Here is a 111026-nt window from a genome sequence, read left to right on the forward strand (position 1 = left end):
TTACCTTAAGACCTGAGTTTCCCATCATGAACTGGGTGTTGTCTGACCCACCAAGTCATGAAGTTGGGCATTAACAGCAGCATTTCATCATAAAATGAAAGTGATATATACGAGGTTAGGCTCAAGCAGGCCCTGAAGGCACAAGTTACATGAGGAAGTGGCCCAAATTCCAATGGCCCCCACTCCTAGCATATTACCTTCTCTTCCCCAGCCCACAGCTATGGCCCCTGGGGTAGCTCCTTACAATCATTTGATTGGGGAATAGAAAACTCAGGATTGGTTTACAGATGGTTCTGCACAATATACAGGTACCACCTGAAAGTGAACAGCTGCAGCACTATAGCCCCTTTCTAGGACATCCCTAAAGGTAAAGGGAAATCCTCCCAGTGGCAGAATTTTGAGAAGTGTACCTGGTTATTCATTTTGCTTGGAAGGAGAACTGGCCAGAGGTGCTTCGCTATACTATTTCATGGGCTGTCACCAATTGTTTGGCTGGATAGTCAACATGATTGGAAACTTGGTGACAAAAATGTATGGAGGAGAGGTATGTGGATAGACCTTTCTGAGTGGGCAAAAAAAATATGAGGATAATCTTCAGCAGAGGAATATTTTAATAATCAAGTGGGTGGGATGAACTGTTTTGTGGATTCCAGTCAGCCTTTTTGCCCAGCCACTCCTGTCATTGCCCAAAGGGCTCATGAACAAAGTGGCCATGGTGGTAGGGATGGAGGTTATGCATGGGCCCAGCAAGATGGACTTCCACTCACCAAGGCCAGCACTGCTGAGTGCCGAATCTGCCAGCAGCAGAGACCAACACTCAGTTCCTGAAATGGCTCCTTTCCCAAATGTGATCAGCCTGTTACCTGGTGGCAGGTTGATTACACTGGACCACTTCCACCATGGAAGGGACAGTGTTTTGTTCTAACAGGAATAGACACATACTGCAGATATGGATTTGCCTTCCCTGCATGTAATGCTCTGCCAAAACTACCATCCATGGACTTATAGAATGCCTTATCTACTGTCAAGTTATTCCACACAGCTTTGTTTCTGATCAAGGAACCCATTTCACAACAAATGAAGTGTGAGAATGGGCACATTCTCTGTTCTTACCATGTTCCCCATCATCCTGAAGCAACTGGATTGATAGAATGGTGGAGTGACCTTTTGAAGACTTGATTATGGTGCCAACTGGGTCACAACACCTTAGAAGGCTGGGACAGTAGTCTCCAGGAGGCTGCATATGCTCTAAATCAGTGTCCACTCTATGGTGTTATTTTTCCCATAGCTGGGATTCATATGTCCAGGAATCAAGGGGTGGATATGGGAGTGGCACCACTCACCATTACCCTTAGTGATCCACTAAAAATGTTTTTGCTTCCTGTCCCTACAACTTAAGCTCTGCTGGTCTATAGGTCTTAATTCCCAAAGGAGGAGTGCTTCCACCAGAAGAAACAACCATTCCATTGAACTGGAAGTTAAGACTGCCACCTGGCCACTTTGGGCTTCTTATGCCCCTGAATCAACAGGCAAAGAAGAAAATTACTATACTGGCTAGGGTGATTGATCCTGATTAAGTAGAAATAGGACTGCTACTAAACAATGGCGGTAAAAAAAGAGATTGCCTGGAATACAGGAGATCCCCTAGGGTGTCTCTTAGTACTACCATTCCCTGCAATTAAAGTCAATGGAAAAGTGCAACAATCCCATCCAGGCAGAAAATGGTGACCAGCTAAGGTGCCTGCTTAGGGTACAGGGAATATGGAATGGATAGAGGAAGAAGGTAGTTATAAATACAAGCTACAACCATGTGACCAGTTATAGCATGAGGATTGTAATGGTTATGAATATTTCTTCCTTGTTTTTTTATGAGTATGTTTGTCTACATACACAAAGCAAATATATTTGTTTTCTTCCCTATCTTATCCCCTTATCATATGACATAAGTTGTATTAACTTCATGTCACAGTATTTAAGTTATAGGATATCAAGGTTAAGAGCAAATATTACCCAACGACTTGTACCCTATTCTGAGGAAAGTTAGCCTGTTTCCGATTGTATAAAGGACAGGTGAGTATTGTTAGATGAAAATATGACTTATTGTTTTTATTTAGAGATTAAGTATGGTTTAAAGAGATGTGTATTGATGCCAAGATGACAAGGGGTGGACTGTGATAGTTCAGTTTATGTGTTAACTTGGCCAGGTGATGATGTCTAGCTGCTAGTTCAAGCAAGCAATGGCCTGATTGTTACTGTGAGGACGTTTTGTGGACTTAAATCATCAGTAAGTTGATTATATCAATGGCTGACTACGTCTACAATCAACTAAGGAGACTGCCTTCAACAATGAGAGAAATTTCATCTAATCAGTTGACAGCCTTAAAAGGAAAAGTGATGATTTCAGCAGTCAGAAGGGAGAATTTCCACCTCTACTTCAGCCAGCCAGCTTTTCCCTGGCAGTTCACAGAAAATCATCAGAGTTCCCAGCTTGCAGCCTGTCCTATGGAATTTGGACTTGCCCATCCCCACAGTTGTGTGAGCCAATTCATATTAAAAAAAACTCATAATATTTAACCTATAGGTATATATTTAACATATATATATATCCTGTTGGTTCTGTTTCCCTATAAAACTTTGACGAATACAGTTGGATAGGTGGATAGGTTGATTTTCTCAAGATTATATGGGTGACAGGTTCTGAAGCAGGGAGATGTCTGCCAGCTCACATCTGGGAGATGGGAGGGGTTGCCAGACTATTCAGGAAATGACCAGTGGGCCTATGGGTTTGGAACACAAAACTGAGGGATGGCTTAGGGCACGGTTTCCCAAGCTTGTCTTAAGAGTCACCTTGGATATTTGTTTAAAATACAGATTCCCAGACCCCTCCTCTGGAGATTCTTATTCTATAAGGTAGAGCCTCAAAATTTGTATGTTTAACACTAACCCCATGTGATCTTTTGATCAGTAAGTTGTAGACATTTGTTTAACTCAATTAAGGCATAGCAGGAAATAAGGAATCTAACTCCTAATTGGTGCTCCATTGTTCACGGAATTAAGAATTAAAAATTACAAAAGAAAGAGGCTATGAAGTTTGGACTATTCTTTGTTTAATGTGGTACCACTGAAGGTTTATGAGTAGGTTATGGAATTATTAGATGATTATAGAAAAAATGGAGTATAGGAAGATTTGTTTTTTTGTTAAAATTTAAAATGCCCTTTTTCTTTCTTTACTTCAAATAAAATCCTATTAAAATGAGGAAAGGTTAACTTATTAAGGAGATGCCTAAAGCAGTTTTCATTTTGGAATAGAAGTTTAAGTAGTTTTTAACTTTTGAGATTGTTGTGAGAATAAGTATATATGTTTTCACAAAAAACATAAAATAACTATTATAGCTATCCCAACTTTAAAAAAATATTTTTCCCAATTTTAAAAGTAATACATTTTTATTGAACCTCAGTGCTGATGGAAATTATTGTTTCCCTTTCTTCCTGTCTCCACTCTCCTCAAACTCTGACCCCATCACTTCCCCCCTCACTTTCAGCTGATGATGTTGCCTCTCCTTCCCAAAGAAACTCCACACTATCATGTGGGGGCTGCCTCAGCTTCCTGCCTCAAACTGGCAGGTCAGCAAGCACATCTACACCCTCCTTTGGTCCTTCCCTCCAGTTCCAAGGGAAGAAGTGTTTAAATCATTTCCCTCTATCTGTGCTTTGGGTACCATCATCTCCAGCTGCCTCAGCAAACTTCCTTTGCCCATTATCCCTTTACTAATTAGTCCTGTGATCTCTAACTTGAGTGATACATGGATCTCTTTTAAGGGAAGAAAAAAAAAAAAAAAACCCTTGCAGACCTCAAGGGTTGACATAAATTTTTAAAATCATATTAAATGAAGTAGGTATAACTTTATGCTTTATTGCTCTTATATAAGATAAAAAATTTATAAATTAATACAGATAAACCACAAATAAGTCAATAGTTTCTATACAACTATTAAAAAGCACATTTATAAATCAATACAAATAAAATGATAAAACCTAGAAACTTCAAATATACATAGTTTGCAATAAATGAAACTAAATTGCAGCTTGAAAGTGTGAATATTGTTTTGTTTGCTGCTGCCAGGTTCTTTTGAGTTCTCCATGCATGTACCACTGTGGACCATGTGATGAGACATCTCCCACTACTCATCTCTGCTGGAACCACTCCATAATAACATGATAAATTAAGACCTCCTCTAAGAAGTTTGCTGTGGCCCCACATGCCCTAGTTTGGTTTTCTCTGGACATTCCCTTAAAACCTTGTACTTATAATACCTTTCACTCTATGTTATAATCACCCATTTGCCTTTCAATCTCCTCATCTAGTTTAAGTTGTAACCCAGCACCCATGCATTGAGTTTGTAAAATAATATTATACCCTTTTTTTACTTGCTATAACATGAACATTTCCCGTGTGTTACTCTTTGAAGACACCATAATATTCGACATAATACACATATACATAAATGTATTTAACTTTGCCCCTATTGGTGGACATTTAGATTTCTTCCAGTTTTTCACTTTTACAAATTTTGTTTATGTCCCTAATTTTCTTAGAATAAATCCTTAATAGTTGAATTATTGGGTCCTGAGGAGGAAGTTTTAAGTAGTGATCATAAACTTAGGTTCAGGTCTTGGTTGCTTTTGTTGCCTACTAGCTATGTGACCATTAGCAAGATGCAAAACCTCTCAGCCTCAGTTTCCTTGTTTTAGTATAGGGGTAATAGTATCCACTTCATTATATGTGAATATCACAGAGTAGTATATGAATAGAGAAAGTGATTATAACAATGGCTTACACTCAATAAATGCTATTATTTTGTACTTACAAAAATACTTGATGTAGGCACTCAAAAATGACGGCTAAGATTTACCATTCTATACTTCCAACTGTGATGACAGCACTTAATCAGATTGTAAAATTCTCAGTAAAAAATGAACATGCAGCTGGTTTCATAATATTGCCACCCATTTGAAGCACCCACAATACCTAGGAGGGAGAACTGTAGAAATATCTGTAATTGAGAAACTACATGAAAACCAAAGAAACAATGAGGCATATTTATATTAACACCTACTGGGCGTTGCTTAAAAGCATCGGTTCTCTACATCACAGCAGTTGCCCGGAGGAAAGGTAAAGGGTAGTTTCTTCTGACTCCTGGGAAACCAAGGTTGAGCGCTCTTAGGCTTTTGACCACCGCTGGGCGTAGCAACCCAGGATTAAGCGCAAACTGGAAGATATCCAGCACAGGAAGAAAAAGAGAAAAGTGGGTCTCCACCTGTTTTAATATATTGTGAGGCTCCAAGGGAGTGCATTTAGGGGAGCGTAATCTGTGAAGTTTTAGCCACTCCCACTCCTCCTCCATCTCCAATGCCCTAGTATTTCAGCTCCTCCGATCCTTCCTGTTCTCCCTGGGAAGCTTCCTCGTCTCCCTGGCAACCCGAGCCACTACCAATTGCAACTAAGGATTGGTGGTCACGCGGCCTCTGCCCTTCTCCAACGGAGGCAAGATGGCGGCCCCGGCAAGCCGCAGCTGCAAATTTTGAATTACTGTACGTGTAGTTACCTAGTCTCTGACTATGGCGTCTCCGGCTTTCTGTGATTCACGTCCAGGCCCAGATGAGCTCCCTCGAGACCCCTCTTCACGAAAGGATGAGGACTGTGATTCTGAAGAATGGGTCAGCGACTCGGGTTCATCCTCCTCAGACAGTGGCGATTATGAGTAAGGTTCTCGAAGAGGGACAATTAAACCCATCCTTTCAACTCGGAGAGGGTACACGTGTCTGGGGTGACTGAACTTGTATAATAAGTGGGGTTTATTTGCTCCCGTTTCAGTTGTGTGATATTGTGAGCAGAAATGAAGTTGCCATTCTATACTACTGCAGGTCTTTTATGATTTTCAAATGACTATGGTCGCCCCTTCCTGGTGGTGGATTCTATACTAAATGAAGATTTATTTCTTAGATTGCGCATAAAACTCTCTTCCTATCGCAGTGCCTGCTTGCTCTCCGGTGTTATTGTCTTTGTGACTTTAACTTAATTAGTATTTAGACTGGAGGCACACCCTGCACGTTTTATAAGGCGATTTTTTAAATTATCAAGATTTCTTTTTCCGTTATGCAAATAAATAGATAAATAAAAGAAAGAAAATCCACCCAGTCTCGCCATGGAGAACAACCTCTCAGCATTTGGGGATATTTCAGCCATATTTTCCTGTACATCCCCGTGGGTTTTTTGTTTGCTTGTTTTCTATTTTATATCATAATGTAATTTTAAAAATACAGAATATCTAAGTATTACTTTCCACTTTCTTATACTTAGTAATACCATGAAAAAATTTTGATTCACAGGACCCAATGCTATTTCAGTTTTGAAGGAAATGAAATCTATCCCTTACTAGTATGGATTAATAATTTTGGGGGGAAACACAGTAGTGATAGCTTGAAATGAATGACCAACAGTGAAAAAGTTTAGTTGCCAAAACAACCACCAACCCCATATTAGACTGTCATTAACTGTCAGTTGTAGGAAGACCTTTTATGTGTATTTAGGAGAAACAGTTACTTGGCAGTTATTTTCACCTATATGTGTGTAAAACATTTTTGTCTTCTTTAAAAGTGTGAGGGAAAAACTGTCACTAATGGCTGTTTAACATATTTTAGAGTCTTAATAAGGACAGATTCTGTTCTTAGAAGTCTTGAACAAATTTAACAATATCAAATATTTTGTGTAATCTGCTGCTCCTGTAGTCATTAAAAAATTAAGTAGAAAATGCATGGTTATCAAGTGAAGCTACTGGAAGGAAGTTTGGATTACACAGAAACTTATTGGAGCTGTAGACAGTGTGAGACTCAAACTCTTTTCTTCCACATCTTAGATACACACTTTTAGCCCAGAGAAAACCTGTAATTTGCCCATGGCCACACAGCTTGAATGTTGTCAGTTGGAACTCAGGAAGTCTGATTTGTAATGGGGGCACCCTGATTTTGGTGGGATGAAGATAAATGAGCTAATCCTTGGCTAGGTAGTTCCCAAGAAACAGAATATAAGATACTATCAAGAGGGGTATTTACATTTTTTTTCCCCCTAACTGTGAGTTATTTTCTTAGGATAAATTCACAAGAGGGAAGGAAATCACTAGGATCAAGAGTTCGTGAACATCTTTATGGCTCGTAATATTTATTGCTCCATTACTTTAAAAAAGATTGTCATTTACAGGGTTAGCTGAAATTCTTTTATGTTTCCATTATCTGAAGTGATTCTTGGTTTACTGCTTTTCACATAATGAATACCTTATTATTTAGGGTTTTGTGTAGTGTCTACCATATAGCAGCTTAAAATTTGCCTGTGAATTCTGGATGTTTTCATCAGGAAGTCTTTATCATGGCCACAATTCCTAAAATTTGTGTGCTGTATTTGTGAGTTACCTCTCATAAACATTCATCTTGGATCCTTTCTGCCCTGCCCTTTTCACCTCTGCACTCTTCCTCTGCTCCACTAGAGAATTAATTCTCATAGCCTTTCTGTAGTCTTCTACAGCTCCATGTCCCACTTTCTAGATTCTTCATTAGACTCTAAGCTCCTAAAGGGTAAGCAGCTGTCCAGATTTTTGTTTTGTTTTCTTCTTGCTTGTTTGTTTTGATCCGTTTCATTTTCTTTAACTTCAGACCTAGCATGGTCTCTGGCATTTATATGTCATAAATGTTGATTGAACTAAACTGAACCTATGCTTAGAAAAAATAACCACATACCTACCTCCATGAGGAGTAATCTTATCTGATAGGATTTCTCATAGAAATCTGAGAAAAGATGTCTCCATTCATTTATTGATTCATCCATAAAATTTTACTGAGCTCCACTGTATATCAAGTACTGTTGGAGGTGCTGGGATGTAGAACAGAGGAGGTCCTCCCTCAAGGAGTTTGTGATCTATGATACTAAGGCAAAAGCTTAGAGTTAGGAATGAGCTGGGTAAATTCGAAGAATGGGGAAAGTGTAGTAGAACTGAATCACAGTGGGAAATATTTGAGTTTTATCACACAGGGAGGGGGAGCTGAGGTCTTTAGATGTGGGAACAATGTGATTGTATTTGGTTTTTAGGAATCTGACTTGGGCAAAAGTTGATGGGCTAGAGTCTTAAAAGACTGATGGCATGGAGACCAGTTAGGAGGCTCTCACTTAGGAAAAGACCCAAACTAGGCAGTTGACCAGGGTAAGTTTCTGGTGCTATTGTGTAGCAAGCATAATTGCTTTAGTGGCCCATTTGTCAGGAAAGTACATAATATAGAAGCCATATTCAATATGAATAAAAATAGAATAAAAAGTTTAGTTTAAAAAAAAAAACTAAAACTGAATCAAAATTATAGTTTTATTTGATCAAATTATTAATGCTTTTCCTTTAGGACTGCTCTGCCTTTGGTCTTATCCCCTTCAAGACTCTCTCTTTCTTTCCCTTAATTTCTAACAAATTGCTTTTATCTCTTTACTTGCTGTCTGTTATTATGAGTACCCATTTTTGGTTGAATCAGTTACTCACCTCTTAAAGACTGTGATCAGTCCCCTGTTCCCCCACCTCCAGCCCCAGGAAGTTTATATTACTGGAAAACTTACTGATAAATGTAGCAAATAAACAGTTGACTGAGTTAGTCTACTTAGTAGATGACATGACAAGTTCATCCATTAACACTGGAGGCAGACAGACTAGCTTCAAAGCCAGCTTTGTGCCTTAGAGAAAGTTACTAAGTCTCTTTGAATTTCCATTTCCATTTTAATATTATGGGGATAATAAGTCTAGCCTTTCAGGTTTATGATGATTATAAAATAAAATAAAATAATGAAATTTAACACATTGCATACCATTTAATAGGTGTTTTGTGTGTATGTGTGTATGTGTGTTTTTTTTAACCTTTCTAGAATGTAAGTGCCAGTACTATTTGGACTAGCCACATGTTTTTGTTTTTATATGTGTTACGTTTCAGGTGATTGAGCTCGTTGATATTTAGATTCTCAGATATTGTGATGGCTAAATCATTCACTAAACATTTAATGTCAGGTGAATAGGGGCAGGGTATACCACATATTTTTATTGACTTTCGTTCACATTCATTAGAAGTGGATGATCACTTCCCACAAAATGAGCAACCTGAGGACCTTTTGATAGGAAAACTTTTTACCTCAAAGTATATTGTGATTCAGAATACATAGACATGTATGTATATTTTATTTTTTAACAAAATAATTAAGCTTTCTATATCAGCCATTCACTGATTTACTTCAAATGTTCCAGTGTCTTTATCCTCCTAATAGTAAAGATACAGTTAATACCTATTGTAAAACATTTTGCTGGTCTGTATTTAGAGTTTTACCAGGATTCAGGTTTTATGTCTGTCCCTTCTTCATAGTAGTATTAGAGGGTCAATTTACTGACCTGACCAGGCAGGTTTATATCTTGTTCCATCTGTAAGGCAGCACTGTAAGAGACAACCTTTCCAGCTAGGACAGGATCACTTTTTGATCAAAGGCATATGGATGCAAACTTAATCTTTGTTGTCAAAGCAGAGAGATGTGACTTGCCTATTCTTTTTCATCCCCTATTTGAAGCCTGTTAAGGAAGTTATACCATATACTGATCCATATAAAGTATTCTCAACTTTCAATGTTCTAATTAATTATCTGCATGTTCTTTTGGAAGTTATTGTTGCTGCATGCTTTGTAACTGAATACCATTTTCAGCTGCATGTGACTATTAATAAAGGATTAATATGTTAATCATTTTTAAGATAAAAATAAATTTAGGGTATATTCTACTGAATTCCTTTTTTTTTAATTTTTTAACTTTTTTGTTTTGAATACTTTCAAGCTTACAGGACAGTTACAAAACCCCACACAGAAAACTACAACATATCACTGCCCCTCCAGATACCCAGATCCACCAATTTTGACATTTTTAACATTTTGCTGGGCTTATTAGTCTGGTGGGACCTTTTGATTAGGTTGTTTCCATGGAGATGTGACCCACTCAACTGTAGGTGAGACCTTTTGGTTAGATTATTTCCATGGAGGTGTGGACTCACCCATTCAGGGTGAGTCTTAATTAGATCACTGGAGTCCTTTAAGAAAGCTCATGGAGAGAAAGAGCTCAGAGAAGCTGAGAGAGACATTTTGGAGAGAAGCTAGAATACATAATCCAGAGTTTGCCCAGAAGAAGCTAAGAGCCAACACAGACCCAGATGCTTGGAGATGCTGGGAGATTCAGACAGAAAGATGTTTCGAGATGCTAAGCTAAGAGATGAAGCCCAGAGTTTGCCCCGAAGAAGATACAAGAGGATCCCTAGACAGTTAGGGAGAAACACCCTTGGAGAACAAGCAAAGATGCACAGGAACTGAGGGAGAGAAGGTAAGAGAGACAGAAACCCAGACATTTTGGAGAAGGCCATTTTGAAATCAGAACCTGGGTGCAAAGGACCAGTAGTTGCCAGCCACATGCCTTCCCAGCTGATGGAGGTGTTTGGGACGCCATCAGCCTTTCTTTAGTGAAGGTATCCTCTTGTTGATGCCTTAGTTTGGACACTTTTATGGCCTTAAAACTGTAAATTTGTAACCTAATGAATCCCCTTTATAAAAGCCAATCCATTTCTGGTATTTTGCATAACAGCAGCTTTAGCAAACAGAATGCCAACTAACTTCAATGAGATACACAGACTATGTTCTTTTACCTCTCTGTCTCCCCACCTTTATGTAGTTCTTTCTCAAATGGCATGTTTATACATTATAAGTCCAAAACCACTGATTTATCCTTACATTTAATGCTTTTATATTTTAGATTCTGTAGGAAGTAAAAAGTGGAGTTACAAAATAAAAATACAATAGTACTGGTATTTATATTCATACATTTTGTTATCTTTACCAAGATCCTTATTATTTCATGCATCTTCCGATTATCCTTTCAACCTGCAGAACTCTCTGTAGCATCTCTTGTAGGGCTAGTCTATTACTGACGAGCGCCCTCAACTTTTGTTTATTTGGCAATGTCTCAATCTCTCCCTCATTTTGAAAAGCAGTTTTGCTTGATATAGAATTCTTGGTTGGTAGTATTTTGCTTTTGGTGTTTTAAATATGTCTTCCCTCCATGGTTTCTGACAAGAAATTGGCACTTAATCTTCTTGAGGCTCCCTTGTTTGTGATACATTGCTGCTCTCTTGTGACTTTTTCAGAATTCTCTCTTTATCTTTGGCATTCAGCAGTTTGATTATAATATGTTGCGGTGTGGATCTACTTGGGCTTATCCTGTTTGTAGTTCATTTGAGCATCTTGAATTTCTATATTCATGTCTTTTGTTGTAATTGGGAAGTTTTCAGCCATTATTTCTTTGAATATTCTCTCTGCTCCTTTCTCTCTTGCTTCTCATTCTGAGATTTCCACAATACATAAATTGGTACACTTGGTGGTATCCCATAGGTGTCTCCAGCTCTCTTCGCATTTCTTCATTGTTTCTTCTTTTTGCTTCTCAGACTGCATGATTTCAATTGTCTTATTTTCAAGTCTACTGATTCTTTCTTCTGCCAGCTCCAATCTCCTATTGAACCCCTCTAGAGAATTTTAAATTTCTGTTATGGTCTTTAGCTCTGTTTGATTCCTTTTCATAATCTCCATCTCTCTGTTGATAGTCTTTGTGTATCTGTCATTTTCCTGATTTCCTTTCGTTCTTTGTCTATGTTTTCTTTTAGCTCTTTGAGCATATTTAGGGCTATTTTTTACAAGTCTTTCTGTGTTATGTCCTAGGTCTGGTCCTCCTCATTGATGGTTTCTAATTCTTTGCTTTTCTCCTTTGCCTGGGCCATTGCTCCCTAATTTATTTGTATAATTTTTAATCTTTTGCTGTAAGGTGGACATTTTGATTTTAACATGTTACCACTGGAATTTGGATTCTGAGGCGTCAGTTCTTAAAGCTTATATCCAGCTGGTGTTATGACAATGCTTTCCTGGAATCCAGGATCTAAAAAAAGTAAAGAAGAAGGACAAAAGAAAACAGCTTTTCCAATCTTTTCTGATTGACCCCTGGGAATGCTCTCCTTCAGGGCTAGTCCATACAGTGAGTTTAGAGAATAGCTCCAGGCCAAAACATAGGGGCTCCCTGATCCTTCCTGTGCATGTGTCTTGTTTTGGACATGTGCATGTAGCCCTAGAAATTCTCCAGTTTATACTGATACAAATGTATCCTTTTCCCTAGGAAACAATTTCCTCATGGTTCTGGGCACTAAATTGTATATCCTACAGCTAGCAATCCCTTCCCCAGGCAGCACAACTTGACTGTTCTCCCACAGTGTTCTATGTGAGCTGTCTTCTACATAAAAGGCAAGTTCTGGGACAGTGAGTCCATCAGGCCAGTCCAGAAAGATTGGGTCAGACATATGTGCTTTCAGTATATATACACCCTTGAGAACCAGGACCAGGGATTCAAACTGGGAGCACCAGCCAGCTCCATGCCAAGCCAGTGAAAGGTGGGAGGGGCCAACAAGGCACCACGAGATCCTTCTGCTTTTAAGTAGCCTTTTTTTTTTTTTCTTTTTTTAATTCAGTGCTCACCCTGTTACCATAGTTCATTAACTGTTTTATGGAGCTTTCAGGAAGATGTTTCTACCATCTTGCTGATTGTTCAGACCTTCTGTGAGGGAACAGAACCCTGAAGCTTCTCACTCTGCCATCTTGACTGGGATGGGGCTTCCCTTTCTCTCTCTCTCTCTCTCTGTCTTTCTCAATAGATACTATTTCTTCTAGTAGAACTAGCTAGGAAGTACAGTCCTTAGAATTCTGTCAAAACTTCTCAACACACTAATCAGTTTTGGTCTTGATTTTTATCTAACTAGGAATTAATCTTCTGTTATAGGAATAAGGAACCTCTGGGACTACTGAACTATAGGAGCCTTGAATGTAGGGTCTACTTTTGCTCTGTGTACCACCAGCACTAGTCTGGACCTGGCATATAGAGGTCATTGGAAACATCTTCATTTAATTCCAGGGTTTGGCAAAGTACAGAAGTACAAACGCTGTACTTATTAGCTTTATCTAATAAAGGTATAACTTTCTCCACAGTTTTGTTTTGGTGGGACAAGAGAAAGGGAACTGACATTATTTCATACTTACTGTGCCAGACAGAATACATATATCATTATATTTACTGTTGATAATAACCTTATAGGATGGCTATAATCTGTTTTCTAGAAGAGGAAAACTAAAGCTTAGAAAGGTTAAAATTGCAATAAATCATAATTTGAACCCAGGACTTTGTGACTTCTTAGTCCATTTACTTTGACTATACATGTTGCCTCCCTTTATAGTTCTTTTCTGTGCATTTCTCTGTCTTTATTTCTATCTCTCTTAGTCCCCTTCTTTAATGTCTTCCTCTTTTTTTAAAATGTCTTTCTCTTCTGAAATGAAGTATTTTTTAAAATCTAGAGGTTTGAGAAAATGGATTTCAGATAGTGTGGTGGAAATGTGAATTGATACAGCCTTTTGGGTAAAGACCAGTACACACACACACACACACACACACACGCAGGGATGATTAGTGTAAGATTGACTTCTAGAGGTAAGAAATGAACACAAAATTTATCAATAGGTGGACGGTAGAATGTGCTACACCTCTGATATGAACTATTATGCAACCATTAAAAAGAACTGACCTGGAGGGATTTTGAACCTGTACTGTTAAGTGAGAAATGGTAACAGTGAGTATGTGTGTGTGTTTGTGTGCACGTGTAATACCACTTTTGCAAAACAACTAGAAAGTAATTCTGTATGTCTTTTTATATGATTATAAGAACATAGATTTTTTTTTGACTGTTGCACTTTTTTTATTTTCATTTTATTGAGATATATTCACATACCATGCAGTTGTATAAAACAAATCGTACATTCGATTGTTCACAGTAACATTACATAGTTGTGCATTCATCACCAAAATCAATCCCTGACACCTTTATTACCACACACACAAAAATAACAAGAATAATAATTAAAGTGAAAAAGAGCAATTAAAGTAAAAAAGAACACTGGGTGCCTTTGTTTGTTTTTTAACTTCCCCCATTTTTCTACTCATCCATCCATAAACTAGACAAAGGGTACTGTGGTCCTTATGGCTTTCCCAATCACATAAGCTACATTTTTATACAATCGTCTTCAAGATTCATGGGTTCTGGGTTGTAGTTTGATAGTTTCAGGTATCTACCACCAGCTACCCCAATTCATTAGAACCTAAAAACAGTTGTCTATATTGTGCGTAAGAGTACCCACCAGAGTGACCTCTCGGCTCCTTTTTGGAATCTCTCTGCCACTGAAGCTTATTTCATTTCCTTTCATTTCCCCCTTTTGGTCAAGAAGATTTCTCCATCCCACGATGCCAGGTCTACATTCCTCCACAGGAGTCATATTCCACGTTGCCAGGGAGATTAACCCCCTGGGTGTCTGACCCCATGTAGTGGGGAGGGCAGTGATTTCACCTGCCAAGTTGGCTTAGCTAGAGAGAGAGGGCCACATCGTAGCAACAAAGAGGCATTTGGGAGGAGGCTCTTAGGCACAGTTATAGGGAGGCCTAGCCTCTCCTTTGCAGCAACAGTCTTCCCAAGGGCAAGTCCTATGGTAGAGGGCTCAGCCCTTCAAATCACCAGTCCCCTGTGTCTGTGAGCACATCAGCAACCACTGAGGTGGGGCAGGCCAATACTCCTGCGTTCTCCACCAGCTCCTCAAGGGGGCTCTGCGTATTTTTTTCCTTGTTTTTTTTTGTTTGTTTGTTTTTTGTTTGTTTTTATTAACTTGTTTTTTAAATCAACTGTATAAATGATAAAAAAAAATTTTTAATTTAAAAAAACATACAATAAAAGAACATTTCAAAGAGACCATAACAAGGGAGTAAGAAAAAGACACCTAACCTAAGATAACTACTTTACTTCCAACATGTTCCTACTCCACCCCAAGAAAGTAACCTAATATAGCAACACTTCTGTGAACTTGTTCCTACTATACCCATCAGAAATTAACAGACCATAGTCGTTCTTGGGCATTCCCAGAATGTTAAATTTACCCACGATAGCTTATCTGTTCTTATTCAATTATCGTTCCCCCTTCCTTAATTGCTCTCTATTGCTAGTTCCCCTACCTTCTACATTATAAACTATTTGTTTTACATTTTTCAAAGTTCCCATTAGTGGTAGCATATAATATTTCTCGCTTTGTGTCTGGCTTATTTCACTCAGCATTATGTTTTCAAGGTTCATCCATGTTGTCATATGTTTTATGACATCATTCCTTCTTAATGCCAGTTAGTATTCCATCCTGTGTATATACCACATTTTATTTATCCACCCACCTGTTGAAGGACATTTGGGTTGTCTCCATTTCTTGGCAATTGTGAATAATGCTGCTATGAACATTGGCATGCAGATCTGTTTGTGTCACTGCTTTCACATCTTCCAGGTATATACCGAAAAGTGCAATCACTGGATTGAAGGGTAACTCTATATCTAGTTTTCTAAGGAACTGCCAGACTGATTTCCAGAGTGGCTGAACCATTATACAGTCCCACCAACAGTGAATAAGAGTTCCAATTTCTCCACATCCCCTCCAGCATTTGTAGTTTCCTGTTTGTTTAACGGCAGCCATTCTAATTGGTGTGAGATGGTATCTCATTGTGGTCTTAATTTACATCTCTCTAATAGCTAGTGAAGCTGAACATTTTTTCATGTGTTTCTTGGCCATTTGTATTTCCTCTTCGGAGAACTGTCTTTTCATATCTTTTGCCCATTTTATAATTGGGCTGTCTGTACTATTGTCATTGAGTTGTAGGATTTCTTTATATATGTAAGATATCAGTCTTTTGTCAGATACATGGTTTCCAAAAATTTTTTCCCATTGAGTTGGCTGTGTCTTCACCTTTTTGACAAATTCCTTTGAGGTACAGAAACGTCTAAGCTTGAGGAGTTCCCATTTATCTACTTTTTCTTTTGTTGCTTGTGCTTTGGGTGTGAAGTCTAGGAAGTGGCCACCTAATACAAAGTCTTGAAGATGTTTCCCTACACTATCTTCTAGGAGTTTTATGGTACTTTCTTTTATATTGAGATCTTTCGTCCATTTTGAGTTAATTTTTGTATAGGGTGTGAGGTAGGGGTCCTCTTTCATTCTTTTGGGTATGGATATCCAACTCTCCCAGCCCCATTTGTTGAAAAGACCATTATGACTCAGTTCAGTGACTTTGGGGGCCTTATCAAAGATCAGTCGGCCATAGATCTGGGGATCTATCTGAATTCTCAATTCAATTCCATTGATCAATATGTCTATCTTTGTGCCAGTACCATGCTGAAGAACATAGATTTTAACATTGTTTATTTCCATGAGAGGTCAGCAGGAAAAATGACATGAATGGCATTATGTTGCCATTTATGTAAAATGAGTCTGTGTGCATATGCATTAAAAGATGCATGAAATTTCTAGCACCAGCTAGAAATCTAGTCAACATTAACTCCTGTCTCATCCTCTCACCTAATCAGGTCAAGTTCTTGTGATTTTCAAGCGCTACTCCAGTGTTTTTCCTACTTGCCATCTCTTTTACCATTGCTTTAGTTTATCAGCCTCCTAACTGGTCCTCCTGCCTTAAGTCTAGTCCACCACAAATCCATCTTCCATTCACTTGCCACTGCTCTCTAGGGCTATCTGACATGTAAACCCTCTACCTAAAATTCTTAATTGTTGCCCCATTGTCTACAGAAGAAAATCCAAACCCCTTGTCATTGTCCAAAAGACTTTGCAAAATCAGGATTTGACTACTGTTCTTGTCATTGCCCACTTCCGACGTTGATCTGGAAGCCTCAGACTGTAGCTTGCCAGGTGGTTCATGGAGTCTATCCCTCAAGGCCTTCTCTTATGCTATTGCTTCTGCTTGGAATTATCTTCTCTTCCCCTTCATCTTCCTCCAGCTCCCCACCCCCACTGCAGCCATTTATCCTTTTAAAACTCTGTTCTGGAATCTCCTAACAAGTGAGCTTTCCCTGACCTTACTCTCATTCCCAGGCTAAGTTAGGTAGCCCTCAGATATGCCTCTTTCTTTTTGTTTTTCTTTTTCTACATTTTTAAATTATAAAATATAATATATATACAGAAAAAGTGATAACTTTCAAAGTATGATTTAACAAGTAGTTATAGAGCAAATTTCAAAGAATGTTATGGGTTACTGTTCACAATTTCAATTATTTCCTTATTGTGAAGTATCACATATACAGAAATTTGATAACTTCCTAAGTATAGTTTAACAAGTAGCTATAGATACATGCCTCTTTCTTGCACTAACCATGTGTATTGTCATGAATTCTTTCTCAGTGTCTCTTCTTCACTAGACAAGGGCAGGAACTGATGTTTTCATCATTGTAATTCTGGCACTTACCACTGTGCATTGCACTGTTTATTTGCCTCAAAATTGAATGCCGCCATCTTTGTCTCTCCCCCCATCTCCCACCCCTGGCATAGATCTTTGAATCCTAACCAAAAAGTGGTTTCACTTTCAATAGAGATTAAGATGATCTGTCTTCATGTTTAGCAGTGTGGGGAAAAATGTTTCTTTGGGGTCACATTTCTCTGATACAAATAATATACCCATATTTCAAGGATAAGAGAGATAAAGCAGATAAATTTCGTTCAGTGTTTAAGTTGCTGTAGATCTGGATAAGTAATTAATGTATAATCTCGACAGTTTTTATTATGAAATTTACATTGTGCCATTTTAAATTATGGCACATTATCACCTAAATTTTTATAGAAGCACACAGATATTTAGACTATCTTTAGAGTACAACTATAGTTAATAAATAGTTACTTATGTGAGTACAGATGGGTGTGGTTGAAACAACTGATTTATGATTAATAACCTATGGTAAATGGTGCTGAGTGCCTAAAATGATACTGAAACCAAGGACTAACAAGTGCAAAAGAAATATTAGTTTTGATATTTTGGGCTAGTTGTGCTTTTTTAAAAAAAATAAAGTAAAATAAACACACAACAACAACAAAATCATTCATATGTAGTTGAAATTCTATGTTGATTACTGCCACAGACCAGGGCAGTAATTAGGTTCAGGGTTGAGTAATAGAATAGTGCAATTTTTGAACTAATTTCATGGTATTTAAAAAAGACATTGCCTTTAAGCCAAAAGAACCAAAGTTGCTAATAAATACTGAAGAAAACAGTCATGCTTTCTATCTGATTGAAAGATTAGAACACAAATTATACCCTTTCACACCGGGATATTACAGCTCATGTTTCTGAAAAGACTCTCTGTAGATGTTAGTTTTTCCACTGTAACCACTTTTTCTTTAGAAAATAACAGTTTGAAAGGTAAACTGTTCAAAACATTGAACAGAGTATAGTTTTTTTATTATATTTGTTACCATAAGATGCATATTTTTGTTTAATGCTGTTTCAAACTATTTAAGATTTTTCACTGGTTTCTTGGTAAAAAATTATTTTCAGTCACATGGGGAACTCTGTAATTTTTGGTTTGCTTTACAATTATTCATAAAATAGAGACTTACTAAAATTATAGGCTGTAGAAGTGATCTGGATAGCTACAATTATAAACTGGTTGTTTTCAGGAAAGATTTTGATTCATGGTGAAGTGAAGGTTTCTTATTTGAAAATGTATTTATTGTATAAACAACGATTATTAGTGCTGGTAGGCTTTAGCTTTTATTTTAGCATGACAGCCTTGCTGAATAATTTCTATGCAAATGGGATGTTTTTCATATACAGTCTTAAATGGCTTACTTCTGTGGCTATAATTGCATAATGAACTGCTAACTTAAATTATCATCCAGTGAAATTGTCTAAAATGAGCAATAATACACAGTGACTGATAAAAAAACAACAACAACTTTAGATTCTAGAAAGGAGCCATCTCTTTTTTTATTTGTTTCTTTTCTGTCATTATGCCTTTGCGATTCCCTCTTCCCTAGCCCCCCATCCTTCAAGACTCTGAGAAAAACCTCCTTCAGAAAATTGCACTTATGCTCACAGTAAAATAGAAGTAATGAGCCCTTGAAATAATCAAGAACTTTCATCCCTCCCAAATTCATGTCCCCCTTCCAGGAAGACACAACTTCTTTTTCTTATCTTGGACTGCCCTTCAGATTATCTTTTCTCTCTTTCGTAGTGACCTTGAGCCTGAATGGTTGGACAGTGTCCAGAAAAATGGAGATCTCTTTTATTTAGAATTGAGTGAGAGTGAAGAAGAAAGCCTCCTTCCTGAGACACCAACGGTGAACCATGTCAGGTTCAGTGAAAATGAGATTATTATTGAAGACGATGATTACAAAGAAAGGAAAAAATATGAACCCAAACTCAAGCGGTTTACCAAAATTTTGAAAAGTAAAAGACTCTTACCCAAGCGCTATAATAAAAAAAACTGCAATGACAATGGGCCTGTATCCATTCTGAAGCATCAGTCCAATCAGAAAACTGGAATCATTGTTCAGCAGAGATACAAAGACGTAAATGTTTATGTAAACCCCAAAAAGCTGACTGTCACCAAAGCCAAAGAGCAGCTCAAGCTTCTGGAAGTACTGGTTGGGATTATCCATCAGACTAAGTGGAGCTGGAGAAGAACTGGAAAACAGGGAGACGGAGAGAGGCTTGTGGTCCATGGCCTGCTGCCAGGGGGATCTGCCCTGAAGAGTGGTCAGGTATTGATTGGTAAGTGTTGCTGGTCAACATCAGTCCTTGTGTGTGAAGATAAAGGACTAATAATGGTGCCTTGTGAGGGATGTGATATAAACAGAATTATATTCAGAGCCCCAACAGGTTAAGGACTAATTGACAATATTTGGAACCATAGTGAAATTCAGGGTGATGTACTGCAAGACAATTATTCTTAAAATAGGCTCTTAATGCATTGAATACGTGTGTGTGTGTCATTCAGGCCAGGAAATACCTTAACTAATTGTCTTTTCAAGTTTTGAATTAATAATTTTTTTTCTTGGTTATATTTTCTGACAAGAAAAAGAAAATATGTTGATTGTACAGTGATAATTTAGGTTTAGATAGCCTGTATCCAATAACATGGTACAAAAATATGTAATTTATGAATTAAAAATACTTTTAAATTATATGTATGCATTTGAGTACTCTAAGTTCTTGGAGTGGTTTTAAATTGTTTCATTTGGCATATTTAGCAACAGTAGTGTTAACATACAAATTTCCTTTTATGGTTGCTTGTCATAAAATATCCCACAATTGTGAGGGAAAAAAAAATCCACAAGTTACTCTAAATATTTATTAAGATGAACATTTTGTTTTGTTGATAAATTTTAGGCTGTCAGACATAATGTTAGAGTTAGTACCAACCTTATTATTCAATTAAAGATAAATTAGTCAAATGTGAGGATATATTATTAATGAAACTGCAGAGTTTTTAACAGTTCTAAAAGCTGACAGTCTTCTAAGTTGCAGTCAGCTTATGAGATTTAGATAGAGGAACTTTTAAAGATACTTTAGAAACATTTAAAAATATGTCTTATTTTAAGTCTGAGTTTCATTTGTTCATTGATTCAACAGATCACTTTTTTGAGTGTCTGGTAACTGCCAGGAATACAAAATTTAATGGAAGAGATGGGTCACAAATAGGCAGACAGTTTCACATAGTGTGACCCTTGCCAGATGAGGATTTACAAGGAAAGTCTTATGCGTCTATGGTCAAGTGTGTTGTTCCGTAGTGGTCACAACAAGATCTCCACATTCTCTTCCTATGATTTAACGCTGACACTCCTCCCGTGGAGAGGTGCGGTCTGTGTTCCCTGCCTTTGAATCTGGGCCAGCCTCTGACTGCAGCAGAAGTGGTCCTGTGTGGCTTAGGATGATGCAGCATCTGCCTGGTTCTCTCAGGGACACTCATTCTTGGAACCTGGTCCCCATGCATGAGGAAGCCTAGGCCACATGGAGAAGCCAGGGGCACTGTTCTGGCTGAGGCCCCAGCTGCCTTGCAGTACCAGCCACCAGACATGAGAATGAAAAAGCCTTCGAGATGACTCTAGCCCCAGCCACCATTTGCATCCTTGGTGCATAGCAAAATGCTTGGCTCACAATAAGCCCTCAGAAAACATTTATTTCATGAATGAATGAATGAACTATGTAATAAGAATATGTACAGAGAAAACAATTCAAAGTAAATAGAATTACAGCAAAATGCTAGTAGTGTTTGGTGATTGTTTTCTCTATTTTTTCAATTTTAAAAATTTTATGAGTGTTTTATATTTTTAAAATGGTATAGTTTAGAAAGAAGAATGGACTATTTTAATTTTATAAGAAGCTTAGCTAATCCTATATAGTGCTTTTATGATGGAAATTTCTTAAATGTTTCATAGTTACACTTCACACTGTGGTCTGTGGTAGAACTGTGAAATAACCCCATAGGCAGGGGGACCATGAAAACTTGACCCTGTGGTAATGCATTTTCCTGGAGTGAATTTTGCCATTGTGTAGCAGGACACTGATCCTCCTTTGACTAAAGTGCAGGCTAGTACAATAAGACTGGTGACTCTTCTACTTCTTTCATCTCAAGAAACAGAACTCTATTCTATTCTGTTTTTTCTTTGCGGGGATCTTGGGGATTTTGCGCCCTTTTTGGTGTCATTTTTGCAATTCTTGCTGCCAAAGGCTTGCATGTTTATTTTTTTTTTTTCTACTTGTGAGTTTTTCTTTAAAGTTTTGACAGTCAGCTGATAGCCAGAGCCAATATCCAGATCAGAGGAAATGGAATTCCTTCTTTTCACCTACACTCTGTAAGGTGTGGCCCATCTCTGAGGAAGCGTGAGCAAGACAAATATCTAAGAGAATAAGAAGTAGAAATAACACTTCCTTTATAGAATTGGGGGAAATGTTCCACTAAATATTTTTAAATATCAGGTATACTACATATATATTGTTTTAAAATTTATTTTCATCCTTCATGATGATATATGTCTTCCACTTTAAGAGATGTGTTAGACTTGATACTTTCAGCTGATGCTCTCTATAACACTCAAGTATAGAACTGAATTGCTTGAGGTTTGGGGGAAAAAGGTCATTTGGGACCTTATTCCATGGAATTTTAGTTTAGAGGAACAACTTTAAAATGGTTTTACTATTTAAGGTGTTTTCCTTGAAAGGCCATGAGGATAGTATAAATTCACAAACAGAACCCATGGTTAGAATGGTCCAGAACTTGTTTTACATTGATACTCCTATATTGTATTCATTGGTCCATTTCTTTCTGTTTTTTCTTTTTCTTTAATCACTGCAATATAAATAATTTGATATAGTACTCTTTTTTAACTTCTTCTTTGACAGGAAGTTGGGAGATATGTTGCTTTTTTTTTTTTTCCCCAAATTGAACTGAATTTGGAAGTTTATTTTACTCTGTAAATTCTTATAAGCTAAGTGCTGCAATAATTGACTATCATAATGACTTGTTACCTCTACTTGGAGAACTCTTAGCTCAATTGCATCTCTCAAGCATTTAAGCCTAGTACAGGCCTCTGTGAAGCTTCACAGGATGTCCTAAGAAACTCTTTCTGCTTACTATGCCCTTAGTCTCTTCCCATATGAAATAGTACTGAGGAAAGCAAAGATGTTCTTTGCAAATCTATGTTTTAAAGGTTATGGCATGTTTAGACTATATCTGGTATCTTGTGATAAAAAAAAAATTGGAGGTGGGAAGGGTAAAAGGGAAGAAGGAAGGAAGAATCCATGTGGTTCTTAATAGCAGAGTACAGACTGCGATAAACTAACCCCTGATGTATTATAACTATGGTGGTTGTCAGAGGTTCAAGTTACTGGTGTGATCACTATCCCATGTCACATGAACCTGTTGTCTTATTTTGCTTTGTTTTTATGCAGGCACATAGAGTATCATAATATCTAGTGAAGTGTCTGAGTTGCATTCTTTGAAGGAAGAACATGAGAATATAAGATAATCTATCCCTGTGACATGGCTTTAAATATCATCTGTATTCTCATGACTCCTAAATTTATGTCTCCCAGCCTGACTTCTCTGAACTTCAGATTCATGTGTCCAACTGCTTCCTCCACATTTCCACTTGGATGTCTAATAGATATCTCAAACTCAGCCTGTCCATAACTGAACTCCTGAGCTTCTCCTTCAAACCAGATTCTCTTTCAGTTTTCCCTATCTCACTTCCTGCAATGGCATCCTTCACTTCCTAGGGCAAAAAATCTTGGAATCGTCTTCTTATACTTGCCATTCCAAATTCTGGAATGCTCTTTCCCCAAATTACATGGCATGCATTTTCACTCCATTTAGTTCTTGATTCAAATGTCCCCTATTTGATAGGGAAGATTTCCCTAACCACTCTATCTAAAATTTAAACCCAACTACCATTCAACTTTCTTTCCCTCTTCTGTGCTTTATTTTTTTTTGTCCTGGCACTTACCACTATCTAATTTTCTGTATTTTTGTCAAAAACTGTCAGTAGTCTGGGAATTTACCCTAGTGGCAAAGCTAACTTACCACAGTTTTATGGGTGCTGGCAGAAGGCATGAGATTCCTAGATCAGAAGTGAAAGGCTTTATTACAGCAATAGCAGTAGCTAGAGTATTAGCATTTGTACTTGTTCCCCAACCCCAGTTCCCACAACGTGATGAGAAGAGGGCTAGATAATGCCTACACACATAGTGAGTTGCATTAAAGAAGAACCTTGAGCTTAGGGAACATGGATCTTTAATAGAGTAGTTATTGATAATTAGATAATGAGCAAGACATTATCTTATTATATTGTATAGTAAGCAGACTTGACCTTTGCTGCAGAGGGAGACACTATTCTGTCATCCAAGGGTATTCATTCTTCAAACATCCTTGAAAAGATAATCTGAGACAAACAGTGTGTCAGTTTGCAAAATATGCAGAAACATGAGAGACTCAGAGAATTGTCTCCCAACATTATTTTATGTATATACATGTTTATTATCTGTCTCCCCCAAAGAATATTAAGCTCTGTGAGGGTAGAGATCTTTGTCTGTTTTGTTTGATTCTGTATCATAGGTTGTATTTAGTTTTGCTGCAGTGTTGGGCTGCATCATAGTTTAGGAATGGAGTGGTGTTATTCAATTAGCCACTAATGAGCTATATAACCTTGGACAAGTCTCTGAATGTTTGTACTACATTTTCCATTGTACTTTTAAGGAGTCAAAATAGATGCTTTTTAATGTTTCAATTCTAGATCTCTTTAGTTTTTGGATCTTCACATGACTGTCTTTTATTATTGCTCTGTGTTTAGGTGATGTCCTCGTTGCCGTAAATGATGTTGATGTGACCTCTGAGAACATAGAGAGAGTTCTGTCTTGCATTCCTGGACCTATGCAGGTGTGGACACTCTTTTTTGATGAATTACATAAAATAATTATATCTTGCATTTTAATTTTTTTAAGATTCTGAGAATTATTATGTATAATGGATGAGTTATACTTTTATACTTGGATATTTTTAAAAAATTAGCTCTTGCTAATATTTTTCCCTTTTGGGTATTATTCTAAAAATAGAAATATGTACAAATAAAACTCATCCTAAATTAAGCAAGGAACAGCAATAATAAAAACATATATAATGACCAGCTTGCCATTATAATCACCCTACATGTTGATGAAAATTCAGTTCCATTTTTAACAGTGATAGAAGTTTCTATTCCCTGACTTACTAAAATAACTATTGCTATAAAATTCTTGTTTAAGTGTGGTTTTGTCTATTTTAAGAAGTAATTATGGAAAGGATTTTGGGAAGATGGTGGAGTAGGAAGTTCCAGGAATCAGTCCCTCTACCAAAACAGCTATTAAACTGGAAGTAACTGTCTCTATCAATTATTTTGGGACTCTGAGGTCTAGTAGAGCACTGTGCAGCATCCAGGGAAGAGCTGGATGAAGAAGCTAATAAACTGCGGTAAATATTAGTGAAAGCGTTCTGTGCAGGAGCATCCATCTGCCAACCCCCAACCGCATGGCAGGCAGCAATGGGGTCCACAGCCCAGGTTCCTTGTACAGTTTGCTTGTGTCAGGGTGGGCTGTAAGGACCTAAGCCTCCAAAATCTAGGTGTATGTGGTCTGATTGCTGATCACAGCTTTTGATCAGCTACTTCAGATCGCTGGTCAGCCAGCTCTTAAGGTGGCCATTGCTCCAACCCTCCTCAGGCAAAAGTAACAGGGGAGTCTTAAAGAGACAGTACTTATTTTATTTTTTTTTCCTTTTTCTTTCCATTGCCCATTTGGGAGCAAAAACAGTTTGGAAAAGTAACAAATTGATGGCTGTAGCCCTCAAAAACAACAATAACAACAAACCTAGCAATCCCAGAGGAGTGTGAGAACTCGATTTCCAGAGTTATAACAAGATAGTACTCAGTATGTCTAGTTCTCAGTAAAGTATTACAAAACACACACAAAAAAAACGAGAAAGTATAACCCATTCATGAGAATAAAGGAATTTGCAAAAATCAGCCCTGAGGAAGTACATACATTGGAACTATTAATCAAAGACTTTAAAACAACTGTCTTAAATATGATCAGTGAGGTAAAGGAATCTATACACAATGAAACAAAATCAGGAAAATGGTTTTTTGAACAAAATAAGGAGCTAAAAATTATTTTTAAAAGAACTAAACAAATTTTGGAGCTGCAAAGTACAGTAATTGAAAAACTTGCTAGATGGATTCAAGAGCAGATTTGGACAAGAAAAAAGATCAGCAAACTTGCAGACAAGACAATTGAAATTATTCAGTGTGAGGAGCAGGGGGGGAAAATAATGAAGAGAAATGAACAGAGCCCAAGGGATAACGTCAAGTGTACGAATATGCACATCATTGGAGTCCCAGAAGGACAAGAAAGAGAAAAAGGAGGAGAAAACAGTTATTCAAAGAAATAATGGCCAAAAACTTTCCAAATCTGATGGAAGACATGAATATACACATCCAGGAAGCTCAATGATCTTGAAGCAAGATAGACTAAGACACATTATATACACATTATAAAAATGTTTTCAAAATCCAGAGACAGGATTTTGAATGCAGCAAGAGAGAAACTACTTATCACATGCAAGGGATTCCCCAATAAGATTAACAGTGTATTTCTCACCAGAAATGTTAGAAATCAGAAGGCAGTGGGATGACATATTTAAAGTCCTTAAGGAAAAAAACTGTCAAGCAAGAATTCTGTATCCGTCGAAATTATCCTTCAAAAGTGAAGGTGAAATTAAGACATTTACAGATGAGGAAAAGCTGAAAGGGTTCATTACCAGAACACCTACACCACAAGAAATGCTAAAGGGAGTCCTTCAGGCTGAAATAACAGGACACTATACAGTAATTCAGAGCCATCAGAAGAAATAAAGAACACCAGTAAAGGTAGCTATGTAGATGTTTTAGTTTGCTAAAGCTGCTGAAATGCAATATACCAGAAATGGATTGGCTTTTATAAAGGGGATTTGTTAGGTTACAAATTTACAGTTCTGAGGCCATCGAACTATGGCAAATAAGGCATCAACAAGAGGATGCCTTCACTGAAGAAAGGCCTTTGGTGTCCAGAACACGTCTGTCAGCTGGGAAGGCACATGGCTGGTGTCTGCTGGTCCTTTGCTCCCAGGTTGCATTGCTTGCAGCTTCTGATTCTAGGGGCTTTCTCTAAAATGTCTCTGGGCTTCTGTTTCAGCTCCTGTGGGTTCTTGTTTGCTTCTCCCGGGGGCAAAAATTCTGGATTACATATCTTGGCTTCTCTGCAAAATGTCTCTCTCACCTTCTCTCTTAGCTTCTCTTCTTGTTCCTCCCAGGGCATTTCTCTCTAAGCATCTGGGCTTGTGTTGGCTCTGAGCTCTCTTAAGGATTCCAATAAACTAATCAAGACCCACCCTGAATGGGAGGGGTCACATCTCCATGGAAACAACCTAATCAAAAGATCCCACCCATGATAAGTCCGCACCCACAAGATTGAACCAAAAGAGCATGGTTTTTCTGGAGTATATAACAGTTTCAAACCATCACAGTAAGTAAATATAAATCTTGTAGTATTGTACTTTTGATTTGAATCTGCTTTTCCCCCTGATATGACATAACAGGCAAATGTGTAAAAAATATATATAATATCTATGGTAATGGAATACAGTATTTAAAGATTTAATCTAACACAATAATAGTATAAGGGACAGAAATACAAAGGAGTGGAGAGTTTGTATGCTGCTGAAACTTGGTTGGTACTAGTTGAACTAGCTTGTTATTAGTTTAAGATATTAATAGTAATTACAAATAGAACCACTAAGAATATAACTAAGATATAGAGAAAAAAGGGAATCAAAATGGTACAATACAAAAAGCAACTAAATCCAAAAGAAAAAGTGACAATAATGGAGTAACTGAAAAACAAACAAACAAAAAACATATAAGATATACAGAAAACAAATAGCTAAATGGCAGAAGTAAATCTTTTTTTCTCCGTTATTATTTTATATGTCAATGGATTAAACACCCCCACTAAAAGGCAGACATTGTCAGTTTGGATAAAAAAGCATGATCCATCTATATGCTGCCTGCAAGAAACTCACTTTAGGTACAAAGACAAAAAGAACTTGAAAGTAAAAGGGTGGAAAAAGATATTTCATACAAACAGTAACCAAAAGAGAGCAGGGGTGGCTATATTATTTTCAGGCAAAATAGACTTTAAGTCAAAAAAGTTTATGAGAAACAAGATATTATATATTGATAAAAGGTTCAATCCAGTAAGAAGGTATGTACAGTGATTGTAAACATGTGAACCTCATAACAAAACCCCAAAATATATGAAGCAAAAATGGACAGAATGAGAAGGAGTAAATAGATAGTTCTACAATAATAGTTGGAGACTTCAATACACCACTTTCAATAATTTATACAACATCTAAATAGAAGATCATTAAGGAAATAGAGGACTTAAACAACATTATTAATTGGTTAGACCTAGTGGACACTCCACCCAACAAGAGCAGAATACATGTTTTTCTCAAATGCACATGGAACATTTTCCAGGATAGATGAATGTGTTAGGCCACAAATCAAATCTTAATACATTTAAAAATATTGAAGTCATACAGAATATGTTCTTAAAGTGCAATGGAATGAACCTAGAAATCAATAACAAAATCTTTTCCAGTTTGCTACTGCTGCCCTTTTGCAAAACACCAAAAATGGATTGGCTTTTGTAAAGGGGGCTTATTTGGTTACAAAGTTACAGTCCTAAGGCCATAAAGCATCCAACGTAAGGCACTGACAAAAGGGTACCTTCACTGGAGAAAGACCATTGGCATCTGGAAAACCTGTTAGCTGGGAAGGCACGTGGCTGGCATCTGCTAGCTCCCAAGTTATGTTTCAAAATGGTGTTCTCCAAAATGTTGCTCTTGGGGTATTTTGTCCTCTCTTAGCTGCAGCTCCTCTTCAGAATGTCACTCTCAGTGGCTCTCTGTCTGGGCCTGTGTCCCTCTTTTTAAATGTCACTCTCAGTGGCTCTCTGTCTGGGCCTGTGTCCCTCTTTTTAAAGTATTCCAGTGATCCAATAAAGACCCACCCTGAATGGGTGGGGCAACACCTCCATGGAAATAATCCAATGGAAGGTCTCACCCACAGTTGATTGAGTCACATCTCCATGGAAACACTGAACCAATAGGTTCCAACCTAATCAACACTAATATATCTGCCCCTGCAAAACTGCATCAAAGATAATGGTGTTTTGGGGGACATAATACATCCAAACTGGCACGTTCCACCCCCTGAACCCCAAAATGACATGATCTTTCCATATACAAAATACATTCATCCCATCACAATATCACAAAAACTTAAATCATTTCAGTAACAATAGTTCAGAACAAGATCCCATCAAAATCAGTCACAGGCATGGTCTGTCCAAAAGCAAAATTCCCCTCTAGCTGTGGACCTGTGAAAACTAGAACAAGTTATCTGCTTCTAATATACAAAGGAGGGACAGTCATAGGATAAACATTCCCATTGCCATAGGGAGAAACTGAAAGAAAAAGAGAATTTAAGGGACCAAAACAATTCCTAAAACCCACAGGGCAAACTCCATTAGATTTCAAAGTCTGAGAGTCATTTATAGAACAATATTGTATCCTTGGGACTTTAGAGAGCAGGAGTCCAACCCTTTCCAAGGGCCTTTGTGGCAGCCCTTTTCTCTCCAAACACTGGGGTGAGTGCTCCAACATATCCACAATGGGGAGACCACCTTCTTTTCGGCCCCACCCTCCTCAAACATCAGGGTGCCACCCACACTCTGCCTCTCCGGGGCAAAGGCTCTCCCCTCTCTGAACAGTGGGGTGGCAGCCAGGCTCTCCCCAGCTCCTGGGGAATGTGCTCCACCCACTCTGGGGCTTGGGGTGGCAGCACTCTTCCTGAGCATCAATGCAGAAGGCCCACCTTCAGCCTCTGGGACATACTCACCCTTTCCATGTACCTGGGTTGCTCTGCTCTTTTTGCCTGAGATTTCTTGACTCCAGACCTCAATTTCCATGATTCTGTCCTTGAAGAAATTTTTCCTTCAGTTTGTTCCTTGTCTGTCCCCTCCAGTTCAGACAGGCAGTGGCTCCTTCTATACAGATGTCGCAGAAATTTCGTAGGCTTGGCATGCAGTTTACAGGGCTCAAAACCTTCAGTCAGTAGAACTTTCCACAAATCCTTTCTGGATAATTCCATTTCCAATCCTGGCGTCTATTAAAATGGCATTGGGTTCCATGTTTGGTTAAATCCTCATGTGGGGCTGTCACCTGTGGGGTCTCACTTTCTGGAAACCCAGAGGTTTCCAGACCATCAATTTCTGATTCCTTTATACCCAAGAGTTTGGTTCTAAGTTTTTCTCTCTTTGCTTGCATTTTACTGTAAGCTGCAAGAAGAAGCAAGGCTATGTCTTCAACTTTTAGTTTTGAAATCTCATCAACTAAGTATCCCAGCTCATCACTCTCACATTCTTCCTTCCATCCAACACCAGGACTCAATTTTGACAAATTCTCTGCCACTTTAAAATAAGGATTGCCTTCCTTCCAGTTTGCAATGACACATTCATCATTTCTGTTTAAGGCCTCATCAGAAGTATCTTTAGAGTCCATATTTCTACCAACAGTCTCTTCAAAGCAGTCTAGGCCTTTTCTATCAAGCTCTTCACAGTTCTTCCAGAATCTCCCCCTAATCCATTTAAAAAGCCATTCCAACATGTTTGGTATTTGCAAACTCAGCAGGACCCCACTTCTTTGGTACCAAGAAAGGAATTCTGTTTCCCTAGAGAACCCTAACCAATACAACTTGATACCAGGAGTGGTTCTTGAGAAACAGAATCTTAAAATGGGCTTTTACAATTAGTTTTCTACTCTGATTAGGTCCAAAGGCACTAATGACTCCATTTCCAATAATCAAGATGGCACTGACAGTCCATGGTGTGAGTTGGTAATGGAGATATGCAAAATATCACCACTGGATTCCCTTAATGATGCTCTTGCATGAAGCAAGGCTCTGGGTGACAGTGTTTTTGACACCTTAACAGAGTTTTGCAGAGTGAAGAGGTGTAATGATGTTGGCTGCTTGCTCTTAGATATGCTGGATAAAGTTATAAGAGAAAGGGACAAGCTAAAGTCTTCAAATTTGAAATTTAAGCACCATTTGACAGAAGTAAAGCTTTCTGTGTGTGCCCTGAAAGAAAATCTTATTTCCTGTGGCCGCAGACTTGAGATTTCTGAAAACCAGGCCCATAGTCTCACTGTGCGAGTAGCAGATTTACAATATAATCTAAAATCTCAACCTCACAGGGTGTCTACTGTTAAAGTAAAGGTAACTTGGGATGGGGACATATGGATTGATAATAATGGCATGAGAATATTGGAACCCTGGATTCTGCTGAGTCTTTGTTAGAGATACCTATAGTGGTCAGTCCTGAGCTAACAGCCCCTACACCTCCAGTCTGCCCTGAGGAAACAGCTTCCCAATCTCCAGTCTGCCCTGAGGAGCCTACCATCCAACCTCCACCTAAAGAGATTAACACTTCAGTGCCTGCTAAACCTGTAATCACCTCCCCTGAGGAAGCAGCTGTTACTCCTCTGTTTGGAGAGATTAATCCTGTTTCAGGAGATAAAACTGCAACAGAATGTCCTCAGGTAAATGGCTTGAGGGATACTTCTTATTCTTTTCATGATCCCCCCCCACCACCAGTCTTTGCTTCAAGACCTACATGCCAGTTTGAATGTATTATGTCCCCCCAAACGCCATTATCTTTGATGTAATCTTGTGCGGGCAGACCTATCAGTGTTAATTGGATTGTAATTCTCTGAGTGTTTCCATGGAGATGTGCCCCACGCAACTGTGGGTGATGACTCTGATTAGATAATTTCCATGGAGGTGTTGGCCCGCCCATTCAGGGTGGGTCTGAATTAAATTATTGGAGCACTGTATAAGCTCAGACAGAAGGAGCAAGCTTGCTACAGCCAAGAGGGACACTTGGAAGAATGCACAGAAACTGAGAGAGTAGCTGCGGATGAGAGACAGTTTGAAGACAGCTGTTGAAAGCTGACTCTTGCTCCAGAGAAGCTAAGAGAGAACAAACAGCTCAAGAACAACTAAGAGTGACATTTTTGAGGAACTGCAGCCTAGAGAGGAACATCCTGGAAGAAACCCATTTTGAAACCAGCACTTTGGAGCAGACACCAGCCACGTGACTTCCAGCTAACAGAGCTTTTCCGGACATCATTGGCCATCCTCTAGTGAAGGTACCTGATTGTTGATGTGTTAACTTGGACATTTTACAGCCTTAAGACTGAAACTGTGTAACCAAATAAACCCCCCTTTTATAAAAGCCAATCCATTTCTGGTGTTTTGCATCCTGGCAGCATTAGCAAACTAGAACAACCTATAACTAGACTAAAGTTCTAACAGGCCCCAAAGGGTGAGGTACAAAGCGTGATCCATGAGGAAGTACGCTATACTCCAAAAGAACTGTATGAGTTTTCCAACTTCTACAGACAGAAATCAGGGGAATATGTGTGGAAATGGGTATTCAGGGTGTGGGATAATGTTGGAAGGAATATAAAGTTGGATCAGGCTGAATTTACTGATATGGGCCCACTAAGCAGAGATTCTGCATTCAATGTTGTAGCTCAAGGGGTTAGAAAGGGCGTTAACAGTTTGTTTGGGCAGTTGGCTGAAAAATGGATCAAAAGGTGGCCAACATTAACTGAGGTCGAAATACCAGAACTGCCCTGGTATAATGTAGAGGAGGGGATTCAAAGGCTTAGAGAGACTGGAATGTTAGAGTGGATTTATCATAGAAGACCTGCTCACACACCCCTGGAATGTCCAGAGGACACATGTTTTACCAGGACTGTGAGGAATAAATTTGTGAGACTAGCTCTGTCACCCCTGAAGAACTCTCTAGTCGCGCTTCTCTGTAAGTCAGATATTACTATGGGAACTGCTGTCACTGAGCTGGAACCCTTAAAGACAATGGGGATAATTGGATCCCAAGTCAGCAGAAGTCATGTGGCAGCAGTTAATCATCAAAGACAAGGTGACTGTGGCTACCATAATGGAAAACAAGCTCAAGGCAGCAGTCAGATAATTGACTCACAGAGACTTATGGTGTTAGCTAGTAGATCATGGAGTACCTAGGAGTAAAATAGATGGGCAGTCTACTAAATTCTTGTTTGAGCTGTATAAGCAGAAGAATTCTAGATCAAGTGAACAAAAGTCTACCTTGAATTACAGAAGCAGAGAGTCATGGCCCCTTAATCAATTCCCAGACTTGAGACAGTTTACAGATCCAGAGACCCTTGAATGAGGGGAAGGCTGGGTACCCTTGGGGAAGGCCCCTGTTACACTGCCCAAAATTTATACTGTTAATCTTCTTCCCATCCTTCCCCACAGGGACCTATGGCCTTTTACCAGGGTAACTATGCATTGGGGAAAAGGAAGTGATAGGATATTTCGTGGATTATTAGACACTGGTTCAGAAGTGACATTAATTCCAGGAGACCCAGAACATCACTCTGGTCCACCAGTCAGAGTTGGGGCTTATGGAGGTCAGGTGATCGATGGAGTCTTCGATCAGGTCCATCTCACAGTGTGTCCAGTGGGTCCCTTGACCCTTTCTGTGGTTATTTCCCCAGTTCCAGAATGCATAATTGGAATAGACATACTCAGCAACTGGCAGAGTCCTCACATTGGTTTCCCTGACTCATGGATTGAGGGTTATTATGGTGGAAAAGGCCAAGTGGAACCTGCAAGAACTGCCCCTGCCTAGCAAAATAGTAAACCAGAAGAAATACCGGATTCCTGGGGGGATTGCAGAGATTAATGCCATCTTAAGGACTTGAAGGATGCAGGTGTGGTGATTCCCATCACATCCCCATTCAACTCTCCTATTTGGCCTGTGCAGAAAATAGATGGGACTTGGAGGATGACAGTGGATTATCATAAGCTTAACCAGGTGGTGACTCCAGTTGCAGCTGCTGTTCCAGATGTGGTACCATTGCTTGAGCAAATCAACACATCCTCTGGTATCTGGTATGCAGCTATTGATCTGACAAATGTTTTTTACTCAATAGCTGTTAGTAAGGACCACCAGACACAGTTTGCATTCAGCTGGCAAGGCCAGCAGTATGCATTCACAGTGATACCTCATGGGTATATCAACACTCCAGCCCTATGTCATAACATTGTCCGCAGAGATCTTGATCATTTCTCCCTCCCACAAGACATCACACTGGTCCATTATATTGATGATATCATGCTGGTTTGACCTAGTGAGCAAGAAGTAGCAACTAATCTAGATTTGTTGATAAGGTATTTGTGTGGCAGAGAATGAGAGATAAATCCAACAAAAATACAGGAGTCTTCCACCTCAGTAAAATTTCCAGGTGTCCCATGGTATGGAGCCTGTCAAGATATCCCTTCTAAGGTGAAGGATAAGCTGTTGTGTCTGGCATCTCCTACAACCAAAAAAGAGACACAATGCTTAGTTGGCCTGTTTGGATTTTGGGTGTGCTAGTCCAGCCCATTTACCGAGTGACCAGAAAAGCTGCTCTGCCCCTTGGACCATATGATCCATCTGATCCAATGTGCTGGAAGTGTCAGTGGTAAATGAGATGCTGTTTGGAGCCTTTGGCAGGCTCCTATAGGAGAATCACAACAAAGGCCCTTGGGATTTTGGAGTAAAGCCTTACCATCCTCTGCAGATAACTACTCTCCATTTGAGAAACAGCTTTTGGCCTGCTATTGGGCCTTAATAGAGACAGAATGCTTAACCATGGGCCACCAAGTTACCATGAGACCTGAGTTACCTATCATGAGTTGGGTGTTGTCTGAACTACCAAGCCATGATGTTGGGCGTGCACAGCAGCACTCCATCATAAAAATGGAAATGGTATATACGAGATAGAGCTCGAGTGGATCCTGAAGGCACAAGTAAGTTACATGAGGAAGTGGCACAAATGCCCGTGGCCCCCACTCCATCCACTTTACCTTCTCTTTCACAGCCCTCAGCTATGGCATCTTGGGAAGTTCCTTACAATCAGTTGACTGAGGATGAGAAAACTCGGGCCTGGTTTACAGATGGTTCTGCACAATATGCAGGCACTACCTGAAAGTGGACAGCTGCAGAATTGCAGCCCCTTTCTGGGATGTCCCTAAAGAACAGTAGTGAGGGGAAATCCTCCCAGTGGGCAGAACTTTGAGCAGTGCCCCTGGTTGTTCACTTTGCTTGGAAGGAGAACTGGCCAGAGGTAAGTTTGTATACTGATTCATGGGCTGTTGCTAATAGCAAGTCAGGGACTTGGAAGGAACATGATTGGAAAATTGGTGACAAAGAAGTCTGGGGAAGAGGTATGTGGATAGACCTTTCTGAGTGGGGAAAAAACATGAAAACATTTGTGTCCCATGTGAATGCTCACCAGAGGGTGACTTCAGAAGCAGATTTTAATAATCAGGTGGATAAGATGGCTTGTTTGGTGGATCCCAACCAGCCTCTTTCCCCAGCCACTCCTGTCAATGCCCAATGGGCTCATGAAGAAAGTGGTCATGGTGTTAGGGATGGAGGTTATGCATGGGCTCAGCAACATGGACTTCCACTGACCAAGGCCAACCTGGCCACAGCCACTCCTGAGTGCCCAGCAGCAGAGACCCACACTCAGTGCCCGAAATGGCACCATTCCCCAAGGTGATCAGCCTGCTACCTAGTGGCAGTTTGATTACATTGGATCACTCCCATCATGGAAGGGGTAGCAAGTTGTTCTTACTGGAATAGACACATACTCCAGATATGAGTTTCCGTTCCATGCACGCAATGCTTCTGCCAAAACTACCATCCATGGACTTATAGAATGCCTTATTCACCATCTTGGTATTCACCATCTTGGTATTTCATACAGTATTACTTCTTGCCAAGGAACCCACTTCATAGCAAAAGAAGTGAGGGAATGGGCACATGCTCATGGAATTCTCTGGTCTTCCCATGTTCCCCATCATCCAGAGGCAGATGGGTTGATAGAATGGTGGAATGGCCTGTTGAAGACTCAATTATGGTGTCAACTAGTTGGCAACACCTTGCAGGGTTGGGGCAGTGTTCTCCAGGAGGCTGTGTATGCTCTGAATCAGCATCCACTCTATGGTGCTGTTTCTCCCATAGCCAGGATTCATGGGTCCAGGAATCAAGGGGTGGAAACAGGAAGGGCACCACTCTTTATCACTCCTAGTGATTCACCTGGAAAATTTTTGCTTCCTGTTCCTGCAACCTTAAGCTCTGCTGGTCTACAATTCTTAGTTCCAAAAGGAGGAGTGCTTCCACCTGGAATCACAACAACAATTCCATTGAACTGGAAGTTAAGACTGCTGCCTGGCCACTTTGGACTTCTCATGCCTCTGAATCAACAGGCAAGGAAGGGGATTACTGTACTGGCTGGGGTGATTGATCCTGAATATCAAGGGGAAATAGAACTGCAACTAGGGTGTCTCTTAATACTACCATGTCCTGTGATTAAAATCAAGGGAAAACTGCAACAACCCAATACAAGCAGGACTACGAATGGCCCAGAAACTTCAGGAATGAAGGTCTCGGTAACCCCACCAGGCAAAGAAACAAGCCAGCTGAAGTGATTGCTGAGGGTAACAGAAACATGGAATGGGTAGTGGAAGAAGGTAGTGCTAAATATCAACTATGACCACATGAGGAGTTACGGAAACAAGGACTATGATAGCATGAGTATTTCCTCCTTGTTTTGTTTTGATATTTACATTAAAGGAAATCAATTTTAAGAGTTAATGTCACCCAAGGAATTGCACCCTATTCTGGAGACATTTAGTGTGTTTCTGGTTGTATGCAGGATAGCAGAGTATTGTTAGGAGAAATATATATCTGTTATTGTTCTCTACTTAGAGATAAAGTATGGTTTAAGGTGATGTGTGTAACTGCCAAGTTGACAAGGGGTGGTCTGTGATGGTTAGGTTCATGTGTCAACTTTGCCAGGTGATAGTACTCAGGTATCTGGTTAAGCAAGCACTGGCCTAACCATTATTGCAAGGACATTTGTGGCTGGTTAATAAACGAGAAGGCTTGTTTATTAAATCATCAGTCAACTGGCTGCAGCTATGAATGATTACATCAACAAAGGGTATGTCTTTTACAATGAGAGAATGCAATCAGCTGGATTTAATCCAATCAGTTGAAGACTTTTAAGCAAGACAGACAGAGGACCTTCACTTCTTTGGCTAACCAGCGAAGCATTTCCTGAGGAGTTCATTTCCTGAGGAGTTCATCAACCACATTCATTGAAGTTGCCAGTTCACTGCCTGAGGAGTTCATCAGACATCTACATTGGAGTTGCCAATTTGCTGCCTGCCCTACAGAATTTGGACTTGTGCATACCATATTTATGTGAGACACTTTTATAAAATCTTATACTTACAGATATCTCTTTTTGATTCTGTTTCCCTAGAGAACCCTAACTAATAGAACAAATAGGTGGAAATTCAACAACACACCATTAAACAACTGGTGGGTCAGAGAAGAAATCACAAGGAATATTAAGAAATATCTTGAGATGTATGGAAATGATAATACAACATGCTAAAACTTACGGGATACAGTGAAGTCATTGCTCATACGGAAATTTATAGCTCTACATGCCTACATTAAAAAAAGAAGAAAGATCACAAATCAATAATTTAATCTTCACACCTACAGAAACTAGAACAAGAGCACACTAAAACCAAAATAATTTAAAAAAAAAAAGGAAGTAGAAAAAATTAGAACAGAAAGAAATGAAATTGAGACTAGAAAAACAATAGGGAGAATCAACAAAATCAAAAATTGATTTTGGTAAAGATCCATAAAATCAACAAACCTTTAGTCAGACTAACAAAGAAAAAAAGAGAGAAGACACAAATAATTAAAATCAGGAATTAAAGTGGGGACATTACTAATAACCTTTCAGAAATAGAAAGGATTATATGAGGGTACTATGAAAAATTATATGTCCACAAATTTGAAAACCTAGCTGAAATGGACAGTTCTTAAAAACATACAAATTACTTAATCTGACACAAGAAGGAATAGAAAATCCCAACAAACCAATAACGAGTACACAGATTGCATCAGTCATCAGAAAACTTTAAAAAAAAAATTAAAAAACCCAGAACCAGATGGTTTCACTGCTGAATTCTACTAAACATTTAAAGAAGACTTAAAACCAATCCTCAAATGCTTCCAAAAAATAGAAGAGGAGGAATTACCACTGAACTTATCCTATTAAGACAGCATTACCTTGATACCAAAAACCAGATAAAGATACCACAGGAAAATAAAAGACCCATATCTCTCATAATATACATGCAAAAATCCTCAAAAATATGCTGGCAAACTGAATCCGATAGTATGTTAAAAGGATTATGTACCATAATCAAGTAGAATTTATTCCAAGAATTCAAGGACAGCTCAATGTAAGATAATTAATCAATGTAATACACCAAGCTAATACAATAAAGGGGGGGGGGAAGCATGGTCATCTCAATGACGCAGAATAGGAGAACAGGCACGGGGCAAAATATAACATCCTTTCATAATAAAAACACTGAGAAAACTGGGAATAGAAGGGAATTTTCTCAACTTGGTAAAGGACATTTATGAAAACTGACAGCAAATATCATGCTCAATGGTGAAAGACTGAAAGCTTTCCCCTTAACACCCAGGAAAAAGACAAGGATGCTGTCACTGCTGTTATTCAGCATTGCACTGGAAGTCTCGCCAGAGTGATCAGGCAAGAAAAAGGAATAGAAGACATCGAAGACATCTAAATTTTAAAAGAAGTCATATTATTCCTATTTGCAGATGATCCTATATACAGAAAATCCCAGAGAATCCACAAGAAAACTACAAGAAGTAATATATTAATTCAGCAAAGTTGCAGGATACAGGATAAAAAGCAGCTGAGTTTCTAAACACCAGTAATGAACACTCTGAAAAGGAAATCAAGAAAACAATTCCATTTACCATAGCATCTAAAAGAATAAAATAGCCAGTAATAAATTTAACCAAGGAGGTAAAAGAATTGTATAATATAAACTACAAAACATAGATAAAAGAAATTAAAGAAGACCTAAATAAATGGAAATGGATTACAGGAGTTTATATTAAGATGTCAGTACTGCCTAAAGGGATCTACAAATTCAGTGTAATTCCTATCAAAATTCCAGAAGCCTTTTTTGCAGAAATGGAAAAACTAATTCTCACATTCATATGAAATTGCAAAGGAACCCCAATAGCCAAAACAATCTTGAAGGAGAACTGAGTTGGAAGAGTCACACTTCCTGACTTAAAACTTAACTGCAAAGCTACAGTAATTAAAACAGTATGGTACAGGCATGAGGATGAATATGTAGGCCAATGGAATAAAATTGAGAGTCCAGAGGTAAATCCACATATCTGTGGACAGTTGATTTTTGACATGTGTGTCAAGTCCAAAGTGGGGAAATAATGGTCTCTTCAAAAAATGGTGCTGGGGCAATTGGAAATCCTCATGCGAAAGAATGAATAAGGACTCCTACCTCTCACAATATATGGATCAACAACCTAAATATAAGATCTATTACTATAAAAATCTTAAAAGAAAATGTAAAGGGAGGAACTTCTAGGGAAGATGGTGGTGTAGAAACCACCAGGACCCAGTTCTCCTACCAAACAGCTAGTGGAGAGGCAGAAACTGTCTAAAACAATTTTTCTGGAGCTCCCTAAGCCAGGGGAGCACTGTACAGCATCAAGGGAGAAGTGGGAGGAAGAGGCTGAAAAACTGCTGTAAAAAAATGTGGGTAGCTCACCCCGTGGTAGCTGCCAGTGCCCATCCCCCACTCTTAAGGTGAGCTGCCTTGGGGTCTGGTCCCTGAGTGGCTGCTGTGGATGCAAAGGTATATGGAAGTTCTCTTCCTCAAGAATGGGGGGCACGGCCAAGCACTGATCGTGGCTTTTGATCAGTGAATTCAGATTGCTGGGTCTCACCTCTGAGCTGCTGTTTCAGCCTGCCCCAGACATTGACAGACATGGCCATTGTTTCAACCCCACCTATGACAGGGGAGAGGTGATGGAGGGTCATAGACATAGTACCACCTTAAGGCTATGGGGAACAGTTTGCTAGTGCTCCATCTGCTGATCAGGCCAGGAAAGTGCAGCTTTGGGGAGTCATCAAAAAAGGCTTCTAGTGTCTTTCCTGACCTTCTCCTCAGGGCTCTTTGGAGCTGCTTTGTGTCCCCTTTGTGGGTCCCTGACCCTGTTTTGACTTGGAAATATTGACTTGGGAAGTCCAGCATAACCGCCTCCCAGAATTTGCTCTTCAGGAAGAAGGAGCTAGAGGCAATGAAAGGAGTGAAAAAGAACTACAAAAGTGACATCATTAATATGGTGATGTAAGAGACCCCTTGAAAAACCTCCCCAGAGATTCAGCAAACAAAAGGACAAATATCAGTTGCTTAGAGCTCTGGAGGATGGTGGAGACTGGAGAAGGACTCCACAAACACTGAATCGAAGAAAGAAAAATATCAGGTGAGAAAATTATGTCCCAGTCCATGTGGTCCTCTTCCCTCCCTGTCACTCAGTCCCATGCAGCTTGGGAACTGCTCAGGGGCAGCAGCCTGGATCCCTCCCACCTCCCACTGGGAACACAGACTATAAAGCCTTCTACACTAGTGAGTTAGAAGCCCAAGCATATCCAGACACCGGGACCCAAGACCATAGAGACCTAGGACAGAACACAAGCCACTGAGGAGTGTTACAAACAAAAGGGTCCCCAGGAGGAGCTTCCAAAATGGAGGATTAGGAAGGGAGTGGCAGAATCTATTTCTCTCCCAAAAAAGGCAAGTAGCCAGGCAAGAACTGTCCAAATCAACTGTTTTGAAGATCCAGTGACCAGGGGAAGTTGGTACAACATCCAGGGAATGTGGGACAAAGAGACTGAGAAACCATGGGCAGAGGCTGAGTGATTCCATCCACTGCTCCTGGTATCCATCACCCACCCTTGACGGAAGCAGTGGCAGAGTCCCAATCCATGCCGGAGGGGTGGATACAGAATGAGATGGCTGTGGGAATCCTCTGCTTCAAGTACAGAGGGTCACAGAGCCTAACACAGCTAGATATTGCCCGGCGAAGTTAGAGCACAGGATCCCTGCAATTTTAGCTTGTCCTGGCCAGATGCTGGCAGACACCACTATTTTAACCACGTCAGAGGTGGACCTGGCAAAGAGCCATAAAACCCTACCTTAACAATACTCAGCTCTCATGCATACAACCAGAAACACACTAAATCTCTCCAAAGTAGGGTGCAAGTTTAAGTCCTCTTAAACTTGATATCCTATAACTTAAATACTATGAAATGAGCAGTACCAGTTATGCCATATGATACGGGGATAAGATAGAGAAGAAAACAAAATACTTGCTTTATGGACAAATATAAACATACTCGTAACAAAACAAGGAGGAAATATTCATGCCATCATAGTCCTTATTTCTGTAACTGGTCACATGGTTATAGTTCATATTTATCACTACTTCTTCCACTACCCATTCCATGTTCCCTTTACCCTCAGCAAGCACTTCAGCTGACTGTGTTTCTTTGCCTTGTGGGGTGACCTAAACCTGCCTTCCCAAAGTTTCTGGGCCATTGGTAGTCCTGCCTGGATTGGGTTGTTGCAATTTTCCATTGACTTTCATCACAGGGGATGGTAGTACTAAGAGACGCCCTAGGGCATTTTCTGCATTCCAGGAAAACTCTTCTTTACCTCCATTGTGTAGTTGCAGTGCTGTTTCCCCCCTGATAATCAGGATCAATCACCCAAGCCAGTACAGTAATACCCTTCCTTGCCTGTCAGAGACTGAGAAGCCCAAAGTGGTCAAGTGGCAGTCTTAACATCCAGTTCAATAGAATTATTGTTGTGTCTCCTAGTGGGAGAACTCCTTCTTTTGGAACTAAGACTTGTAGACCAGCAGAGCTTAAGATTGCAGGGACAGGAAACAAAAATTTTCCTAGTGGATCACTAGTAATGATAGTGAGTGGTGCCTAAATAGATGAAGTGGACAGTTTCCGAGAAACACATGAAGAACCTATGCTGACTCTAGAAGAAAGAGAAGACCTCAGCAAACCAATCAGAAGTGAAGAGATTGAATCAGTCATCAAAAACCTCCCAACATAGAAAAGTCCAGGACCAGATGACTTCACAGCTGAATTCTACCAAGCACTCCAAGAAGAATTGGTACCAATCCTGTTCAAATTCTTCCAAAAACCTGAAGAGGAGGGAATGCTACCTAAATCATTCTATAAAGTCAACATTACCCTAATATCTGCTAAATACTACAAGAAAAAAATTACAAACTAATCTCTTTAATGAATATAGATGCAAAAATTCTGAACAAAATACTTGCAAATCAAATTCAATGACACATTGAAAGAATTATACACCATGACCAAGTGGGTTTCATTCAAGATTTGCAAGTGTGGTCCAACAGAAGAAAATCAATTAATGTAATATACCACATTAATAAATCGAAAGGGAGAAACAGCATGATTATCTTGATTGACTCAGAAAAGGCACTTGACAAAATCCAGCATCCTTTCTTGATAAAAGTGCTTTCAAAGGTAGGAATAGAAGGAAAATTCCTTAACGTGATAAAGGGCATACGTGAAAACCACAGCTAACATGGTACTCAACACTGAGAGCAAAAAGCTTTCCCTCTCAGATCAGGAACAGAATCAGAATGCTCATTGTCACCACAGTACTTTAACATTGTTCTAGAAGTTGTAGCTAATTAGGAAGATAAAGAAATAAAAGGCACTCAAATTAGAAAGGAAGAAGTAAAACTTTCAGTTATTTGCAGATGACATGATCCTATATTTAGGAAGTCCCAGAAAAGATACAAAACTACCAGAGGTAATAAACAAGTTCAGCAAAGTGGTTGGATGTAAAATCAGCCCTCACAAATCAGTAGTGTTTTATGTAATAGTCATGAGCTATCTGAGGGGAAAATAAAAAAATAAAAAATCCATGTACAATAGCAACTAAAAGAATCAAATGTGTAGAAATAAACTTAACCAAGGATGTAAAGGACCTTTAGAAAACTACAAAACATTGCTAAAAGAAATCAAACAAGATCTAAATAAATGGAAGGACATTCTGTGTTCAAGGATTGGAATGCTAAATTTCATAAAGATGTGAGGTCTGCAAAACATTGCTAAAAGAAAACTGCAAAACATTCAGCAACTATAAAACATTGCTAAAATGTATTCAGAAAACTACAAAACATTGCTAAAAGAAATCGAACAAGATCTAAATAAAGGGAAGGGCATTCCATGTTCAAGGATTGGAATGCTAAATTTCGTTAAGATGTCATTTCTACCCAAACTGATATACAGATTGAATTCCATACCCATCAAAATTCCAACAACCTACTTTGCAGAAATGGAAAAGCTAATTATCAGATTTATTTGGAAGGGAAAGGGGACTTGAATAGCCAAAAGCATTTTGAAAAAGAAGAACAAAGTGGGAGGATTCATGCTTCCTGATTTTAAAGCATATTATAAAGCAACTGTGGTCAAAACAGTATGGTACTGGCATAACGATAGACCTTTTGATCAGTGGAATTGAATTGTAAGTTCAGAAATAGACCCTCATATCTGTGGTCAATTGATTTTTGGCAAGGCTCCCAAGTTGCCTCAACTGGGAGAGAACAGTCTTTTCAACAAATGGTGCTGTGAGAACTGGATATCCATATCCAGAAGAAGGGAGGAGGACCCTATCTCACACTCTAAACAAAAATTAACTCAAAATGAATCAAAGACCTAAATATAAGAGCCAGTTTACCATAAAACTCTGAGAATAAAATGTAGGGAAGGATCTTCAAGATCTAGTGATGTGTGGTAGTTTCTTCAACCTTACACCCAAACAATGAAAGAAAAAATAAATAAATGGGACCTCCTTAAAACTGAATACTTCTGTCTTTCAAAGGACTTTGTCAAAAGGGTGAAAAGGCAGGTGACTCAATGGGAGAAAAACATTTGGAAACCACAAATCTGATACAGGTTTGATATCTAGAATATATAAAGAAATCCTACAACAGAACAATAAAAAGATAAACAATCCAATTGAAAAATGGGTGAAAGACACGAATAGACATTTTTCCAAAGAGGAAGTAAACTGGCTAAAAAGCACATGAAAAGATGCTCATCTTCATTAGCTATTAGGGAAATGCAAATCAAACCCACAATGAGATATCATTTCACACCTACTAGAATGGCTACTATCAAAGAAACAGGAAACTACAAATGTTGGAGAGGATGTACAGAAATAGGAATACTTATTTACTGCTGGTGGGAATGTAAAATGGTACAGTCGCTGTGGAAGATGGATTTTGGTTCCTCAGGAAGCTAAGTATAGAACTGCCATATGATCTGGCAATCCCGCTACTGGGTATATACCCAGAAGAACTGAAAGCAGGAACCAAACAGACCTTTGCACACGGATGTTCACCGCATCATTACTCACAATTGCCAAAAGATGGAAACAACCGAAGTGTTAACCAATGAATGGATAAATAAAATGTGATATGTATATACAATAGAATATTATTCAGCAGTAAGAAGGAATGAAGTACTGAAGCACCCAACAACATGGATGACCTTTGAGGATATTGTGTTGAATGAAATAAGTCAGACACAAAAGGAAAGATATTGTTTACTCTCACCAATATGAACTAATTATAATATGTAAATGCATAAGATAAAATCTAGAATATAGGTTACCAGGAATTAGAATGAAGCTAGAGAATGGGGAAAGGAGGCTTAATGTGTGCAAAATTTTTAACTAGGTTGAATTTAAATGTTTAGAAATGGATAGAGGTGAGGGTAGCACATTATGGTACATGTAATTAATAGCACTGAATATGTGTGTGATTGTGGTTGAAATGGCCATTTACAGTCATGTATGTCACTAGCAGGAAAGCTACAGGTTAAAACATGGGACTGTGTACACAGTGAACCTTGTGGTGGATGATGACTGTAATTAACAGTACAAATATTTAAAAAAGTTCTTTCATGAAGTAGAATAAATGTATGTCACTATTACAAGGAGTTAATAATAGAGTGGTAATATGGGGGAAAATGCACCTGTTGCAAACAATGGATTATACTTAACAGTAATATTTTAACATTCTTTCATTAACAGTAACAAATGTACCACACCAATGCTAGGGGTCATTAATGGGGGTGGCATTGGAAATGAGTATGGGATGTTTGGGAGGGGGTGGTTTGGAGTAATGAAAATGTTCTAAAATTGATAGTGGTGAAGAAAGCACAACTATGTGATGATACTGTGAGCCATTGATTATATACTTTGGATAGATTGTATGGTGTGTGAATGTATCTCAAGAAAATTACAGAAAATAAAAATACAAATAAATGGGCAAAGACTTGAATATACATTTCTCTACACAGGAAATACAAATGGCTAAAAAGCACATGAAAAGATGCTCAACATCACTAGCTTTTAGGGAAATGCAAATCAAAACCACAATGAGATATCATTTCACACCTACTAGAATGGCCACTATGTAAAAAACAGAAAACTGTAAGTGTTGGAGAGGATGTGGAGAAAGAGGAGCACTCATTCCTTGCTGGTGGGAATGTAAAATACTGCAGCCTCTGTGAAAGAGAGTTTGACTGTTTGTCAGGTAGCTAGGTATAGAATTGCCATTTGATTCGGCAGTCCCACTACAAGTTATATATCCAGAAGAACTGAAAGCAGGGACTCGAACAGACATTTACACACCAATGTTCATAGCAGCAATATTCACAGTTGCCAAAAGATGGAAGCAACCCAAGTGTCCATCAACTGATGATTGGATCAAAATGTGGTATGTACATAAAATAGAATATTATTTAGTCATAAAAAGAAATGAAAGGCTGGTACATGTTATAACATGAACGAACCTTGAAGATATGTTGAGTGAAATAAGCCAGACACAAAAGGGTAAATATTGTATAGTTTCTCTTATATGAAATACTTAGAATAAGCAAATTCATTTTGATAGAAATCAACATAGTTATACAGGAGTGGGGAGTTATAAATAAATCAGTTTGAGCTGTGGTTTGGGATGATAAAAATATCTGGAAATAGATAATGGTGAAAGTTACCCAGTATTGTCAGTGCATTTAATGTCAAAGAATTGTCCACTTAAAATGGTTAAAATGGTTTTTGTGTTATATATATTTTACCACAAAAACAAAATATTTTAAAAATTAAAATAAAACTACTTATATTATTTTCTACCTTTTTCTGTTATTTAAGTAGCCTTACTTCTAGTTTTCATTTGGCCACTTAATAAATATTGTCCATTCCTTGTAGGTAAAATTAAATCTCTTACTTAAGTTCTTTTGATAGTCTTAAGTGTTGATGTTTTATAATAGATGACATTTTTAGGTCAATAAATGTATTTTGAAAATGCTATACCTTCTATTTATGAATATTCTTATTGGTATCAGAAATTAAGTTTCTCTCTTTAGGGGTCAGGGAAGATAACACACTCTAGATTAATCAGGCAATGAGGTGATGAGGCAATTTGGGGGCTGATCAGGATGAAAAGTATTCCTGATGAATCAGAATCTTACCTGCATCTGATCTAATATTGTGAAATAGTAGGACCCAAGGTGAAATTCCCCTTGTCTTCTAAGAAATGTTTCCCTTTATGCTCACTTCCTTCCCTAAAAAAAAAAAAAAAAAGAGAAACAATGTTGCTCTGTAAATTTACCTCTCATTGGAAATATAAAATGAAGGTGTTGGAAAACATGGTAGACAGTGACCAGCATGTGCCTGGGAATGGATAGAGACATGAAGATGGAGATGGTGTGGTATTCAAAATATTTTAACAACCAGATGGATACCAGTTGTAGTGCTGAAGGAGGGTGTGCTCTCACTATATATGGTTAGGTTCTAGGATGGCCAAGGTACTAGGGCACCTTTTCGGGCTCAAAGAGCAGCTATTTACCCATCAGCAATGAAGAATTGCAGTATTTTAACAACTGAAACAGCTTCACCCAAGTAAACTGGTTGCTCATCGGCACTGAGTGAGAGCTCCCTTTCTTGCCTTCATCAGTTGCAGGAGTACTGTCAATATTGCCAGAGTTCAACCACATCTCGTCTCTCTTCAAAAAAAGAAAAAAAAATTACTTTACAATGGAGTCACATTATTCTTAAATTTAATTAACATTTGCGAATTTAGCTATGCATACTTGCCAGAAAAAGAAGAGTAAGAAATGATGATTTAAATATTTTGGAACAATTCCACCCACCATGTCCTCCTTGAAATAGAAGTTGTTTCTGCTCTTTGCCCAGTTTACCTCTTACGGCAGGAGCATCTTGCTGCATTGCGTGGTTCTGAGTTTAAAAATACATACTTTTTTTTCATTCAACCTGGGTTTTAAATGCCAGTAGTTCCACCTGGTGCTGAAATGAAGAAACAGCGGTTTGTTCCAAAGGTAGAAGAAAAACTGGCTGTGAATTGCATTTATTTTATTGAGAATGTTGATCTCCAGCATGGCTTTGCTTTTCTGATATAATATGATTACAAGAGGTTTTTGACTATACATAATTTTAGACTAGAATCCCTTTATATGTTGTATATTTTTTAAATCTTTTTATAATTAAGAAATAAAAATAACTTTTTTTCCTTGTTATAAAAGTAATACGATGGGAAAAAATTTTTGGAAACCATGTATCTGACAAAAGACTGATATCTTGCATATACAAAGAAATCCTACAACTCAATGACAATAGTACAGACAGCCCAATTATAAAATGGGCAAAAGATATGAAAAGACAGTTCTCTGAAGAGGAAATACAAATGGCCAAGAAACACATGAAAAAATGTTCAGCTTCACTAGCTATTAGAGAGATGCAAATTAAAACCACAATGAGATACCATCTAACACCAGTTAGAATGGCTGCCATTAAACAAACAGGAAACTACAAATGCTGGAGGGGATGTGGAGAAATTGGAACTCTTATTCATTGTTGGTGGGACTGTATAATGGTTCAGCCACTCTGGAAGTCAGTCTGGCAGTTCCTTAGAAAACTAGATATAGAGCTACCATTCGATCCAGCGATTGCACTTCTCGGTATATACCCAGAAGATCGGAAAGCAGTGACACGAACAGATATCTGCACGCCAGTGTTCATAGCAGCATTATTCACAATTGCCAAGAGATGGAAACAACCCAAATGTCCTTCAACAGATGAGTGGATAAATAAAATGTGGTATATACACACGATGGAATACTACGCGGCAGTAAGAAGGAACGATCTGGTGAAACATATGACAACATGGATGAACCTTGAAGACATAATGCTGAGCGAAATAAGCCAGGCACAAAAAGAGAAATATTATATGCTACCACTAATGTGAACTTTGAAAAATGTAAAACAAATGGTTTATAATGTAGAATGTAGGGGAACTAGCAGTAGAGAGCAATTAAGGAAGGGGGAACAATAATCCAAGAAGAACAGATAAGCTATTTAACGTTCTGGGGATGCCCAGAAATGACTATGGTCTGTTAATTTCTGATGGATGTAGTAGGAACAAGTTCACTGAAATGTTGCTATAGTATGTAACTTTCTTGGGGTAAAGTAGGAACATGTTGGAAGTTAAGCAGTTATCTTAGGTTAGTTGTCTTTTTCTTACTCCCTTGCTATGGTCTCTTTGAAATGTTCTTTTATTGTATGTTTGTTTTCTTTTTAACTTTTTTTTTCATACAGTTGATTTGAAAAAAGAAGGGAAAGTTAAAAAAAAAAAAAAAAAGAAAAAAGACAAACAAGGAAAAAAAAAAACAAAAAACAAAAAACGATGTAGTGCCCCCTTGAGGAGCCTGTGAAGAATGCAGGGGTATTCGCCTACCCCACCTCCATGGTTGCTAACATGACCACAGACATAGGGGACTGGTGGTTTGATGGGTTGAGCCCTCTACCATAAGTTTTACCCTTGGGAAGACGGTTGCTGCAAAGGAGAGGCTAGGCCTCCCTGTATTTGTGCCTAAGAGTCTCCTCCTGAATGCCTCTTTGTTGCTCAGATGTGGCCCTCTCTCTCTGGCTAAGCCAACTTGAAAGGTGAAATCACTGCCCTCCCCCCTACGTGGGATCAGACACCCAGGGAAGTGAATCTCCCTGGCAACGTGGAATATGACTCCCGGGGAGGAATGTAGACCCGGCATCGTGGGATGGAGAACATCTTCTTGACCAAAAGGGGGATGTGAAAGGAAATGAAATAAGCTTCAGTGGCAGAGAGATTCCAAAACGAGCCGAGAGATCACTCTGGTGGGCACTCTTACGCACACTTTAGACAACCTTTTTTAGGTTCTAAAGAATTGGGGTAGCTGGTGGTGGATACCTGAAACTATTAAACTACAACCCAGAACCCATGAATCTCGAAGACAGTTGTATAAAAATGTAGCTTATGAGGGGTGACAGTGGGATTGGGAATGCCATAAGGACCAAACTCCACTTTGTCTAGTTTATGGATCGATGTGTAGAAAAGTAGGGGAAGCAAACAAACAGACAAAGGTACCTAGTGTTCTTTTTTACTTCAATTGCTCTTTTTCACTCTAATTATTATTCTTGTTATTTTTGTGTGTGTGCTAATGAAGGTGTCAGGGATTGATTTAGGTGATGAATGTACAACTATGTAATGGTACTGTAAACAATCGAAAGTACAATTTGTTTTGTATGACTGCGTGGTATGTGAATGTATCTCAATAAAATGATGATTAAAAAAAAAAAAAAAAAAAAGACAAAGGAAGGCTATAGAAATGTTCCAAATTAAAGAGACATGAAAACTAAAAAAAAAAAAAAAAAAAAAAAAGTAATACGATGGGAAAAAATTTTTGGAAACCATGTATCTGACAAAAGACTGATATCTTGCATATACAAAGAAATCCTACAACTCAATGACAATAGTACAGACAGCCCAATTATAAAATGGGCAAAAGATATGAAAAGACAGTTCTCTGAAGAGGAAATACAAATGGCCAAGAAACACATGAAAAAATGTTCAGCTTCACTAGCTATTAGAGAGATGCAAATTAAAACCACAATGAGATACCATCTAACACCGGTTAGAATGGCTGCCATTAAACAAACAGGAAACTACAAATGCTGGAGGGGATGTGGAGAAATTGGAACTCTTATTCATTGTTGGTGGGACTGTATAATGGTTCAGCCACTCTGGAAGTCAGTCTGGCAGTTCCTTAGAAAACTAGATATAGAGCTACCATTCGATCCAGCGATTGCACTTCTCGGTATATACCCAGAAGATCGGAAAGCAGTGACACGAACAGATATCTGCACGCCAGTGTTCATAGCAGCATTATTCACAATTGCCAAGAGATGGAAACAACCCAAATGTCCTTCAACAGATGAGTGGATAAATAAAATGTGGTATATACACACGATGGAATACTACGCGGCAGTAAGAAGGAACGATCTGGTGAAACATATGACAACATGGATGAACCTTGAAGACATAATGCTGAGCGAAATAAGCCAGGCACAAAAAGAGAAATATTATATGCTACCACTAATGTGAACTTTGAAAAATGTAAAACAAATGGTTTATAATGTAGAATGTAGGGGAACTAGCAGTAGAGAGCAATTAAGGAAGGGGGAACAATAATCCAAGAAGAACAGATAAGCTATTTAACGTTCTGGGGATGCCCAGAAATGTCTATGGTCTGTTAAATTCTGATGGATATAGTAGGAACAAGTTCACAGAAATGTTGCTATATTATGTAACTTTCTTGGGGTAAAGTAGGAACATGTTGGAAGTTAAGCAGTTATCTTAGGTTAGTTGTCTTTTTCTTACTCCCTTGTTATGGTCTCTTTGAAATGTTCTTTTATTGTATGTTTGTTTTCTTTTTAACTTTTTTTTCATACAGTTGATTTAAAAAAGAAGGGAAAGTTAAAAAAAAAGAAAGAAAGAAAGAAAAACAAGGAAAAAAAAAAAGATGTAGTGCCCCCTTGAGGAGCCTGTGGAGAGTGCAGGGGTATTCGCCTAACCCACCTCCATGGTTGCTAATATGACCACAGACATAGGGGACTGGTGGTTTGATGGGTTGAGCTCTCTACCATAAGTTTTACCCTTGGGAAGACGGTTGCTGCAAAGGAGAGGCTAGGCCTCCCTATATTTGTGCCTAAGAGTCTCCTCCTGAATGCCTCTTTGTTGCTCAGATGTGGCCCTCTCTCTCTGGCTAAGCCAACTTGAAAGGTGAAATCACTGCCCTCCCCCCTACGTGGGATCAGACACCCAGGGGAGTGAATCTCCCTGGCAACGTAGAATATGACTCCCGGGGAGGAATGTAGACCCAGCATCGTGGGATGGAGAACATCTTCTTGACCAAAAGGGGGATGTGAAAGGAAATGAAATAAGCTTCAGTGGCAGAGAGATTCCAAAAGGAGCCGAGAGGTCACTCTGGTGGGCACTCTTATGCACACTTTAGACAACCCTTTTTAGGTTCTAAAGAATTGGGGTAGCTGGTGGTGGATACCTGAAACTATCAAACTACAACCCAGAACCCATGAATCTCGAAGACAGTTGTATAAAAATGTAGCTTATGAGGGGTGACAATGGGATTGGGAAAGCCATAAGGACCACACTCCACTTTGTCTAGTTTATGGATGGATGAGTAGAAAACTAGAGGAAGGAAACAAACAGGCAAAGGTACCCAGTGTTCTTTTTTACTTCAATTGCTCTTTTTCACTCTAATTATTATTCTTGTTATTTTTGTGTGTGTGCTAATGAAGGTGTCAGGGATTGATTTAGGTGATGAATGTACAACTATGTAATGGTACTGTAAACAATCGAAAGTACGATTTGTTTTGTATGACTGCGTGGTATGTGAATATATCTCAATAAAATGATGATTAAAAAAAAAAGTAATATGTCTTCACTATAAAAATTTTGGAAATTAAAAAAAGTAGGACGAAATCTCTTAGAATCTTACCACCTGAACATACCTGCTGTTAACATTTGGAATATTTCATTTTAGGTTTCCTCCCTGAGTGTAAATATGCATGCTTTTGTTTGTTTATTTGTTTGGTTTTGTTTGTTTTACTAGCAGAATTGTTACCATATCTGCATCTCATTCAAAAGCAAGCATCAGCATTTAGGGCAGTGCATTTTTTTTTTTTTTTTAATTTTTATTGTGAAAACATTTATACCACATAGAATTTTCCATTCTAACCACTTTCCAGTATGCAGTCAGTGGTATTAATTACATTCACAATTGTGTGCTACTGTCACCACCATCCATCAGCAGAACTTTTTCATCATCCCAAGCAGAAACTCAGTCCCCACTAAGCATTAACTCCCACCCCACCCCCACCCCCCTTCAGCCCCTGGTAACCTGTAATCTACTTTCTGTCTCTATAAATTTTAAGGCAATGCATTTTGGGTGGGTGGGGGGAGTGGCAATGCATCTTTAATAATGATTTAAAAAAATAATTAAAACTCCTTTAACTAGAAACCATGTTTAATTAGTAAACCACATTTTTCTTACAATGATAGTGTTGAAGGGGAAAGAAAAATGAAGCTTTTCACTACCAGCCATTTCCCCAGAGGCTGCATAAACTAGTGAGGCTCAGGAGGGAGGGGCAGACTTGGGAAGGGGGCTGGTGTTCCTATGTGCCGGGCAGTATGCCTGGTGCTTTGCTTGTATCATTTCATTTAAGAATTTCATTTATTTCTCATAACAATCTGTAAAATTCTGGTAATTACTATTTGTATTTTATACATGAAAAGACTCAAAGAGATTTATTGATTTGTCCAAGGTTGTAGAATTAATAAATCAAAGAAGCAAAACTCAAACTGACTCCAAAGCTTGATCCTTTGGTTTCACACACAACCGGTGTGGATCTTTGTGGCTACAATCCCTTGTTCTTGCTGGGCTAAAACTAACTGAGGTGAACTTGCCCCAGGAAAAGTTGTTTTGAAACAGCAATAACAGAAGAGGAAGGCTGTTTTAAAAACAATGTTACATGAAACTTTTTTTTAAAGTTCAGTTTTATTGATGATATTCATATACCATACAGTCATCCATGGTGTATAATCAACTGTTCACAGTATCATCAAATAGTTGTGCTGTGCATTCATCACCCCAAACTATTTTTGAACATTTTCCTTATACCAGAAAGATTAAAAATAAGAATAAAAAATAAAAGGAAAAAAAAAAACACCGAAAGGGGGAAAAAAAAAAAAGGAGGAAAAGGCCCCCAGTGTTCTTTTTTACTTTAATTGTTCTTTTTCACTTTAATTTTTATTCTTATTATTTTTGGGTGTGTGGTAATGAAAATGTCAAAAATAAATTTTGGTGATGAATGCACAAGTATAGAATGGTATTGTAAACAATTGAATGTACACTTTGTTTTGTATGACTGCATGGTATGTGAAAATATCTCAATAAATATGAATAAAAAAACAAAAAAAACCCAAACCATCCCCCCCATTCCACCCTATTTTTCATTTAGTTTTTGTCCCCATTTTTTACTCATCCATCCATACACTGGATAAAGGGAGTGCAATCCAGAAGGTTTTCACAATCACACTGTCATCCCACATAAGCTACATAGTTATACAGTCGTCTTCAAGAATCAAGGCTACTGGGTTGCAGTTTGATAGTTTCAGGTATTTACTTCTAGCCATTCCAATACACTAAAACCTAAAAAGGAATATCTGTATAGTGCATAAGAATGCCCACCAGAGTGATCTCTCAACTCCATTTGAAATCTCTCAGCCACTGAAACTTTATTTTGTTCCATTTTGTTTCCCATTTTTGGTCAAGAAGATGTTCTCAATCTTGGTCCAGGCTCATCCCCAGAAGTCATATCCTGCATTGCCAGAGAGATTTACACCCCTGGGAGTCAGGTCCCACACGGGGAGGGCAGTGAGTTCACCTGCAGAGTTCGCTTAGCTAGAGAGAGGGCCACATTGAGCAACAAAGAGGTACTCTGGAAGAGACTCTTAGGCACAATTATAAGTAGGCTTGGCCTTCTCCTTTTGCAGTAGCAAGCTTCATAAGGGCAAGTCCCAAGACAGGGCTCAGCACACCAAACCGTCAGTCCTCGGTGTTTGTAAGAACATCAGCAACAACCCAGGTGGGGAAGTCCATTTCCGCATTTACCCCCAGCTCTTCAAGGGGGCCCTACATATTTATTTTATATATGTTATTATGTATTTTTATTCTCTGTCCAAATTACTTTGGGAGGTATTGCTGTTTCACAGTAACCTGTACAAACCTACCAGATCACATGAGACTTCTTAATGTTTAAATTTGGAAATATCAAACTACAACATTTTGAGCTTATACTTAGTATAAAAATGGTCTGAAAGCGTCTTGTCATCAAACAGAAGATGGCCTACGAGATAGTATAATGTGGTAGAAAAGTCACTGAAGGGAAGGATGTTGGATCTCCATTTTGAACCTCACTCTCAGCGAGTTTACAAATGCTTCTGGATTTCAGTTTCCTCATCTATAATCAGAAGGGCGTTGAGAAGATAATCTCTGAGCCCAATTCCAATTGTGTAATCCTGTTTTTACTTTTTAAATAATTTCTGTTATAAATAGATTCAGTATATTGGAATGAAATCCAGAATGAGGTACAAAATGGAATAAAAAGCCCAAATCATTTCTTTTTAAATCAAGTTTTAACATTCTGCAGAACAGCTATACTAGATTCTTCAAAAATATCACTACCATGAAAGATGAAAAAGCTGGAGAACTGTTCTAGGCTAAAGCAGACTGAAGTGACAGTCATTGATTGATCCTGGATTGCAGTGGAACACAGCTATATTGAGACAATTGAAGATATTTGGATGTGGGCTTAAATAAATAGTAGTATTGCATTAATGTTGAAATTACTAAGTGCTATTTATATTATGGGTGCATAGGAGAATGCCCTTGTTTTTACGAGATGCATGCTGAAGCATTTGGAGTGAAATATCAAAATGTCTGAAAATAACTTTCAAATGGTTCAGTCAAAAAATTCTTTTAAATATATGTCCATAGAGAGAGGGTAGGGAGAGAAGAGAGGGGAGAGGGAGAGAAAGCAAATATGGCAAAAGGTTGACAATTGGTGATTCTTGGGTGAGGGATATATGGGTGTTTATTGTACTTTTGTAGCAACTTTTTGGTAAGTTTGAAAACTTCTAACTAAAAAGTTGAGAATTTAATAAAAGAGAAATTTTAGAAACTTAAAATGACAAGAATGAAGAGATGCAAGTACCCTTCTAATAGTTTACGTTTGCAACCTTGATATGTTGCCACAGCTGTTTGCACTCGTTTATCCACCAAGCACATAATTTTCCATGTGGTACACCACCCCCTCCCCTGGCTTGATCAAGGAGCTTGAGACCAAACTTTGTGGCTGACTAGGATTGCTTGCTTTAAGCAGTGGGTCATAGCTGCTTTTCCAGGAACTTTGCAGGAAGCCAACTCCTTTTCTCAGAGTCTTGGACAAGTTAACTTTTATTTCTTAGATTCTTAAGACCTATGCCTGAGGGAGGGGCAAAGCTTCTTACAGGGGATGATACTTGAGCGGAATGTTTTAATTTTTATTATTCTCTTGTTACACTAAGGTGATATATATGCCATAGGGAAACAAGAAACAGACTCAAAAAATTTTTTAATATTTTAAAATCTCTATTCTCAGACCACAAAAATAACCATCTATATCAACATTTTAAAGTGGGGGGTGGACAAGATCTAATTTGCATTTTAGGAATATATCACTGTGGCTGAGGGTTGGGAGGTATAAGACTAGAAGTTGGGAAGCCAAGTGGTTAAGTTTCACAGTATGTGTGGTCCAGAAGAGAGGCGATAAAGGCCTGAGCAAAGCCTTGGCTGTGGGGATGAAAGAGAAGGAGTGACGTAGATTTAAGATACAGAGAAAGTGAAGGAGACACCACTTCCTGCAGGACAGAGAAGAGTCCAAGATACTTCCAGATTTTGTCTCAAGTAACTTGATGAGATTGCCCAAGAAGAGAAGAGGCTCAAGAAGAGAACCTTTGATATTTTGCTGAGCCAATTAGACTCAATTCTTTCACAATTTTGACTAAGACATATTGAAAGCATCTACAAGTTGTTAGGCAAAAGAGAAAAGATGAGACATACAGAGAGCAGTACAGATGATGTGAGAGAGTGCAGACTGTAAGGCAAGGGTGAAGAGACTGGTCAGTTTCTGGAGCTGCTTTGGATTCTAACCGCCTCCCCAGGTCCCATCTGTGAAGAGGGTGATAGCTAATGGGTCAGGAGAGGATTTGTGTGCTTGCTTGCTTGCTTGCTTCCTTGTTTAGTAGGTAAAGTCTGAAGAGATATTGCTTGTAAGGTGAGATGGGTTGAAAGTAGAAAGAATAATTGAAGCAACAAGTTTTTGGAAGTGATGAAGTATGCCCTTGGACCTAAAGGAGAGGCACAAAAATCTCCTTGACTGGGAGGGAAGGAGGAAAAGATGGGCAAATTACACAAATAGGAAAACATTTTGAGGGACGTGGGGGATGAGGGATTTTACTCCTGAAGTTCCATTGTTTCCTTCGTGATGTAACAGGCAAGTCATCTTTTGAGTGCTGGGGAGGGGAAGTGGGTCGGGGTTTAAGATTGGTGTAAGTTTGAAATAACTATTGTGGGGACCTGTGGTATTGTTTGGGGGGTCCAGCTTGGATTAGAGAAAATGAATTTGCCCTGGCACTAATTCATATGACTATGTGATTTTTTTTACCCCCTCCAATGACATTAATAGTGGGAGTGCCTGAGTAAAGAGGCTACAGTTGTGTTGTTCCGACGCTGGAGGTTTGCAGAGTGGGAAGGTTGGGTGCATAAATGAGCTTGGAGGTTTAGAATAGTTATGAGATGAGACTTGCCAGAGAGTTGATTAAGTGGTAGACCATGGGAATAAGGCGGTTTCAAGCCTTACAGTGAAAAATTAAGATCAGTCCTTGGAGAAAGCAGCAGTGATGAAACTGGTCACAGGTTAAAGTCTGTGGAGGAAAAACAGAAAACCCTTTTTATAAGAAGCTTCATGTAAACTTATCTTTATTAGATGTTTTTTAATAAAGTCTTCTTCCTACAAAATACAAAATATCCTTAATGTTTATGTATATCAGCCCCTTGTTACAAAGAGCATTCTTTATCATTTTGTTATTTTGTCAAAGCAAACAGATTTCCTGACATTTATAGCTACATAACATGTAAGCTTTACAAAATGTCTTGTAAAGTGTAATTATCTTTAATTTATGGAACCAACTTTATTTAAAAATCAGAAGAATGGTGGCTAAAATAGTTCCTTGAAGAATTTTAATGGATGGTTCCACTTTGTGTTTTTGTTTGGGTTTTTTATGATGGTTGGGGGGAAAGGTCCTTGTAACCACCGAAAGGAAGCTCTGTTGTTTGTTAAGTATAACATTAAAGTTAGTTTTCAAATATGTCGTTTTTCACTAAGCATAGCAAACCAATCTGAAATGTTAGGTTGTTGTTGCTACATAAAGTAAAATTAGTGAATTTTTATTTTTAAGCCTATTAGCTCATTTCCTTTTGTCATTTTTTTTGAGAGTTCCACCCTGTCTTTTGACCTCTCCACCCACAAGAATCCCATCTGGGAAAGATACTCTCTCTGTACTGAGATACTTCTTTCTCTGGGAACCCGTCTTCTCCCGTAGCTGTGCCCACCCCTCAGAGACACTGCAGTGGACGCAGGATGTCACATGTCACATGTCACATGCTCGCTCTGAACCGATTTCCCTCCCTTCACTCCCACACCCAGCTCCTCTCCGGAGCCCAGTGCCAAGGGGCAATCTTAAAAACTCCCATCCATCCTGGCACAAAGTCTGTACTCATGATTTCCCCAAATTCTAAAGACTTCTCACATTCGCAGGGAACATCACCCATATATTTTCTCTTGGACACTCCCACATCCTAACTCCCAGATAAAAAAAGCCCCTAGTCACCAGGCCATTCAGTTCATCAGTTCCCTGTTCGAGGATTTTATATATTTATGCCTATGTTTATATTTAAATTTAAAATTAAATATATTGAACTATCCCCAGTAGAACAGATGCCACCCTCAGAACTTAGTCTTTCAGGCCAGGTCACATAATACTAACATGTGGCTTGTTTGGGTCAAAACCACACACCAAATATTCTGTTTCATTCCCTTCTAAGATGATCATTTCTAAAACAGTCTCACTTCAACTCTTCCTTACCTTAAGCTTACATTAATTTTCATCAGATGCCAATTCTTGATTGTTCTCATAAAGGCTGTCAACTTTTTTTGTACTTTTGCTTAGTTTGTATAATATGTTTTTATTCCCCAAATAGACGAATTTTCTACTCAGCCTTTTTTGACACAGTGGCATATTAAGACTCATTTTTTGACATCCAGTTTATAGAAAACAAGTAAAAAATTAAATCAAGGTTGATCTTTTCCATTTGAAATGATTTTGAATGTTTTATGAAGAAGCATGATGATCAGGCCTCAGAGTAGACCAATGGAATAAAGATTTTCAGAATGCTGTAAATCAGAAAAATTTCAAGAGGAACGTCTTCCCTCCTACCCATTATAACATAACTTACTGTTATTTAATTTGATACTGGTTACTGCTAGCCATGAGCTAATTTATATTCACTCTGAATATATACGTATTGATGAGTTTGGACCCCATGTCTCATTTCCTTTCTACTTGTTTAAAACTAAAACCTGAGTTTTAAAATGTAGAAAATGATAATTTAGTGCCTCTGAAATGCCACAATCTGCTACGATAAACACAATTAAATACAACCATAAACAGTTACTCCTTGCCAATACAAAAGTAATATCTGGATTTTTTTTTTTCTTTTGAAAGGTTTAAATCATCAAGAAAGATTTATCTTACAGTAAAATACTAATAGGAATTGGTGGGGCTGGTGGAATTATAGGCGTTTTTTAAAAAATAATGTGCTTAACATTTTTTGTGAAAAAACTTCAATGTATAAGGTTCATATTTTATAAAGAGTGACTGTGATGTGTTAGTATTTATCGTATATTTAAGGTTGACCTTGAACATGGTTCCTTTTTCAATAAATTATTAAACATTGGGATTGTTTGTTACTGTGTCTTGATGAGGGAGAATACAAATAATTTTTAAATACTTTCCCCCAAAATGTGACTTACTGCATAGAAAAATTTTATCTGCTTATAAATATTAGCCAGATTTTTTTTATTCTTCAGAAGCATGAATTTGTTAAATCGCACCTTGATGTTTAAATTTAAAACTTTGTAGATTATTACAGTTAGAATGTCCCATTTTACTCATCTATGTTCTGATAAAAGTTTTAAACATTAGTATAATTTTGTTTTTATATATCTTCTGATAATGTCCTTGCTACACAAAATTAACTTTACTTAATGAAAACTTCTTTTAGTCAAGATATACAGAGGTGCTTCTTTGAAATGAGCAAATTATCTTTGGATCTGGCATCTGGACACATATCTCTCTTTTCAAGAAAAGGCAATTGAGAAGTAGAAGCTATCTTTCAACAACTGGAAAGTGGCCACATTTTGTCTTACCAATCTTGTTTGACATCAAGCCATGAAATTAAAACCCATTTTGGAAAACTGATAGATGATCTTCTTAGGGTGATGATCCAAGATCAGACTTGTTGATCATTTTTTTACCATCTTTAGCCTTCGTTGTAAGAGGCCACAAAGAATATCTGAAGGAATATTGGAAAATCATGTCATTTGAAAGGAAAGATAACTCTGGTTGTATGAAGTACCTGTGCTTAACCCTGAATCTCTTCATTTTACCTTTCCCAGATGAGTCAGTACTACGAGCATCCATAATGTTACTCTTTTTTATAGTAGCAAATCATACATAATTTCTGGGTTTTTTCATGGCAATTTTTTGTTTTTGTAGTCAATGACTTAAAATTCAAGGATTATGTTTAAATAAATGAATGTTTTGTGCTGAGCATTATACATTCTTGCTTAGTAAATATTTGTATTAAGGTGGACCAGACAATGTGCTAGGAGCTAGAGATGCAAATGTCAATAGAACACAATCCCTGCTGCCAAGAAGCCCATACTCCAGGGTGATTTATAAATACTGTGCATACCTGAGTATGTATGCATGTACAGATCCTATTTTGTGAAAATTGCAGCTGATTTTTCCTTGTTGAAAAATCAACACATTGTTTTCATTCTTAAAGGTGAAACTGACATTTGAAAATGCATATGCTGTGAAAAAGGAAACGACCCAACCAAAACAGAAAAAGGCACAGTCAAATACAAGTGATTTAGTCAAACTTCTATGGGGAGAAGAGGTCGAAGGTATCCAGCAGAATGTCCTAAACACTCCTCATATTGTCATGTATCTCACACTTCAGCTCGACTCAGAAACATCAAAGGAAGAGGTGAGTGTGTTCTCAAAAATGCAAAGGAAAAAGTAGGGACCTATTGTAATCTTCCAAGTGATTAATAAGCACTTTTGATTTAAGGAGGAAACAAAGATGAAGTAACTTGGTTTTATTGTTATTCTTTAAAATTGTCCATATATTTTATACTCTGTTGTAGATATGGAATATTTTGTAACATAAATGTTTTTAAAATACTGTTTTTAAAAACTATTCAGTTATTTTAAGTAGTAGGGAAGGGAAAAAGGGGAAGGTATTGATGCAATATTTTCTAAATTATAGAAACACTTTTTATAGGTCACTGATTATTTCTTTATATACGTGCTTAAAATTAAAGCTGCTTCTCTTTTTTTGTAACAATCTGTTATCATGAATTTCAAAATCAGGTCCTGTTAGCTTTTTTTTTGGTCAGCTTTACTGAGGTATTATTTATATCTAAGAAAACTCAGCAATTTTAGGGGACAATTGGATGAGTTTTTGACAAACACATTCAGTTGTATAACCAGCATCATAGTCATGATATAGATCATTTCCTTTAAATCAGACTGGGTATGCCCTTTTGCAGTCATTCCCCTCCTGCTAGCTGTTAATGTAGGGTGATGTGATGGTTAATTTCATGTGTCAGCTTAGCCAGGTTATGGTGCCCATTTGTTTGGTCAAGCAATACTGGTTTGATTGCTATTGTGAGGGTATTTCATGAATTTAAATCATTAGTCAGTTGATTGCATCTATGATGGATTACACCTACAATCAACTGAAGAGATTGCCTCAGCAATGGGAGAAGTCTCATCTAATCAGATGAAGGCCTTGAAAGGAGAATTGATGATTTCAGCAGCCAGAAAGAAGAATTTCTCTCTCTCCTTTAACCAGCTAGCTTCTCCTAGGGAATTCAACATTACCATTGAGCTCCCATCTTGCAGCCTTCCCTACAAAATTTAGACTTGCCAATGCCCATGATCACAAGCCAATTACTGTAATAAATATCTTAATTTCTCTCTCTTTCTCTCTCTCTCTCGCTCTCCCTCTTGAAAATGAACCAATATATATCCTGTGGGTTCTGTTTCTCTAGAGAACCCTGACTAATACAGGTGACATAGCACTAACTTTCTTTCATAGGTTATTAATAGCACATATTTCTTTTTCTTGATGGAGGTTTATTGAGATACATTCACCATACAAACCATCCAAAGTATACAATCATTGTCTCACAGTATCATCACATAGTTGTGCATACAACCCCATGATCAGTTTTAGAATATTTTCATTACTCCAGAAAGTGCATATTTTTTTTTATTCATTTCTCATTGTTTATTGAACATTGTTTATTGTTTATTGTTTTAGGTATTAGTTTTTTACTTGCAACTAAGAAAATAATCCCAGTAAAGATAAATAAAACCCCCAAATTCACCTAGATAGTAACTGACAGAATATGTACCTAAACCAAGTTGTTTTACTTTCCAAATTCTGTGCCCTCTCTATATCAGATTGCCCTTCAACATAGATGTTTCTAGGCTAATTGTTTTGTTCAAATTTTCTGTATCTTCACTGATTTCTTGTCTGTTTTGTCTATTCATGACTGAGAGAGGTAGGGAAATCTACCTGGCTGACGAAGATTCATCATCTTTTTGCTCTGGTTCTAATGATTTTTGCATTATATTTTGTGACAATTTTATTAGGTGCCTTTAAATTAGAATTATCAAATGATGTGACACTCTAATAATATTCTTTGTCTTAAAGTCTATTTTAATTTTATTTTTAGTAGAACCTTATTTATAAGTATTTGTATGTTGTTGATTTTTTTCTTCTTTTTCTCAACCATTCTGTATATTTATGGTTTTGGTATGTCTCGTATATGCAGCATATATCCGAGCTAGCTATCTTGGTTTGCTAGAGCTGCTATAACAAAGTACCACACAGACTTGTTGGCCTGAAACAATAGAATATTGTTACCTCCAGTTCTGGAGGCTGGAAATCTGAAATCTATAGGGAAGAATCCTTGCTTGCCTCTTCCTAGCTTCTGGTGGTTTGCTGGTAATCATTGGGCTCCAATTCTCAGACATCACTTGACATTCCTGTCTGTCTCTGTGTCCAAATTTTCTCTCCTTATAAGGACACCAGTCATACTGGATTAGGACCCACCCTAATACATTTTGGCCTCATCTTAACTAATAACATCTTGAAAGATTATATTTCCAAATACGATGAGATTCATGGGACCAGGTTTTAAGACTTGAACATGTCTTTATGGGGAAACAATTCAATCCATAACTCTCGTCATGTCCATCTTCTGAAAAGCTCGAGTCCATTTATAAAGATTATTGATATATTTGAATTTGTTTTTACCATCTTTTAAAAAATATTTCTATTTGAACTGCTTTTTTTGATGATATTTTTCTCACCTATTTTTGGTTGATTATGCCATTATTATTATTGTTGTATACCCCATTTCTATTTTTTATAATTCCCCTTGAAATTTTATTATGATAGTTGTCTTAATGGATTCTAAAGTTAAACACCATAGTAACCCCCCTTCAGAATAATTCAAGGCCCTTCCTTAGTATCTTGAATTATCCCTCTCTCCATCTACATGCTGTTGTCATCAGTATTTTAGTTCCATCTTTTTTTTAATTACAGAAATTGGACATAATTATATTACTACTATTATTATACTACTAGTATTATATTGTATTTTATATAGATAACTCTTATTTATATTTACATACATACTTACCATTTTCTTTACTCGCCATTTTTTCTTACATTGCAGACTCTTTCTTGGATCAGTTTTTCTTCTTCCTAAAGCTTATGCTTCAGATATTTCTTTTTAGTGAAAGTCTGTTGGTAATAAATTATTTAAGTTGTTATTTATCTGATAATGCCTTTTTCACCTCTTTTTTTAAGAGATCTTTGTTGGGTATATAATTTTAGATTACATTAATAAGGGTAGATTGTATTAGTCAGGGTAGACTGCTATAACAAGCCTAAAATTTCAGGGGCTTGACCTCTTAGAAGTTTAGTTCTCATCCCAGTGTAAATGTACCTGGTCATGTGGTTCTGTGATTCGGGCTTTTCATTTAGTGGTCCCATTATCCCCAGAAGTGTCAGAGCCCTCTGTTGGATCTTTTGCGTATAGCCAGCCAACGAGAGAAGAGAGAGAGCATGCAGTATCACATGGAACATTTTTGGGGCCCAACCCGAAAGTAGGAACATAATTTCTGCCCACATTCTATTGTCTAGACCCAGTTACATGGTCTCTTCAGATGCAAGGAATGAGATATGTAGGTCCTTTGTGGCCAGGAAGATGAAGTGAATATATGGTTTTGCTTCCACCATCTAGGTAGGCAGTTAAATTTCTCTAATCTGTTTGACGATTAGACACTGTCTTCTGTCTTCCATTATTCCTCTTAAGAAGTCTACTGTCAGTCTGTCATTCCTTTGTAAGAAATCTATCTTTTCTTCTCATTTCTTTTATCTTTAACTCAACTGTTGTTTAACTTTTACATTGTGTTTTCTATTTAGATAATTATATTTTTCATTTTTATGAGTTCCTGAAAAGTTTTTAACTAATCTGCATTTCAAACCTGCCATGATATTGTGATAGTCTCTTATTGCTTACTCATCTTTGTGAGTCTATAATTTGATTCTCTGAACATTCCATACATACCTCTTCTCTATTCTTTAACTTTCCATTTCACTATCTCTAGTCCTGGGAAGACTCACACATGCTGGCTTGCCTGTTTATGCGCTTGGGAATTTTTGATTATGACCTTATTTGCTGATCTTATCTTTGAGAATCCTGTGATTCTAAAGTGGGAATGCCTTTCTCCAGAGAAAATTTGCTTCTTCTGCTTCTGCCAGAGTCAAGTGTGCCACTGACCCAGGGCACTTCAGTGTTACTTGAGGGTCTGGGCTTAACACAATGGTCCTAGGTTTAGCCTATCTTAATACTAGCCCAGCGATCAGTATTCTGATTCAAGCTGTTGTAGGCATCAGCCCTCAGAACAACCCTGCCTCTGTCCTTCTGCCCACCACTCACCACTCCTAGCTGAGGCTCCAGCTTGCTTCGGCAGCTGGGGAGGCGGGTGGAAGGAGGGGTGTATGGGGAAGATGTCCTTGGAAACCTTCTCCACTTCTTGCATGTCCAGCAATTCAACAACAAATGTTTTATCCATGGATCTAGTTGTTTTACAGCATGAGGGTCTCTCAAAGTATCTAGTCTACGATAATGCTTTGTGCAGAAATGAGATCTAAAAAATTTTAACTACATTTCCTTCCTTTTGAAATCCTTTCAGCCAGTATTCTTAATGCCAAAGCTGTTTCATGCAAGGGATGCATTTCCTTGTGCTGTTTGACATGCCAAAATTTAGTCAATAATTGAAATGGAAAAGAACGTTTTTGTTTATATATATTTTTGTAATTTTCTGTGTTCTGAAAACACATTGAGACCTAGGGTTAATAATGCTAATTCCTGTTTGTGTTACTGATTTCTTATCTCTTTAAACAAATGAGACATTTAAGCATTTGTTAAACAAAACACACAATTTTCTGGGATGGTAACACCCTGATTTTCTAGGTCATTTTGGAGTAGGATACTGCTAAGACCTTTTTTCATCTTAGCCTTTCTTTCCATGGGAAAGTGTGTAGACGTTTCTCAGATGAACAGATTTCTGTCTCTTGCCTGCTCTGTATCAACATTGTAATTAGGAGAGGCTTTTTATTCATATTGAATAGAGTGGAAGCTGCTGCAATGCACATTACTAACAAGGGCTTTAGTTTGGTTCCTAACTAAATTGGTTAGGAACTGTAGAGCTTGCAAGATCTTTAAAAGAGAGCTTTTATGATTTGAATAGAAACTTTCTCAAAAGACCTTTTATACCAGTAGGACTTATTTTACTAGAAAATATCATAGTGTCATTTTGTTTTCCTCTTAATTACATATTTAATAAAAACCTGGTTTCATCACATTACAAGATTTGGCTATGTGTAAGTACTATGAGCTGATAATTGAAGATTTCAAAACACTAATCAAAGAGTATATGGTTATTTGTTTAAAGCAGTGTTTGGTATTTTGGTGAAATAAAATAAAAATTTTTTTTTGCCAAAGTTTATATATATTCCCTAGACATAACAGAAGATCTTAGCTGATTTTTTATTTCATTTCTAAATGTACAGTAATATTGTAATTACTGTTTTTACCCTAAAATATTGTAAGAAAATTTGAGTTGTTAGGCAGAATGTATTTGGCCAGCATATTCCATAGCAGTTTACATATTTTGGATGTGCTGAATAAATATAAAATAGATGTATCCAGTTTATCATTATATTTATAGTTGTCATTATGTATAACTTGCCATGACATGGACACCATGTCACATAATTATTTCTTATATGGAGAGACTAAAGCAAGGTGTTGAGTACTTTTTAAAGAACTAAGGAAAACTAAGGTATAACATTTAAGGGGTTTGGCTATATTGTAAGTAGAGGCTATATTAATATTTGTGACGTAGTCATTAAACAGTCAATTGAAAGCTATTCTGAGTTTGCCATTGTTCTATCTGGAAATTTTCATTTTTGCCTGCTTTTAATTTGCCTTTGTGAGGTAAATAGCATGTTGCTTTAAGTAACAGCAAAAAAGTGAGATGCAAATTTTGTGTAAAAGTTCTAGTACACTGCACATTTTGATTTTGAAATCTGTTATTTTGAAAAAATTGTTTCCTGGGAACATACTGTTCTTAATTCAGTTTATATTCTCACTTTGTAATTTTAATTGCAGTCTTGTCTTGGATTTAAGTAAAGAGTTGATGATTTGACCCAAAGATGTCAGTAACTTTTTTAAGTTATCTTTTAAAAATCAGTATGAAAAAAACAAAAATCAGTATGAAAGCAGTTACATCTGGTATCTGCATATATGCATAGCCATAGGGGGTGAGAGTATTTGTAAATTGGAATATAATAAAGTATTCATGTTTTAAATCATTGTAAAGGAAATTAAAGTTTAAAACATGGTTTGAAATTAATTTTAATTTTTCAAGCTAATCAGAATCCTACTCAGAACATAATTTGGTATCATGACCAATTTTGACAATCTCTAACTTAATTTCAAATGTAATGTTTTAAGTGCTAGCTTATGGGTAAAAATTCCAGGCATAGTTCTCTCCTGAAGCTGAAGGGATTCACCGTTTGTTCTTTTCTTAATACAAATCTGAACTTTATATAAAAAATAATAATGTTTGGAAAATTTGCTGTTTCTCTTCATTTAACAGCAGGAAATTCTTTATCATTATCCAATGTCTGAAGTATCTCAAAAACTTAAAAGTGTGAGAGGGATATTTCTTACACTCTGTGACATGCTGGAAAATGTAACCGGGACACAAGTTACCAGGTAATTGATTTTTATTTGACTTTAATTCTGTTCCTTTCAGGTTCTTTTTCTTGGTTTTGACAATCAGAAGGCTAATACAAGGAAAATCGTATCTATTATACAAATGTAATTGGATCTATTATGGAGGTATCTATATAATCAGATATATATAATATCTGCAGATATTTTATTTCACATCTTAGCTATTTCTACCAGTGATCTATTTAATTTAAAATGTAGGTTCTCAACTGTGTTCCTCCTTCAATTCCTAGGGCCACATAAATAAATCCCCCAATTTCTCTTCACCTTATACCTTAAAATACTCCAGGAAGAAACATAATCTCCCACCACACATTCCTACTTATAGATCTTTTTTTTTTAATTTTTAAAAATTAAAAGTTTTGAAATTTTTCAAACACACAAATGAGCACAGAGACTAAGATAATAGACTGTACTCACCATCCAGACTTAACAGACATAAAACATAATCATGGTTTTCCTTTACCTGTTCAGAAGTGACTTCCTATATGACAACCTTTCTGACCATTGATAAGAATGGGAAAATAAGTGTATTATTTAAATTTTCATAGGCTAAGTTTTTTCTTGAAACTTAAAGACATGGTTCATTGTCTTTTGGGGAGAAGAGTAGAGGTATCTTCAGGCTCCAAAATGAAGTAGCAGTTACATTTTTAAATTGGGGGTGGAGGGGGACAGACTAGCTGATTTTTTGTTCGGGTGCCAGATGCCAGTTTACTGAATGGTTTCTTTAGTTATACATCTGAGGTTGTGTGTATGTGACAAATGTTAATGGAAACCAGGATTGCAGGGTTTTAGTGAAGCAAAGAACCCTTAGATGCTATGGTTTCAGATTGCTGGGTAGGAAAAAAAACACATCCTGGTCAACTTTTTATCTCCTCATTTTCACATCTCCTTTACTAAAGCCATATTTTCTTGAATAATTCATAGAATATAGCTGTAGATTTTGATGTTTTGCCACACTTGAAAGAACATAGTTGTGCTAATGAATTTCTTTATGAAGGTGACATCTCTTAAGTGAGTTTTGTTTTTTTTGTGCTTTTTTCTTAATTGTTAGCTTGTTGCTAGGCAATAACTTTATGGTTGGTATAAATTACTGAATGCTAAATTTTTCATATAGTTAGAAAATGTTCTGTTCTTAAACAATGACAAAAATACAGAACCATACATTTTGGGAGGAGCATTCAGAATACAGTGTCATCTGTGCAAGTTTATTTGGTCATGGGGTAGGCAAAACTTGTTGTTAAATAGTTTTTTGAAAAATAAAGAAAAAACATCATATCGTCAGTTATGAAGCTCTGATTCTGAAATGCCATAGTTAACTTGTTGGGGCTGGGGATGAGAGTAGTAGTTTCAAAGCTTTTAAGTTTTTTGTTTTGTTTTGTTTTGTTTTTCCCATGAAATAAATCTAGGAATTATAAGTGATTTTTAATATTTCAACAAGTGTAGACATTACAAGAGTTTTTGCCAAATTTTAAGAGTGCCATTGTCTTCGTTTCCTAGGGCTGCTATAACAAAGTACCACCAACTGGGTGACTTAGGAAAAAACAGAAATTTGTTGTCTCACAGTTCTGAAGGCTACAAGTTCAAAATCAGAGCTAGGCTTCAATTGGAGTCCTTAGGGGAGAATCTGCTCTGTACCTCTTCAAGCATCTGGTTGTTTGCCGGCAATCCTCGGCCTTGTCTGCTTCAGTCTCCATGTGGTCGTCCGCGCTCTGTATCTCTGGCTGTCCAAATGTCCTCTTCTTGTAAGGACACCAGTCATATCGGATTAGGGTCCCACCCTATTAGGGTATGACCTTGTCTTAACTTGCCCAATTCTGTCTGTAATGACTCATTTCCAAATAAGGTCACATTCTGAAGTTCTGGGGATTAGAACTTCAAAATACTTTTTGGGGGGACACAATTTGTTTCATAATAGCCATACTACTGATAATAAAATATCAAGTTGAATTTTCTAAAATCTAGTTTTTCTTTTCTTTTTCCTATCTTCTGGTAAAAAGTGATTACCCTACGATTTTAAGAGAGGTGGAATCCGCAAGAAAGCAGGACAACAGAAAAGACTGTCCTAGTTTTTCTAAGAAATTGTTACTTTTAACTCGGGAACCTTTAATGTAGTGTATATGGAAAATATTAGTTCATTTGTTGCAGCAGTAACTGAGACTCTATTTAATGTATCAATTTACACTCATAAAAGTATGTGGCAGTTCTCCTTTTTAATCTTATTAGAAAGAAAATTTGTTTTAGGTTTCGCCAACTGGGTTTTCTTTTTAATTTTATTGCAAAGAATAGTTTTTATTTGACTTAATATTTAGATCTTGTTGTTAATGATATATGTGTTATACATGTGGGAGGCTGTAAATATAAGTAGAAAAATTTTTTGGGAAACAAAATAAGAAAACTATTATTTCAGGGTTTCCTTATTAGCATATGTCTTGTTTATGTTGTATACCAACTTTTTAAACCATAAGTGATATTAATGTATGATTATAAAAGAGTCTAATATTTGTCTAAAAGTTTAAGTATTTTTAAACTTTATTAAGGCAAAAGTAGTATCTTTAAAGAAATCTGTTTTAGTAATTTATATTTTAAATTTCACACACTAATGCAGTATAGAAGGTACTCTATATCCTAAGGACTCAACTGATGACTGATTTTTGTATTTTCACATAAAGAAAAAAACACTAATTTATAACTGATCTTCTTCCTATCCCCAATACCCACCACAAGAAGGAATCATTATTTTCTGTCTCCATAGTTCATTATTCTATCTGTTAAAACACATTTAATTTGTTTCCAACTTCATAATTGAAGTATAATCAACTGCACATATTTAAAAGGTACAATTTTATCAGTTTTGACATAGGTATGTACCCTGAAACGATCACCACAATCAAGATAATAAATATCCATCACTCCCAAAAGTTTCCTTGGGAACACATTAAAATTTGACTTATACTTCATTGCTTGTTATATATCTGCCTCCCATGTTGAATTATCTTCTTGAAAGCTGGGAGCACATGTAACTTTCTTTGTGATCTCTTTTAGCAAATTGTGTATATAAATACATAAGCAGAAAAGTTTTGTTAAATTAACAAACTGGGATGAAAGCTTTCTTTTGGAAAAACATATTCAGATAGTTACTCATTTAAGTTAGCAAAAGAATTTCAACATGGTTTTTTTTCTGTAATGGGTCTACTTTGTTTGACCTAGAGTTATTTGTTTATTGATATTTCATAATGTGTTTTTATTTTCTTATAATTCCTTGCCTTCTCTGTATAGCAGTTAGGTATATACCAAGAAATATGCTTATTAAGTATGCAGTTCTTAGATCATACCATATGTTATCTTTTATGAATGACTGTTTATAATTTTATGACATTAAAGAATATCCTAACTTTATTTTGCCTTTATTTTTTTCTTAGCTCATCCCTTCTTTTAAATGGAAAACAAATTCATGTGGCTTATTGGAAAGAATCTGACAAGTTGTTGTTAATTGGCCTACCTGCTGAAGAGTAAGTTGAGATTTTTGTTTAAACCATTTCTAAAATACTCTTAACAAAGTTTGTTTCATTAAAATAATGACGTTTTCCTCAGTGAAATGTTAGATTGTATAGATGGTAATAGAATAAAAATTATTTTTAAAAATCCATGGAGCTACACCTCACAGACAGTGAACCCTACGTTAAACTATGGGCTTTAATAGTACAGTTACAAAAATATGCTATCATGAATTGTAAAAATGTTCCACACTAATGCAAGGTGTTGGTGGTGGTGTGGTATAGGGGAATCCTGTATTTTATGCAGGATTGTTCTGTAAACCCACAACTTCTCTAATCAAAAAAATAAAATAAAAAAACAAGAGAAGGTTAAATAACTTGTCAAAGGTCACATAACCAACAAGAGGCAGAGTTGGAAATTGAATTGAGGGTCTTTTTTAATTCTTTCTATTACATTGCTACCCTAATATAGTAGAACATTAAAAACTGAAAGGGAAGGGGCTGGGTGGGTGGCTTGGGTTTGAATATAGAGAACAGTCCCAGGGGGTTGGATTTAACTATTGTTAAACTGGTCTTCTGTCCCTGTTCAGTGATTCTTAAAACATGTAATTTAGACCTTTGGCTACTTTAGAAAGTAATTGGACAACTTTTATTAAATTTTAAAAACACTTTAGTTGTCCCTTTTATTAACCATGGTCCTTGAAACTATGGCTTATTGTCTACCAGATAGTAAACAAAAGAAATATCAAAATAAATACTATAGTATGTGACTAATACAATTTAGAGATTACCAATTCAGGTAAATTTTCTTTTCATGTTTCATTATACTTACCGAGGAAGAGAAAAGATAGGTAGACCAAAAAATCCATTATTTGGCCAAATTCCAATCTGAACACAAACAAGGACTGTCTTCTATTCCTAGTGACTTTTAACCAGATTCCTTTCATTAAATAACAGCATATTAGCTAAGTATGGCTACATTATAAATTACCCCAAAACTTCAGGCTTAAAGCAATAAACATATATTATCTCATGGGAGTTTTGTGGGTCAGGAATCCAGGAACGACTGTTGGGTAATTCTTGGCGGTGGGTCTCTCTTGAGGTTGCAGTCATCCGAAGGCTGGATTGGAGGGTCTGCTTCTGGGATGGCTTACCAGCATGGCTGTTGTCAAGAGGTAATCAGTTCTTCATTGACTGTTGGCAACTGATTTTAAATCCTTGCCACATGGACCTCTGCATAGAGCTGCTGGAGTGTCCTCACAACATGTCAGCTGGCTTCCCACTAGGGCAGCTGGTCTAGAAGAGAAGCTATAACACCTTTTATGACCTAGTCTCGGAAAAGACACATTGTCACATCCAGGATATACTGTTTGCTAGACGCCAGGTACTAAATCCAGCCCATCCTCAGGGGAAGGGGATATAAGCTCCACCTGAGGAGAGGGGTATGAGAGAATTTGTGGGTATGGTTTTGCACCATGAACAAGAACTCCAAAGGAGGATACAGTGAAAAATATCAAAATGATTACTTTTTGAGGGTGACTTTAGTATTGGACAGAAGGAGGTAAGATATATAATAAAAATGGGGTTCAAAATTTTTAACATGAGGGGTTAATGGTGCTGTGACATGTACTAGACGATGGCTGTCTTTAACCTACTAATGTGTGTTTTTTTATTTAAAAAGGTGGTATAGTGAGGCTGCCCTATGCCAATGGGTGAAATTCTGAAGAACTATGGAGTTTCTTTGAAAGTAGGAGTTTATAAGAACTGGAGAACATCATAATAAAATATTTTAGGATGTAGAGGCAGGGTAAAACTTTTTTTAAAATCCCTGTAGTGACCAAAAGACAAAAGAGGAGAAACAGAAAAATGGTAAGATAAAAGCTACGAAAACAGTTTAAAAAAGGGCGAGGAAAGCCCAGCCAAGGAACTGAACAGAGGCTCTGCAACCACACTCTGAGATCAGCCAAATTAGTTAGGCAGATAGAGACAGTTTCCAGGAGAGGTTTTATCCTGAAATCAAAAAAGAACTCTCACTGCTGAATTCCAAGGTTGTGCTACAGAGGGGATACTCTGGCCAATTTCTCAGCCTTTATTACTGGAGGAGTCTTCCCTAAATATTTATGTCATTTCTATACTAGAGAACTTGGCTTGATAAATTAGAATGAATTTGAATATCCTCCTTATGCTCTTTTCTGAGCTTCATGTCAAATATAAGCCCTAACCAGCTACCTCTTTACTCAGCTCTCTTTTATTTTTTAAATTCCTTTGCCCAAAGGTAACATACTACTGTTTTTTTTTACTTAATATATATGAATATACATATATAAAATATATATAACATATATTGTTAGTATTATATTTAATAACAAATTAAGATATTTCCATATCAGCACAAAGAAAGTTTCCTCTTAATTTTTATAGCTGTATAATACTACATTGTATGGCTATATCCTTGTTAATTAACATCTGGATTGTTTCTAGTCATTTGTTATTTCAAACAGTGCTGCAACAAATAAACTTGTATATATATCATTTCATATGTGGATGAGTACATACAGAAGTAAGATTTCTGGGTCAGAGTATATCTGAATTTTTAATATTAATCTGTATGTCTCAACTGTCTGATATAGGAGTTGAATCAATTTATACTCTCACCTTCAATGAATGAGAGGTCTACCTAATTTTTAAATACTTTATCCAAGTTTGTAATTTGTCCTTTGACTTTGCTTATGGTGTTTCTTCATTGTTATATTGTTTTGCTTTGTCATACAGAAGTTTTATTTTTCTTACATAGTCAAATTTATCAATCTTATCTGTTTTTTGGAGTGTAAATTTAAAGTTTTGTCCAAGGTTTCTTCTAAACTTTTCTTGTGAGCCTGTGTTTCTAGAAGAATGTTAGAATCAATGCACCTGATTCTAAAAAAACATCTGTTGGTGTTTTTGGTCAATTACATGAAGTTTTTGTCCATCTTTTCTTTTAGAACTAGTCTTGTTAGTTTGTTCTTTTTTTTTTTTTTTAATTAGAGAAGTTGTGTGTTTAAGAAACATCGTGAATAAAATAAAGGATTCCCATATACTCACTACCCTACCACTAACACCTTGCATTGCTGTGGAACATTTGTTATAATTTATGATAGTACATTTTTATAATTGTTATTAATTAAAGTCCATGTTTAACATAGGGTTCACTGTGTAGTATAGGTCCATGGATTTTTTTCTTAAATTTTTTATTCTGTTACCATATATACAATCTAACATTTCCCCCTTTAATCATATGCAGATATATATTTCAGTGCTGTTAATTGCATTCACAATGTTGTGTTACCATCACCACCATTCATTACCGAAAAATTTCCATCATGCCAAATAGGAACCCAGACATTCTAAGCTTTTAACTTCCCATTCCTTATCCCCACCCCATCCCATGGGAACCTCTATTCTAGATTCTGCTCTATGAGTTTGCTTATTATAATTATTTTATATCAGTAAGATCATAAAATTGTTTATCCTTTTATGTCTGGCTTATTTTACTTGACATGATGTCTTCAAAATCAGTCCATATTGTCGCATGTATAAGGACTTTATTGCTTTTTATAGCTGAATAATATTCCAATGTGTATATGTACCCCATTTTGTTTATCCATTCATTGGTTGGTGGACACTTGGGTTGCTTTCATCTTTTGACAATTGTGAATAATGCCACTGTGAACTTTGGTGTGAAAATAGCTGTTCAAGTCTCTAGTTTCAGTTCTTTTGGGTCTATACCTAGTGGTGGGATTGCCAGGTCATATGGTAGTTCTATACTTAGCTTTCTGAGGAACCATTAAAATGTCTTCAACAGCAGTTACACCATTTAATATTGCCACCAGCAGTGAATGAGTTTTCCTATTTTTCCTCATTCTCCCCAACATTTGTGATTTTCTGGTTTTTTTAAAAGCAACCATTATAATGGGTGTGAAATGATATCTCATTGTGGTTTTGATTTGAATTTCCCTGATGGCTAATGATATTGAGCATCTTGTCATGTGCTTTCTGGCCATTTGTATGTCTTCTTTGGAGAGCTGTCTGTTCAAGTCTTTTGCACGTTTTTTAAATTGGGTTGTTTGTCTTTTTGTTGTTAAGTTGAAGGATTTCTTTATATATTTTGGATATTAAACCATTATCAGATATGTGGTGTCCAAATATTTTCTCCCATCATGTAGGTTGTCATTTTACTTTCATGATTTATTCTGTTGTTGCTTATGCTTTGGGTATGGAGTCTAAGAAACCATTGCCTAAAACAAGGTCCTGAACAGGCTTCCTTCACTTTTGTCCAGGATTTTGATAGTTCTGACCCTTATATTAAGATCTTTGATCTGTTTTGAGTTGATTTTTGCATATGGTGTGAGGTAGGGATCCTCCTCTTTTCTTTGCAAATGGAGATCCAGTTTTCTCAGCACCGTTTGTTGAAACACCATTCTTTCCCAACTGAGTGGTCCTTGCTGCCTTGTCAATAATCAGTTGGCTGTAAATGTGAGGGTTAATTTCTGAGCTCTCACTTTGATTCCATTGGTCTATATGTCTGTTCTTGTACCAGTACCATGCTGTTTTGATTACTGTGTAATAAGTTTTAAGATTGGGAAGTACGAGACCTCCAACTTTGTTCTTTTTCGTGATGGCTATTCAGAGCCCCTTATCTTTCCATATAAATTTGATGATTGGCTTTTCCATTTCTGCAAAGAAGGTTGTTAGAATTTTGATTGGGATTGCATTGAATCCATAAATTTTATGTAGTTCTCTTAATGCTCACACCAACCACTCTGTACCAGATTCTTTTCCTTATAACATCTCACTTCACATCACCTAAGAAGTAAGTACTGCTATTCTTATTTGTTCATACTGGGTAATGGAATATTGAGAAGTCATGCAGAAGCACCTCCTCAGTGACAATTTATATTTGTGTCCCAACATTGTGCTTGTAGTTTGTAATTGAACTGGCAACCCTGGGATTTTTCCCTTGTCTAGCTTCATGACATCACCCATGTGTTTTCCTCTCCACCACTTTGTCTTTTCCAAGCAGGGTAAGAAAATTGCTGCCCCAGAGGAAATAAGTTGGAGCACATAATCTAAGGACTTGTGTTTTTAGAGGGGCAGTCATCCTTCTGTGATGGCCACAGTGAATAGCTCTAGTCCCTTTTAGGCCTTGCATAAGTTATTTAACTTCTTGAACCTCACTTTATCCGTTGGTATAATGGGAATAAAAATACCTACTTTGCATAATTCTTTCAAGACTTCAGTGAGAAGATATAAATCTATTGCCTCCTTTCTTTCCTTTCTCCATTTCATTTAAGAATGTCCTTTTGTCACAAGGAGACAGCAAATTAAGGGTTCAGTTGATTCTGGATCGTACTGGAAAGTGTCGAGAATTTAGCATTTCTCTTGATGAGCTCTGGTACTCCACTAAGTACTTTCTATGCATTAATTTCATTTAGTTCTCAAAAGCAGCCTGAAAAGTACTTAGTGATTGTTGGCCCCATTTTACAGATGAAGAAAAGTGTTAAATAACTTGCCTATAAATGGTCATATAGAAAGTCCTGTTTGGCCCATGCTAGAATACCACAAATCTAAACCTCAAGGTGATTAATTGCTAATGAAGTAAACAGCTAATTTTACACAGCTGTACTCACAGTTGACCAACATACTTTTCACATTCCTTACATATAAAATGTAAAGATGTTCTGTTTCTTTTATATATGTATCATTTGATTATGTTATAAATAAATAAATGCATTTTTGGTTTTTTTAAGAGTTCCTCTTCCTCACCTAAGGAATAAGATAGAAGATGTTGCCAAAACCTTAAAATTTATGTATGGTTCTTTAGAAAGGTAAGTGCTTCCTGTAATGGAATTGCAAGTTTTAAGTATATGATTCTAAATCTCCATTTCCACTTGATCCTATTCCTTGTTTGGCAAGAGAATCATTTATTTGTTTATTTGTTTTCCTTATTTTTCCATCTTTCATGCTTTTATTTTACAGTTTTAGGTAGTTTTTCATTCAATCCAATGTTTTTGTTTTTGTCTTACATATTACTTTATTGAAATAGTGATACAACCACAACCATATTCTGAGTTGACATTTTTATAGGGGAAATGTGAGATCAATTTTCATAAAAGATACAGAAAACAGTAAGAATGTTTTAAATATGTTTTTGTGTTTTCTTTCCTGCTCTTAAGACCATTGCAAATTCACTATCCTAAAATACAATCCTTCTTTCTTAAAAAATCTTTCAGTAAAAATATTTGTATACTATCATTATTAAAAAAAAAAAGTAAAAGACATACAGTACAGAAAGGTATTGACTATTTAGTTTCATGTATAGTCTTCCATATATTTTTTATGTAATATGAATATGCATACTCTTTTTTTACACCAGTGGGCTCATGTTTACTGTTTTACTTCTTGCTTCTTTAACCTTACAATGTAATGGAAGGCATCATTCTTTATCCAAAGGAGGAAATTTGAGATAACTGTTGAATTAAAAATTTGTTTTGAGAAAACAAAATTATGAATGGAAAATAGATTTTTCTCTTAGTGGGACTTTTGTAAGCCCCTTACCCCAAAGGTACTTCTTGCTTCTAAAGCCTTAAGGGTATATCAATATAAAAACCCTAAGGCAGTTTGTACATTTTTCCAAATCACATTGGTATCAGCTGTCTGTTCATCTATATAGATCTTTGTTGTTGCCCTTCTCCAAGCAGCATGAAGGAATTTTCTGTGATTGTGCCATCTGAGAAAATTGTCTAATTTGCAGTGTTATCCCCTAGAAGGGCCTTTTAGGAGGCATGTCCCTCTCAAACATGGTTAGTTATCAGCACTTTCCAGATCTGTGAGTGAACTACAAAAAGCTGAGCATTCATAAAGTATTTTTATCTTTTACTGGAGAGGAAATTTTTATCCATTGTAGAGTAAGGATCGAGGTTATAAACTGCCTCCCCAAATTTATATTAGATGAGCAAAGTTTGCTGCATTTTGCCCAAGTTGAAACTTTGTTTCCATAAAACCAGAGATTATCAAAGGACTAAATTCTGCAATGAATTTCATACACCAAAACAGTCAACTGGATTTGATCTACAAATTCCAATGGGGTAGATTAGGGGCAAGAGAGGCATTTAATTTCTCTGAATTTTATCACAGAATTTAGCTTCTATGGATCTGAACATATCCCTAAAATGGCAGCAAATTTAACTTTCTACTTGTACAGAAGAGAATTTGAAGAGCAAACTAGGATAATAAATATGAAGATCCTATGAGTTCTTAAAAAAAAAAAAAAACTGAAGCTGTGTGAATCCAAGTGTTAATAATCATTTCTCAATAAATTTCTAATACCAGGGTTTTTTTCTGGTTATGAAAGATATTAAAGGCCCGTTGTGAAAAAATTAGGAAAAGCCAAATGGTCCAAAGACTTAATTACATCCACTATTAGATACATTAAAAATTAATCCAAGGATACCCAGTTGGAATCAATATAGTTTCCCTTATAGTTTTTTTTCTCAGTTGTAAGCTGGTTAGTTCCCTGAGCCATGTATTAAACATTAACAGTATTTAGTGTTCTGACCAAATTAAAGGTATAACAGTTTCCATCACCATTCCCAACCAATCAATCAATCAGCAAGCCCTGATCAGGCTGTCTCCAAAATTTATTTCAAATCCGACTATTTCTCTCCAACTTCACTTTCATCCTGCCTAGCTAGCCACCTTCTTCTCTTATTACTACAGTGGCCTCTCAACTTAACTCCTTGCCCCTAATTCTTTTTCTTTTTTTTTTCTTTTTTTTTCCATTTTTTTTATTGTGAACTTTAACATATATACATAATAGTGATAACTTTCAGTTTATGATTTTGCAAGTAGTTAGAGAGCAAATCTCAAAGAATGTCATGGGTCACAGTTCCACAACTTCAGCCATTTACATTATCGTAAATTGTAACATGCAGACAGAAAGGTGTCATCTCTCGATGTATAGTGTGCCGGTTTGAATGTATTGTGTCCCCCAAATGCCATTATCTTTGTAGTTTTGTGGGGTAGAAGTTTTGGTGCTGGTTAGATTTGCTTGGAGTGTGCCCCACCCAGCTGTGGGTGATGATTTAGATGAGATGTTCCCATGGAGGCATGGCCCCACCCATTCGGGGTGGGCCTTGATCAGTGGAGCCATATAAATGAGCTGACGCAGAGAGCGGGAACTAACTGAGTGCAGCTGGGAGTGATGTTTTGAAGAGGAGCAAGCTTGCTAGAGGGGAACGTCCTGGGAGAAACCATTTTGAGGCCGGAGCTTTGGAGCAGACGCCAGCTGCCTTCCTAGCTAACAGGTTTTCCAGATGCCATTGGCCATCCTCCGGTGAAGGTACCCGATTGCTGAGGTGTTACCTTGGATGTTTTGTGGCCTTAAGACTGTAACTGTGTAGCGAAATAAACCCCCGTTTTATAAAAGCCTATCCATCTCTGGTGTTTTGCATTCTGCAGCATTAGCAAACTAGAACATATAGCTCAACAAGCAGTCACATAGGTAATTTCAAAAATTGTTATGGGTTACAGTAATTCATTTTCAAAGGGCAGTTAGAGTGATCTTCCTACATTATCACCTGGCTCATACCTGCCTTTCTGACTTCAGATCTCCAACCATTCTCCACCCTTCTGTCCCACCCCCTGCCCTATTCTGCAGGCACACTGGCCAAGCTTGTTCCCACCCTAGGCCTTTGAACTCTTTTCCTGTATTGTGCTTCTCTCTGATCACCTTAACTCTCAGATCTCAACTTTAGGGGTATGCAACTCTGCAAATAAATTCATTACCCTCCCCCCTACATCAGACATAACTCCCAGGGATGTGTCTCTCTGGCAACATGGGACATGACTCCCAGAATGAGCCTGGCCCTGGCATCATGGGGTTGAGAATGCCTTCTTGACCAAAAGGCGGAAAAGAAATGTAACAAAATAAGGTTTCAGGGGCTGAGAGATTTCAGAAGAATCCAGAGGCTATCGTGGAGTTACTCTTATGCAAGCTTCAGCTAACTAATGTAAATGGCCACAGTAAGCCAAGCCCAAACCAACAGCATTCCTGAAAATCCTAAAGAATACCCAAGTCTCTATCTGAGAATCTATAAAAGTTTCACTCACTAAGTTTATTTTTCAGGAATCGTTCCCTTCCAGATTGTTCCCATGCCAGATAAGTTCTCTTCAAGAACATTAGCCAGCTGTATCCACCTTCCCCACAGTGTCAACACCCCTTTTAAATATGAACAAGTTAGAGTGGTCATGGCCCACCTATCCCTAAGATTGAGACAGTGATCAAATGAGAGGGAGGAGTAGCAACAGACAAGATAGGATTTAACAAACAAATGATTATGACTACTGAATCATTATATAGAATTTTTTTTAGTCTCTAGTATATTAGAACAGCTAGAAGAAAATAACTGAAATAATAATAATAACTGAATTGCTCTGTAACCACTTGTCAAGCTGTACTTTGTGAAAGTTAATCACTTTTATGTATGTATTTTATATTTCACAATAATTTTTTTTTTAAAGGAGAGGTGTGGAGAGGAGAGCCCATATTGTTGGGAAAGAGCCTCCCCTTAGGAGCATACAGAAATGACCACCAATTCCATATGTTGTTCTAACTTACAGTTCTTATTTCTTCAGTGCATTCTGCGATGTTGAGAATATTCCTCGTTTGGATCATTTTTTCAGCTTATTCTTTCAAAGAGCACTTCAGCCTACTAATCTACATTCAGGGGCCAGTCCCAGCGCACAACTGTATGATGCGTCCAGTGCAGTGCTTTTAGACAGTCTTCCTGGAGTTCGGTGGCTCACACTTCCACAGGAGATCAAGGTAGTATTAGGCCTCATAAATAAGAATCAGATCAGGTAGTCTTATAATGTTTTATCTTCTCTCTTTTTTCTCTTAGGCTTTTTTATTTTGGGGATTATAGGCAATTGGTGGATGAAGTAGGAGTTCCCAGTGCACTGAACTTAGAAAGATAGATGATTCTTTCTAGATAGAAATCAGCTTTTTTATCTTTCTTTAACATTTAAGCTTTGTACAAACTTGGAGTATTTTCAGAAATCATAATTGCATGGTGTGTCTTACTTTTGAATTTTGTGGCTTTGTCTTTATGATTCACGGTCACCAAGTTAGGAGTATGCTTATATACTGATTATATTGTATGGAATGATAGGTCAACAAACAATGTTCTTAGTTAAAATACTGCACTAATAGTAACAAAATCTTTCTTTACATGAACATATATGATTAGCTATTGGCTTGTCCCATGGAAATTTTACCAAGAGTCATATTTCATGCTGTTTGAGTATTATCAATGTGTTTTAGTCATATCTATATACCCAGAATCACTCTACTCTTGAATGATTGACAAGATCATTTCAGACATTTTCATCAATGTATGTTCCCATATAATTAATTTAGTCTCAGCATTTGCTTTAGTATTAAATGAGGCAATATGCCATAGCAGTTCCCTGCCCATGAAGAAATCCAGACTGTGTCATAGTAAAAACCTGTATCAAGATTACACTCTTTATGAAATTCTACAATATATAATCAAATAAATGCCTTTTTTGACCATTTTATGATTATTTCAATTCATGTCAATCTCTTTGCTCCGTTTCTACATCTGTAAAATAAATAAAAGTGGTACTTACTTCATAGAGTTGTTGTGAGTTATTACACATGAAGTGCTTAGAATCCTGCCTGGCACATTTTAGCATGGTTGTAGGGGCATTATTAAGTAATTATTAAGGAGTTGGGCATTAAAGCATGTTAAAACTTTACCTTCTGGTATTTTTATTTTGTCCTTACCTCTGTCAGTTGCCTGGTGATGCGTCTTTTGATACCTCAGGCCAATGGTTAACATTTTCATAAATCATGTAGAAGCTAAAAAGTATGGGATGTATAATTCTACCCTCACCAGTGTTTTCTTAAGAAAATATAAGCGTTCAATATAGATGGTAATTAGATAACTTTACCTTTAAGATAGAAAAACCCCTGGCTCCAAACCCTGCCTCATGCCTTTTCTAGGTCCTTTTTCCCTCCACAAAGCACAGGACCAACTTTGTGAGTGGGAAGACATATCCTGTCATGAGGCCTGTCATTCTGGTCTTGTTCCCAGTTTCTTCCCTCTGCTGGTTTGAATTTATTATGTCCCCCTAAAAAAGCCATATTCTTTGATGCAATCTTGTGGGGCAGACGTTTTAGTGCTGATTAGATTGGAATCCTTTGAGTGTTTCCATGGAGATGTACCCCACCCAACTGTGGGTGATGACTCTAATTGGATAATTTCCATGGAGGTGTGGCCCCACCCATTCAGCACTATATAAGCTCAGAGGGAGGGAGGGAGCTTGCTACAGCCAAAAGAGACACTTTGAAGAATGTACAGAAGCTGAGAGTAGCTGCAGATGGGAGACAGTTTGAAGATGGCCGTTGAAAGCAGACTCTTGCTCCAGAGAAGCTATGAGAGGACCCACATCCCAAGAGCAACTGAGAGTGACATTTTTGAGGAACTGCATCCTAGAGAGGAACATCCTGGCAGAAAGCCATTTTGAAACCAGAACTCTGGAGCAGACGTCAGCCACGTGCCTTCCCAGCTAACAGAGGTTTTCCCGACACCATTGGCCATCCTCCAGTGAAGGTACCTGATTGCTGATGTGCTTGCTACCTTGGACACTTTATGGCCTTAAGACTGTAACTTTGTAGCCTAATAAACCCCCTTTTATAAAAGCCAATCCATTTCTGGTGCTTTGCATTCTGACAGCATTAGCAAACTAGAACATTCCCCCGTCTCAGAGTCTCTCCACTAAAGAAACTTCTTCCCTAAAAATGTGTAGACTCCTCTTTCTCTGATACTAGAGGCACTTGATAATTTTCGGGGTAATACCTTTAAACTTTGAGTACATTAAGATTAATTATTATCTTTCCCCTAAGAGGTTTCAGATTGTTTAAAATACAGCTTATTTTTGGTTTTATAAATTCCACGGTGAAGGCCAACTCCTGTGTTCAGATTTCTTTATGAAAGAGAATTTTTCTAAAATTTAGTGTACATTTTCTTTATTTTAACCTAAGAGAATATCAAAGTAGGAATCACTACTGTGTAAATTCTGGTGTGTATTTTTAATTAGTTGCCTGAAATTACACATGTTGATTATCTCACCAAAGTTTTGGTTGCTTTTATCTTTGTTAAGTCTAACCAGTATTGTGTGGAGATCAGGCTTCATTGCACCAAGTGCTCAGACTTGTCCTATGCTTTGTGGAATCCAGAAAAATCCTCTGAATTCTCACAATCTAGTTGGGTAGGTAAGACTAACACACAGGAAACAATAGCTTAAATCTTTTCTTCATTTTGTAGCCTGGTTAGGAGATTTAAGAACAATATTTTTAGAAAGACAGATACCTTCTAATTAAGTGGTTTGAAGAGCTGTATGATAAATAGAAATTTTGTAGCATAATAATCCTTAAAGTTTTTGCTTTTGTTTTAGCAGAACTTATACACTTTTTCTTTTTGCAGTTTCTTACTGTAATATAGATGGTAGAATTTATGACTATATTTCTTCTAATGGAAACATTATGGAATTTTATGCCTTAAGAAATCTAAAGCTAAAAACATATGTGAGAGGTAAATTTTAATTGGAAATAGTTACCTTTAACTTGGGTAGAAACTTATTTACTCTAGCCTAGATTTGATGGTGTCTCTGTCCAGGTGTTTGAGAATTTCCCCTTTTATTCGTTTGTCAGTTGTTCTTTTTTTAATATTTTTCCTGGGGTACACTGGAATAATTAAGAGAAAAAATATTTTACATGAAGGAACAATTATGGTAACCTCATACATTAGTCATAGAGTTCAGTAGTAGGATTAAGCAACTCATTAAACAGTTTATGAGATTAAAAATCACAAGTGAGTCATTTTCTTTTTGTATTATAATTTTTCACAAGAGAAACTACAGCCACAGAAGGAGAATACAAAGTATTTGCTAGATAGTGAAAAATGTAGATCACATGTGAATAATAAGTCTTACTTTGTGAAAACCATTGAAAGGCATGACTAATGTTTCAAAAGCATTTGTCATCTCAGTAAGACACAGATTGTGATACAGTCCTGCAGAGAATGCCTTGGCCTTTAAAAAAAAATAAAAGATTCTTTTCCACAAGTAGCATGCATGCTAAAAGCTTCAAAAGCTTCAGTTGCTAATAGTTTTCAACTTATATATATGTATTAAAGATTAAACTGAAGATTAAATTTACTGTGTTTTTAAATTTTGTATGCTTCAGGGAAGAACAAAGGTAATATATGAAAGAGTTTGGGTAATTTCCATAGAAACAAAAGCTAAGTCCTAAGTAAGACATTTTTCTAATAACTCTGTAGGGTGGTTAAACTGTGCCAGATTCCAGGGGACCACTTGCCTTCATGTTTTAATCCATGAATAAAGATTGACAGCCTTTTATGCAGAACACTGTGTATAGAACAGAGACAGGGAAGAATGTTGGTATTTCCCAAGAATCTAGTTGTAGAGAAAAATGCAGGAAATGGAAGAACAAAGCAACATCTGAAAATAGGTTGGTTACATTAGGATTGATTTTCATTTTCCTCTAATAAGTTTAATGGGTTTTTTAAAAAAGGCTTTTTTTAAACTGAAAACTGAAAAAAACAGTTTTTAACCTCATAAATTGTTTGCACTGAATTTAGGACAAAGCCCATTTCACAATAATTGACATTTAACTGAAAAATGCCTATATGTTAAATAAATAATTTTTTGTAATTTCAGAACTTTAAAACAATGTTCTATTTGGGATATTTCTTAAGAAACACAAAGGAGAAAGATAATCAATTCTTCAAATAGTTTTTGAGCACTTTGTATATGGCCATTACTAAAAAGTAACTAATATAAGTCAGTTGTTAATCTTTTTTTTTTTTTTTTTTTACATAGCTGGAGTTAGACACAGCATTGAGTGATTTGGAGGCCTCAGATTTTGCAGAACTGGTAAGAGAAGGAGTGGATTTTAGGAAAGGCTCAATGTTGATTTCTTATTTTGTGAATCAATCTTTATTCTAAATGTTTATCATGTGGATGAGTAATACTTGAAATGTACAAAATTAGGTCTCTGTTTTGTTTGACACTACATAAGACAAAATCTATATTGCTTGCCTCAAGATTTTCTACTTACTTGAAAATATTTGTTACACTATGTCTATTACAGGATAAAAAATTATTAATTACATTGGCGTTATTAAGTAGTAGGCTTTTTGAGAAAAAGGAGATACTTATGTAAGACTGATTAAGTTAAGTAAAACCTTTGTAGGTCTAAATTCAAATTAGAAATATCACTATGTTTTTTACTTAAAGTACATGTATTTCCTAGTCCACTGAGAAGGCCTGAAAATAATGACCACCCCAGTAGCAATGAGCACCCCCAGCAACCAGGCTGTGGTTTCTAAATAACACTGGTTACTAAAAGGAACCAAAAGAAATGGCTGAGTATAGATTTGGGGCTGGAAATGTTCAATTTAAGCTTAGGAACATCTTGTCATATCAGAAGTCCAGAAGTTTCAGAAGTTACTAGGGTTAAATTAGGTTCAAGTTGTTAGGAGACAACTTGAAGAGGCTACCACTAGAGCATCTGTAAAGATAATAACTGCAATGGATGGAAACACATTAGATATGTTTAAGTCCATGAGTTCATAATGACACTAAAAAAATAATAAAAATAAACTTTTCAGTCACCTTTGGAGGATGCTGAGAAACCAATTGATTATTGTGAAAACTAGCAAATAAGGGGGGTTGGGGGGAATCAAATATTTATCTTAGCTTTCCTTTCTGAACCATACCTCAAGGTTACCAAACAGAGATGAGGGAGAGTTTCTCTTTATAGAAGAAACCTAACGTATGAAGAGAGAATGATAGGATTGGAATATCACCATTTTACAATCCCACGGTGAATTAATCGTTCTAGGCAATGATCATCATCTGTTAACCTCACAAAAAGAGAGACAACTCCTGATGGAAGTACCCAAGCACCTATGAAATATACTTGATTAGGACTCAAGATCTAATGACCAATTCATAGGAAATACAGGGAAGAAGGGACATGTTAAATGATCCCATGGGGAGGGTGATGCAACCAGCAAAATTCAGACTGAGAAATGCCACAGGACAGTTTCTTCAACAGATGAATGAGTAAGGGAAGTAGGGGGCTAGAAGTGGTGGGGAAGAATCTATTGGTTACAAAAGACTTAAGAGACATATCAACCAATTTCAATATTTGGACCTTATTTGGATCCTGATTCAAACATACAGATTGTTAAAAAAAAAAAAAGTCTATGAAACAATCAAGGAAATGTATGCACTCACGGACTATATATTACATGACAATTCTTTGTCTGTGGTAATGGTATTATGGTTACATACTTTTAAGAGTCCTTCTGTTTTAGAGATATATTCTGAAGTATTTATAGATGAAATGATATAATATCTGGGGTTGGTTTTGAAATAATTCAGCTGGTGGGAAGGGAAAGGAGAGAAGTATAGATGAAACAAGATGAGACGTACTGGTAATAGTTGAAGCTGGTTTGATAGTTGGTACATAGGGCTACTCATACTGTTCTATTTTTGTATCTATTTAAAATTTTCAGCACTAAAGTTTCTTTATAAAAAAAGTAAACAAGTAGAAGCAGTGAGGATGGATCATTCTCAAGATTAATGGTGAAACTGAGGGGAGAACATTAGCTTGATGGAATAGCTGTGTCTTAACTAAGACCCTGAGTCAGTGGAAAAGTATATTTTTTTGTAAGAATAACAGAAAGTTAAGCATGGTGAATTATTCATAGATAGTAAATTTTTTCACTGATGGAGAATGATTAGATAGATACTAAACATTAGGAGTTTAGATCTAAAGTATTAAAATATTTGGGTTTTAGAAACATATTACAATAGGTTCAATTAAAAGTCTAATTGCTGCCTTTATAGAACATGAATGAAAATAAACTCTTCAGTCACCTTTGGAGGATGCTGAGAAACCAGTTGGTTATTGTGAAAACTAGCAAATAAGGGGGGTTGGGGGGAATCAAATATTTCTCTTAGCTTTCCTTTCTGAACCATACCTCAAGTTACCAAACAGGGATGAGAGAGAGTTTCTCTTTAGGCAATGATCACCTTCTGTTCTATTCCTAGGTGTCTCTAATCAACAGGATCTTATAAGAATCAAAATAACGTTGTTTGCAGTCAAAAATAAATATATTTACATATATGTATCTTTTTTCACCCAAACACTCTAGTCTAACCTAAAGAAGAAAGTATGAAAAATTCAGTTACTAATGAATATCATTTCTATTCTAACTCTTGTAGCTAAACTAGGATTATTTTTTATCATAGATAACCAAAATATATAAATCCACTGTGGATTTTTTTTTCCCCAGTCTGAGGATTACTATGACATGAGGCGGCTGTATACAATTTTGGGGTCATCTCTATTTTACAAGGTAAGTTGAAACTTAAATTTCTTATAAGTTCACATCTGCTATATGAACCGGCCTAAAGTATCTTTTCTCAAACTTTGACAAAAATGCAACATGTATTTATCTCTTTTCCTCTGAATGTAGGTACTATATGATTAAGATATTAAAACAAGACTTGTACTTACATATTTATAAATGTAATAAATATTCCTGGTTTCATTACATTCTAAACCACTTGTAAATGTGTAAAGAAATACTCAAATATCCAAGTATATAGGAGAAAAGGGCAGTAGTTTCTTGATTTCCTTTTGCAGTAGTGAGCTTTATATCTTACCTTCAAAAGTAACCATGCATCTTTTTAGTAAATCTTCTAAAATTAAATAGTTGACGTCCAATTCTTTTGTAATTTTGCCACAGTCAGGTTAATACTACCCAGAGGTCATCTTGCTTTGTGCTAGGGTCTACCTCTTAGGTCCCTAAAGTTCTCAATATTTGATCTCCAATTTAACCTCAGAGTCAACTGCTGTGAGAAAACTTTGCTATGTTTTTCTTTATTCCATTTGAAACTGGAATAATTTAAGCCAGTTGAAGAGGTGTCTATATAAAACTCTTAGAAATATATTATGGGATTATTGCTTTATGTCACTAGTTGACTTTTGCTTCTTGTGATTCAATTCAAGGGTTATTTGATATGCAGTCATTTGCCTAAGGATGATCTTATTGATATTGCTGTATACTGTCGCCACTATTGCCTACTGCCTTTAGCAGCAAAACAAAGAATTGGTCAGTTGGTAATATGGAGAGAAGTGTTTCGTCAACATCACCACCAACCTTCTGCAGACTCAAACACTGAAGTCTTTCAGGAACCTGAAGGGAGATATTTTTTGCTAATTGTTGGCTTGGTGAGTTCACCTTGGATCTTTTTCTTGAGTTTCTGCCACTTATTTACCGTCTGAATAAATACTCAAACAAATATGATCATTTAAAATTCATGAGCATGTCAAATACTAGTATTGAAGAAAATAGTACCCCTATTCCTTTTCCTTTTATCCATTTAATAAGCATAAAAAAATATTAATGAAATCCACAGAAAGAGTTTAGCAGGATTTTAAGATATTTTGCTTCCATTTCTATGATGGTTTAATCCTCTGATTTGTTTTAGAAATAAAGGGAGATGTGAAAAGGATATAGAATCAGAAAGAGAATGAATCTGTAATCATAAATGAAAGGACCTCCAATAATTGAGGCTTTCTGAAAGCTAGCTTAGTTAGGGAATTCCATGTGCCAGGAGGAAGTAGTATAGTATATCAGGATAAGACAATGTGAGATTTTCTTTTAAGGGTGATTAAGAAGCATGGAGTATAACCAAGAGAGAAAAGGGAGGGAGGAGTTTCTAATAAACTTCACATGAGTATACCATATGTTCATGTGTCTTTAGTTTTAGTATCCATATTATATGAAAATATTTTTATGGTAGGTAACCTGTATTAATAATTCTTTTCCTATAGAGACACTACATGATATGTGTACTATTAGAAGCTGGAGGCTGTGCATCCAAAGCTATTGGGAATCCTGGACCAGACTGTATATATGTGGATCAGGTCAAAACAACTCTTCACCAGATAGAAGGAATAGATTCTCGCATAGATGAACGGCTAGCATCTCCTCCGAACCCCATTTTGTCCTGTGCTGACTGGTTCCTTGCTGGATCACGTGATAAACTGGATAGTTTGACAACTTCACCTATTCTCAGTAGGCTGCAAGGTGCTTCCAAAGTAGCAACCTCTCCAATTTGCAGAAGACCCCTTTTTAGTGACTGTTCCTTAAAGACACGTAAGCCCAGTCCTTCCAGAAGCAGTGGGGGATCTGACAATGGTTCTGAAGGTGGAGAAAGTGTTGGCCTCAGCCCCCACACTATGCCTGATGCAGTACGTAAACAGAGCTCTGATGACTCAGAAGAAGGTGGGACCTTGCTTAAGGTGTGTATTGATTCCACTGTGTACATTCTGGGACTAAGCGCTCTCTCGGGTCCTTATTTTATAATTACAGGAGGATTTTTTAATGTTGGGTCATTCCTCATTTTAATGGGTACTTCTTTTAACCACTGTTGGCAAACCAGTAATTTAAAACCAAAAAGAACTTTTAGAAAGAAATATCAAATAGTAAAATAGGAGCTCCTTGACCTCCAAGAATATCTGTTTAACAGTACTTACAAGTAGGGAAACTCTTGAATCCTGCTTCCCAAGTTTATCTCTTTCTTCTCTACTCGATGTGAAGAGAGGAAACATCTTAACTGTGGGGCATTTGACGGGCTGATCTGGCTAAATAGCTCATGAAATGTTCATTAGAAACTTAAATATGTATATGTATGTATATATATCTGCGATACATGTGTGTGTATGTTATCCTTTTTGTTATAGATAAGTATTTTTTTTTAATCTGCACCTGCCAAAGTCTGATTTCTATACTTAAGGATTCAGGATGGGACTATAACACAAAGAGAATGTTAATTTTTGATTGTTTATTTATGTTATTGTTTTTCAGTATTTTTTCCCAATGAAAATACCATAGCAGAGCAGAATGATTATCAAAATAATCACCCTGGGAGACTTTGTATTTATTTTAAAGATGCCACTGTCTTTCAAAATATTTTGAAGTTGTCATTTGGGTGGGTGGAGATATTGCTAGACGGGGCATGAAAAAGGAAGCATCTGAGAAGGGGCACAAATAACATATGAGATTCTGAGTGGCATGGCATAAATACCCATAGATATGATCTCCTAATCCCCAAAAATAGAGCACTCCTGGAACCAAAAGTGGGATGCATATAGGAAGTATTCACAATGGTACTGAGCTCATTGTCCCAAATGGTGAAATTGTAACAGATATACGTAGTCTAAGAGGATTTGAATAGACTTAAGTGACAAAACCATGAATAGTTCCTAAGAGAAATTAAATAATCTTTTTCAGATTCAATCATTCAGCTAATATTGGTTGAACACCCCTGTGTGCAAAGGTCCACGCTGCCTAAAACAGACACAAAAATAAATACGTCACAGCCCCTGTCCTTGAGGAATTCAGTATCTAGGGAAAGAGACAAGCATACAAATACATTGTAACAAAACTTGGTGATGGCTCAGTAATGGCTCCGGTAGGAAGTTTTCTGGGAGAACTGTCACCCTTTCCCATGACATAGCCCTGGAATCACAGTTAGCAACAACCTACTGAGAATAAGCCAAGGGGTAGAAGTTAGCATGGAAAATATTTAAAGTAAATAGTTATTTCTCTTAGAAGAATTTTGAGGTTTTTTTTTTTTTTTCCGTTTGATTCCATTCTTAAATTTAAACTGATTTCCTTAACCGTATTTTTCAGGTCACTAAAAAGAAGTCTACTCTTCCAAATCCATTTCATTTGGGGAACTTGAAAAAGGACCTATCAGAAAAAGAATTGGAAATATATAACACAATGAAGTAAGAAGCTTCCTTATAGTATTCTTTTTCATGAAGACTCTGTGTCTTTGAGGAAATTTGACAATGAGAAAGTAAAATTCCAAAACACAGATTTTACTCAACATCTGTGTTCTGGTTTGCTAATGCTGCCATTATGCAAAATACCAGAAATGGATTGGTTTTTATAAACGGAGTTTATTTGGTTACAAATTTACAGTCCTAAGGCCACAGAAGTGTCTAAAATAAGGCATCAACAAGATTATACCTTCACTGAAGAACAGCTGATGATGTCCAGGACACCTCTGTCAGCTGGGAAGGCATGTGGCTAGCGTCTGTTTGTCCTTTGCTCCTGGGCTGTGTTTCAAAAATGGCTTTCTCCAAAATGTCTCTGGGCTTCTATCTTCTCTCAGCATCTACAAGCATCCTTCTGTCCACATCTCCAAGCTTCTCTAAGTGTCATTAAGCCTCTGGAGCTGTGTCGGCTCTTAGCTTCACTCTTAAATACTCCAATGAACTAATCGTGACCCACCCTGAATAGGCAGGTCCACACCTCCATGGACATAATCTAATCAAAAGTATCACCCACAGTTGGGTGAGTTACATCTCCAGAGAAATACTGAATCAAAAGTTTCCAGCCTAATCAAAAGACTAATAAATCTGCCCCCACAAGACTGCATTAAAAAACATGGCTTGTCTAGGGGGACATAATAGATCCAAACTGGCACAGTCTGTAATTATGATATATCTTACATGTTAAAGGTAATGTTTATGCTATTTCATAATATTTTCATATTATAAAAGATTAAAAAAATACGAAGTAATATTTCAAAATATGAAAGCCCTCTTTTATCTCTCTTCCATAGGTAAACAGCCCTTTATGTGTCTAACATAATTTTTAAATTAAAGTTTATCCTTTGGTGGATGTTATGGTGTGCTGCCCAGACACCCCTTAGCCCAAAGAGTCAGCCAGCTCTGTCATGACAATGGCTGATGGCTCTCAGCTGAGTCCCTCTCCTGGACTTGCTCTCCATAGAAGTTCACTGACTCACCCAAGGCCACTCACACCCCTCCCTAAGAGTAGGTCACATGTATTGATGGATAGATAAGGGAATACAAAGTCTTGGCCCCTCACCTAAATTCAGGACAACTCTCAAAGGCCATCCAAGCTTTAACGTTCTCAGGATCCACTGAGCCCTCTGTTGCAACTGCAGCACAGTTCACCACCTTCCCCTGCCCAAACTTACTTCCTTAACTCCTCTACACAGAGGTGTTTTAAGATTTAAGAGTGACGAGAGTATTCCTTAATAAATTTCTCCCTCCAAGTCTGGTTCCCAAGTAACTGAACCTATAACGCTGTCTTTTAGGAAAATAGATAAAACCACAAACTTATATTGAATAGGGAATCCTTAGGTAAAAGTAACTGAGTGAGGGGGAACATGTTTAGCACCTTAAACTGTCTGTAATTACTTCAGTATGAAATGCTGTATATTTACTTCTTATTGTGCCACTATTACACAGTGACAAGCAAGTCTGCCTGAACCCTTGTATTTAATTAAGTAGAAGTCATGTATGGAATCAATGTATGTTAACACTCAGTTGTACACTTTTATCTCAACAAGTGGATGTGAATGAATAGAAATTCTCTCTCTCTCGCACACAGACACACACACACAGGTAGCACAAAGCTACCACCTTCTTAAGATACAAAGTTCATATATATGTTACAGAGTTGTCTGGAAATGCAAAACAAGGTAACTAGTGCCAAACTCCCCATGAAGAAGTGTAGAAGAACTTGTAGGTACTCTCCTTCCTTCCCTATGCCTGGCCTTGAAAGGGAACCCAAGACCATAAGTCAGTAATAAGAAGGAGAAATTTTTTCTGATCATACTACCTAATTAACAGTTTAACAGCAATTTAACTAGCCTGGGAGACTGAAGCAATATCTATGCTAAGAGCTGAAACATGCCTTTGCCTTGCCCCTGTGCTTATGGCCCAAAAAATCAACTGAAGAAAATTTTTAGAATAGACAATCTTTATTATAGAAGGATTTGAATGGAACAACTTGAGTGTTTGAGATGTAGATGGGGAATTGCTATCCATATATTTAAATATTGCCAATCAGAAGCCAGCAGTGGAAAGGAAGAAAGCTTCATAGTCATCAAAACTGTCCTCTGAAGATTGGTTTCCTCATGGTTAAAATGAGGATAGTAATATTTACCATCTCTGAGTGTTATTATGAGAATTAAGGCTAAGGTATTTTAAAGCACCTATCCTGGTACATATTCAGTATGTAGTAACTATTACTGTTATTTTGTTGTTCCTGTTATTTTTGTTCTTTAGCTGTGCTTACCACTGATAGAAATAAGCAGTATTTATAGGTTCTAAGGTTCTAAAGCCTAGATAGGGGAGGAAAGGATGGATAAGAGAAAAAAAGGAGAAATGAAAATAGTTAAGAGAACATGAACGAAAAAAATAGGAGAAAAGGAAAATTATAATAAGTGGTAGAATGCTACCAGTAATTGCCATGGTATTATAGAATACTAACCCAACTTTTTCTTAGTAATAACAATTTTATCTTTCTTCAGTATCATCAGTGCACTATCATGGTAAAAAGACTTTAATGCTACTAACTTAAATGCGTTTAGTTTGTTTTGTTTTTACATGTAGTCCACCTGTACAGATACTTTGTTTCTGGTGTCTGGATATCTGTGCCAGATGTTAGCTGAGTTACTTATTACCAACCATGGAAAAAGAGGGATTTAGCCAATTTGGGTTGTTTAGCAAAGGGAGGATTGAGTCACTTGCCAATGAATTGGTGTTTATTTATCCTTGAATAACATGTAGTATTTGTCTCCATTAAGCAAATTAATAATAACTCTAGCCTGTTCAGTTAAGGAGGAAGAGGGAATTAAATGTATGGTCCAGTTTTCCTTCCCTGATTACATTACTAATATTATATTGTAGATAAACACTTGTAAGAAATCTACAAAATTCAAAATGAAACAATATTTTTGTTTACTTAAATTTCTCTTTTTTTTTTTTTTTGGTGTTTTTAAGATTGACATCTGGTCCTGAGAACACACTTTTCCACTACGTTGCCTTAGAAACAGTGCAAGGAATCTTTATTACTCCTACCCATGAAGAGGTGGCACAGCTAAGTGGTTCTATCCACCCTCAGCTAATAAAGAATTTCCATCAGTGTTGTCTTTCAATTCGTGCTGTTTTCCAGCAGACATTGTTGGAAGAGGTAGAGCACTACTATAATCATAGTTTTCTGCCAGTTTTGTTTCTAGATCTCTAAATATTCTCTGTAGCTCTCTAATCAATATGTTCCAGTAATATCTGTTATCATTTATTTATTTAAGTTTTTTAAACAGTTACCTAATCTAAACTGGGTGCCAAAAGGATAATACAGTATTTAACGTAAAAGCTTTGTTTCATAATACTGAGTTAGAGGTCCTGGATTATTGTCTCAGAAAATGGTAGATCCTTGTTTTTCTATAGCAAAACTAGAAAATAGTAGTTTGTCATGTAAATTAACCTACTGCCTTTGATATTTATGATTTAGCCATTACATGTTTAGTAATATCTACCAGTTGGATCCTATAATAGCTTTGATAATTCTTTAAGTATTCAACCAACAGTATAAGGAATTTTGAGAACCAATTGGGTTAAGGTGTAATAATATGTAAAAATACTATCGCAAATGTTTTAACCACTTGATTGGTTGGTTTCTTGCTTGCTTTCTTTTCAGTCTATTTAAAATTGTATCTGCTGGATGAGTAGTCATGCTGTATACAATTAAAATACCAACTAGCTTGTTTTAATGGCAGAGGAAGATAGGTGATGTTTTAGTTTCCTTGGCTGCTTAAAGCAAATACCATGGAATGGTTTGGCTTAAACAATGGGAATTTATTCACTCACAGTTAGAGTCTGGGAAAATGTCCAAATCAAAGCATCATCGAGGCGATGCTTTCTTTCCAGAGAACAGCTGACATCGATCCTTGGTTCTTCTGCCACATGGCAAAGCACATGGCAGCATCTGCAGGTCTCCCTTCTCTTCTGGGTTTTGTTGCTTTCATTTTCTTGTTTCTGTGGCTTTTCTTCTCTCTTTCTCTATCTGTATTTATTCCATTTATAAAGGACTCCAGTAATAGGATTAAGACCCATCCTGACTGAGGTGGGTTACACCTTATCTGAAGTGGCCTCATAAAAAGGTCCTACTTACAATGGGTTTACACCTGCAGGAATGGGATTGGATTTAAGTACATATTTTTCTGGGGTATGTACAGCTTTAAACCACCACAGACAGTAATTTCTTAAAAAGGATAAACATACAGAGATTAACTTGTTGCTGTCAAATATTATATAGCCCCCAAAATTCTCTGAAGGTGATTATAATGTAAATGGTGATATGTATGTTAAGGATGCCAAATTTATAAAAAAACTGAATTTAAAGGTAGAAGAACATTAGGTTGGGAATTAAAAATTCTGGGCTGGGCCTTGATTCTTCCTATTTCCTCAGCTATAAAGTGAGTGGGCTGAATTATATCATCTCTTAGGGTTCATTCAGCAGTAAAATTCTATGTCTTACAGGATTTCTGCTTTGAGCTATCAGAAATTGGTATTCAGCATAATGTTATGTTAGATCATATATTCCTGTGTTCTCTGGGGTCTTATGCCTTTTCTTCCCTGTTTAACATAACTGATAGAGTCTATAAGAGGATATTTAATTAGTTTCTTCAGTAATATTTAGTTATATAAATTAGCCTTCCCCATATTATTTGACTATTGAGGTACCTACTCTGCAACAAACATTGTCCTAGGTACTGGGGATGCAGCAGTGAACAAAGCAAAGTCCTTGCCCTCATGAAGCCTCCAGTATCTCATGCAGGGAGACAAATGAATTGGCAAATAGTATAATGTATCGAGATAAGTACCAAGAGAAATAATAAAACAGGGTTAAGATGATAGGTGATTTACTATTTTTAAAGGCTCTTCTGATCATGTCAAATAACATTTAAACAGAGACATGAAAGAAGTGAGGGAGCAAACCATGTGGCTGTCTGGAGGCAGAGTTTCCAGCTTGAGGGAATGGCAACTGCAAAGCTGCAGAGATGGGAATGGCTGCGAGTGCTCTGGACTGGGCTGAATGGGGAGGAAATGATAGGAGATGAGATCGCAGAGGTATCAGGTCTAGATCATGGCATAGCTTGTTAGGCCATGATAAGGACTTTGGGCTTTTTTCTGAAGGAAATAGGAGGTCCTTGGACAGTTTGGAGTGGAGGAAGGACATGAGCCTTCTTAGTTTTTAAAATGATTGCTCAGCCTACTATGGGGAAAACAGGCTATAGGGTAGCAAGGGTGGAGGCAGGGACCAGTTTGGAGGCTATTAAAATTCTCAAAGCAAGAGATGGTTGTGGCTTCTGGATTATGGATATATTTTGAATGATGAGCCAAAAGGATTTGTTGATACATTAAATACCGATTGTAAGAAAAAGAGAAGAATTAAGGATCCACTCCACTGTTTTAGCCTGAACCTTGTAAAAATCTTTATCATTACAATGAGTCATTATTTTGCTAATGCTTTAATTGATGGGAAAGTTAGGGAATATGCATCAAAACAAGAGACAGAATGTTTTAAATTTGTGTCTTAAATATATCACAGAATCATCCATTCCTTCAGTACACATCTATTAAGCACCTACTATGTGCCAGACACTGTGATTTTCAGAAAATACAAAGATGACTAGTACATTGTCTCTGCCCTAAAAAAAGCTCATAATCTACTGTGAAGATAGACCAATAAACTAATAATATAATGTAATGTAATGTAACAAAATTACTAATATAGGGCTGCAAAGAAAGTATTCCCTGGGAGAGTCAAGGGACACTTTATACAGAAACCTTTTCTAGGAGGTGTCATTTAAACTAAGTATTGAGGAAAACTAGACATTTTCCTTCAGGTAAGGAAAAGAATGTTGTTGCAGGCATATAAGTATGAGGATCAACAAATTTAAATCTATATGTGAAAACAGTTTTAAATAATACTATTAATATATCTTAATCATCATAATACTCATTAATTTACAGAAAAAGAAATCACGAAATGGGGGAGATCTTTCAGATTCTGCAAATGCAGTATCCTCTCTTAACCCTGTGAAAGAACATGGTGTGTTGTTTGAATGCTCACCTGAAAACTGGACTGATCAGAAAAAAGCACCACCAGTTATGGCTTACTGGGTAGTAGGGTAAGTGAGGAAAAATGTATTTGAGAGTGAAGTAAAATGTTGGGAAAGTAAAAGTAGTGAAGGAGACAAATATTTTTAAATGTGGACATGGAATTATAACCTATCTATAATATTTTAATAAAGTTAAGAATTTTCTTTTATTTGCTAAATATCTCCTTTAAGTCCATCTCAAGGATTTTTCTACTAAAAGAAAAGGGTTGTTCAGTTATCTTACAAAATTATATTGGTAATACACTAAAAGGCAATAATTGCAAAATTTTACTCCTGTATCCTGCCTTCCCTACTTCCTTCATTTCTTCTCACTCTCCTTTTTTCTTTCCCTCTTTCCTTCCTCCCCTGTTTCTTCCTCCGCTCCCCCCAGTACAAGGCCCTTGCCTATCTTGCCCCTGCCTACCTGTCTGTTTCCATCTCCTATCACTCTGTCTCCTTTCACTGTGCATCAACTACACTGGCATCGGTGGAATCTGGATTCTGATATTCTTTCTGCGTGGGATGATCTGCCACTTACTCTTTGCATGTCTGGCTCTTTGATATTGAGACCAGCACTAACAGGTCATCTCCTCAGATCTCTTTTCCCTATTAAAGTGTCTACCCAATTATTCTCCATTATTTCACCCCTTAATTATCTATTTTCTTGTTTGTTTCTTTTCTTTCCCTCCTCACTAGAATGTCAGTTTCATGAGTTCAGGGATTCTATCTGTCTTGTCTACCACTGGTGCCTGCAGCAGTGACAAGCACATAATAGTCACTTGATTAATATGTGATGATTTACTAAATGAAGCTGTGCTTTGCAGAATATGATGGTGGGTGGGTAGTGTGGCAAACAAAGATAAAGACACAGTCATTGCCTCCAAGCATCTTACAACTAGCAGAAGAAATATGAAATATGCTCAGTCATCTATAGTACAAAGCCATATAGGATAAGTGTTATTTAAAGTATGCAACCAAAATGCTGTAGGACTTCTGAGGAAGGGGAAAAAAATCTAAGCTGAGATTACAAAGAAAGGCTTAGAGGTGGAGATTCCATTTGAGCTGGACCTCAGAAAATGGGTTGGATTAGGACAAAGTATTCTGGGGAAAGAGGATGGAATGAACAAAGGCCCAAACAAGGAAAATCATAAAACATGGTAGTGAGTAGACTGATTTGCCTGGATAGTAGAGGAATAGCATATATGAGGATAAAGTGAAAGATCAAGCTAGAAAACAGGACTGCTGCAGAGAGCCTTCAATGGCTGAATAAGGAATTGAATTTGGAGAAAAATATTGAGCCACTGAAGGTTCTTTGAGTTGGATAAAGAATTGGTCAGTGAAGGAGCCCAGAGTTAGGTGAGACTAATGTTAATGGACATCTACCATGTAGAACTAAGCTGTATGACAGATGTTTTACAAATGTTATCCAAAGCAGTAGTGCGCAGTGATGGATGATGTGCAGGTCCATCAGCTTCAGAATCACCTGAGAAATTTGTTAAAGTCAGACATACCTGGGCCCCACTGCAGACCTACAGAATCAAAACCTATGGTGGGGCAATCTGTATTTTTAGTGAGCTTCCTTGTAATTACACTGTGTAACCAACCAGGCTTGGGAATATCAGCGTAAACTCAATTCCAACCCCATGTGGTATGATCAGAGCTGTGCTATTAGAAGATGAATCTGGTAGCAGCAAATTTAATGGTGTGGACACAAACAGAAGAGAGATAAGAAGACCATTTAGGCAAACATGCAGGTGTGCAGTGGAGCCTCAACTACATTCATAGCAGTTGAAATAGAAAGAATCAAAGGGTGTTGAATTATGAAGATGCAGATCTATGTAGAATAGAGGAATTTAAGGAAGTCAGAAAGAACTATCCCCAATTTAAATTGTTTGATTTATATACATTAATATTGATTAAATAGATTAAAAATTTAACTCTTTAGGAAAACCAGTTTCTCTTTTAATCCCAGTTAAATACTATCTGCAAAGACTGCTATCGTATATTTAATGTTTTGGTAATTAACCTTTAGAAAGAAACTAAAAGGCAACAAAATGTTTAATAACTATTTTGCTAAAAATGATCCTAACACATTGTCTTTATTGTAATAATAATGACTAAATTGAATATTATTTTTTAAAAAACTGAGAGGTTTTTATCAATACACATTGATAAAACAGAATTTTTACACTCAAGAACAATAAAGATACTTCACCTAAGGCATATATTAGTTTATTTGGAAATAAATGTAGATCAGTGCATTCTACTATATATTTAGGTTAGTATTTTCTCAATTTATCACTGATTCTTCAGAAACAAACAAAAATAAAATAAATTGAAGATGTTTTTGTTATTTTTATGTTTTATTTTTTTTAATTTCTGACTGTGTTCTTTTCTCTACAGGAGACTCTTCCTTCATCCCAAACCTCAAGAACTTTATGTCTGTTTTCATGACTCAGTCAGCGAAATTGCCATTGAATTGGCTTTTAAATTGTTCTTTGGATTAACATTGTAACTGTGTTTCCTTAAGACACAGCAAAACCAAGCATGGAGTATCAAGCAGTATTAGAACTGCTGAAAATGATACACAAAAGGTTTAAGTTTTGCCTTCTTTTCACGGTTCAGTATAGGGCATAATGTTAAATAATGAGATGAAATGCTTGGATTTTATTTTTGACATTGGGTTTATTTTTTCATTGTAGCTCATGCTTTCCTCTTTTTTTTTATTAGGTAAGTTATAGGTTTACAGAAAAATCATACATAAGATACAGGGTCCCCATATACCACCCTATTGGTATGGTGCATTTGTTACAATTGGTAAAAGTAATTTTTATAATTGTGCTGTTAATTATAATCTGTGTTTAACATAGGATTCACTGTGTTGTGCAGTTCTGTGTATTTTTTAAATATTTATTCCAGAAACATATATACAAAAGATTTCCTCTTTTAACTACATTCAAATACATAATTCACTGCAGTACTTACATCACCAATGTTGTGCTACCATTGCTACCATCTATTACCAAAACTAGAAACTCTGTACATTTTAAGCTTTAACTTCTAGATTCTGATTGTATGAGTTTGCTTATTCTAATTATTTCGTATCAGTGAGATCATACAATATTTGTCCTTTTGTGTCTGGCTTATTTCACTCAACATGATATCTTTGATATTCATCCATGTTGCATGTATCAGAATTTCATTCCTTTTTAAAGCTGAATAATATTTCATTGTGTATATATACATTTTGTTTATCCATTCATTGGTTGATGGACACTTGGATTGCTTCCATCTTTTAGCAATTGCACGTAATGCCACTATGAACATTGGTATGAAAATATCCGTTAGAGTCCCTGCTTTCATTTATTTTGAGTATTAACCTAGTAATGGGATTGCCAGGTCATATGGTATTTCTATACTGAGGTTTCTGAGGAACCATCTGTCTATCACAGCAGCTGCAATGAAATAGTGTTCCTATTTCATTGCCTCCTCTCCAACACTTGACATTTTCTGTTTTTCCAATAGCAACCATTCTAATGGGTATGAAATGGTATCTCATTGTGGGTTTTTGTTTTTGTTTCATTTTTTGGCAAGGTGAGAGCAAGACTTTATTTGAGATGTTACTGAGGGCACTGTCAGGCCTCTGAGCAAAGAGACCGCTCCCAGCAGGCTACAGCTCAGGCAGAGTTACAGCTCAGGCAGTGTTACAGCTCAGGATAGTACATGCCAAAGAATGTCAACACTGGTGAACTCAAGAGAGAGTTGCACCCAGTGAGTTTGGTCTTGGCCTTTTATTGGTTAGAGGGAGAGGGCTTAGACACTTGGTGTTTTAGGATTGGCTGATTTTTATGCAAATAAGGTACTGCACTGTGGTCAAATGGGGGACCAGTTAAGAGTGGCTTGTGATTAGTTCAATTGAAGACCATTTTGATTGGTGCTTGCATTCCAGGCTATCTTGATTGGTCCATCAAGGGTGGTTCAGGATTGGCACGTTTGCTATCCTAGTCTTGTGGCCCCCTTTCTGCCAGCCCAAGGTTCCCTATTCTAGCCTGCCTCAACTCCTCCCTCAAAGAGTTGTACACCCTTAATCTTAAGGGAGGGTCGAGGGATGAAGATCCGTCTTTTGGAGCTTCTTCCTGCACATTTGGGGCATCGTCATCTGCCTGCCAGGGTGTAGAACTCTCTATCCTAGTGGGGTCCATGGTGGGCCAGTCCTGGCCCGGCGGAAGGGTATGTATCCATGGGCTAGCATGAGTTTGGCTTGGAGTGTCTGTAACCTGTTGGAGACAAATTTGACAAGGAGGTTAAATATGCATGGGCCAAATATGAGGATGAGAAGAAAAGGAACAAGAGATTTAGGAATGGGAGGATCCAAGCTAGATGAGGTGAGGATGGAAAAGGATTCCAGGGATCTTCAGCACTAATTTTAAGCTGCATACTCTCTTTCTGTAGATCTTGTAAATTGTTTTGAAGGCCGCCCAATTGGTTAACATAAAAACAACACTGCTCTTGTAAGAAGAGGCGTGTTTCCCCTTGGGCTACTGTGAGCGTGTCTAAGGCTCACCTATTTTGGAGCACCACCACTCCCAGGGACTCTACTTGGGCCTGAAGGAGGCACAAGGTGCAGGCAGTGGATTATATTCTTAGTGCTAGCTCTAGAAGAGATTGTGGTGGTATTGATAGCTGGCAACATTTCCTATTCCTGTTCCAGTAGCTGTCAGCATGGTGCCCAGAAGGAGAGGGATTAAGAAAGGAAAAGCATGTTTTTGTTGGTTCTTCAAGGCATAAATGAGGGGTTGCAAAGAGCTGTGCTGTACCCCAGTGAGTGATGTTGGCTATGGGTTGGGAGTTTCTGGCACATAGCCAACAGAAAGTGAGGTTTAAGTGGTGTAAGTGATGAGGTTCTTCAGGGGGTGATCTGCCAAGCTGTGAAGGGAGAGGAGCAACAGTATACCCAGAAGGGAAGCTTTGTTTTCTTTTAAACAGGAGATTTAACCCTTCCAGTGGCTGGCTGTTGTAGGGATTCCCTTTGGCCAGGAAGGTCTGCAGGATCCTGGTAGGGGAGCTTGATCCTGGACAGGTGAATCCAGCTGGAGAGTCCACTGACTTTAACTGCATGTCAAGGATCAACCAGGGCTCATCAAGATCGATGTTCTTTGGAGAGATCCAGGGAGCCACTGGCCCTGGGCCCCTTCATTCCATCTCAGGGCCAGTCAAACAGGACCATCAAAGAGGCCTCGCTCCCCTTGGGGGGCTTGATGCACTCCCAGGCACAGTGCCCAGCTTTCCTGCATCGTGAACAGTGTCCAGGGGGCTCTCTCCCGTTTTGGAATTCCATGTGTCTTCAGGGGCATTCTCACTTCCAGTGCCCTGGCTCCATATCCGTGACAGGTTCCGGATGGCTTCTGCCCTGAGTGGCCTTGGGGTGACTGCTTACTGTTTATCACAAGAGCTATGAGCCCTACTTTATTCCAGTCTCTCCGAGCCCTATCCTCCTCAGCAGCCCTGTCTTGGTTGTTAAAGACAGAAAAGGCAGTGTTCATGATTTCATTCATAGGTGTCTGGGGTCTAAGGCCATCTTTTATAGTTTTCTCCTTATATCTGGTGCTGGTTGACCAATAAAATAGGTTTTTAACATGATTTGTCCTTCCAAATCAGAGTCTACATTGGTGTACATTTTCATGGCCTCCCTTGACACAGAGCAGGGTTTTCTTTATCTTCCTTAGTTATCCTCTGTAGCATATTGTAATTTACAGGCTTAACAACACACTTCCTCATACCTTTTAACAAGCAAGTAATCATATAGTCCCTTGCCTTGAGATCCCCCTACCCTCTTTGATAATTCAAGTCAGGGTCTATATCTGGGACAGCTGCAGTCCCTGCTCTATACCAAGCTGGTTGTTCCCCATGCAGCTTGTCTGCGTGTCCCTGTGCTTTCCCACATGTTCTCCACTTCTTCTCAGGAGTACAGCAAGTGGAGAGGATAACTTGAATGTCTCCCCAAGTAATTGGGTTGTTTATCTTCTTCTGTTAAGTTGAAGGCTTTCTTTTTATATTCTGGATATTAAACCCTTATTGAATATGTGGTTTCCAAATATTTTTTCCCATTGTGTAGGCTGTCATTTTACTTTCATGATAAAGTCCTTTGATACACAAAAGTTTTTAATTTTGATGAGGTCTCATTTATTTCTTTTTATCTTTTGCTACTTGCGATTTGAGTGTAAAGTCTAAGAAACCATTGCCGGGCACAAGGTCCTGAAGATGCTTTGCTACATTTTCACCTAGGAGTTTTATAGTGCTGGCTCTTATACTTAGGTCTTTGATCCATTTTTAGTTGATTTTTTGCTTATGTTATGAGGTATGGGACCACCTTTACTTTTTGTCATATGGAGATCTAGTTTTTCCAGCACCATTTGTTGAAGAAACTATTCTTTCCCAGTTGAGTGGTCTTTGTCCCCTTATCAAGAGTCAGTTGGCCATAAATGTAAGGGTTGATTTCTCTACTTTCAATTAGATTCCAATGATCTATATGTCTGTCCTTGTACCGGTACCATGCTGTTTAGATTAGTGTGGCTTTATAATAAGCTTCAAAATCAGGAAGTGGGAGTCCTTCAACTTTGTTCTTTTTTCAAGGTGGCTTTTGCTATTTGGGGGTCCTTACCCTTCCATAAATGTTTGATAAATTGATAAATGAATTTTCCATTTCTGCAAAGAATGTTGGAATTTTCTTGGGATTGCATTGAATCTGTAGATCACTTTGGGTAGAATTGACATCTTAACAATATTTAGTCAATTTGTGAACCCAGAATGTCCTTCCATTTATTTAGATCTTCCTTCATTTCTCCTAACAATGTTTTATAGTTTTCTTTGCACAAGTCCTTCACATCATTGGTTAGATATTCCTAGATATTTGATTCTTTTAGTTGCTATTGTAAACGGAATTTTTTTCTTAATTTCCTATTCAGATTATTCATTACCAGTGTATAGAAACACTACTGATTTTTGGTGGCATTATTCACACTTGCCACTCTGCTGAAGTCATTATTAGTTTCACAAGCTTTGTTGTATCTCTTTCAGGATTTTCTGTATTTAGGATCATGTCATCTGCAAATAGGCAAAGTTTTATTTCTTTCTTTCCAACTTGGATGTTTTTTGTTTCTTTTTCTTGTCTAATTGCTCTAACTAGAACTTCCGGTACAAAGTTGAATAACAGGGCGACCGTAGGCATCCTTCTCTTGTTTCTGATCTTAGAGAGAAAGCTTTCAGTTTTTCACCATTAAGTCATATGTTAGCTGTGAGCTTTTCATATATACCCTTTATCATGCTGAGTATATCTCCTATTCCTAGTGTTCTAAGGGTTTTTATCTAGAAGGGATGCTGTATTTTATCAAATGCCTTTTTTGCATCATTTGAGATGATCATGTGGTTTTCCCCCTTCACTGTGTTATTGTGGTGTAGTACATTAATTTATTTTATTATATTGAACCACCCTTGCATACCTGGGATAAATCCCTTTTAATCATGGCATATAATTCTGTTAGATTTTGTTTGCTAGCATTTTGTTAAGGATTTTTACATCTATATTCATAAGAGATATCTTTCTCTGACTTTGGTATGAGGGTGATGTTGACCTCATAAAATGAACTAGGGATGTTCCCTCCTTTTCAATTTTTTGGAAGAGTTTGAGCAGAATTGGCATTAATTCTTCTTGAGATGTTTTTAAAATTTCTGTCTCTTTATTGAGATTGTCCTATTGTTCATTCACTGTTTTCCTGCTATCCTTTAGTTCTTTTTCTGTATTTTCCTTCATCTATTGAGCATATTAACTATTTTCCTGATTATCTCCTTCTCTGTATTTTCTTTTTTCACCTTGAGCGTACTGAACATCCTTTTTTTAAAGTCTTTGTCCAGTATGTCCACAGTCTGGTCTTCTTCATTGGTGGCTTCTGGATTTTTATCCTCTTTGATCATTTCAGTTTCTTTTTTTGTCTTGTAATCTTTGGTTGCACACTTTACATTTTAATATTTTTAAATGTTGACTGTTGGATTTATTCCCTATCTGTTTCTTGAGTTTATATCCAGCTGTTGATATGACATAGATTTTCTTGAGTGTCAGGAGCCAATCAAGCCAAGCAAACTTAAGCAAAAACACCTTTCATCATCTTTGCAAATTGGCTTTGTTTTGGCTGGTGCTCTCTGGCAGAGTTCAGCCCTCTTATCAGGAAGGTCAGCCCAAGGCAAATGCAAAATACAGAGTTCTCCCTGTCTTTTCTGGGCCTGTGTCTTGCCCTGGGCTTGGGCTTGTTAGTGGCCTTAGGAGTTACCCTGTTTACAGAAGTTTGAATGCCCCTTCTACTTCCCAGGAAACAAACCATCTCCCTTTTTCGTTCTTCCACTGCAGGTCTTACAGCAGGTAAGCCTTTGCCATGGCTCACCTGACTCAGTTGTTCCACTGCTTCTAGCTGCTTTTGCCTGGAGGGCAAATTTGGGGGTTGGGCAGCATGCCAGAGAAGAGTTTCCCTAATCAGTCTTTGCTAACCATGACAACAGGAACCCACCATGGAAGCTTCTGCCAGCTCTAAACTGCCTCAAGGAAGGGATGACAGAGAGCCCAGGAGGGTGCCAGGAGCTACTTCCGCAGCTCTTCAAAGCCGTACTTTACTGCTTTGGCACCTGCCCAGCAAATGCAGTGGTTCTTGAGAAACAGAATCTTAAAAAATGGTAATTTGTTAGTTTACAAACCATTCTGAGGCCATGAAAAATGTCCAAATCAAAGCACCATCAAGTTGATGCTTTCTCCCTGAAGACTGACTGATGGCAATTCTGGATTCCTCTGTCACATGGCAAGGCACATGGCAATATTGCTGGTCTCTCCCTTCTCTTCTGGATTTCATTGCTTCCAGCTCTGGCTTCAGTGGCTTCCTCTCTGTTTCTTTGGCTTTCCCTCTCAGCTTCTGTGTCTTTCTCTCTGTGTATTCATCCCATTTATAAAAGACTCCTGTAAGAGGATTAAGACCCACCCTGAGCCATGCCCCAACTGGAGTAACCTAGTCAAAAAAGTCCCAACTACAATAGGTGTACACTCACAGAAATGGATTAGCTTTAAGAACATGTTTTTCTGGAGTACATACAGCTTCAAACCATCACAGCAGCCCTTCAACTGTCTTCCACATCTCGAGGAAGCACATCATCTTTAAGTCTCCTCCGCCACCTTTGTCCTAGCAGGTTGGGACTAACCATCTGAAGTAGCTAATCAAAAACAGTGATCTTCCATCTGATGTAACCCTCCTACCCTGGATCTTGGGGAACTGGATTTTTATGTCCTTCTCTGGCACCAGTGCTACCTGCCATGAGAGTGGGGAATGGGCAATAGTAACTGTGTTGCAGAGAGACCAATTTGCTGGTATTCACCATAATTTTCCAGCCTCTTCCTCCCACTCTTCCTTGGGTGCTGAATAGTGTTCTCCTGGACTCTGAAGTTTCCAAATAGTTGATTCAGACAGTCCCAGCCTGTTTTATAGTTGTTGTGGTGAAGGGACTGATTCCTGGAGCTTCCTACTCTGCCATCTTCCCACAATTCCCATTCCAAAGCTATTGGGTTTGGTGCACTAAATGTATGTAGTGTGCGACTTGAAAAGATACTTGATCAAAATATATGCTGTAGGAATTGTTAACTTATTTCTGTTTTGGAATAGAACCTTTATTTATTGACTATTCTGAAATAATGTGAAGTGTTTCTTATAATATTAACATAGGAAATATTTATTTCAGAAAACTACTCAATTAATTGTGTTATTTTTCTGAAGACTAAAATTGATATCTGGGAAAAGAATCATTAAATTGGAAGGAAGTGACAAGGTTCTGTAACTAATTAGTGCTATGATGATGGGGAAGTCTTTTTACCTCTCTGAGCTCAGAGTTTTCATATACAAAATGAAATGATTGCATCGAGGTTTCTAAAGTCCTTTTTGCGTAACGTGCGCCTTGTTCTCCTCTTACCTACTGGTCAGTACCTAAATTTATAATATCCAAGTACTGATTCCTTACCAGATCAAATACTTTTTCTTAGTTTAAGAATTTCAGTAGATACCTCACTATGGAGGAAGGAGGGGAGGGATGAAAATTAAAGCTGTTTTTTTTAAATTATTTTATTTCCTTTACTCTTTTAGGTAAGTTCTGTTTTGACAAGGATGTATTTTTAAAACTATTTGTCCATGAACTTTCATTGCTTTTCTTTTTGTTGAAGTACATTCAGGTACACGCATACACACACATTTTATACAGTTCATGAATTCCAGGAAAGTTGTATGTAAATCTTTTTTAAAAAAATCAAATCATGTTTAAAACAGAGAAAAAGTTGACTAAAGAAATCCTATGGTGATTTATTTTGTAAAATCCTAATTTTTGTCTTACAAGTATAGTTTTCCGATAGGGTGACACTTTAATGAATCATAGTGTACTTGACCTTAGGGGAAGAAAACTAATGGAATAAGAATTTTTTTTTTTTTTTTTGGTTGTGAGAATTTGGTGGATTGAAAGAAAGGAAGAACATAACAAATACTGCATTTTAAATTAACTGTTCCTAATGGGTCCACCTGGAGGCTCAGATGATGCAGAAAATTTAGAGTACTGGATTTTTCTTCTTCAGGACTTAAGCTTTTGAAGGCAAGTTATACAAGCACACCTAAAGTCATTTCTGCTGCCTCAAACACAAACCCTCTGGCTTAGTCAGCACTAACTGCAAAACACAGTGAGTGCACCATTTGCGTCATTTGGCCTTAGAAAAAAAACTATTATCATCAGCTTAAGAAATTTTCCCCCAGGTATGTAAATGGAAACTACTGTAAATTTGGTCCATTAGCAACTCATGGGCCTTAATGTTGGCACTGGGATCAGGGCAAAACAACTTAGTTCTTGAAATGTAAAAAATGGCTTACACTATCCTTCCCTTAATATTACAATATTGAGTCAAATGTTGCTTGTGTACCGATACGTGTATTAAAAGCACTTTAAACAATTTATAAAATATCTTAAATTTCTGGATATGTTCCCTCCAGAAATTTCACTTATTTTTTATATTGACACTTACTAATAAATGATTAATAAATGAAGCTATTGGTCACCTAAGATTTGGGATTTTATATGAAGGACTGTTTATTGTTTCATATGATGAAATTTTAGTCTGTCAAAATAATGAGACCATTGCTCAAATAAATGAATAGAAATAAAAAGACAAAGCAGGCTGCTGATCTTAAAAAAGGGAAAGTCATTTACTAGATTGTACATGTGTATTGCTATGTCCATGTTGCAGAGATACTGCATTTTTAAGAAATGAAACTAAATTTTATCTTGATTTTCATTAACAGGATTTTGAAGTAGGCATTGTAAGTAAACCTAGCTTCTTGCTATTACAAGTATGTTCAGATTCACATCTGAAAGTAACCCAACCTGACTATTGGATAGTAAGTGCCTATATGCCACTTTATTAAATAAAGAGAGACAAAATGACAGTGTAGATAGCAGCTATAGAAACATTCTTACATTGGATTTTATTAGCACCTAGCACGTGTTCCTTTTCACCAAAGGCTATTAATGTGAAAGACTATATAACCAGCATTTTTAAAAATATTAAGTGTACTGCCTTATCATATTTTTAGCCCCAAAACACAACCACTTCCCCTCCCAAATATTACATTTTAGCCTCTCTCTCTCCCTCTCCCTTTCTTTCTTTAGCTCTTTTTTTGTTTTGTCTTGGTCGAGTTAGAGAACTATACCTAGCAAGGAAATGTTTCTTATTTGTGCCAAGGGAGTGCTGATGATAATATATACTAGCAAGATAGTCAATTTTCAATGTCTGGTTTTTCTATATTTCTAATACAAATGGGAAAAGCTATGAAACCAGTTTACTAGGTTTGTCTTATTCTTTGAACATTCTTGAAAATAATATTGTGAATAATTAGTTGTTATATATTTGAGTTCCTTCTAAATAGTGGCTGGCACATATGAAGTGCTATAAGGGTGTTAGCTGCTGCTACTACTACTACTTCTACTTCTACCACCACCATCACCATTTATTATTATTATTATGAAATATCTGTTGGTTGAAAACCAAACAGCCAGCTGAATCACACTTGCTACTGTACAAAATGTTGGAAAGCAGCTTAGAAGAATCATTCAGGCTGAACACTTTTTAAAACAAGGACTTATGCTTTGGATATTTTAAATAAATTATTGAATATTATTAAAACTAATCTATTCACCAAACTGAAATAATTTAATTTTGCAGGTTGTATTTCTGTATTCTATATAATTGAAGATATTTTTATAATATATTGATTGATTTTAATAAAGATAGTTTGGAGGTTTGTTTGCAGTTGTGTTTCCATTTCATGCATTCATCCAACAAATATTTATTGAATTTTTACTCTGTGCCAAACACTGTTCTGGGTATAAAACAGCTATAAATCCCTGCCCTCGGAGAATTTATCTTACAGGGGGAGAGAGAGAGACCATAAACAAGATAAATAAGTAAAATATTTTTTATAAATGTTAAGAGAAAAATTAGCAAAACAAGAAAAGGGGATATGAAGTGTGGGAAGCAGGACTTTTAGATGGGGTATCCAGAGAAAGCCTCAAACCTAAAGTGAGGGAGTAACCACGCTGATTTCTAAGAAAAGCAGAGTGAACAGTGCAAAAGCCTAAAGACTCCATATAGATGCTATCTGCACAGAAATCACTAGAACTATTTTCTTCCCTATATCAGTAAATAAGATACAATGCAGCAGATTAAAATAAAATATTTTCGCCCCCTATTGAAAAGAGTATATTCAGAGCTCTAAATAAAATTAAAAAGCTACATTCTAACTAGATACTTTCATTTTTGTCTGTTTTCTATAAACGAATGTCAGAAATGAGCTGGAGGATATCAGAAAAGGATATGCCATAAGCATTGTCAACTGAGTCAAATATGTTAAAGTAGGAGAGGGAAGGAAGGAAGAGAAAAATGTCCTGGGTTGCATCAAGACATCTACTTTTCTATTCTCAGAAATACTTAATGTTCCCTTAAGATCTCTCTTAGCCCCTGAAAATGACAGTTTTGCCTAGAGTTCAAATTTCTCTCTTAAATTTCTCTCTTGTGTGCTTGTTAATGCTTCACATTTTCTTAGAGGGGACTGCAACCTTTCAACTTGATTTTTGCAGGAAGAAAAGCCATTTTTTCTTGAACTTGCAAAGGATTTTACAAAGGATTTTGAAGTCAATGCAATGAGGAGACTAAGTTTAGAAATAATGATTAATAATAATGATTGTTTCAGAAAGATTAATCTGGCAGCGGCATATAAAATGGAGAGACTCAGGCTGAAAAATCAAGTAAAAGGTAATAAACCACTATGAAGAGGAAGGTAGCACAAAATATATGGAATCTGTAAGACTTGGCAACTGGTTTTATGTGCAGTAATCAAACTATTAACAAGATTCGTTGTGTGGAATCCTTCTGGCCTAAATTATTTTTTTACTAGTAGCAAATAATATTAGAAGTGTTACAATATACTTGAGATAAGAAGGAAAAAATTAGAACCTTAAATTTCAAAAAAGGCAGTAACATAACAGATTTACATTTTATAGATGTTTCAAGGCTGATACTCTGCAGATCCTATAGAGTAAGAGTTTATAAGCTGGAGTCTCCATTTATTAAAAACCAGCAAACAAGCCGTAAAAAAGGATTCAGTAATATATTAAATATTACTATAGAGGGAAATCTAGGATATATTAAGTGGGAAAAAAAAGCTAGATAGAAGAAAATATAGACATATACAAAATACTTATTGGAAAGAAGTATATCTACTGAGTTTTTTTGCCGAAAGAAATCAAACATGAATCTGACAAGCCTTTCTCTCAACTGAGTTCTCCAAGTGTGGTCTGGGAGGATCACTACCTGTCTGGTGTCCCTGAGACTCTTTCAGGGAATCCATGAGGTCAAAACTATTTTCTTAATGATAAGAAGACATTATTTGCCTTTTCCCTCTCATTCTCTAATGAACGTATAATGGAGTTTTCCAAAGCTGCAAGACTTGTGATATAACAATAGGTTGAGTGCAAAAGCAGTTACGTGAATCCTGCTGTCTTTTATTAAGATGGACAAAGAGATTTTCAAAAACACAGCAATGCCTCACTACATTTTTTTGTTTCTAAAAACTTTTTATTTAAAAATTGTTTATATTCTTATGTAACGTGTTTATGATTTTAAGTTAATAGATTTTTCAATCCCCTCTTAATTTCTGATACAGAAATACTGATGTATAACACAAAAACAGAAACTTCTTTGTGGTCTTCACTAATTTTTAGGAGTGAAAAGGGGTCCTGCGACAAAAAAAGTTTGAGAACCACTAGTCTTGTATGGGTCATTGGTTCTCAACCCCATACATTAAAGACTAAAATTACCTGGGGAACTTAAAATACTGACGCCAGGCCTCACAGAGATTCTGACTTAACTAGGTCACGACCTGGGGCCTAAACCAAGTATTAGTTTTTTTTAAAAGACGCGTCTGTCTACACCTTTGCACAGTTGCGAACCCAGCCCCACCCCGCCCACTCATTTCAATGGGTAGTCTGGATTGAGAACCACTGCTGTAGACAAAATTACCAATTTAAATAAAATACAGGAGAAAGAGGACATGAAATTAGCAAAGCCAGACTGAGAAAACATCTGGACAAACGATCCCTGCTAAATTAAAGGAGTAGAGTAAAGATATTTCTAAGGTAAAGGGCAAGAGTAATCCTGGAAACTAAACTAGGTTAGTCCCCCATGGTTAACTAAATGCAATTACCCTGTCCAGTCTGCTGCTTAATTTCACTGTACAAAACTCCCCAGGGTCCCTTGCTACGACTTGCCA

At 37.1% G+C, this 111026-nt stretch overlaps 1 protein-coding gene across 3 annotated transcripts; it reads left to right on the forward strand.

The window, feature by feature from the left end:
* The first annotated feature begins 5558 nt into the window (after positions 1-5558).
* Positions 5559-98906, forward strand: INTU (inturned planar cell polarity protein). Of its 3 annotated transcripts, none has more exons than XM_037830621.1 (16): positions 5559-5762; positions 19234-19772; positions 24350-24435; positions 59875-60078; positions 66342-66460; positions 69901-69990; positions 75762-75839; positions 79648-79837; positions 83941-83994; positions 86427-86489; positions 87146-87367; positions 87974-88444; positions 89838-89935; positions 92972-93161; positions 96008-96165; positions 98539-98906. In XM_037830621.1, the coding sequence occupies exons 1-16, from the start codon at positions 5620-5622 to the stop codon at positions 98648-98650; spliced, it is 2817 nt and encodes a 938-aa protein (XP_037686549.1). In that variant the 5' UTR covers positions 5559-5619; the 3' UTR covers positions 98651-98906. The 3 variants fall into 3 exon arrangements, with proteins under 3 accessions (XP_037686549.1, XP_037686550.1, XP_037686551.1); XM_037830622.1 differs by having other exon boundaries at positions 66345-66460; XM_037830623.1 differs by having other exon boundaries at positions 5559-5718.
* Positions 98907-111026: the final 12120 nt, after the last annotated feature.

The sequence above is a fragment of the Choloepus didactylus genome, chromosome 3 (genome assembly GCF_015220235.1).
Source record: "Choloepus didactylus isolate mChoDid1 chromosome 3, mChoDid1.pri, whole genome shotgun sequence".
Lineage (NCBI taxonomy): Eukaryota > Metazoa > Chordata > Mammalia > Pilosa > Megalonychidae > Choloepus > Choloepus didactylus.

Excerpts from the sequence above, each read along its gene's own strand:
- INTU (XM_037830621.1), top strand. The coding sequence starts at position 5,620 with ATGGCGTCTCCGGCTTTCTGTGATTCACGTCCAGGCCCAGATGAGCTC. Across the intron at positions 24,436-59,874 it reads GCATTCCTGGACCTATGCAG|GTGAAACTGACATTTGAAAA; the intron begins GTGTGGACACTC and ends TCATTCTTAAAG. Across the intron at positions 66,461-69,900 it reads ACCGGGACACAAGTTACCAG|CTCATCCCTTCTTTTAAATG; the intron begins GTAATTGATTTT and ends TTTTTTTCTTAG.